Below are 121896 nucleotides of genomic sequence, written 5' to 3'. Positions count from 1 at the left end.
GTTCCAAATGACGAAAAAAAGATGCTGTCCAAGTTTGATCTCTTAATATCGATATTTAGAGATGCCTCATCTAGATTTTCTATTTCGCATTTAAACGAAATGGGAAATTTGTTTTTTTTTTTTAACTTTAGACTTTTATAATTCGTCAACGCATTAGTGTACTGATAAAACCAGAACTTATTTTTCTAGGGAATTGAACGCTCTACAAAAATGTTCGCCTATCATTTTATGCCTAATCTATTCTTTCAAAAGTTATTTAAGGTCAAAGGTCGACAAAGAATCTTAAATAACTTTTGAAACAGTAGATTTATCATCAAATGATAAGAGACCTTATTTGTAGAGCGTTCAATACCCTGAAAAAATACGTTCTGGCCTTATCGGTACACTAATGCGTTTAAAAAAAATTTCCCATGCTATTTTAATGGGAAATAGAAAATCGGGATGAGGCACCTTTAAATATTGTATAATGAAGAGCTGGAACTTGGACAGCATGTTTTTATTTTTTTGTTATTTCGAACAATATTTTAGACGTGACTTTTGAAAAAAAAACCGTAAATTATTTTCGAGCAATATGTATCGTATTATTTCGTATATGTATATATATTTTATACAAATACAGAATAATTCAGTGCAAAAATTTTCAAAAGCGAGAGATAATAAAGAGGAAAATAAACATGCGATGTGTAAGATAAAAAAATTTGTATAAATTTAAAAAAAAGCCGCGTCGTGCAGGACTTATTTGTTTCTTTCCTGGCCTCGTTTTTTCTATCCCTTGTTCTGTTTTCTCTAAATTCTCGTCCGCGCAAAAAAAGGGGGGTGGAGGGTATTCAAACGATGAAGCCCAGACGCGCGACGCTGTTGACTGACCCAATTTCGCCCGGGCAATGACGTCGCCAGTGACGTCACGGGGTGAGAACTCGGCCGCCGGGTCGAAAGACGGTCGGTACGCGATTCTGTCAACCTGCGAACCTTCGATTTTACCTATTTCGTTATGTCGCTTTTTTTCACCGTTTTATGCGCCTTCGTTAACCCGCGCTCATCGTGTGAGGATTTTTTTTTCTTCGCCACAAGGGACCGGGGAATGAATTTTTATCTCGAACAAGTGAGAAAGAAACAAAGATAAATTTCGTTTACTTTTGCGGTGAATCAAATCTTGCATTGATATTCCCGTTTATTTTTTCTGAATACACAAAAACGATGATTCTTGATTCGTTGTACAATTTTGGTTGAATTTTATTATTGATTTTTCAAATCTGCAAAACAATCAACGATAAGTCGATTTTTCTTTTCTTACCGTGATCGAAAGTTTTTCATTTCCTGAGATACTTGAAGTACGACTTAGTATAGGAAAGATAAATCGACACGAATTATTGTCATCGATAAAAATGTTGGATGAACAGCATTTTCAACGACAACAAAATTTCCCTAAACACCATGTTGTTTTTTTTTTTCAATCATCTTTTCCGGTTCTGTTAAAAACTCATTTCTCGGCTGACGATATTGCAATTTTTTCGAATTATTTTCATCGATGAAAGTGACGGGTTTTAAAATTTTTGAAAAAAATCAACTGTGAACACCATATTTAAAAAAAACGCTTATTTACATTTTTTTTAAGAAACGTTGATTTTCTTGACAGAAGAAATTGAGAGTTTTCTTTTGCACGTGTTAATATCGCCCGAAAATAATTATAGCGCATGTATGTACACATCAAACATTCATCATAAAAATACAGAGAGAAAAAAGACACAAATTGGTTGAACTAAAAGAAAAAGGAAATAAAGCGAAATTTGTACAGATAAAATTTTTTGATCTCCATTTGAATTTCAGAATAATGAGAAAATAAAACGTTTCCAATTATTCGCATGATGCATAGACTGATAATTTGTGAGGCATTTAGTATCTTTCTTTAGTAAGTTTATCGATCGGAATTTAGAATACATTTATGTACCCACATATTATTACATATAAATTCGTTGACCTGTGATTGATGAAATATAAAAATGGCTGCACACGATCAATAACTGATTATCAGCGATAATAATTATTACACTGACGTAGTTTTCAAAACCCGAATGGGACAAATTTGTAAAAGATAAAAGCTGGGTCGATTCAGCCCATCAAATTATACCCTGAATGCGTATGACGCGATATTGATAATAATCTCTCCTTGTGTATAACAACAACAACAACAACAACAACAACAACAACAACAACAATAATAATAATAATAATAACAACAACAACAACAACAACAATAATAATGATAACAGTAACAACAACAAGAAAAATATTTGTAATAATATACGTATGTATAAAATCGATACAATTTTCCTCTGTAACTTGCAATTCCTCCGCAAGGTACATTATACCCACATTTACAGAGATTCTATATTTAGAATGTGGGTCACCCATAAACCCCGAGGTCGTCCCGTGACGTCACGGGACTGTTTCCCTGGTAACCGGGACGCCGGGTCATCCACCGGAACGCCCTATAAACGCGCCCCCCGTTTTTTGCAAAAAATTTTATCCCTCTTTCAGAATGTTTTTTTTTTCATCGCCTATTAACAAGTCCTTGTCATTCTGTCAATTATCTCCTACCGTGGTTATTTTTTTCATTTCATGTATTTTTTTTTTTTTATTTCGATTCGATTAACGCAACTGCTTGATCAATTTTTCAAATCGATCGAACTTACACACGCAGGATTTTTGCGCAAATTTTTAGTATATTTCAGTTGAACGAATCACGAACAAATATAGAAACGAAGGAGCTACAAAGCTAAACGCTGTTACGTTTAGCCACGGTTTTGAAACTGTTGCAAGTGTTGATTTATTTATTTATTTATTTTTTTCTTTCACACAAACGCGAACGACAATCTTGACGATGTTGGTAATAAAATAATCCTAATCCACAACAACAAATATAACTGAAACACACAAAACTTATTCTTTTCTTCATCGTTAAGATAATATATTAAATCACGATAGAAACGTGCAGAAATCTTACCCTAAATGTATTATAATTATCTATGTCTAAATTTTGGTGTATCTCAAAAAGTCCGCAAGAGCTTGCAATTGATTGTACCCGTGCACAAGACAACCTATATTTGCGGAGCAATAATCTTTCGAAAAAGCTCTACTCACGGGCGATTTCGCTTTGCACAATCGGTAATATCGGTTACCTACATGGATCGATAATTCTTCTTTATTTTTTTCAGGGCTGCGTTATCGAAGATTCGATTTGACTTTAAAGAAACTCAAAGCGAGCTTTCCCAGAATATTTTCTTTATTCGTTATCATGCAGTTTCAATTGTTCTGTATTTATCATTCTATGCTACATTTTCGATGTTGGGGTTCCTCTTATCGACCGTCCGTAACGACTTGTCGGTTATTTCTTTGTCGTTGTTTCGAGCTTGCGAGAGCTTTCTTGCCAGCTTGGCTCCACATGCCAGAGCTTTTCTCTTGAATATTCGTAGATCGCGCTGCGTTTCCAAAGCTTTCAGAAATTTTTGTGCAGAAAACTCGCATTTCGAAAAAAAAGAAACATTCGTAGAGCTTTCGACGTTTATTAAATTGTGCCCCGAATGTGCGAGATATTCAATACACATCCTGCTATCTGTATAAAGATGTGAAAATATTATAAAAAAAATTAGAAATATTCAAAATTGAGAAATTGAAAGTATGTAGGTCAATTTTGATGAACGTTGATATTTTGCATTACGTAATAATCTCCGTGACAAACGAAAAATGGCATTTATGTACTTCTTTAAATGATATTTCGTAACGATACGTCGAATACTTTCCACGAACTAACTAAATAGATACTTTCATCATTATTATTATGAAACTGGTGTCAAGAGTTGAAACTTGTTATGCGAAATCTATCATTTGTTTCAGATCCAGCTCCGTGGCGATTCTGCTTTCTACTTTTTTATTCGCTCATTTCTTTATTTCATCTTCTTCTTCATTTTCTTCTCCCTTTTGCCAATTTTCTTAATTTAACGCAGCTACTCTCGCAGCTACTATTCCCCGTCGCATCGTAAAGCCGTAGTTAGTTATTCGATATGGAACTCGTCCGATACACAAACCCATACACAAACACAGAACGGTTGTATAAATAAACCCAGCAGATTTGAAATTCTATAACCTGCATCACGCGTTGCAGATAAACGCCTTTAATTAATGATCAGCGATGAAAAACCCAAATTTTTTCCCCCCAAAACCTTGACAATTTTGTTACGAAAATTCTGCTTCATTTTTTAATCCACATCTTTTTCACGATCTTCGAAAAGTCGTCAAGCTAGTTAAGCAACACCGAATTTCAAGAATGCGAGAACGAGATTTCAATGAAATAATGTAGATCAAGTATTTTTCGACATTCTTAACGCCGGAGGATCGTTCTTTTTTCACATAATCTTAGACCAAACTCTTCGAATTTTGAAGGCAAAAAAGAATGACCTAAAAATAAAACAGAAGACGAATGTCATTTGACGAATGTCTATTGCCGTTGTATTTAAAAATTTTCCGTTTTCAAAAAAAAAAAAAAAAAAAACCACAGTGTTACAAAATATTTCCAAAGCGATCGCACCGGATGCATAACATTGAGAAGATGGAAAAGCAAAAGAAAAAAATTCGTAGCAAATTTTTGCTGATATTTCCATGCCGTTGTCCGTCCGTGTGCGTTAGTGTGTGATAGAAGAGCGAAAGACGGAGCGAAGATCCGTTTTCAGTCGGGTTTACTGATATTTTTGGACCCGTTACCAGCATCAGCGGCATCGGCAGCGGCATCATCTCGACTCGTTCTAAAAATTGTCGGCCAATCGTCGTCTGGTCACGTGACCCGGTTTTGCAGAGGCGTCGTCCCGCCGAACCCCCGGCTAAAAGCACCGATTCCCATCACAGTCAGCTGCCGAAACTCCGGTTGACTAGTCACCGTCCCAGTTGTTCGCTTCTCAGGTAAGGATCGAATCTCATTTCAATGGGGGAATGAAAAAAAAAAAAAAAAAGGAAAAAAGAAAATTGCAAAACAACCGATCTGATCGACGATCTTTTAATAAAAAACCACGGAGAATTAGTTGTAACGGCAATAACGACAACAAAAATATAAATAAAACGACGATAAAAAAGTATGTATACGTATAATGTCAAAGTGTGAGAAGTGCGCGATTTTCGGATACTTGTTCGGTTCGACTCTTGCGTATTTTCTTTGAAGGTTTAGGAGAAAAAAAAATTTACACATATGCGTATAATTTTTACTTACTTGTATTATAAATGTTATATGCATGTAAGGTGATGATATTTGTGATTTGGCATAACGATGGAAACTAAGGGAAATGAAATCTGTGCGAAAGAAGGAGGAAAAAAAAAAACGTGCAGTGGTGCAATTCGTTTTGCAAGTTATTTCCATGATAGCGAATGATTATTAATAAATTTATTACAGTTATATCAATAGAAAATTCAATAGTCAATTCCAGCATTTTCTCCTTCTCTTTCGATTATTTTTTTTTTTTATTATTCTGATGTTTTCTCTCAAGCAAAGTGGTATCAATATTAAATCGTAGTGAAGAGCAACGAACTTATTCGTTTATCGGGTATAATATAATAATTACATTTCATAAAACTTTTATCTTCTTCGTTCAATCAGTTTTTCATACACGTACTTATGTACACATGTTCTATTTATGTATGTATAGATGATGTTTTACAAAGTCTTCTACATCAATGAAAGTTTTGGGGAAAAATATTTTCACTTATAATATATATTTCATATTTTTTTTTTTTTGTTCATTTTTTCCTCCTACGAATCTCTTATACGTGACATATTTTTCATACCTCGTTGACTTGTGGAAATTCGAAAGTCCATGCATAACCGAGGCGAACGACAAAAAACCGTGAAGATTAATTGTAAAACAAGTGATTAGAAAAACGGGTCGCTGTGCGTGTAAAATCGTCGCCTCGTGAATATCGGCTTTCGGGAAGCTGCTGCTGCTGCGATAAAATGACTCGGAATGGACCGACGCTGCTTAGATTCTAAACTTAGCCGCGAGCGATCGAATCCAACGCGGATTGTGTTATAGCCGGTGGTTAAAAAAAGAATAGAAATTCGCCGGTGGTTTACAGAAAAAAAAAAGAAAAAAAAAAGAAAAACAACTTCGATTTAGATTGAAAAAATAGATAATCGACTGATATCAATTACTTCAACGTTGTACGATAGCTTTCCTTGTTCATTCTTCATCTTACGATTTGAAAATTCGAAAAAAGGAAACTGTTTCCAAATCCGAGTTGAATTTTTTTTCTTTTTTTTTTTCCGAGTTTATGTTTAAAAAAAAAATCATTTTTATATTTTCCAAAAATTGTTCTCAATATGCGAAATCGGACGTAATCGACGTTTGATACCAAAATTTTTTTCCCCTCTTTTTGGGAGGGCGTAGTCCTCTCGTCTTGACGTACGCGTTCGACGTCGACGATGCCGCGGGTAGCCAAATTTGGCTCGCGTTGCGGCGTCGCGACGCCCGAAGGTGCAAGAAGAGAGGCAGAAGCAGGGCGTCTATTTCCGAACCACCGACACATTACACCGCGACGATCGGCGCGAGTTACGCTTTTAAAGCACCCCCCATGCCTCTATGTGATATGCATACATACAGACCTACCGTGTAAATTTTATAACGTGTGTACACAACCAGGTATGGCTGGAACGAGGTTTTCATTTTTAGCGTCGACCTTAATTTTATTGCCAGGATAATTGTAACGGAGTCTAGCGATTTAATTTGGTCAATTAATTCGAGCAGGATACGCCGATGAAATGTCACAGCGAACATTGTTAACTCGTGCGCTTTTCTTACACTATCGTGTGCAGTCTTGATTTTCGTTTTTTAACGATTTTTTCGAGGCATATTGCGTATCGAATAATTGTCAAGTGTACGAAGCAGGGGTAAAATTTTGTAACAAATCGATCGCCGCTATTTATTTTGTAGAATTATTCTCACATTGCGAAAAAAAATGCAAATTTTGAAGCAGAAACAAACTCAGTTTTCGAAGCTTGTTGAAAACATTTCAAAACCGTCCAAACCGTGTTTCTTTATTCAAATAAAAGAAATCTAAGTCGATATTTTCATTTCGAAGTGAACGGGTTAAATAACGGTTTTCTCTTTATGTTTTCGTAGTTTCGTACAGCAAAAATTGTTGCTCTGGTAAATGTCGATATTTTTTTTCTATCCTCGAATCTGAAAAATGTCATATCTTTGAATACAAGGAAAGAAAAAAACAGTCCGACGATTTCGTCATATTAGGTCTCCACGTTTGGTTAGCCGGTTGATAAATCCTTTCTCTGCATTCGCCTGGAGAAAAAGTCGAAGAAAATATGAAACAAAAACGAAAGCAAAACAATTATCCAGGTTCAAATAATCGTGAGGTTCTTTCATTTTTTGCGATTATCAAAAATTTCATCAACTGTACGAAAATTTTTTTTTTCCCAGACTTACTTACTACTTCATTTTCATTCTTAAACCCAATTACCGAGGTTTTTCTGCACAGGTGTAATCAGGTTTCGACAAATTTTATCACGACCGGTACAGTCCAGAAATGCGGGAATAAAATAGATTGCGTGAAATACGTTTATTCATTTATTTTTCCTTTCTCGTCGCCAAATTGTGGTTTCATTTTTCAGGTAGACGTTAATTAACACCAACAAATATCATCATGGCTGACGATGAGGTTAGGTAAGTATCGTTGGACAGTCCGACCGACAATGTACCAAAATTTTATCTTCACCTCTCATCGATCGATCGAGATCTCTAATTACATGCTCTTTCTGTTACATGTGCGTTACGCATTCCACAATGCGTCTCTGAATGAAACGCCGATCCGCCACTCCGTGATTCTTCATCCGACGTTGGGACGCGAATTTTCATTTTTCCTCGTCGTTTTTTTACTCGATTTTTGCCATTTTTTTCATTACTTGCAATCGACTTCATACCCTTCCGCGCCTTTAATTCGGCTCGAGCAGTATACTTCCGCTATATGAAAGGTAAATGCTTTGTAACCCTGAGTGTGTCGCCCCCCTCCCCCCCCCCCCCCCCCCCAATCAACCCCAATTGACAACGATTTTGTTACTATTAGAAGTTATCGTAGTACTCCCGAAAACATTCACGTATATAATTACATTCGCATTGTTACACATATATGTGGAAAATTGGAACCGAATTTTTTACCCCGCGTCGAAATTTTATAATACAAAAAGAAAAAAAGAAAAGATGCACGCGTCGCGTGAACTGGAAGAAAATCTATCAAACCGTTGAACATGTTTTGTACAATTTTCGATAAGGGGTTAAAAATTTGGCTACCATAATTTTTATCCGATTTTCGTTTTGTTTAAAAACTTTTTCTCTCCACCTCTTCACATATATAATGTATTTCTTATTTATTTATATCCATTTCCCTTTTCGTCTTATACGTATAATTTTCTTTCACAATATCGTCTCTACTTTCTAGTTTTTCTTCTCCTTCTTTCATTTAGTCTGACTTTTAATCATTTATACTATCAACCATTACGTTTGTTTTTCTACATGAAATTTACTTTGTTTATAAATCGCGTTTTATTTTCCCATATATTCAGCTGAGATTTGCTGTACAACAATTTTACATTGAACGATGTATTGTTATTTTTATTCGCTCTCTTTTTACAAATTTTTTTACGTAACTTTGATCTGAAAAATTAAATACTTTAGTCACTATTTCAATATCAATAAATATCTTCTCAGTCGTTCTGTATTTCAATTATTCTTATTTTCCGTTTTATTCTTGTTTTTTACGTATCAACGCATACATTTCTTCACCCTCCTTTATACAATTTCTTATTACACCTCTGTTTCTACTATACATTTTTAATTTCAGTATGATTTATCACACGTCCAACGCACCACACTCCGTATATACCTATGTAAACAATGTACATACATTCCACTGCCAACAACTACCATGATCTCTTTTACCGTTTTATTTTATCTTCACAACGTTTTCTTCTTCTTCTTCTTTCATTTTTTTTTTCTTCATTTTCGCACTTTTGATTTTTTCACTATCACAATAATCACTCACTCACCTGTTTTTCTTTCACCCCCAATTGTTTTCCTTTAAATAAATTACCTTCTTCCATCCTTCGCATATATGTATATCGTATACAGCTCTCTGAAACTCAACGAATGTGAAATGCCAAAAACCAACCCAAAAAGTTTTGTGAAAAATGTAATTCACCGTAGAGATTGTGTGATTTTGGTAAATAAAAATGACAACAAACCTCAGACGTGTTTACTAAAAATAAAAAAAAAAAAAAAAAACAACAACAACAAGAACAACTACAAGAACACAGTGGCGAGTATCGCACGGTAAAACACAAACACATACACGCACACAAGCACACTCACACACGTATATATACTTTACATGTATATATTTATTTATTTTACATATATATATATATATATATGTGTGTAAAATAAACGTATATATGTATACACTTGGGTGTTTCAAAAAAAATTATATTTTTTCTTCCAAACAGGTTTCTGCTCCTTTTGATTTTTATATCTAGCTAACCATTCGACGTACAGAAAATTCACAGACACATTTTTGTAGAGAATTGAATGCTCTTTAAAAAAGGTCTGTTATAATTGTACGATAAATCTACGCTTTCAAAAGTTATTTAAGGTCCTTGAATAACATTTAACCTTAAATAACTTTTGAACGAGTGAATTTATCAGAAAATAGTCACAGACCTGTTTTGAAAAGCGTTCAATTCTTTACAAAAATATGTCTGTGAATTTTCGTTACGACGCATTGTTAGCTAGTTATCGAAATCAAACTGAGCGAAAATCATTTTTTCCATGTTATTCTTATGGAAAATAGAAAAGTACCATACGCAACCTCCTAATGTTAATATTAAGAGTTCAAATTTCAACGGGCGTATTTTTACACCTAAATGCAACTTTTCAACTTGTTTGGAGGAAATTTTATTTTAACTGTAACACCCTAATATACACAAACCGCATGCTAAGTGTCGTTTTAGAATCCCGCTTTTAACGTGACTTTCTGCCAATCGATCTTTCGTCGCATGAATGTGTTATTAATTGTAAGCATAATTCTTAGATCTTCTATTACAACGTTTCCGAAATTTCCAAAATTGTTGTTTGAAAGAATAATTATTGTTAAAGATTTTGCTATAGGCTTCGAAATCAGATCTTTAAAATCGTGCGTAATGTAAAAGCAGCAAAGAATGGATACGTAAGAATGATATCAAAATAGCAAGCTTAATCCTGTTTCGTGAAATATTTCAAATTTCACAATTGTCTTCTCTGACAACCAATTTTCTATCATAAAAAGTAGCAGTTTTAAAGGGATGAAAAATAATTGGATGTAACGAAAGATAGAAAATTTTCTTCCTTTCAAAACTAAACAGAGAATATCGAACGAAGATAAAATCTTTTTGATAAATTTCTTGATGTGCATACTTAGTGTTTGCTGGAAAAAAAAAAATACTATCTGCTATCTCTGCAGCATATAATTGCATAATATATCGTTTGATCGCGCGTTTATATAATTATGTATATATGTATATCAAAGCTTTTTTCGCATAGTGAAAAAGTCGAAGAATTCGAAACCAACGTTTATTTCATGTCATTATCAATTTACCTGCAGTGCGTTTCAAGAATAGCGTTTCGAGTTTTTCGATTTATCCACAATCAACGCCCGCCTCGACACACCGACCAATTCTAACGATATTTTTTCTCTCTCTTTTACAGCGGAAGCGCATCGAGGATGTACGTAAGAGACAGGGAGCATCGTTTGAAAAAATAAAAAATCAAATATCAAAGCGAAAAGAGAAATTAAAAACTCGTCGGCTAAAGCTCAAATTTCGAGAATAAGATCGAGTCTGTCGGGAATATATTTTTTTTTATCGATTTTTCTTATTTTTGGTTTTTAAAAAATCCGGAATCGCTTGAAATCGAAAATAATAGACGGTTGTTTATTTTGTTTTTGTTTTTTTTTTTTTTTTTTTTGCTCAGGTTTCAGAAGCGTGCAAGTAAATTTCGGATTCTCGATTTTGAGATAAAAAAAGAGGAAAAAAAAAAAAAAAACGTTCGCATCTGTAACGCGAAGTTGTTTTTTTTTTTCTTCTTCTTCTTTTATTCCCGTGGGGAGTTTTCTGAGAGTAGCTGGTTTTTTTTCACGTTTTCTTTCCCGCCCAAAATTAATGCAGGAAAAGAAGAGGAAACAGGCGGAAACCGACAGGAAGAGGGCGGAAGTCCGCGCTCGACTCGAGGAGGCCTCCAAGGCCAAGAAGGCCAAGAAGGGTTTCATGACTCCGGACAGGAAGAAGAAACTCAGGGTAAGCGCGATTTTCGAAACATGAATTGAAAAAACAAATAAAAAAGTTTTTTTCCTCCGGTTTTCAACCCGTCTTCATTATTTATCTTTCTTTTGTTTATTCTCGAATTCAGCTGCTGCTGCGTAAGAAAGCCGCCGAAGAGCTGAAGAAAGAACAGGAAAGGAAGGCCGCTGAGAGGAGGCGCATCATCGAGGAACGTTGCGGAAAGCCGAAAAACGTCGACGACGCGAACGAAGGTATTTATTCCATTCGTTCGTTCGTTTATTCGTTTATCCATCAATTTGCGGGATAAATTTTCATATCCTACTTTCTTGAATTCTTTTATTTCGTTTGTTTATTCTTCGGATGTTTTCCCCCTTTTCTCATCACTCTCTCTCTCTCTCTCTCTCTACTTGTATTATTTTTAACGGGCTTTATCATTCACTGAGAAGGTAAATTACGCCTTGGGAAAAATTGCTGATAAAGAGAAAAACCGATGATGGTTCCGAATCGATTGATTCATCTTAATTTATCTTTAAAACAAAGAGAGGGATAAGGAAGGGAAGGAAATTGATGAATTTCAGAATTTCACCTCTTTATTTACTACTATGTATACAAAAATAAGAGACATCAATTATGTCTGTTATATAAGTAAATAACCGAATCGAAATGAAAACCCGAGACGGCTGAATTAGAAATCGTCTCTTTGACCTGACCAATTTTATTTCTAATTTATTTAGATGTTTTTTTTTCTTATGGGACACGTCCTTGATATGATGATCATTATGATACAGAGGGAATGTGTTGAAAAATATAGTTTTAATATATTGTCGTGTATACCTGATATTTTGCTCTGCAGACGACAATGAGCAAAATTTTGTGTGGAAATTATTTCTTTCAGGTTTGTCGATATAATATTCGGTTTGATACGATTAGAAAAAAAAAAATGTGTGTTGAATTTTTTTTTGTTTTTTTTTCTTATTTTACTTTCAATCGATGTAGCGTAAAATCGGAGTTGTGGGACGTTTACTTAATTTCGGAAGTACCGTTTCGTGCTTCACGTAAAAAATCCGAACCCCCGAATACGATTTCCCTACGAAAAAAGAAATTAATACGAAAACGGAAACTTGTGTTTTATTCATAGCCGTTGATGAATAACACAAAGATTACAGAGTTGAAATAACGGAATACTTTTTTTTTATATATACATATATATCTCCCTCTCCCTTTTCTTCTTTCGCGTCATATGTAAATTGGACAAATATAGATGTATATTTTTTGTCGTCATCTTCATTCCACTTTTTCAACTACCCAAACGAGGTAACAAAAATTGACGCAAAGAAAAATGTGACCTGACTAAATTTTTTTTTTCTCATTCGTACAAAAAGCAGGTTGAATATTACTTATATGACGCACGCTTTGCGCTTCACGTTACACAATCTTATTTCGTAAAACACAAAATTAAAGTAACCAAAAATCTGCCGGAAACAAAGGGAACACGAGGAAAAAGTAAGCTTGTGAAAACGTCACCGAAATACACAACTTTATTTTACAACCTGAACAAAAAACGAGTAACGAAAAATTCGAGAAACCCCCCCCCCCCCCCCACCCTCGCCACCCCGAAAAAGAGAAAAAAAAAAAATAATCAAAACGAAACGATGATGTACACACACGAATTTCACATCGACAAATGATATACTATTATATGATAATATACACACACAGAAACAGTGAAACGCGTGCTGCGCGAATACCACGATAGGATCAACAAGTTGGAGGATCAGAAATTCGACTTTGAATATATCGTTAAGCGGAAGGACTACGAGGTATTTTTTCAGTTCACTCTCACTCTCACGCTCGCTCGCACTCTCTCTCTCTCTCTCTCTCTCTCTCTCTCTTTCTTTCTCTTTCTCTCTTTCTCTTACTTCGTTGTTTTTTTTTTTCTTTTTTTTTTTCCAATTACTCTCACTCTCGTCGCTAAAAATAAATATATATGAATACGAAGGTGACTTTTTTTTTTTTTTTTTTTATCTCTGCACCCGGCAACTTTTATTTTATTATATTATACATTTATTATATTTTTAATGTTCTTTCGTATTTTTAATATTAATAATAATAATAAACACAACAACAATAATAATCGTAATAATAATAATAACAAAAAATAAATGTCGCTGTACAATGATAATCGATGCAACGGACAACACATTTTATTTTTATTTGTACTATTTGAGGCTAGAACGAAAAATTTAAAACACACACAAAATGTTGTTGGACAATTACAAACACGCAAAACAAACACACACACACGCACACAAACACGAACAACAATTTCAAAATTATGCAACAATCACAACAAAAGAGAAGGAGAAAAAACCAAACAAAACAAAAACATGAAAAGAAAATTTGCTTCGCATTCTTGTCTTAACCATGTTTTCTTTTTTCATTTACAATTATCGTTGGTTAGTTTGATCGTATTTGAAGCTGTCTTTCTATATCTTATTTCAGATGATTTTTGTCCATTTTATTATATATAGTATATATACAGTCGGCGTTGTTATTTTTTTATTTTTTATTTTAATGTCATAAAATTTTTATTCTCTCACTTTATTTTTATTCGGTTTGTTTCTTGTCGCTATTACTATTGTAGCTGTAAAGTTTGGTTGTTTTCTTTGTATTCTTGTACGAAAAAAAAGTTGCTATAATCGTCTTTTCGCACGACGCGTTGTTGCGATGTTACGTGAACGTGCAATCGTTCATAACAATCACTATTGTTTCTTACGTGGCCTCCCTTTCTGTATCTTTCTCTTATCATACATTTTCCACACGCGGAACAGTCGACGTTTAACTTCTGTGCATTTTTTAGTCTTTCTTAATTTTTGGTATATCTTTTTCTGCTCCAGCAATTGCTTAACGATTTGTTATTATTTTTGCTTTTTGCAACAAGTATGAGCAGAGGTTTTTAAACAATTCCGTGAGGATTTTTTTTTCGATGTATAATTTTGATTGACGATCGTTATTGACGAATATCTTTTTTTTATCCTAGACAAATAATTGTTGGATACGTTACTTTTTTTTTCTTTTTTTTTTTTCCAAATCAAATTGCTTGCACTCAAAAATATTTTCCCTATACACACAAACCCACATGATCCGCGCTTATAAATTATTCATTCGATCACTCATTCATCCCATCATTCATTTACTCATTGCGCTTTATTCGATGTTAATTCTAATTCCTCGCAGTTTCTATTCTCATCCCTAGCTTTTTATCCCTCAAAATATGACGAAAAAATCGTTCGTTAATCTAGACAGGTATGCAGGACTTCCTGTTGCAAGCTCATAAATTTTCTAGTCGCACTCACCGCAAGTTGTTATAGAGATCGCTGATTAGGGTATTTTGCATAAAAGGAAAAAAGAGTTAAACGAACAAAAAGACACTTGAATACGGCATTTGCGAATCTGTTACACGAATAGAATTGCGTGTGTAATTTTGTGGCTCTTTCGTCTTGTACGTTTTTATTTTAGTCTAATCATGTCTCTCAAACGAAAATCTCTATGTACGTGAATTTTGACAGACGATCTGAGGGAGTTTCTGATCGACTATCATAAGAAGATCAGCGTCCTTGAAGAGCAGAAATACGATCTTGAATACGAAGTTATCAAGAAGGGTTTCGAGGTTTATATATACATTTATATATATTTATGTGTATCCACACACAGATCAAGTACACGCAAACCCGTATTTGTCGATGCATAAAGACAAAAGAACATAAAACACAAAATCAAAAATCGGTTGCATTTTTTAGTCGATGGTATCAAAAAATTACAGAACATACAGAAAAAAAATAATTAACAGTAAATCAGACGGGCACGAGAGTTAATATTTTTTATCCATTGTCAGAGACATAGAATTTAATTTTTTTCTCGCAGACTTATTGTTCTTGGTATTTTATTTTTCAACACTGTAAATTGTTTTTGAATCTCGTTGATATCGATGCTTCCATTTGTTCGATTTTTCAACATTTTCTTTCAAACTTACACACATTGTATAAACACGATCATACATATCTATGTGTGGTATTACTTTTATGTTACATCCATGTCTAATATAACGTATCCGTATTGGTTGTATATTGATTAATCGATTACCTGATATTTACAATTATTATCTGCACGTGTAATGCAAGTGTAAGTGCATTTTGCACCTTCATTTTCCTTCGTTCACGTCGTTTTATTTTCACATATATCCGCAATCGTATATGTTTTTCTTCGTCAACGATATGAAAAACAATCAGCACGTGACATACGAAGAGAAAGAAAAACCCGAAAACTCTTTTCAGCGTTCGTCCTCACCTTTCGTTTTTACCATCGGTCTCTATAATAACAAGTCATCGGCGGTCTTTCCACCTTGCATCCCCCGCCCCGCCCCTTTCTTATTTCATGTTACGTTTTTTTATTTTCCATTTTGTCATTTATTCACGTCCGCAAACACGGAAGCTATAATTATACACTCGCACATCATCCATAGTTTTATACCCCTGTACACCCCCGTGAGCTTTGTGCTTTGCTTTATTTATAAATACATACATATACTTATGTATACATGATATAAAATTTTTTATACGTACGTATATGTGTGTACAGACACTCATCGTTACATAATATATACCCCGTATATATATATATATATAATATACTTTTAACCTCATGCATACAAACCTTTCGATCTTACATACGACGTTTGCGAATTGAAGAAACGATTCGAAATATAATCGCGTTATGGGGATTTTTCTTTTCGTTATTTTATTTCTACAGAGAGTTATGTACACACATTAATTTATTATTCTATCGATCATTCGTTCGTCATATAGTATAAATATAGGTATATTATTTACCTATTATACATGTTACAATATGACATTTCGATGGAACCTAATAAAATTTACTCAACCTTGGAGAGGGTGGTTCTGAAAGAGCCAACTTCGGCGTAACAATTATAATCCAAGTAACTCTACGGATTCCGATGATGAAACAATTATCTTCTATGCTTATGTATATATAATAATTAACTGTTTTATCATCGAGGTCCGTAGAGTTACTTGGATTATAATCGTTACGCCAAAGTTGGGTCTTTTATAATTAACGTCTCTAGAGTTGAGTGAATTTTTATTGGAGGCCATAGATTTTATACGTATGCACCGTGGAAAACAAGTTTAATTTATGAACTAATCGATTAAAAACACAATGGAAATACATTCGTCGATTGTAGACGGTTAAATAAATTGTTGTTGATTATGAAAAAAAAAATTATCAATTACGAGGTGAGATGAGTCTTGACATTGAAAGGAGAAGGAACGAACCAAAGAACAACAAAACCAAGAGCAGAAAAAGAGACACACTGTAATCTTAATGCGATTATCAAATTTTTCTCGCCGGCAATGGTCGTAATGATCCGTAAAACGATTTTCAGCCCTTTCCCATTTAGCCCCCGATTTGTCCCAATTTACGCAACGAATCGACGACGATATGAGTAGAAAAAAACAAAGAAACAGGGACAAAAGGCGAGAGACCAAAAAAAAACAACAAAAATTGCGAATTTATTGTTACGTCTTCTGTATTCAATAATACGGGTAACTAACAATTGAATGAATAACTTTTTTTTCTCTCCAATCTATTTATGTAAGGTATGAACAAACATTTTCATCATACTCTGTATGTATAAGATTAATCGTTAAAATTTTAACAATTTTCCGTCCCGACATTCTTGTTGTAAATCTCGTTTATTTACGTTAAGTTTCCACAATTTATCTAATCACTCTCATTATATACTTATCGTTTATGTTCTCCTCTCTGAGATTTCCTTTGGCTTAGACATTGCGTGTCATCCTTATTAGTATTATATGCAGAGTGAATTTTTAACGATTGCACGGACCGTCGTCTGCTAACATTCATTGCGCACGCGCTACAATGGGAGAGCAGTTGTTTGCCAGGGCTACCAACCATCCGCCATGTATACCGGGACAATATCTCGAAACTTGAAGATCAACCGCGCATGCGCGAGTTTTATCGGCTGTTCGTGCAGGCTGGCCATCCCGAGTTTCAGCTGTCAAACTCTGTTTCTACCGGTGATCTAGTTGATACGAATTTTTCAAGTTAGAATCTTAAATAATTGAGATAGTGACTTGGAAAGGTTTGGGAAGCATTAGTTATTGGGTCGGAAAGTTGATTCTTCAAAGAACGGTTGGAATTTAATACTTGTGCTCTTTGACACATTTTGCGTACGTTGGCTCGCCTGCTTCGCAGACAAGAATATCGCTGCGGGGAGATTTCGCCTACCAATGAGATTGAATGATTTAGCGCATGCGCGGTTGATTTTCAAGTTTCAAAAGATTATCCCGGTATAACCTCAAAAAATTTCACAGTTGGCAGTTGAACACAACTGGCACCGGCAGCTTCCGAGATTCTTGAGGTTACATACATCGCTGCGACCTGTCAATTAAATTTAGAATGGTTTGTTGCCCCGACGAACAACTGCTCTCGAATCGTAGCGCATCCGCATTAAATTGTAGCAGCCAACGGTCCGTGCAGTCGTAAGGAATTCACTCCGTATATTAGAAAATCGTAGGATATACTTGGACAATAACAGTGTTCTCAAACCGTACATACCGCAATATATTCCCAGATTTTCGTTCACCAATTTTGTTTTCACATTATCTTATTTCATTTACCAATTTTAATTTTCCCTTCTTGGTTGAGTTCCTTTGATTTTTCTTTTCTTTTCATCTCTACATTATGTTTTTCCGCACCGCAAGAATCACTTTTAATTTACAATTGTTATTTTTTTTAATTCACACACACACACACACACGCACACGCAAGTATATCACTTGAATTCGTCGTTGATATGTTATGATTAATTTTGTCACGTGATTATGCAAGTGCAAGATATTACGAAAAGACTCGGGAGAAATTATTTTACACAATTAGTCGTATGTGGGTGTGTTTGTGTACTCATTTTGTTTTTCTATACCTTTTCTTTTTATTTTAGTCGATGTAGTTTTTCCCTAATTTTTAATTTTTTTTTTGGCCAACCGCCGCCCCCCACCTCTCGTCAACCCAAAAATTTATTTCCGGTTCCCTCCGTTTTGTGATTTGTTATTTTTTTAGCCGAGCTCCAGACGATTTGCGCGGCTTACTGGCAAAGACTTTACGGTCTTGAGGGAGATAAGTTTGACCTCGAGTGGAAAATTAAATTGAAATCTTTCGAGGTAATCTTGACAGCTGCGCATATATATGTGTATATATATATATATATGTATATGTATATATATATATGCATGTATGTACATATTTATAAAGTTTTAATTACATACTATATGTATATATATATGCATATATATATATATATATACATACATACATACTACAACGTTTTACTGCCAATTGATTTTCATTTTCATTATTATTATTATCATTATTAAACTATCATTATTTTCATGCCTTGCGAGCATTTTGCACCCCATTATTTATATTATAATTATCATTTCGTTATTTCATCTTTTTTTTCTTCAAATTATACAATATACCCGCGCACGTTTGGCACGGCGGCAATTTTTGATTTTTCATTTCCTGTTAGTCTTCTATTTTCATGATATTTGAAACATTGTAGATATTACGTATATAATTATTTTTAACGATGGATGTAACGTGAAGGATTTGCGCACGTGTTACTCGTTACGCGTGGTATACATGTATACATATACTATATATGGAGGATTCCACGGCAATTCAACCAACGTCGGACGCTCGCCATTTTTGATGTCGTTGAAAATTTTTTACAAGTTTATCCCAACTTCAAAAGAGTACCCTGAATTTTTTCAGATTTCTCTCAGTAAATTTGTTTTACTTATGATTTCTGAAAACCAACATATCTTTGAACGTAGTTTAAAAATTTTAAATAATTCTCAAAAATCTTGCGTCAGGCATAAAAATTTTGAAGGCGAGATCCAGAGTGAGCCGGTGTTCCGTTCTTGTTTTTTTTTCGGAAGAAAAGTTTTTTAAAAATTAGAAAGTTGAGTCAGCTTACTATGGGCGCATGCTCAAACATTTTCATATATAACACCGAATATTTGAGAATTTGTTCAAATTTTTCCAAGCTAATTATTTATTTGCAATTTTTTTTTCTTGAAAAAAAATCTCTCTAGTAAAATTTAAAAACAATTCTTACAAATTCTGGCGCATGTCTTAAATGTTCGAGTAGCGGGCCAAAAAATACTGCTTGTTGCTTCTGATTTTTTTGAATTTGTTCCTTCCAAAAGCTCAAAAAACATAGAACTGAATGCCGAGCCATTCTGGGTCTGGGCGTAAAATTTTTTTTTATCCGACACAAGACTTTTGAGAATTTTTTCAGATTTTCTAAATTACGTCCAAGAACACGTTGGTTTTCAAAAATCATATTTACAACAAGTTTGCTCAAAAAAATTAGAAAAAATTCAGGGTTCTATTTTGGAGTTGAAACAATTGCATAAAATTTTTTGAAGTCAATCAAAAATGGTGAGGGTCCGACGTTGGTCGAGTTGGCGTGGAATACCCCATACATGTATATATTATATATATACGTTTTTGTATTGATTGATTTTTTTTCTCGCGTATATATATAATTATAAATACTTCAATACTATCTGTTAAATATACATAGAGTATATACACGGGATTAATAGTGCCGAATACTCCGACCGTTTCGGTGTGACGTAATTTCCGTGCCTTTTCTTCTTCTAATTCTTGTTCTTATTCTAATTCTTCTTCTTCTATTTCTCATTCTTCTGTTTTCATCAATCCCGAGTCGAACAACATAGATATCTGTGATTTCGACTATGCGACTCGGTGTAATTATCCCATCGAAAAAATCAAACCGAAAACAAAGAGAAAAAACGCATTCTAAAGACATATACATTTACAGAACATATCTATACACGCTTTTTTACATTTCGCTGCTATTCAATATAAAAATTCTTATCAAATTATTTCAATATTATCAAAGAGAAATTACGATTTATTAATTTTCAACTTATCGACCTTTCTATGTATTATATACCCACATACATACACATTAGGGTGGTTTTTTTTTCTAACTTCTTTTTTTTTCTTCTTACGTACCTTCGAAAAAGTTAGTTTTGAGCCTCAAACGAAGCCTCGTGAAACCGGAGCACGGTGGCTTAATTCTAAAAGGTGACGCATCCGGTTTGAATTTTTCCCATTTGATTGACCCTTAATAGTCACACCTCCAAATTGCGAAGTAAAAGTCATTGGGGGTGTAATCAACCCCGCTCACTTTGGAGAGTGAGAAATAATAGAAAAATTGCAAAAAAAAAAAAATACTGCAATGTATTTTCAACCCTTGTGTGTAAGACCATGCCAAATATTTTCAAGTCGTGCAATTATTAACATAAAAAAAAAATGTTGAAAAAAAAAGATTCAGAAAAAAGAACTCTTCACAAAAAATCATGCAGAGATTTGAATTTTAAATTTGAGAAAAAAAAATCGTTTCATAAACCTGAAATAGCATACTTTCAGGTGGGAATGATTAAATTAACGACCGTTCCAAAAACCATATTTATTTGAACCCCAGATTTTCGAGCAGTCTTGCTCGAGCGGCTGTCCCAATCTACAGATGGCGATACATGTCCCATTTTCTCAAAATTTCTGGAAGGTATCGCACGTCGAAAAACGGCTGGGGTTAATTTAACCCCGTGTGACTATTAAGGGTTGAACAGGATGAGGGCTATGCAAACACTCTAATCGGGATATCTCGGAAACTATGCAAGTTACGGAGCCGTTTTTTTTTTCATTTTCTAGGTAATAAAATTTTCTATAAAAAAGGTCCATACAACTATACAGCTAAATATTCATCTTGTATTCGATACGAACGTTCAAAGTTAAGTTCATCGAATACATGAATAAAGATGCTTACCGTTCGGCAAAAAGGCGATTTTAGTGGTGAAAGGGCGTATAACTTTTTTATAGAAAATTTTATTAACCACAAAATGAAAAAAAAAAAACGGCTATATATATATAGACACATACGTACCTACATCTATTTTGCATGAGAGTTATTTTGATATGTTGTATACATATAATAATAATAATAATAATATGAATTATAAGTTAACTTAGCGCGAAGACAGAAAACACGAAGGCACACATTTAAAACAGAAAAAAAGGGAAAATATTCAATATTGAGCTATACACGTACATACAAATGTACATTATTGTTTTTTTTTTTTTTTTTACACCGAAATTACGTCACAGGTAAAGCGTCGGTGGATTGTGCGCGGCACGTTTAAAACACTTCAGAGAAGTACTCGAAACGATAAATTGTAGCAATTTGTTGTTTAATTTAATATCGGATCAAGAATTTGATTTCAAATCACGAATAATAATTCCTCGCTATACACTTGTATCAATGTATCCATACAAATATTGTTTAGTAACGATAGTATTTTAAAGGTGCTCGCTCGCTCTCTCGGTTGTAAAAAACAGAAAAAAAAAAAATCTTTTACAAAATAATAATCAAAAATCGGAAAATTAATGGACCGCAGTAAAAAGTGAAATAGAAAAAAGAAAAAAGCAAAAATCCAGCACAGGAACGACTAAGATTTTTACTACGAAGCAATTTTTTTCATCTCGAGCTCGCAACTAGTCATATATACATATATACATCATGTTTGTACGTATTACAATATATAATAAGCATTGATTTAAAAAATGCACATTATATAATACATACGAATACAAACCGGTTCCCTCCCGTTTTTTGCCCTCCATTTCCTCCCTTGTGAAGAGACAAAGAAAAAAAATTATATCTGAAACCACAAAATCCCTCCCAACAAAAAAAACCAACATGTACGTGTACTAATATTATTTTCACCTTTTTTTTTTTTTTTTTTTTCTGCTCCAAGTTTGAGAGTACCTACAGTATATGTATTTTTATTACGTGCGATTTAATCGACACACCCAATTATTACCCTGAAGTAGAATAATTTGTAATATCGTCCGATAAAAATAAGAGATTTCAGAGCAGGTCGTTTGTAGTTTATATTTATACAGCGACGCAAATAATTACTTTGTCGACAATATGCGGCTGCATATTGTTTACACATATTATATACGGTATAATTATTAATTGTATAATATTTAAAATGCAAATTATACATTATTCGCTTTTTCCTCATCGTATTCTTCTGTCATTGTTAATTTTAATATTTTTCAATGCAATTGAAACAAAAAGAAAAGGAAAATAATTGAAAAATAAAAAAATTGATCATTGGGTTCTTGTAGCCGAGTTGAAGAAGATTATCCGACAGTATTACGACCGCGTCTACATTTGTGAGGGTCAGAAGTGGGATTTGGAGCGCGAAGTCAGAAAGAGGGACTACGAGGTATAACATACATGCCTAATTCCCGAAAAAGAAGTTTCAAAAATAAAAAAAAAAAAAACAAACAAAAAAAACCACGGTTTATCTAAATTATGATATTCCAATTTTACAAATCTATATATACATACATGTATGCAGATGTTACACGATATACAAAGTAGTAAAAAAAGGACACGCAAGTAAATTTCTTATTTTTTTTCTTTGATTCACTCTTTCTTCTAAATCGTTCAAATTTTCGATCTCGCATTCATGCGACGATAGGAATAATACGAAATTTACAAAATAGTATTCCATACGAATATGTATGAATAAATTCTCGACTATTTTTTTCGGACCGTCTCCCTTAAATTCGAGTATATGTCCAAATACGCGAAATGAAGATAAAATGATTTTGTCTCATGTTTTTGTACAAACGTACCGACTTGCGTTCCTTTTTCCATGTCGAGTCATCGATGAATGCATTACTATACATTATATGTATATATACATACATACACATGTATATAATACACTTTCCTTGCACACAATCTATTTTCTAAGTATGTACATACATACAATATTGTATATTGCCACGATTTTTCTTTTTCCCTAAGCATTTCCGTTACGTTATACCGCATTGAAAAAAAAAAGATAAATTTTTTTTGGTAGTCGGTTTTTTTTTTTTTTCTTCTTCTTTTACTCTCGTTGTGTCTTACTGATTTTTATTCTGAAATATTGCTGTATCTTGAAATTTTACTAAACGATTGATTAATCCAATTACTTGTAAACTTGGTCAGTCCTGTCTGTATTTTCCGGAAAACTTATGCACATTATCGCATGCACAACGGTGATAATGCGAATTTGTAATAGAATCGAAACGAGACTCTTATTATTATTAATCAATTATTTTTCATCGCTAGCAATTTTATAATCATTTCACTGTGCAGTGAAGTGTGATTTTTCCTCACACTTCTCAACGACTGCAGATAATGAGAAAAGAAAATCAATGATAATGTTCTTGTGTTCGTGTTTTTCTTTTTTTTTTTTTTTTAAATATATTTTTTCCGTCACGTTTTTGCGAAAATATGAAGTGCCGTAATTTTTCGTTAGGTTTGACGTTTTTTCATTCGGTTTCTACTTCGACATCGTCCAATTTTCATATTATAATAATGTCACGCAATTCATAGATCAGGGGCAAATTTTTTCTCAGCTTTTTACTAACTCGATATCGCAAATCTGACAGTTTATACAATAGTTTACTTCACGTACGTTCATATTCATATCATTATTTTTCTTATCACGTCAGTTTAATATGAACGGGAAAAAATAAGAGCAGCAGAACGATTATCCTACTGCTTATTCGTTCGTTTGATCTGATTTTTTTTTTTTTTTTTCAAATATCGCATTCTCATTTCCAGTTTATCCTCAATTTTTTTAATACTCGCGTTTTTCACTCAAGTTGTTGCTGTGCTGCAGGGCTGGGCAAGCTTATGAGATATCGTCGGTCGATTTTAAATTTTGTAGAAAACAAAAAGAAAAAACAACAACAACAACAAAGTACGATGTAAATAATAATTTACCAGTATTCTTTGAGAAAAAAGAAATGAAAATTTGTTGCCTCTCACGATGCGGTGTTCTTGACGAATTTCTGATAAAATCTGACTATGATTGAATACAGAAAATTCTCAAAACGTTGTAGATTGAAAAAAAGTAAAGCAAAAAAAATGAAAATAAAAAAATTCACGTCATACGCAAAAATGAAGTTGAGTAAGAAATCTGAAATTCGTCGGTTCCGCTTGAATGGAGCAGAAATTCGATTATGTTCGATGTTGTTTTGAACCAAGAACGTAATAATGTAAAACGAGAAAGAAACCAAAGAAAAATAGCAATTTAAAAAAAGAACCGATCCCGTTCCCTGGAAAAAAAAGAAAAAAAAAACGTGGCCAAAATTTGCCTCGCTGTTTACTTTTAATAATTTTTTTTAATTTTTTTTTTTTCTTCTTACCCTCTCACATCGTCATTTCTTTATTCTATGTTTATATAATGCAAATGGTGTGTGCGTGCGCAGGTGCAAAATTGTCAATTTATATTCACCCCGTATTATTATAGTACACAAACGTGATTAAATAATCCAATCGTTTTTTTCCTCCCCATTCTCGACTGATTCATCCACTCGCTTAATTTTTATACTTTTGTATCTTCATCTTTTCTTATTTCATTCGTTATTCCCCTCTCTGTTATTATTATCATATGTTTTATGCATCTGGTTATTACCAATATATACGATTTAAAAAACGAACATTAATAGTAATAATAATTATTATTTCTATCATTAGAACGGCGCAATAACAAAATTGCATGGCTCTCCTCAAACGGTATTAAGTTTTGTAAAAAATTTATGAGAAAGTAGTTAGTTTCGATAGTTGGAAAAGAAAGGAAATATCTTTGAAATATTTTCAAACCAATTTCGAATTACTTATTTTCAGTTCCCGCATGTTGGTGTGAAATTCAAATTTTTCCGCCATTTTTTTTTTCAATCCAATTGTTGGTATTCTTTCGATTACTCACTCGAAAAAATTTCATAATCTTGTTTTTTGCCCCGTTTTATGGCAAACATATTATCGATGATAATAATAACAATGAGTTAAATTAATCAAAAAGAAAAGTATGGCACTTCATATTTCTCTATTTATTATACATTTTCTTATTTAAAACCGGAAACTGTGTATAATTATATACCGATCTATCTATCTGTCTATCTGTTTATACACATATACATATATATTGTATGTATGCATGTTATCATATATCATGTAATACTCGACGAGTGCTTAAATCATTAATCGTAATTCTGTATCACACATATATGTATAGATATACACGTATCATAAAGTTATAGGAGGGGGAATGCGAAAGTATCGGGTGATATTTTGAGAAGAAAGTTATTCAATTATCAGGAATTCGTGACAAAATGCGAGTACAAATGGAAAATATAAAACAAAAAAAAAAAAAAAAAAAATACAAATCAATCGTGCAATTAAGACCCTCACAAAGTGGATGAGCGGATTGTATTGAACAAATTTTCATTACCATCGTACGACGATGATTGTGTTGGATAAATTATCGTATACGAATAAATTTTTTTTTTATCTCTACATTCTGATAAAACCGAAAAACATTATGCCGAATCTCGGTCATTTAATTATCAAGTAAATGTAAAGTGCCATGCTGCGAAATTCTCTTATTTTCTACATACATACACATATAATATATCGTATGTATCTCAGACTGCAAAAGTTATCTAATATCATAAAACATTCCCATTCATTTCCCCGAATTCGTTCCTCCGTTCAAATCTCGATGGATATAAATTTGCCTGTGACTAGAAAAAAAAAAAAAAAAAAAACAAAACAGAAAACAACACCTGGAACAAAAAAAAAAAAAAAATATCACACGAAACGAACGTATCAAAAAATCTGTACAGATATAATATACAATACATGCATATAGAATAGTAGAGCTTTTAAAACGAATGAAAAATAAACAGCAATAAACGATGCATATTTTTTAGTTTAATCTTGCCTGACAGAAAGTAGTTGCTAAAAAAAAAGGAAAAAAAGAAAAAAGCGAAAATTCGATTTTGCACCGCGCGCCCACGCACCGTTGTAAATGTGTGTTATCTGGTGTTTAACTGTATTACAATAAACATGTCTTGGCGTTTATGCACAACGAGACTCGATTCCCAAACTCGCTTTCGCCTAGGGATAATGATTGTGTACCAATAATCAGTATCGAATTGGCGGAATTAAATTTTGACGGATGGAAATATTTGCATTGCGAAAGAATGAAAATGGACAGAAATCGGGTTTGCGAGTCGAGATTAATATGGTACATGATGATTGTAGTAGTATATAGATATTATTAATTATCGGATGAGGTGGAGAAGCTGATCAGGACCAGTTGGCCATCTCGCGACGCGTTGCAGGATCGGGCAAATCCACCTGCAGCAATTTTCTCCCTCCAATTGTTGATTTCCGTCACCTTTTTTTCGTCAACAATGTATTCCACTTTTTTACTCCACACGATTCGCAATTTTTACGCCACTTTTTCACTGTTTACCCTGATCGATATTTGGGTAAAAAGTATGAGCAACCAAGTCTCAGCGTACGACAGATTTTCTAACAATATTTTTTACACGAGGCAGGAAAAAAATTTTATGAAACAGGAAGAGAAAAAGAAAAATCGATACCGCAAACAGGGGAAGGACAGTAAGAAAAGTACATTTGGTTTTTGTCGGTGGTAAGAAAAAAGAGAAAAAAAACCATCCGATTTTACCTACCCTTGAATTTTGTACAGTTATTATGTGCCAATTGTGAAAAGAAGAAACCCCGTCGCCGATTTTAAAAAAGATTTTCAACCCCCCCCCCCTCTTTAAGTTCACTTGAAATAATCCCTTGTACAGGCGTTTATTGTTGCGTCATTGCCCGAAAATGAAATTTTTTAACCTGCAACTATTTTCTTTGCGTTCACTATTTTTTTTTCCCCTTTTATTTATCGTCGACTGCTTAATTACGTACGAGACATCAATCACCGAATGAACTCGGTGTTTTTTTGGTGTTTCCATGGATGGAAAGAAAATCGCACCTCTGAGGAATCGACTGAATTTTCTTCCAATTTTGTACTACTTTTTCTATTCGCAAATATGTTTGAATTTTATTCATTGCCAATGTTCTGTACATTTCTCTCTTGTTTTCTCCTCTCCCTCTTTTTCACTGTCTTCTTTTCTGTTTCTCTCTCTCTTTTTTTTTTTTTTTTTATCGCAGCATCATTTTTGGATAACTTTTTATCCCGTTGTTTTTCTGTTTCACAACATTTTTAATTTTTCCGGATCTCGTCCAGGCTGTTTCGAGCGTATTTCTCCTCACACATTTCCCAATTTCCATGTATATATATTAAGCAATTAACAAAACGCAAGCCGATTTTGAGTGCAAATCAATTCGCCTACTATTTGCTCGATGTCTGTGCACTAGACACATTACATGTTAAATTTTCATTCGTTGATTTGATTGTAACTTTTATATTGTTGCAATACTTGTCTGCTATACGATTGTGAGTTGAATACTGCAGCTGCGTCGTTTAGTTTTTCACCTTTCTTATTCTTATTTTATCGTTTTATCGTTGTTACATGTAACGCGATTCTTCTATTTCACCCAACAATAACAAACTTTATGTTCAATATTCCACTTTTTTCTGCTTTTTTGCTAAAATCTCGTTATCATTACGTTGATTAATATAATATAACAATAATAATATTGTGCAGTTTTGTTTGATGTGCAATTTTCGTGTCTTTTCTTTAATTATATTTCTATTTTTATCAGTCTTTATACTGTATATACGCTTCAATATTTTTTTATAAAAATTGATTTGCCTTACGTATTAATAAATTTTTTAATCTTTAAGTTCGACATCAAAATTATTCTTGATATGAATAAAAAAATTCAAAAATAACAGAACAAATGACAGATCAATTTTGGGTTCATCTTTATATCTTTTTTCGATGTTGATCAAAGAAATTCAAAAACAATTGTTAAATATCTTCAATTGAAAAAAAGAGATCGTCTTTTACGTGCTTTTTAATTTTCACAAATTTAGCAGACGACGTGAAAAAAACTTTTCCTGTGAATTAGTAATTTTTTCTATTCTTTCGGCAAACTTTAATAAATAATAACAAAAGAAGCAATGCAAAGATGAATGAAAATATCTATTAAAAGTATATAAAAATTTTATCAATTCATAGTTAATTAGTAACTTGAATTTGCAGCTTATACGAAATGTGACATTAATTTTTTATTTCACGATGCACAGATCGCAGACTTGAACAGCCAGGTCAACGATCTCCGAGGTAAATTGTAAGTATTCGTTCACACCGTTTCCTTTCTAGAAAAATCATCGTTTTAACTCTGATGATTTTTATTCTCTTTTGTAATCGCAATTTCGATTTTTTAAACGACGATTTCTTTCTTTTTCTATTCTCCTCCTCCTCATCTTTCCGCGATTAAAAATCGCAGCATGAAGCCAACCTTGAAGAAGGTGTCCAAGTACGAGAACAAATTCGCCAAGCTACAGAAAAAGGCGGCCGAGTTCAACTTCCGTAACCAACTTAAACAGGTCAAGAAGAAGGAGTTCACCCTAGAGGAGGAGGACAAAGAGGTAAAATTCCGAAAAATTTTATTCCAACTTTGATTCGTTTATATCACGTTCGATTCTCGATATCTGCCATAATTTCAAACGGAAAAGAAAGACAAAATTATTCGAAAATACGCGTCCATACGTTTAATAAAGCATTTTTTTTTTTACTTCGTTAAACTCGTTTAGAGTAAAACACTCGTTATTTTCGTTTTTATATTGCTTCCGACTCTTTTGTATTTTTTTTTTTTGCAAAATCGATTTACGACCGTTTTTTTTGATCGAATATTGTCTTTTTTCTTGTTTCGTCATTTTCATTTTTCACTCACCTCGGATCATCGCATATCTGCAATTTATATGCGACAAATTGTCACGTGCAAGTAAGTGCAGCGATTATCGACGACGACGTCGGAAATTTTTAATTCGAATTTTTGTATGTTGTCTGTTTTTTTTTTTGTTTTTTTGTTTTTTGTGACGTCCTTACCCTGTATCATTCCAATTTCCAAGTGTCTTTCAATCGATGTTTTGTTGTTTTTATACTTCTTACTCCATTTTAAAATTACACTTGATATTGCGACATAAATATGGGCATGTAGAATAAGTTAATTTTTTTCCCTTTCATTCTTTCAACGAGAAAATGAGGAGAAAAAAAAAACCTGTACAGTTTCGACCAGGCAATATGTATGTATGTGTTCTTCGTTCACAGCCGAAGAAGTCCGAGAAAGCAGAGTGGCAGACGAAGAAATAGATAACCAAAGAAAAAAAAAATCTATACACTGCAGAAGTTTATCGTTTTACACTAAAATTGGAAAAAAAAAAGAGAATGCGTAAAAATCAATAAAACACGATCATATTCGCGCACACGCATATATATATATATATATTTATACATATTCATTTTTTATTCATAAAAATGATATAATTAAATACATAGGTATGCTGCTCACATTCACACGCGATTACAATTGGCAGATAATATCTAGAATACACAGAGAAATACGATTATCAATAAATAATATATTATGTGTTTTTATATACCGTGAAAAAAAAAAAAAACAAAATCAAAAACATCGGCATGTGAAATATGCGCGAAAATTTTTTCCTATTATCTTCTGCAATATCTCGGTATTATTATTATTATTATCATAATTACTATTACTGTTACTACTTCTACTGTTATATCGTTAATTAATATCAAATATATGAATGTTAGAACGAATTATGCATCTTGACAGATAAGAAAAACACGTGGATTAAAACAAAGTAGAAGCTTATATGCGGTTATTATAATACATCACCGCCATACTTTTATTTACTATTTTTTAAATTTTTATTCTTTTCTTTTTTTTTTCCCCCTTGTATCGTTTCGATGGCATCGCGCATCTTTTAATACGTCGAGTCCTGCAAAAATTGTGTTTTGAAATGATCGAAGAAAAATGTTCGCTTTGTAATGACGTTTTATTCGTTTCTCAGGATTTTTTTCAATCCTCTTCTCTTGCTGCGATTTCAGATGGTTCCAGATTCGACGAATTATTTTTCTGTTGTACATGTGTATAAATATTATACGTGCCTTGTATAATTTGTGACGTCCGGTTTTCGTTTTTTTGGCTCTACGTCTGATTTTCATGTTGAATTTAATTTTTTTTTTTTTTAAACGTGTTTATTGCATTTTGTTTTACGTGTACGTATACGTACCATTTATTATTTATATTGTATATTACATTCGCATACTTTCAGTTTCTGTTCTGTCTTGTCGTATACGTTTTCTTCCGTCGATTTTGTTTTCTTCTTTCTCTATTTCGTCATGTGATACTGTGCATCGAATTAATCAAACCGCCTGAATGATAATGATGATGATGATGATGATGATAACGATAAAATTAAGAGTCAAAATTAAACCGAATATATAAACAGTGAATTAAAAACTGCTTGGAAGAAAAAACTTGTAAATAAATCAGTAAATATAATTGGCAAAAAAATCCTAATTCTTACGGGTGATGCGAATGATTGTATTTTTTTTTTTTTTTAAATAAGCAAGCAAATTTTTGCACGCAGTTTAAATTCATTTTGTTTTCTTTTGATTTTTTTTAATTTTGCTTTTCGCCATCCATCACCATTTTTTTTTTCTTTAAATAACCGCATTTTTCAATTTCTTGCGCAATCTCAATATTGCAATTTATTAGCTAAACGATACGAGATAAAATCGAACGATAATCACTGATTTGTGGATGGAATTGCCGTAAAAACAATCATAGAATATGAAACATATAAAAAAAAGAAAAAAAAGGTGAGAAAATAATATGGCTATAATTCTTGGTGATTCTTTTTCACGCATTAATTCTGACATGCGAGCTCTTCTCTATAATATTGTAATATTACATATTATTGACATTACGCATCATAATATATAATTCTTCACAGTGTAATGATAATAATAATAATAATAATAACAACAACAACAACAACAACAACAATAATAATAATAATAATAATAATAATAATAATAATATAAATAATAATAATACATATACACGTGTGTATTAGTAATTTGCTACATATACATTCATTATACAGTAATGTATTATTATTCGTATAATACGTTACTATTCGCTCAGCGCTTTTACTCACACGATAATATATATATATTTTTTTTCAATTTCTTACTTTTTTAATCACACTCACACACAGATGAAAATTATTAAAATAAACCGCAAAACACCTCGAATCACGTGCGATTTTATTCACCGTGCGTAAAGTAATAATAATAATATTAATAATCGCAGGCATTCCACAGTTTTCGTTTTCAGCGTCATGCAAATTACCTATCGCTTCTTTTTTTTCAGGCTATCTGATTGAAACGTGTGGTCATGGTTGTCATTTATCTCGTTTCAGCTTATATCGTAATATAATATGTATAATAATGATAAATATTGAAAGAGTTAAAATTTGACCATGATATTGTAATAATTTGCGAAAAAAATGTACGCCTATAGCTTCGTAAACTTTCTTTCTTTCGTTGTATAATATAATAATTATTATGTGCAATATTTAAAAACTAATAACGATGCTTTTGCATTATATGATTGCAGAACGCGTCAAAAGACAAGGTAAAAAAAAAATCACAACAACAACAAAACGTGCGATCGCTATGATTCTAATGATTTCAATATAACTCAATTGTTTAATTTTTCTTTACACCGTATGCGCAAACTCGCCCGTTTAACTCACTCACATACACATAATAATATTAACGCTATTATAGATCGCCACATATCGATCATTACTTACATAATATAAACATATTATTTGTGAATCATTTAAAGGAGCTTACAATTAGATATTTTTATCACAGTTTGATTTGTTTTCGTACAGCTTAGCAATTTTTCCGCGCACAAACATAATTCGTTTTTCTCTTTTCAGCAAAACAATTTTCAATAGACGCCATCGTGAACACGGATTTTTCTCTCGTTTTTGATTTTCAGACTGACGTGTCGCTGTTCTTACTTTTTATTATATAGTTTACTCGTACTTTGCTTGTTTGTTTGTATTCGTTTTTATGTTACTGTAATTTCGTTACTTTTTGTTTTTTTTTTTTTCTGTTTGCTTCGAATTGACAAATGGATATTGCATGTAATTGGGTTGAAAAATATTTTACATGCAATTGAAATCTCGAGTGACAACTTAATTCCTGCCCGATTGGATTGTTGAAATGGAATACAAAATTGTGGTAGAAATTAAAGGTTGAAATGAAGAAAAAAAAAAAAATTGTAACCTTGACTCGAGATAATTATGATTTATCTTGTTTCTCAATCCTTCGTTTAGAAATCCTTACGTTTATTTTTTCATTTGATTACTATATTTTCTCCCCTTGTCGTTCTGTGTTTGTGATCTTATTTATTCATCGTTGTATTTTCTTTATTTTGTTTTGTATTCTCATTATCTTTTAACACCTCGACCGTAGCTGTTTAACCGTATAATAAATTAGTCGTAGTTACAGGTTTAATAAACTTTTTGCCTATCAGAAACGAATCGATCCGACGCGGTGCTGATTTTGTCATTTCTAAAATTTGCAGAAGAAACCTGACTGGTCGAAGAAGGGTCCAGAAGAGAAGAAGGTAAAGGAGGAAGAAGTCGAGGCATGAGGATGACGTTTGACACACGAACAACATATAACAACGCACAAGTAAACACTCGAGATATACAGAAAAAAAAAAAATCAATAATAAAAAATCACACACGCGGATTTACATCTCTGTATCTCGCTGACGTGATATATTGTATACATATACATACGTGTGTATATGTATAATATATACAAAAACACACAGTCACACAAAATAATTATTAATATTAATATTACTACGATTACTATTACATGCTACTATTATTGTTATCATTATATATGTCCGTCAGACATTTTAGACAATAACTCTTACACGTGTAAACATCGATCAGCGAGTAGTACTGAAAATCTCACACCGTACAAACAACGAATTCACCCGGTTTTTGTCTGTGACCATGTAAAAGGAAAACCAAAATCCAAAAACAAATTCATGTTGTTCACCTGCGTGTGATTTTATATCGTGTAATTATCGTAACTCTCGTTTCTCCCCGCAACCTTTGTGTAAATAATAACTCGACACGTCCTTGCAAGAAATATCTGCGCCTCTGAAAAGAGAGTGTAAAGAGCAAGAAAATGTAGGGGAGAAAAAAAAAAAAATCAAATCCGAGATACCCTCTTAACCGATCCGTTGCACGTCCGTCTAGACGAAAGATCCATATGTAAGTTTTACTGTGTAAAATATCAATGCATATATTATAAAAATAATGAAATATCTTTGTGTAAATAACGTCCGTGCACGTGAATCACTGTTTTTGTGTTACACCCATCCATCCTGTGCCCCTAATTATAAGAAAATAGAAGAACAAGCATCAGTCGCATCTCCCCTTTTTTAAATTTAGAATAGCGTATTTGTTCATCGTTATTTTATAACGCAGCAACTTTACAATGCACCCAAAATTCGAATCAATTAACTCTGTGACCTGAACCACATCCAATTTCGTTGATTTTTTAGAGAACCAAAAAGAAAGACACAGCTTTTACCCAATTAGGTTGAATTTTTCCGACTGTGTGTAACTAATACCCAAATTCGTTACTCTCAGTTCCGAAATCCGAAACCTTCTGCGGCTTCGCCGCAATTGAATACAAATCAACAGTTCGCAACGTCAGTATTGCAAATTGCAATTAACTGCAATAGTAAGGTTCGAATTTGCGCAGTACTATTTCTGGGCTGCCAATTCTGTTGCCAGCGAAAAGCCTGCAGAATTTCTGGATTTAAGGACTACGTGATTTACCACGGTATACGTACTCGTACGTTATACATAGATACAGAGATACATATGCACTCAGGGAAGTCTCGCAAATATCGAGAAGGGAATCGCAATGTAACGTACTATCGTAGTTTAGGTAGGCGGCGTATTTTTAGCGGGTGAGTACTTGTCGCTAACCGGTTTTCGCTTTTTAACCATTCGCTACAATATGCAACAACTCTCACGCGTGAGACGTGCTAAATCACCTGTAATTTTTTTCAATTACAATTCTTTTTTCTCATCTTTTATGCCCACGCAAATCCGCTTCGAAACACGTTCGCTATCTCCTTGCATCCTGCTTTTATGTAGGTATGCTTCCAGATAGCACACTGTTGGCTGTTAGCTGACTTGATATCGACAGAAATTCTCTGTCAACTATTCCAAGTCAACTGGGAATAGGCGTATCATGAGCCTATTGTTGACTGCACGCTGACTAGGAGTGCGTGAATGCCTTCTGAAATGTCACGGTAAAGACAACACTCGATGTCAATTATTACGAGGCTTTCAGTCGACTGCTCACAGTCAAGGCAAAAAGGGAATTATTGAATTTGCAAGTAGGCTAATTACGTGGACTGATAGTCAGCTGACGTCAAAATGAGGTAGCGGTTAGTCGGTAACTGCCGCCAGACGTCGACGGCGTTCGTTTGGCACATTGATGCGCTCACGTAAACAATTATTGGTCTGAAAAACATGAAAAACTTTTGACTTGACTTTCCATAAGGTGACAATGGATTCTCTACTCGAATTGCCTTATACTTGGCATTTCAGAGGACATTCATAAACGTAAAGTATACCGCATGTCAACTTTAAGTCCACTTTTTTGACGATCTATAGTTATTCAAAAATAGTCGACCTTTTGTCTATTTTTTGCCAACAATGCGTTGTTATTTTTTTTATTGGATAAAATATCGACTTTTTGCTGTCGAATGATAGTCAGCGTACGGATAAGTGTGCTACTTGGGACTATACATTATAAATCGAAGTTGAAGTGTGTCTTTCAGTGTTGATTTTTTTTCACGAATTCGCTACTTTTACTTTACACATGCATATACCACATCGCAATGTCTTTTATTTTCAAGTATACGGGTAGGTACTTACTTTTATCGATTATTATTATACACGTACGCGATTATTCATTTACTTTAATCGTTGAGTTTTAAAGAAAACATTTTCTGCGCGCACAATTTTCGATCTTCCCAGCAATATATTACAATTTCTTTTCGCTACGGTATAATTCAGCAATGTTTAAAAAGCAAAACAAAAATCAAGATACACGAGCTTAATAAACTTTAATCTGCAGTTGAATAATCTCTATGTACACATATGACGTAATTATTTTTACAACGTTTCATTGAACAAAAAATACAAAAAGCTCTTATTCGATCGTACAGTATTATTAAATTCGATTTTGTAACACGTTTTTGTCACTCGGAATTGAAACAACCGCCATTTTCTAGAAAAAAAAATCATTGAAAAAACCTTTTACAAGTATCTGAAAACAAATTGCTCCATCGTTGATATTATTTTCAAAAGCAGGAAGGGGAGGCTCCTCCTCCAGCTGACGCAGCCGCTCCTCCAGAGGCGGCAGCGCCACCAGCGGCAGACGCGGCAGCAGCCGCGGCACCTGCGCCTCCCGCCGAGGGTGCGCCTGCGCCAGCAGCAGCGCCACCTGCGGATGGAACGGCACCTCCACCTCCCGCCGACGGAACCGCTCCTCCAGCTGAGGCTCCAGCGGACGGAACGGCACCAGCACCTCCACCTGCGGATGGAACCGCGCCTCCACCTCCAGCCGACGGAACGGCGCCTCCCCCTGCAGGTTAGAGGATTGAAATTTCAGCACGAGATCGATTGTTGAGAGCAGTTTCATTTTGTAGTGATTTTGTCAGATTTTGTAAATTGTAGATGGTTTGCTAAGTAATGAATATGAATGTGAATATTCTTCAACAAAAATATCATAGATTAGAGTTTTTAAATTACTTGCTTCCAGTCGGCAGTTCAAAATTCCAGATTAACAACGAACGGTTCATTGTTAAAAAAAAAATTTAAAAAAAAACACAGACGTACGCCTCTGCTGCAAAAATAATTGAACAACTCTTCGTCAAGTGAAAATTCCAATGCACGATACGTTTTACTTTATTTTTTACCGTTCAAGATGGCGCCCCGCCTGCAGATGGAGCAGTGCCGGCACCTCCAGCTGACGGAACAGCACCTGCGCCTCCAGCTGACGGAACGGCACCAGCACCAGCTGCCGACGGAACGACACCAGCTCCACCCCCAGCTGACGGTTCCGCGCCTGCACCAGCTGCCGAAGGTGGAGCAGCGGCACCGCCAGCAGATGGCGCTGCACCAGCAGCGGCACCAGCGGAAGGTGCGCCTGCGGCGGTCCCAGCGGAAGGTAGGGGCATATTCCGGAGAAATATTCCCACGATTTTCGTTTCGAATCATCGTTTCAATTAAAGCCACCACTCCATGTATGCGTTGAGCTCCGGCAAACGCATGCGGAAGGCGCTTCATGCACGCGGCAGACTTTAGCACCACGCCACGTACGGAAATCGAAGATGCGTCGTAAAAATGTATACAAACGATAGCTACATAACCTAAAAGAAAGGAATACTCTATCCCATAATTCCGGGCGGTTTCTCACGTAATGAATTACAAGTTCATTCACATAATCACAATTATATTCCATAGTGGAACCTTTTGTTGATGTCATTGATGGTTTGTTTTCATAGACTGTTTTGTACGACATAACCTACGTCGCGTTGACTATTATTTCAGCCATGATTTGAGCTTTGCCAGATTCCGAATGGCCCCGAAAGTTCTCGACTTTAGCCGAATGACCTGCGGTACTGCCGAAAAATTAAAGTATTTTGATCTCAACGCAGTGCGGTGCGGCATGCCGGACTTGCGCCGGGCTCCTGATTGGTCACCGCAGCATTCGCCGGCGCTCAACGCATACATGGAGTCTTAGCTTAAGGTTCTTCGTTATTGTCGTTACTTGACGATATTGTTACTCACTTCTTCATTCAACATTTGCAAGGCACCCCGGCACCACCACCGGCTGATGGAACCCCTGCCGACGGAGCCGCGCCTCCAGCGCCTGCCGCCCCCGCAGCTCCGCCAGCCGACGGCAGTGCGCCGGCCGCAGCCGCAGCCGCACCCGCAGCCGCACCCGCGCCGGAAGCTGCCGCAGCTCCACCGGCGGAAGGTACCGCCCCCGCGGCTGCACCTCCAGCCGAAGCTGCGTTACCACCTCCAGCTGAAGCGGCGCCTCCGCAAGGTGGGTGCGAAAGAATGGGGAATGGTCGAAGGTGAAAGGTCGAAGGATTGAAGACTTTGTCTAACGTTGTTTTTCTCTCACTGCAGCTCCAGCGTCGTAGAGCATGAATCGGGAAGGATTATGAAAATGAAATCGTACTTCATCCGCGCGCTAATCGTATGACGTCACTGACAGGAGTGTACAATCGCAAACAGGCAAACGCAACGGCACACACTCGCAAGTAAATGTGTAATATATTTACATATTAGATATAAGTATGCATTATACTATGTTATATAATATACACTGGCGACTACACCCAATCGATTGCCAAACTGATTATCGCACGTAAGTGTAATCACGCATTAATTATTTACATGAATATAAATATACGATAGGTACTTTGAAAATATACTTTAATTTGCAATAAACTACGCTAAATGTATATACGTCATGTACGTAATAGTATATGTGTGCATGTGTGTACGTATACACGAATGAAGGTACTTATTTATTCACTTATACAGAACAATCGAATTTTCGGTATTTTAACTATAAGTATAAGCTTCTGGTTCGAAGTTGATTTCATTAGTGCTCATTTATTAATCGGCTATCGAAATTCCCGCAATTTAAGATCGACACAGTAATACTGACACAGTTCCATTCCACATTGTGTACAGTTACGTCATAATCTAATGCGCTGATTTTCGACCGACAAATTTTCGGAATATGCTTTACAGTACACTATGAGTATTCGAGTTAGAAACCAACTCTAAACAGCTCGATCTTCGACATCCAGGGACATTCGAGGTGTCTATCCGCGAACCAGTGCCCGATCTTGTCTAGGTTAGTGAGCGGTGCTCCTAATTTGTGCGACGACCCTCGAAATAGGGCCCTCGTACGAGCCATACCCGTTGCTCTGTCCCAAAGTTTCGCAAAACGGGCCTCCGTCCGTTCCTTGGATAGACGCCTTGCGTCGGGCCCTTCCTGGCTAGGTTGTGTGCCAACTCGTTGCCTCGGATGCCACTGTGTGCCGGCACCCACAGGAGAGAATTTTCGGGAGCTGAATTTGAGCTGGTCCAGCTCTCTGCTCCACCAGGCAACTTTAGACTTGCTTATCTTGGGCTCCGCGGGGCACGCTGCCTCGAGGGCCTGGATTATGGAGGATTGCAAGTGTGATACTTCGTTCTCCATCACGCCTGTGCTACTCAGCCGGCTGCAGAGTCCCTGGAGACTTCTTTCAAGTTCCTCCTTGTAGGAGGGCCAGTCTGTGGCCCCGTGGTTCCATTGCTGACTTCGCTTGTTCGAAGCTTCATGTGCCTCGTGTCCAGGAAGATCAATTGCAATTGCCAAGATATACTTTGGTAGTTCGACTTTATCCAACTTACTATATTCGATGTACCGAGCACTCGGTGCAACTGAGATGAGTTTTTTTTTATTGAAGTTTATCGATCGGGGAACTCCAGGTAAATCATGCTTCTGAATAAGGCACGATGAAATAAAAAATTTGGTTAGCAAACGTCACGTAGCACAAGACTTGATCGTTGAAAGATACGCAACATCAAAAGTAAACGTGTAAGATTATGTAGCACGACAGTTTCCAACCCATGTAATGATAAATGAATAAACGGAAATTAAAATAATAGAAGGGCTAGGGTTGCGATATTTTCTTGCCAATCGGTAAGTCAGGTCGAGGCGTATCGGAAATCTGATGGGACTTTACATACGACTGTACGATCTCTCGTCCATATTAGATACTGTCTTCCAAGCAGCATTCTCATCACCGAGTTAGATTTCACAACCATGCCAAACGATAGTCAATCAGTGAAATACATTCGCCGCATGATATACACTGCCGGCCAAGCGTCGAAATAAAAGTTATATAGTGGACAAAAAAAGTTAAGATAATCAATCAAACGTTCTGAGCGGCGTTTTGACGAAGACAAATTTACCTTTATTTTGATTTTTTGGAAAATTCTCTACAATATTTTTTGGCCCTGGTAGGTATTTTTTAACATGGGCGATTTTCGGCTATTGTTTAGTCGCCGAAAATTAACCCTACATCTTAAATTTTTTCCTCGGTTTTTTTTTCTGTGGTAAACTTAAAAATATCAAAAGCTAGATTTTTCTCTATTAGAAAGTTTCGTGCATTTTTGACTAAAAAAAAAGACGTATTTCAGAAAAAAATCTGTAATTCAATAACTAGAGGGTCTCTGAGGAAATGTTAAGAGGGAAAAAAATTGCACAGACTCACACTGGAGTAGTTTGAATTTTTTCAGAATTTTTACAAATAATTTTTGGTTGAGACTGTGATGAGTGGAGGGGCTCCATTTAGAAATTAGGGGATCTAGGGAAATATATCATGTAAGAAAATTTGCTTCCCTTTTCATTTTCAATTAACTACAATTGTCTCAGATTTTTTCTAAATGTTACGTCCTCCAGACCTCATATTCCTTTCCCACAATCTTAGTCACTTTACACCCTGCATCCTCTCCTTATCTTCACCGAGTCAGCAGGTACATCTCTTAACTGCAACTAACGAGTCTTCTACCTTCTCTAAACTCTTCACTTCCATCCTAGCTTCCAAACGAGTCACTTAATTATGGGGCATTCCATACCAAAACGATCAAGATTCTACGGCGAGGTCTCAGATTTTTTAAATAATTTTTCGTATGAAAGTACATGACAAAAAACTCATCCGGTAATTTTTTCAGATTTTTTCGACCCAGCGTATCTGAGTTATGATTTAAAAACTCGAAAAAAAGCCCTCACTTTCTAAAATCTGAAAAAAATTCTGAATAATCTTAGAAAATATAACAAAATTTTTGACGCTTATTAGAAGATGGAGATTTCATAACTTGAAACGATAAATTGAAAAAAAAAATTATTATTATTATTGAATTGCATTTTTTACATAAGAATGAACATAAAACCTCATTATAATACAGCCCGAAATATTTCTATTCAGAGATATTATAATGAGATTTTATATTTATTCTTTGGTCAAAAATGCAGTCCAATAATAATAATATATGTTTGTTCAATCATTTTTATTATTTATCTTTTGAATTTGTGAAATCTCTGTCTTCTAATAAGCGTCAAAAATTTTGTTATATTTTATAAGATTTTTCAGAATTGTTTCAGATTTTAGAAAGTGGGTTTTTATTTTCGAGTTTTTAAATCATAACTCAGAAACGCTGGGTCGAAAAATTCTGAAAAAATTACCGAATGAGTTTTTTGTCATGTACTTTCGTACAAAAAATTATTTAAAAAATCTGAGACCTCGCCGTTGAATCTTGATCGTTTTGCTATGGAATGCCCCTTATATATCTCCATGCCAATCCAAACTCTTTTTCTAAGCCGACTTCTTCACACTTACCACCGTCATAATTCAATTACTCAGTCATCAATAGTGAACCAACTATACCATTTAAATCGCCTACTTCCCTCAAAACCGATACCTTTCTTTTTCTATCATTTCCTGCATAGTGAGTAATGGCACGTAAGTGCATATTCGGCGTGTACGAACCCTAAAGTAGCCAAATAACACCTAGGCTGAGCGTAGAGTAAGTTTCGGTTGCTGCATCGAAGTATACGCGTTCTACCCCGTAACATAAAAATTATTCTAACAATTTTTCCAGAATTTAAGAAAAAATTATCTAACAATTTCCTCCAAGTTTTAAAAAAACTAGTCGATACCTTGGAACATATTACTGGAACCGATACGTTGGTTCGTCAGAATTCGCAAATATGAAGCCGTGCATCTATTGATTATCAGAGTAACCCGTGAGTTGGTAACGGATGAAAAAATCCTGTTGCTGATAATCGTGAGCGTCAACTTATCCATCGTAGTCTACTTGGTTGAATATTCTTTTTACAGGGACCAGTCTTTTAGCGTGCGTCGATGCATTAAGAGGCTCGGTAGACTCTGGCGTCAAATTATCACTGTATCAAGGTAATGGTTGGGATTTTATTGAACAGACAGGGTGAGTTGCTGCACGTCTCAATTGGGAATTCGTGGCTACAAATAATCGAACTTTCAACAGAATTGAACACGTTCACAATTTATTTCTTGTTATTATATTTATTCTTCGACAATTTTCATAGATTTTTATTTTCATTGATTACATGGATATCCTGCACTTTGAGGTTCAGGGCTCAATGGCGTTTGAAGTGGCTTCAAATTAAATTTGAATCATTCCGAATCCTTTTCAATGTTGATATACAATTTCAGTTTTAATTAATTCGACTGTGGTTTGAACTCTTAATGACTGATTTGATCGAATGAACCAGATATAAATGTAAGATACAGAATAACAACGATCAGAATGAACTAAGACGAAGTTTCCATAATTTGAAGTGCAAACATTACTCTTCAAATTGAATCTCACATCATCTTCGAATGAATGCAACAGACTGACTATCGCTATACTATTCGGGTACTCGAACCATCCGGATTTGAAGATTCATAACTGACGTAATTCTTTTTGACAAAATTTTTCGGGAGGCGCGCCTTCACTAGAAAACTTTACGTGCAATTTCACACTATTGTACTATATAAAGAAAATTATACATCATTTAATCATATATTTATTTTGTGAGAATATGGTCAGTTTGATTGAATCAATGGCATTGATTATTTTGTTCAATTGATTTGGATAACAAATGAATGACTTTGCTTACCAAATGATATTTCAAGACGTGTGGTTTTCTGCGAGTTCAGAATTTCTGCTTTTCATATTACGTCTATTAGCGATGATTGAAATTCTTAGTTTGGTTGTTGAAAATGTAATTGCATTTAAAAATGTGGGCAAGTACAGGGGATACAGGTTGAATAATTGCACACGGATCCGCGAAGACATAATTACGCCACTGGCAAATACTATTTTTATATGAAAAAGTCTCTGTTTTCCGATAAAAATGCACTGGCTTTAAACAATCTTCGAAAATTTAGCGTAAATTGAAGCATAAAAAATTGATTTTCAGTATTAGCCCCCTTTTTGCTGGCGATGAAAATATCAGTCATGTATATTAAACTTATAAGTACATAAGTTACATCGTAAATACTGCTATACAATTCATCCCTTTCTTATAACTCCTTTAGTTATTTTCAGATAGTATATATAAAAAACTGGCTTCTGACAGGGATTCAAATAAAATTATTTGTGACGACGTGACTGAGATGCAGTTAGATCAACATTGCTGAATTTGGGTGAAATGGGTGATGTCTATACGGCGCTACCCGAAAATTTCAATCGACGTTCATTTCATAGTCATGCTGCATTATCCACCTGGATACACGTGATGGTAACATTAGTTCTTATCTTTACGTACCGGCCGCTTACCGACTTGAATTGTGCGACGCAGAGAGCGCGGCTCGACGACGAATTTTATCTCGTCTATTTTTAGTTACGGCAAGCCCCATTTAATGCATTTAGGCTGGCAGTCTTTATATACACCTTCGGTGGAAGTCCCCGAAGTTCGCCGGGATTCGGTTAGTTACTTTACCGGCCGACAGAGGCGTGGCGCTCGATTCGAATCTTGAATCTCACTCGTGTTTCGTGCCGCGTTTCTCAGTGTCGCCGAGACGTTCGACGCAGTAAGAATTGTCGGCGGATAAGCGCGCGCTCTGTCACGTGACCGCGTTGTTTTGTTTCGGTATCGCGATCAGTATCGTTCGCAGACACGTGGATAATCCCGCGAAGACAGAAGGAGACCCCGGCTCGCGTGGATAATTCGGAATTCCGAGTTTTTCGTGACGTCGTCGGCGGGAAGGAAAGGAAAGGAAAGACGAGGAACGGAACCAGGAAGGTCTTATCGGCATCGCCGTTGTTGTTACAAGTGCGCATAAAAAGACCGCGGCGAACCGTGAAACGTGCGTGCACCACGCGACAAACTTATGTAAAATTACCAACTGTATGGGTTACGTAACTCGAGTCGCGGCGTGAATCTCTAAAATCAAATACATTTGCGAACCCGACACTCCTCGCTCTGCATTCTCTGATTCGAAACGCGTGCTGTGCACATCGATTAAAGTTCGGTACAGCGAGATTTTGTGTGATAACTTATTGCTGTTACTGTTGGCGTTGGTGCTGTTTGGTGATAATCAGTGAGATTCAGAGAGCGTCAAGTCTTCGCGGTCCTTTTTTTTCCTTACACTTGAACTTGCAGCTTGCCACGGACTTTTTGCCGGCCAGATTCGACGCCAACTTCGGCATCTTTCGTTACATCTCCACTTCACGAATCTACCAAACTACTTCGCGATTTATTGGTGAGTTTGTGTTTATTCGTTTTGTTTTTTAGGTATAGATAATTGTGAGAAATTTAAAACAACGCATCGCATACGCATGTCTGAAATGTTTTCCGGTCTCTAATTCACCGCGATGTTTTTCCCATTTCCCTCGTTCACTATTGTAATCGCGATCTAGAGTCTTCTCAATGTAACGCTTATCGCAAATCATAGCCCCGCGGGAAATTGAATATATTGATTTCACGCTGGTCGAATGTCTGCACGATGGTAGATAGAAGAGAGAAAGAGCACGACGAGTGATAATCGGTGAAACGCGCATTGACCAACAATTGTCAAGGTGATAATGTCGAAAGAGTTGAATATCGGGGGTGTTGAAAGCCTTTTTCAATGTTTTTTTCTCTCGTCAAAATCGCTTTTCAAAAATAATTAAGTTTAAACAATAATCTCGACGCCGAATAGGCGTTCGCTTGTTTTTACATCTCTCGCATGAGCGTGTTGTGTTTCATGTTTTTGTACACAACACTTACGTTATGCAGTTACTTTGAGTTCGACGCATACACCTGTGCTTGCTTTTTCCATTTCCTTTTTCTTTTCCTTCTTCTCTCACGGTTCCGAGAAAAGTATGCAGATTTCTAATCGAGTTTTATTTATTATTATATATATATATATATTATTGCACGCCTTGCGACAATGTTCCCTGTATTACATTTTGCGATATAAATAAATGTGAAATTCTTAGAAGACAGATCAGCGCTGCGGGTTTATAGTTACAGCAGAGATAGATATTTTGTGATCGGCGGGGGAAGCAAAGGCGACGATGACGTCCTATCTTAAATACATGGATGCGTTTCTACGTGTGTACGTACGTACGCGTGCATGAAATCTTCTATTTTTATCTATGGCGAACCTTGAGCTGCGAGTCGCTCAACAATTACACGCATATCCTATGTACGATATACCTACTCATGCAGCTTCAGGTACTGTCATGATTGTTACATTACGTTCATATAATATAGATTCGTACATTTGTGTACGTATAACGATATACGTGACTTAAATACACAGCGAGGTATTTCTATTATATGAAAATTTGAAAAGAATATTGCGGATAATGTATAAAAAATATTAGTGTTTAAGGTACCGAATATGAGTGTTCTCTAAATTATTTTAACCGCGTTGCAGAAACGGTAATTGTTATACTGTCAGACAATATGTGGAGGGAAAAAAAATCAGCGCAATATATCAAAGATATCGCTCTTCGAGTATGCTGGTATTTGTGGATTATTATACCGCAGGTACTAAATCCAAATACGCTCTTCGCCTGCACATATGTCCGTACTATACGTATAATTCGATATCTCCAATTCCCGTGAGTATTACAGTCTTTTTAATTACGTTTATTATTTCGCTGCAACAACCTGTGTTCAACTTCATAGGTCGGATGTATATCTACGCACCTGCATATGATATGTGCAGTGTGTAACATACCGGCCGCGAAGAATCTTTAAATGGGGTGATGGAAGAGGGTGTCAAAGGTCATACCTTAGCATTTACCTTGCTGGTGAAAAACCGCTTTTTATCCGAGCAAATCGTAGCAGCAGCAGCAGCCGTATGAAATTTCGTGCCTGTTAAATAGCGAGCAATCACAAGCATATTTACTTGGAACATTATGATCAGATTGATTTTCGTCGTTGTTAAATTATTAAATTTCTTTTCCCGAGCAATTTTATTTTATATATATTATTATTATTATTATTATTATATACTATTTATAAAATATATATAAATCGTATGCATTAGACAAACACGATGTTACATATTGTGTTATACAAAATAAAATTGTCTAATACATTGTTCGAGCTAAGAAATTTAATAATTCGACAAAGACGATAATCAATCGATATACGCAGAGCAATATGAAAGAATAAATTGAAATGGAAGTGGGAGGTGAAATTTTGGGAAAACCGTTGAAGAAAAGACAAGAAAGGAAAAGGAAAAAGGAACTTGAAACGGTGCTAGCTGCTGTACCTGCGGCTCATTGTCAGTTATTTTGTGTATTTACTCCTTGGACCCGGGGTATATAATGCAGTGAAACCCCTGTATATACGTACCTTTTACATAGTACCTACCTGCAGGATAGAAATCCGTAAATTTCGTCGAAAACCACCCGTCGTTTTTTCGGTGATGCGCGGATTTAAGGGTCGGCTTCGAAATTCCTTATGTATGCATGTATGTATATATGTATCTGCAACAGGTAGCAGGAATAACAGGTATTATCGTTTTCTCTCACGATTTGGAGAAAAGTCTAAAAATATGATGTACAATTATTACATGTCATTGAATTCGCATATGAGATGAAATAAATGCAAGGATCAGGTGTACATGTATATACACGTGCGATGGCATTTTACCAACCTAATAAGATATAACTGGTTACGTGTATCCATAATACACGCATACCTATACCTATATACATAACGTACGGTCTTCGTGGGCGATCGTGAGAAAACTCCGTAGGTAAATAATACATAGATATATACCATTGTAACGTATATATATATATATGTACGTATAAAGTGGACGATAGAGAGATAAGTGTTATACAAACGGGCTTGCATGCAAAGCTATGTATAGTCTGGGGCTAGCTGGCCGGCAATATCGTCTTTTAAGAACTATTATCCGACGGCCGAGACCGAACTTTCCTTTAACTATTATCATGCTAAACGATGCTGACAGTTACTGCATCCACGCATGCACAACCACAAATGGTAACGAGTCACTCTCTCAACTGTAATAATAGTGTAAATACCGTATGTATTATACGCATCCAAACCGTTTCGCACAATCTGTTCTTTATTGCGTTTTACAATGTTTCTGCTTCTTCTTTTTATTATCTTCTCATTTTTCAATTCTGAGACGTATCTTTTAATTTCTCACTTAACGTATGTCACTATTATTATAATTATTATTCTTATTATTATTATTATTATTATTATTATTATTACTTAGCGCCAGTGCGCATAATATTTTCAAAGTGTTGGCAAAAAAATAAGAGAAATAAACAGAAAACTAAAAGAAAATCGAAAAGACAGTAATTTACAAATTCCAACGATCCGTTTTAGAGACCACGTTTTATTTTTATGATTGTTGTTGTTGTTGTTGTTGATATTATTCTTATTATTATTATTGTTCTTATCGTAACACAGCCGCCTTACAATAATTTCTCGTTAAACTTTCTCCAATCATAATTATGTAGTAGAGTACGTCATGCATTTGTGTGCGTATGCGTACATAATAGTATACAGCGCATAGTTACACGTTCAAAACTTCTCGAGTCCGAAAGCCTTTTCCATATAAGTACGCACGCGTTCACGTTGCCTATATATACGTATGTATGCGTACATACATGCATATGTAAACGATTGCATATTTATGCAACTAACCACATTTGTGTAGGGAACGGGATTATATAAGGTACCTTATAATGAATAAAATTTATAATACCGTCGTTTGGTGCGCAGCATATAATAATGATGACGACAATGATTATAATAAAAAGAACGTGAGTTGTAGCATGTACGAATGCTGCGCATTGTCGTTATATACGGAACAACAAATGATGCAGGGGTTATTACCGAGCTTATATTTAATGATAATTATTAAGTTATTTGTACGTACGTTTGTAGATAAAATGCATAGCTGAGGGTTGACGGGAAAAGTAGAAAAATATGTCTACCCGAAATTAACGATCAAACAGACAAAAAAGAAGAGTAGAAATAAGATGATCCTGGCGGTAAGAAAAAACAAAGAAAGAGCGATGAGAATCGTTAATCGAGTAAATTGAGTAATCGGTTAATTGACCGGGGTCAATTTATTGAGAAATATATTACACCGTGTTATTACATTGTGATAGCTTCATTATTTGATTATAATTCTCCCCACGAACTTGGCGAGAGCAGAAAAAAAAAAGGAAAATAAAAGTAAAGAAAGAAAACAAAGAAAGCAAGAAAGATTAATATTTGGAGAATGAGAAGGATCGCTTTTCCACTTTTCTCATCTCTCGTTGCAGAGGATTAATTAGTGCTCATTTGAATCCAGCGTTTTTTCAATCACCCTTTTTGTTGCCTAAACTGTTTGCGTAGAATATTACTTTTCTCTCGACTTTTCTGGGCCCTTTTTTTTTTTTTTTTCTATCTTTCAGTTTCCATCTCTTCACGAAACTATCCACATGGCGCATCATACAGTATACGTATACATACATATAATGTATAGCTTATGATATACATGTAACATATATCCAGAGAAGAAACAGACGCGCTTTATAGATATCTAGCCATGCACGCTGCAGATATTATCAATTAGAGGTGGAAGAGTAGGAGGATATATATATATATATATATATACACGATGTATTCATGAATGCCTCTGGTACAAGCTCGATGATATGATTATAACGCGAGCTAAGTGTAGGGCTTTATGGCTCGGATGAATCTGGTCCAATAAGCAACTTCTCGTTGTAAATGAAAACAAAATAACAATATATATATAGATGTATGTATGTATGTATGTTTCTGGAATTTCTTACTGAAATCAGACCAGTTAACCTAATTAGAGTAATTGACTTTTGACTGCTGTGTTCTTTTTTTTTTTCTTTAAACTCTCTGCGTCTCTCTCTCTCTCTCTTTCTTTCTCTCTTCACCGTAGCGTGGATGGCACTAACTCTCCTCGCTGTTGGGTCATGCCTGTGTAATTTAATAATCCTCTTCCTCTCCCTGCCTTGCTTCGTCGCCTAATGGATATTTTGCGTATATGTTACACTTATACCTATACGTGTGCAATGTAGATACAACGTGATACTATTCTCGTAGTCGTGGTTGATTTAAAAAAAAAAAAAAAAAAAAAAACAATTCAATTTGTTTTTGATGTTTCAATCCTTGGTTTCTTACTTACATATACGTATATTATGTTATATTTAATATAAATTATATCGTACAGTTATACTGCACCAAATTTACATTTATATGTGAGGTATTATTCTACGCCAAATTGAGAAATGATTTTCTCTAACCATTTTTGATATCGTTTATAATTTTTTATACGATTGTCCTAACTCCGAGTAATATTTCTGAATAATTAACCCTTTGCGATTGCACTTATTTATCGTCCCATAAGAAATTTGTACATGGTTTCTGGGGACAAATATGACCCAGGGTGACCGCGAAGGGTTAACATCGTATTTTCCTCTGAGAGAGTGGAAAAAAAAAGTAAAGAAGAAAGATGAAAAAATTTAGATACGTATGAATAATTTATGAATACCTAAAGCGCCAGAATTGAACAATTTTCGTTGAGATTTTCTTTTACGTCGTTATCATGTAATTTTCATTGTAATAATTTGCAATCGCCGTACGATTTTTTTTTTTTTTTTTCTGCTACTTCAACCAACACGTATGAATATACGTGTATATAGCGTGTTTAACGGCGTGTCTATTCTGTATATACACTTAATACACGGTATGTCATACATGTGTACCTGAGCGTTATATACCGCAGTAACCTAAATTCAATACTGAAACTAGAACAGTTCCGCTATACATGAGTTACGTGTACCTAGTAACTATCCTATCAACCTCGTATAACATATATACGTATATTTGTAGATAAAGATTTAGATACATAGATACGATATACGCCACCACGTGACGTAATTGCATAGGGGGCGTTCCTTGCCAACTCGACGGTCTATTTTTTGCTTTTTTATTTTTAATTTTTGTTATTTTTTGTTATTCATTTTTGTTTAGTTTTTCTCTCCAACGATGAGAGAAATTTTTAGTTCCAGTTACCGTTCGGTCCTTAACTGTTTTCATTTTTTACCACGATCGAAAAATATTTTTCTAGGTACAAAATTAAAATTAGTTTCGTAGCTGTTACCGGAAAGTCTAGTACCCGTTACTATTCCTTCTCATTACGATCGCTGTTACTTTATTTTCTTGTAACTGTTGCGAAAATTTAACGCTTGCGCAACGATAAATTAATGTTAAAGCCTTGTTTAACTAAAAAAGTACAGCAAACCTCACAAACTGATTTTGCGTTGCAACTACCAAAAAAGGATCGACGATAGCGCAAAATGGTTAGGCGTACCTCGTTTTTCGTAATTCCAACAATATTCAAACAGTCTTTTTAACGATACCTGTTTTACCGAATTTTTCTAGTTACCGTAACATATGAAATTTTTCTCAGCGAACCTCACAGTACGATTTTTAATTTCGGTGAAAGGTTTTTATACTTGAATTTCAAATTAGGTTAACGCATAATTAGTTCTTCTTCATTCCGATTACCCGTCGTAGAAAATTAAACATTATTTTATATTATTTGTATCTTACCGCTGCTGCTGCTGGATCCGCTACACCGAATGGTCGTCGTATAAGCTACGCTTAATATGCACTATTCGTGATTCAATATTTGTGCAACGTGCCACCGTTATAATAATGTATTCTATCCTTATACGTGACGTGTAATTATACTAATTGGATATAACATTGCTGCAGGTGCTGCTGTTGTTGCACGCAGGTGCGTGTCTGTGTTTACCTATTTTCTATGTACGTATGAAAATACGTATGAAGTTATACGACGTAACCGAAAAGCCGCGTTGTCTGCTCATAATTTTAATTCGTTAATTTATGTACCATTAACCCCACCTCCCCTCATTTATTTTTTCACTATGAAACGTTTTACTAACTAATCGCGGTTACCGTCGTCTTATTTTAAGATAATGTATATTCGACGTCATTAAAAAGTTTTTTTTATTTGCGACAGATCAACTATAACGAAAAACTGTAATAGAACGGATTGTTTGTGTTTTATCTGCGTACGTACGTATAATATTTTGCTATTTTGACGTTCATTTCGCGTTATTTTAGGTGTATATTATATATATATATATATATAAGAAAAAATTAATTAGCTGTATCATTTTACTTTATATCACGATCTTATCGTATCTTGATTTATCATTCCGCCTTTTTCTCTTATATTCTTTTTATCGTTGTTTTATTCTCTTCTTTTTAAATCACAATATTGATTTTTCTGAATTTTTTTTTCAAACATGAACTTTGTTTCTTCTACGCAATATTTATCTCATAGACGTGAGATATGACAATGATATGAATGTTTAACATAAATTGATCGATAAAGAAAAATGGATAATAATTTTTTTAATTACCTGTTCCCAAAATAAATAAATAAATTAATGCCGGAAATTATGACGGCATCGATTCCATACCAACTGTTATTACGATATAAAATTGCACCATACGTACAAAATGAAATTCCTCTTACAACTCAAGTAAAAGAGGAAAAAAGAGCGAGAAGGGGAAAAAGAAAAATTAAAAAAAAAAAGCGGCTTTACACTGGCCGTGAGCCAGCCCTTGAATTTCTCGTTCGAACTTTCACACTGCAGGTTCCAAGTTCACAGAGGCAAAAAAAGAATAATACAGTAGAACTCCTATAAATTCGACTTTCCCTACTTTGGAGGGAAATTCGAATTTCGAACTACAAATTGAAATTCGTAATCAATGATTTTAAAAACCTCGGATATCATATTGCATGAAAATGAGACGATTTTTTTATTTTGTACCACTATAATGGATCCACTATTACAAATTTTGTACGTCTGACCTTGGTTTCGTTATCGGCGAGCCAACAAACGACTCCGCCTACCAATTTTCACTAAAGTTGGAATATCTTTGGATTTTTTTCCACCATAATGGATCCCCGTTTTGGATTTCGCAATCTGACTTCGGATTCGTGATCAGCCACCCAACAAACCGACGAGTGCCAATTTTCATAAAAATCTAAATGTTTTTAGTTTTTTTTTTGTCAGCTTATTGAATACGTCAAATTTGAATTTTGCAAATCTCACGGATTCGTGATTAACAATTCAAACAACCTCACGGTACCAATTCCCGTTTAGATATCATAATTTTTATTTAATTTTTTGAAATTTTGGTATTGAAACAATTGAAAAAAAAAATATTCAACCGATCGAAGCCAAAATCTAGTCAGTTCTGAATTTGGAAAAGCAGCGGCGTCTCGTTCTCGAGATATCGTCGGACAAAAAAATTGATCACACACACACACACACACAAGTCTATCCGTAAATCATCGTAGGTGATTTTCTAGATCTAGAAACGTCGCTCGAAACGTCGAGAACTACTGAAAACTCAACTTTTCATTTTCGAGGTGGTTACAATAATTTTCATTTTTCTCTGCAAACAGAGAAACGTGACGATAATAAAAAAATCGACAGGCGGAAGCTGCTGCATTAATTTAACTCATTTTTTGACATTATGATCCGTTTTCCATATTTTTCTGTACCAATTATTTACATCATCATCGTCCCTGCTTAGCTTTACATCTACCGATTTTATCCTCAGGTAAGCGAGAGATCCCGTAAATTCATGTAATATATACCTTATACATATATAGCTCTTCCCCTCTTGTATTTACCGTTCAATTTCATTCCATTTCGTTTCGTACCGTTTCGTTTCATTCTGTTCGCGCGTTGTGAGAAGATGAAGAGGAGGAGAGCGGATGGCGTGGGATGCAACGGGCATAATCGTATAATAATCATAACAACAATATGTAGGAAATAAATTCGCCTACAATCCGTGTGTAATGGGATATTTTATTAATATTTCTATAACGTGACGGTAATGTCGAAAGAGGAATTCATTCGTTTGATTTTTCGAATTCTGTTGCATGATATTTTATACAATAACAATTTCTGTAACTATCTGAATACCGTGTTCACTTAGTTGAAGTTATTCACCTCGTTATTTTGGTACCGTCAACGTGATAAAGGCGGCGAATCTAGCTTCTAGTTGAAAAAATAATTCAGTACTAACTCTTAAGTTATATATCCCGGTACATGTGCATATAATAATCTTCCGTGCACGGCAAAGCGTTAAATCGCGCTGAATAAGTTGAAAACGCAATGACGAGACCTTATCATCCCCGAGAGTCGCCTTTCTGCGTGCATTGCGGTAATTTTGCCTCGTCGTCGTCGTCGTTCGCGTAATTATATTAGATGCGAGTGAAAAAGGTTTAAAAAAAGAAAGGAAACTGCGTCTGCGAATTGCATGATATTCGAAAATGATCGTAAATGAGAAAAACAAGTATTTTCGTTTCTTTTTACAACGTGTCGAGTACGTTAAAAAGAAGGTGCACTTTTAAGTGAAAACTTTGAAGAAGAAGAAGAAAAAAAAAAAGAAAACTGTCGCACGAACTGAATTTTCAAGGTAAAAATAAATTCTCATTATAGGAGTGAAATTACGATTAATTACACTTTGATGTGGTTTGAATTATAAAAATTAACGATGGCCAGTGTAGACGAAAATCTTTGAAATTTTAGGTATAAACGAGGAAATCTCACCGCGTAGTTAATTCTCAATTAACGTGAGATAAATCGCGATGCAGATTATGCAAAGTATTCGTTGTATATTATCACACGACAAACATCCATGGTCGGATCGGCGATCCGTTCCCATCCTTGGCTCGTGTATGCAGCAAAACGTTACGTATCCTCATTCGTTCAACTATGTCCCCCGGAACGAGAGAGACGGATAATAGAAACGACAATTTGCGAGGAGGAGCAGAAGGGGAGGCAATTTACCAATCGCCCCAATCGCCCTGCAATCGCGTTAACCTTGCCTCTGCCTGCACCCTATCTCCTCTTAACAAGTGTTATTATTGGCTTGTTCCTGCTGTCTTGTACGTGTATCGGATGATGTATATAGGTATAAATTAAGGCTACATTACGCCTATGTACGTATATACATATCATACGCGTGCAGTCTGCGAAGCGGGAGAAACGAGGTGTCGCCAATTACTTTGGAATGTATAGGTGTTATTATTGTGTTTGTGTGATCGAATGGGGTGGAAAAATGAAGGAATATATTTTACAGGGTGACGAGAGACGGGAAAATTCGGAATAGTTTGCGAAAAATCAGGGAATTATGACGGACTATAGGGTAAAATGTACTTTTCTTATAAATTATCTTCAAACTTCGGCTATGCTTCGTAAATTCAGGTGTTACATGTTTCGAAGGTTATAAAAAAGCACGTTTGTTGTAATTTCTTTTTAATATAATAAAAGGATTATTTGATTCAAACTTAAGGGAGAGAGCAATATTTCAACGATATTTCATAAAAATTTTCGCCGTGGTCACGATAATTCATGCTAGCTTTACTTGAAATCAAAAAAAAAAAAGAAATGAAATATATTTTCTGCCAATAGGTGAGCATAGCTAATGAATGAACGAAGGATTTTTTAAAAATTGAAGTTTGAATTTTTGACAGAGCTTTTTGCAAAAAAAGTACGATTTTCGGTACACCTTACACCATGTACTGCCTTGTAAAATAAGTTGTGATCGAGGAGAAAAAAAAAAATTCCTCAGTTCATTCGCTAGTCAATCTTATCTAGGAGAAGTGTGCCAAATATCAATAGGATCGGTACGTTAGTTTCTGAGTAATCGTGTGCACCGAATTCAATTATATAGTTTTGAGAAACGACCGATATAACTGCGACGCTCGAGGCCGATCGAGCCCTAATTTAATAAAGGAATTTCCAAAACCTCTCTCTCCTAGACTTTTACTCTAATTGACTTGAAACTTTGGGAAAATATGTTTGATACGATGTACTATTATAGATTTTTTGAAATTTCTGAACCTTAAACTCCTTCAGCTAACAATAAGCTACCTTTTGGAAATGGTATTGTTCAAATTTATGATTATTTGTATGTTTTTGAATTCGAGTGTATGTATCGAAGGTGCACAATTTCTGGAGCTGGTCATAAAAGGTGCCCAATTTTATAAGGAATTTTGAATTTTTTGACGAGGAAAATCAGGGAAACGTTGGGGAATTTTTTTTCAGCAAAATTGTCGTCACCCTGTTATACAGTAATTTTTTAACAAGAAAAACATAAAACGTTCATATATTTTACGTATAAACTTCATTTAATGAGTATGCAATTATGCATTATACAAAAAAAAAATTAAAAATAAAAAATCTTCAATCAGGTGTTGAAATTAATTACAGTTTAATTCCGTAAAAGAAAAATTTGAACTTTTCGATGATCTTAGGATGAAAAAATAGCCCGTGTACCTAATCTCGTTTGATGACTATACGAATACATCCATAGAAATCATTCGATGTTACGAAGAAGTGAAATAATAATAATAATAAGTCTTGACAAAAAAAAAAAAAAAACATTAAATGTTTTTTATTACAATTCTGAGTCTTAACGGCTCTTTTAAATTTTCTTTCGAGTATATTTATTGAAAAAATCATATCTTATATTTCGCAATATACTTCGGACTCGACGTTTAGATGTATGGATCTTGTTTATCGTTTTTTGGTCTATGCTGTATTCTTTACATTCGATGTTTCGTAGAATTTTGAATATGAATTGAAAATTACGTACGAATTATAAGGAACGCGGCAAACACGTTCAAAAGATCGATGAAAATCTGTTAAAAACCATTGATAACACTGGTCTACAGTGGTTTTGTTGCTCTTGATATTTGAGTCGTCTTAGAAAGATTCGATGTCAACGACCTCAGGAGTAAGCGTAGTTTTTCGAAATTGGCTCTAGTTATTTATTTTATCAACATTTTCATATATGACTCAAAAAAGCAATGTTTAGGTGAAAAATTCGATTTCTTTTTTTTAATATCTAAAGTTTATCAAAAAAATACTATCAATAACCTTAGTTATGCTTACTTTATTCGGGCAGAAGTATAAAAAATATAAGAAATATAATACTTTGTTGTTCTCGCCATGAAAAAGAGGGCACAACAAGTTTCTTCGAAAGGGGGGGTATTGGGGTGTTCCGAAAAAAAAAAAATTAAAAAATTTCTCTCAAACACGCATCAAACTTTCGGTAGAGCATCTTATATAGAATATCTCAGCCAAATACGAGCTTTTAATATTGATTTTTTTCCATTTTCCATTTAAATAACAGGTAAAAAAATTTAGGAAAAAATATATCTCATAAACGTCTGACATATAAACCATCTAAACGTACATCTAATAAACTATCTGTATTAACAGATTCTTATAGGAAATTTCACGCTCTATAAAAAACTACTGATATAGAACTTTAACCGTTCAAGAGAAATTCGCCTTTAAACATTGAGTCATCTCGAATACAATACTACAATAACATAAAAACTAGAGCCAATCTAATATAATCATAATTATATTCGTAAGTTTTACGTTCTCAAACACCAGGATTCGCAGAAAAAATCAGAGCAACAAAAAAAAGTATTTATTTTGTAGAGCTGTGTAATAATTCATCGACGTGCCATTTCACTTATTCATTCATTGATTTATTCATTCGTTCGTTTGTTCGTTCGTTCATTCATTCATTCATCCGTTCGTTCGTTCGCTCGTTCGTTCTTTCGCTTATTCATTGAAGTTTCAGCGCGCCATAAAGGCGGCAGCTTATACTTCGAGTATCAGTTGTAGTAGTGTAGTAGTAGCAGTCCATTGATAAATTTCAACCGAGTCGGTCGGGCATCAAATCCGTTGCGTAAGAACGAGCATAATAAGAAAAAGAGTAATAACAAGATATCTGCATTTGTATAATACATACTGTACCTATGTGTATATTACGTTTACATACATAGTCGATTATCAGGCCAATTATCCCCACTTTTTTTTTTTACATCTATACTCGGTCCAGATTATTTACATTTCCGATTTAACGATCCAACAATTTTTCTTCCACCGTGCAACCGAGTGGTTGAATTCTGTTAATATCTCGTCTTTTTCCTATCTCAATGTATTTCTGAAATTCGTGGTCAAAAGTCGGAATAATAATCATAAATTTTTTCTTACGACATTGTTACATTCGTTTCAACGAGTCAAAAGTGAGATGTACGGAAATTTGGTCGAGTGTCTTGCGCTATATTCGACGGCAGCTGGAAAGAAGAAAGCTGCAGCGCGCTCCAAGATCCCGAAGAAACCGCTTCGCCCACGCTGCTTTATGGGTTATATGCCTGCATGTACACGCCTGTATATCATATGCATACATTACTATACGATACATGGATGATACGTTGCAGCAAGACACCGTGCGATTATATACATTATACATATTTATACAATATGAATATATGTGTACATATTATGCGTTGGCTTTCGGACTTGAGAATTATTCGTTTAAATATATCATATGCCTAGCTGCCCGTCGAGACTTCGCCCGCATCCAAATTTAACGTGATAAAGTGAAAATTCTACTCAGATAAAAAAAAATCTTGCTTACAGTTAAGAATATTTCTACGAAGACTGATAATATCCAATATATAGAATATAACCAAAACACTATCTATAAGAGTTTAGTCGGCGTTCGCATAAGTGTGGGATTTCCTTCTGATTTGGCTTACATCAATCTGACTGTAACGAAATATAGCCTAAAATCTGGTCGGATGTTGTAGGTATTCACAAAAAAAAAAAAAAAAATTAAATCAACATCGGTTCAGTCATTCTGGAGTTATAAGGGAACGTACGTCGGAAAGACTTTGAGTTTTATACATTATAGGTATAGCTGTTGCCCGCGACTTCGTTCCCGGCATGCGTTGCAACGCCGTTCAAAGAATGAAAGTTTTGAAAATATACGAACTGCCACTAAAATATATGAAATACGCTCATTTGTTGAAACGACTCGCGCGCCGCTTATTATAAAATGGTTGTACTGATTCAGAAAGCTTTGCGGGTATGCGCACAATAACTCACCTAAGTTTCATCGCAATCGGATGAATGGCATTGGAACGCATACGGGATAAACAAAGCAACACATATTCATTTTTACGATTATATTATAGATATGTCGTTTTTTACAAGTTTTCATAAAATTTTCTAGTCATTTAGTTATTTGTTTTCTTATTATTGATTGATTTGATTTTTTTTTTCTTTTTACATCGCATCATGCTTTCGTTCGATTGAAATTATTGTATGAGAGATAAAAACGCGTATTCTTCTCCTTCTTGTTCTTCCTGTATTACATTTCAGTATGCAGTCACATAAATCTTTGTCCACCTTCGATCATTAGAGAAGAGAGAGTCGGAACACTCGGCGCGCGTTTGTATAATAAATATGTATGTTGGATAGATGAATCTTGGATACACGGAATGCGTGAGGATAGACTCAAAGACGTAGGTATTTGGGTGAACGGACTGACTTCCTGGATTATAGTGTTTGGACGTTACATATAAACATTTGCATATACGCTGATCATGTAATCATGGGAAAAAAATAAAAACATCGGTGTGATAAACTAAACACGACAGATAAATACCGATATATGTAGAATATTTGCTGAATTTTAGAATTGGAGGTGCGACGAGGCAAATAGAAAAGAATTGGAAAATATCATTCTAAACCCTGTTTTCTCCTTAGTTTACCGTTTCCTTAATCTTTACCTTCTAATCTGCGATTCTCTGCGCATGTCGTTCACGGAAAAAAAGTAATTTATCGAACACCTCGTCGTTCGGCTGTGAAGGCGTGTGGGCACGTCCGTCATTTTCTACTTCTCAAGAGAATATAAGGAAGGAGACAATTATGTCAGCCTACTGCCGTTCCTCCCACGTTCCGTAACTTCCCGTTTTAAACGGTGAATTAAGCAGCAGGTCGATGCTTCGGAAATTGCAGTTGCGAAAGTAATACGCTAATTTAACGAAGTAATTCACGATTAAATAGTTGTATTATTTTCACTGGTGGAAACTTTTCAAGTCTTTTTACAATGATTGAAATTCAGTCCTTGGAATATTTTTCCTTGTTTCTTTATTTTCAGCCGATTCGGAAACATGCAACGTGTAATTTCGTATCTACACATCGTTACGTTGAAAATGACGAAGAAAAAAATGAACGAATGTTCCGAGATCCAGTTCAACGTTGCACATACATTACAAGGTAGAATTCTTACATGGCGTCTGCACGCCGATCATTTCATCGAGGTTTATAAATAGAGCAATCTATTTTTAATTTTAAACCGCACGCTACACGGAAATGGAACGAAGGATCTTCGTAGTAGGTATATGCAGGCATGCAACATCGATTAACGGGTGTAAAAAAGGTAGAAAAAAACTCCGCACGATTTCGTATCCCAAGGCGCAATCATGTTATTCGTATTTGGTTAAGAAAACGAAATGCAAAAGATGAAAATATACGTCTTTTGTTTTACTCTTTTGTCATGTGGAATTTAATGGTTCTATCGAAAATGCAACAATCTACCAATCATCGATGTATTAATGATATCCCGATTTTCAATTTTGTATTCACAGAAGCGATGGCTGCGAGGTAACGAAACTAGATCAAACTCGGCGGAAGAAGGAAGGAAGACGACGATTTCTCGCAGATCGGTGGTTCGCAGTTTTGTTGCGTGTGCATGTGTAAATAAATAAAGAAAAATGGTCAAAGGCGCTGAACGACTTCCCGGCACCTCGTCCAGGATCAGGACGAGGGACGATGGATGCTGCTCCGTCAATTTCCTCAAATGCGTTCTTCACATATACAACGTTGTTCTATTTGTAAGTATTGTACACATATATATATATACATTTACGATTCATTTATCCATGCGTTTGTAATTATTAGGAATAATTTAATGCAGATTATTATCAACGCAGTATCGAATTGAAAAATGCAATATTTATAGTTCATAAAAGGTTTTCTCGAGTTTGAATAAATCGGTATCATGTCTACCAAAAGTATCCAAACGACTAGTGAAAAATACGATTTTGTAATCTGAATTTTTTCTCTCTGTCACCGCATCGAACATATCCATACATCACTCGAACAGGATTCTCGAATTTTGTGCCAAAATTGCAAAAATACTTACTAGAATAACAAGGCGAATATCGCGATGGTCGTTTTTCATTGGGAACGCCTCGGTTTGGAAAGGAACGGACGGAAGAAGCCGAAGCGGCGACGACATAACTCTTGTCCTGTGCTCCGTTGCTTTCCAATTAAGACGCTTTGCCGTTAGCGCGGGTGTTCAGGTAAAGGAAGTGTGTAGGTAGGCAATAGATGGACGAATCTAGGCGAAGAAGGTACATATATAAAAGGTGTAACGGGCCGCACGCGCTTACGCATACATATACATATACGCACACACATGTATTACGTATGTAGTGTATTATGTACACACAATATACACATATGTGTCCATGTACAGGTGTAGTAGCGAGAGTTAGGCGTGTAGGGAAAACTGGTTTTCTGGAATCTCCTGGTCTAGTCGCCATGCGATCATCCAATGCGGCGCAGTCAGGGCACAAATCTCGATGCCTGATCAGTTTTAAATCCCCCCCATGCAGCTCCTCAAGGAATACCGCTTTTTTAAACACGTGCTCAGGGGGCGCGGGGCTATTTTAACCAGAGTGACCGATTTATCGAAGGACCAAAGTATCCGATTTTCAAAGACGCTGATATCTAATTTCTAGAATTATCAATATTCAGACAGTCAAAGTACGGAAAGACAACATACAGAAATGTTAAAACATAGAGCGGTAAAATCTAGAATCTGTTTACGATTTTTTATTACCGAAATGAATTCTGAGGATTTTACATTTTGGCGTTGTATATTCTGAACTATATATTTTTTTGCTTCTCTGTATTTCGACTTTCTGGATTTTTAAATTCTATGAATTTAATTCTCGCTTTTTTTAAAATTCGGTATTTACGTCCCTTGTCTTTTTTTTTTGATTTTCCCGATTTTTATTTTTTTTTCCTCTTTACTCCTTATTCGTATTTTTCTTATACCAGGCTGAGATGAATTTCATCATTCCTTACAGTAGTGTCGGAATTTTTTTTAACAATGTTACGTTGGGTTGTCACGGTTTGAATATCGAAAGAATGGCAAGAAAACATATACATGGTAAGAGTAACTATTTATTAAGTAGTTGGCAATATTCTAAATTTTCTGGTTATCTGTTCTGTTCAATTGACTGCGTTTTTTCACTGAAATAAGGCATGGACATGAATTTATTCTTTCAACATCAAATTAGCGCCATTGTTACCAGAAAATATGCTACGCGTGATTATAATGAAAAAGAATTCTGATGCGTACGAAACTCATTTTGGATTTTCTTTACACAGAACTGCTATATTCTTTTCGTTAGGTTGAAAAAAAAAGGTTTATAGTTAAGGATTGTATATGATAATTAAAAACTAGAAATTTTTCTCAATGTACCCACTTTACCCCTCTTTCTTCTTTTTCTTTCATAAGATCTGTTTAGTCTCGTTTGAAATTGTATATTTTCTTCCGCATATCCTGTTCTTCTACGTTTTCGTTACCTTTTTTCAACTTTGGTACAAGAGTCAAAAAATAGAAACTTGCCACACGGTAGAAGTATCACAGTATCGAATTTTTAAGTACGGCGAAACGTTTTTCATACGATGAATAATAAAATGGGGATATCGTAATCGGAAGTTTAAAAATTTCAAAACTTGAAAAAATGTAAAAAATATGGAAAGTTCAAATACGAAGTAGGTTTTAATACCAGTTTCGATTTCTACAATCAATCTAGACTATCCTCGAAATTATTGACATTCACAAAAATTGACTACTTCCAAATCACTTGGCTAATTCAAAAACCGAACATGGAAACGATCTGAAATTATAACGTCGGAATCAAATACTAAAGTTTTCGACTTCTCACTTGGTGAAAATCATCGAGTGACCACGAAACGAAAAAATGTATCGAATAACTCGAAAGGTTTTTCAAAAAAACGTGACTGACAAACGAATCGTTTGCGTCGTTTCTATTTTCCAGCTTTCCGGCATCGCGGTTGGAGGCATCGGTATTTGGACCGTCGTATCGAAGCACAGCTACATATCTCTACTCTCTACATCCACTTATCCAATATTGGCCTACGCTCTGATCGCTGCCGGTGGTTTGGCCATTATTGCTAGCTGGCTCGGATGCGGCGGCGTTACATCGGAAAACAGATGCATCCTCATTGTGGTAAGTGCAACGCGGTCGCATATCTGATCGCATAGCATAATAATAACGGTGAGAACTTTTTGACCCTCCGCCCCTTGAACTTTGTCCAGGATCAGTTTTAATTTGCAATTTTTATCACGTTTTTGATCGTTCTACTAGTTTTTTTTTTATTTTCTTATACCCTGCAATATTCCTTTGTTATATGTTATATTGACGTAAGATTTTTCTTTAGCACAGGTACGAACGTGTACACAACGATTATAATCAAACTGTAAAAATACAAAAGGAGAAAGGAGAACAATAATAAGAACCTAAAATTAAACCCTCGCTAGTAGGCATATTTATGAAGGGACCCAAATTAATGAAAAGCGATCATCAGGCCAAGGCCGAAGGTCGACTCTTCACAATCACTCAGTCAGTCAGTCAGTCAGTCAGCAGCAGCTTATGGGGTTATATTAAACCTGTATAAAAAAAAATAAAAAGCACCTGGTAAACGAAACAAGGGACTCCATTATGCCTGCTGACGGGCACATTATACAGTGTGAACATTCCTATACATACGTATCGGGATTTAAACCAACCACCGTTACAAACACCATTATCCACGTTGCTCAATGATGAAAAACAATACCGGTGTATTATTTGTATGTGCTTATAGCTGTACGTAGAGGCATATATACGCGATTCCAATGTACGAAACGCGATTATTCTACTAGTATTATTATACTTCAAATCGTATGCTTATACGACCAATTCCAGGGCAGCAGAGTATATGCCTGTAATCTGATATACATTGCTTAGCGTTTGTGCTCCAGAACTCTCTGTTTTTCTTTGTAATTTTTTGGTGTCACGCAGAGAAATTATAAGAGAGTTCAGTTGGACTTTGAAAGATTTCGGTTTGAATCTGAAAAAAATATGTGTAGAAATACACATAATGTACTAAGGAAATTTGTGATTACAACATTCAACAATTAATTATACCCTCTGCGCGAAGGGTTTTCTGTTCATTTTATACATTTCTTGTGTTTGTTTTCCTTCCAATTGATGGAAATTCTTGAACATCAAGTTTCCTGAATTGTTTTCATCATTCATGTATATCCATATGTATCATTGTGCACCAGCTCGACCAGAATCTAACCCTTGACCTCTTGGATTTGGTCTGCGGTTTTTAGTAATGTTCCAACTCTAAAAAGCACTCTCAATTATTTTCACATTTTTTTTGAGTATTTTGTTTTAATGGCGATTTTTGAAAATGAACACGTCTTTTTGACGTAATTTAAAATTCTGAAAAAATTCTCCAAAATCTAGTGTCAGATATCAGCATTTGGAAGTTTCGACTTAGAGAGACTTTTTTTTAGCTTTTGAAAGAAAATAAATTCAAAAAAATTAAACGTATAGTCAGTCTATTGTTGGTTGCTGCTTAATCCAGAGTTTTTAAGTATTTTTTCACATTTTTAAATTACATTCAATGATATGTTGGTTTTCAAAACTTATAAGTAAAACTTTACTCGAAAACATTTGAAAATAATTGAGGGTGCATTTTGAAGTTGGAACAATATTATAAAAAATCGTGGACCATATCGAAGAGGTCGAGGGTCAGTCCTTGGTCGAGTTGGCGTGGAATGACTTATATACGATTTACCTATATTTATATACATGCACGTATGTATCCATACGAAAAATTGTGCGCGGCGGTTAATTTTCACCATAAAAGGGCCGCAATCGTGAGTCGGACGCGTCTTTGGGTCCCTAACTCTTCTTTTTTACTTTCTCTCTCTCTCTCCCTCTCTCTCTTTTTCTCAACAAGTCTGCGCATTTAACGCATATACACACAACGGTATTATACGTATACGCGTGGGATCGGACCCAAAACACATCCATGCATACACGCAGCGACGATTTTACTCGATGCAAGCTCGATCCCGATCATCATCCTCTGGGCCAGGAACTCCTATACGTAATGCACCTTCTTCTACTTCTGCTTGTTCTACCTATAAGGGCATCGGTAATGGGCAACAACAAGATTACAGCCGCGGAAAGGAGAACGGAACGAGTGATCCCCTCTCTCGTTTTTCTTATTTTATTCCTCTGTCTTCCACGTGTATAATATCTTGTAATCTAAACGCCGATCTTGGTACTACAGTTTAATTCATCTTCTTTGTTTTCTATTGCACAATTACAAGCTATTTTAATTTTTTAATTTTTTAGGTATATGGTTAATAATTGACCGTCTGTAAAATGACTGATAGAAAACCGATTATTTATCGGCAATTTTTGGCGAAGATTATATATTTGAAGATGAGAGTAACATATCCTGTTTCTTTGCTCTTTTGCTGCAGTATATATTCGTTGTGATGGCCGTGCTGGTGCTGGAAGCCGGTGTTGGAGCCATATCGCGACTCTACGAGGAGCAAGTCGATCCGGAGATGAGGATGAACCTGAATCGCACCTTCCTCGAAACGTATTCCATAAGATCCAGGGAAACCGCCGCCATTGACGCAATGCAGAAGGAGGTGAATAGCCGTTCTACTTCACAGATTAGCTCTGCGCGACTTTTTATCCGTGTACAATAATGCACAGCAGAGGTTGACGATAAATTATTCATCCATTCGTTCATACACAGCTTTCCCTAGTCGTCGTCGTCGTCGTCGTCATCGTCCTCACCACACACAACTATTTTTCTAACTGTCGAGAATTTGTTTCATTTTTTTGTGTTACTTATTCAATTTTCGTGTAATTATAGTTTTATGTTGGAATACAGTTCAACAGTTTTGTTTCACTTCACAATTTATCGACACATGTAATTCGTAAAATCCGCCTGCGTTTCGGCAACTGAATGTACACGTGACCGGTCGTCATTGTTTATTTTTACCTATTGCATAAATGCAGGCGCATTTGTCCTACGATAATTTGCTCATCTGACATCTCCACGAAATAACCCGATATATCATGCAGTTCAAATGCTGCGGAGCGATGAGATTCGAAGATTGGCTGTACAGCGAGTGGAGAAAAGATAAGGAGGTGATTTCGAATCGAAGCCTCGTACCGGACAGTTGTTGCAAGACCCCGTCTCTTTTGTGCGGTCGCAGAGACCATCCGTCCAACATACAGTACACGGTAAGAATTATTTATCTCTTTATCATATTTCTTTCTCCATATTTTCACCTGCTGCACATTATATAATGTATACATATGTTCTTTTACAGGGTTGTATATACAAATTCCTCGAGACGACGAAGGATCACCTGATCATTTTAGGTGCCGTTGGTCTTGGCCTTTCGGTCCTCGAGTTGTTCGGTATCATCCTTGGTTCCTGTCTCTACATCAAGCTGAGGCACGATTTTGACGACTGAGATTCGATGTTTGGGGTTAATTATTATAACTACGACGACGGTAACGCTGGCTCGTGCAGGTGGATTTCTGATATCGTATTACCTGATGAGGACGATCGAATCTGAATATTTTGTATCATACTATATACATAATATAGTAGTATGTAGGTATTTAAACTTCATATATTATTATATATATATATATTTTTTTCACAAATTTTCGGAGAAGCTCGCCGAGTGATTATATTATGTACGAGAAATCGAACCGGAGTAAGATAATAGGGAACGACTAAAAACGCTGCCGATAGGTAAGTCAAGTCAGGGAAGAAAACTTGTTCGCGTACTTTGTTGCTTTCTTTCAATTTTAACAATTAAATAATTTTTGTATTATTCCATCTCCTCATTAGTATTTCGGAATTAGCGTCGAATTGATCACTCTTTTCAATCAAGTCATGATTATTTTAACCCTAGGACCCTACACTATCTGTACGAAACAAATAACCTACACAGGGGTTACGCGCATCCCATAACTTCAAATCAACGATGCCAACGGATTGTTTGTCGTAGAAGCGTTTTGTTTTTTTCATTCAAAAGCTGAAAGACTGGAGAACAGAATAGTGAATGCGATAAAAACCTAATATGAATTTTTCACCGTGAAAAATTCCATTGAATGAAGTAAGAAAAATGATTTTAGCAAGTCGTAAGAATTATGTGGGGTTGAGGATACCAATGTGTAGGGTCCTAGGCTAATGTAATTCTATTCACATTTTATTTATCTTTTGTCCATTGAACCGGCGAAGCACATCTTATTTTGCAACGATAATTAATCATAAATCATAATATTTTATCGATGGTTTATAATCTGCGAAAGGGCAAAAAGAATCTAAATCTCTGTCAATTTTACGCACAGATAAATTTTTTAAACTCTACATACTTATTATTATAATGAACAGATATTAGAAAGGTGAAGCATCGATAATTTCACACCATTTTTATACATTCACAGAAACAATGAGAACTTGCGGTAAAAATTTATCAGTTTCGAATCAAGTATATAACATATTATACAGCAGGTCTGATCTTTAATATTCGTTTTCGCGAGGACATTGTCTTTTTAATATCTTGTAGTAGTTGTAAACACTAATCTAAATATAATTGCAAAATGTGTTCAAGAGCGCAGATCTACGGATTAAAATATCCACGATCGAGGTAACAAATTTTATATAAATGACGAAAAGACAAAGATGAAATGAAAAAATAAATACCTATAAAATATTTTTACGCACGCACAAAACAATGAGTCTGATCGCAAAGTAACTGCAGCCATCGTATTTTCGATACATAAGTGCTTTGATATAAAAATATGCATACCCCAAGCTACAATTTTGAAAAACGTTTTAACAGTGCCTTGATACAGTATGAATAGTATTCGTATAGTCGATTGATATAAATGCACTAGTGATGACCATATACATTACATAAAGAAATGCGTATATAACTGTTCGTAATAGTATTTATTTCTCACGTCGCGTATTACAGACATTTAGGGTATACATGTATTGCGAAAAGTACAATTCTATTAAGGATATATATTATTATTATTATAATTACTATATCATTATTATTACTGTTACTATATTATATGATACGTATGTACATGCATTATGCGTTTTGATTCACTATCCGCACGCGGTGAGTCTTGTGTTTATTATGATGATCCAGTATTTACCGGGTAACACTGAAAATTATTATTAACATTATTACCGTTATCATGTATGTCAATACTGTACATTAAGGTGGTCCTTATCAAGGTGGAATGAATTTTTTCCGAACCGCCCGGCAAGTCAACTTTAAATAATTCGAAAACAATTCCCAATTTTTTTCAGATTATTGTCTCGACTCTAATCAGTGCCTGTAAGAGGGAGGATTTTCTCATTTAAAATACACGTATCTTGGACACATTCTCAGTACATATATCTTACTGCAAGAGTAATAGCATTCAAAAAAATCTGTAACTGCGAGGTTTTAGTGGGCATTAGTGCTACTATCTGAGATAAAATTCACACCATCATACCAGGTAATCTAGACAAATTGCACTTCCTCTAAATGGAAAAAAGTCGAATTTCGAGGGTGTGCAATTTGTCGAGATTGTATGGTATGATAATGTGAATTTTTTATCGCATATTAGCACTAATGCCCAATGAAACCTCGCAGTTACAGAGTTTTTTGAATATTATCACTCTTACTATAAAATATATACTAAGAATGTGTCCGAAACACTTGTATTTAAAATGGGGAAATCCACCCTCTTACAGGCACGGGTTAGGGTTGAGGTAAAAAACTGAAAAAATTAGGGAATTGTTTTTGAAGTATTTGAAGTTGATTTGGAGGGCGACCCGGAAAAAATCGTCGACCCTCTCAATAAGGACTACTCTACTGTACATGTATATTTATCGTTAGTATTTACGTTAAACTGTACGATAATATGTATAATTATATTACATACCTGATGTACATATCATAAAAGCTGTTATTATATTATTACACACACACAAACACACACAAATATACTATATATTCTGTTACCGTAGCTATTAAATTCAAATCATTACGATTAACAGAGAATATGTGTAATGTTACGAAACTTTTATCCTTATAGTAGTATTATACTGCGGTAATAAGTGAGAAGCATAAATAAACAGAATCGGGTAAGTCGATTGTTTAATAAACTTCGCTAGATGAATTTGATTATTTAAGGAACAGCGGTAGATGACGTTCCTAAATTTTTGAATCTACTTTGGTAACTACAAAAATATATAAACCTCTCATTTATACTCGTTCCGACTTTGGATCATAACAGAAATCTCTTTTATAAAGTTAAAAAAAATGAATGATACCGGGCTTGAATCGTGCATTTGAGAGTATGATTTAAAATAAGTTAATCGTCATTATTCCAACAGTCACATGACATAACGAATTTCCCGGTAATAATTAATTTTTAGCAACTTGGGTGTGACGTTGAAATTTGTCGCCAGAATTTGTATACAAGTGCATATAAACGCGTGATCCTTGTTGCAGGCAACCGGTTATTTACGGCTGCCGATCAAAAACCACTAATCAGAATGACTAACTATATAGCTAGACGAAGATGACGCCAGCTAGGGAGCGCACGGGACGCCATCTTGCATCGAAAATCACATTACAATTTTGTCCAAAGAGCGCAGTGTTCTACGCACTTCGCAGTTCGTGGCGTTCTTGGGTCGTCTTTTGCTGTCGCACAAACCTCGATCGAAGAAGATTTGGATTCTAGGTAACTCCGTACAGTTGTGAAAAGTGAAGAAGAAGTAATCGAAAATGCTGTCACGCCAGATCGTGAGAAACTTCATGACGACGGTTGCTCGTCGAAGCGGGGCCGACGATTTTCACGGCGGTGTTCCCGGAGGCGTGAGTACATTTATCATTCACTACTTGATCTTACCCAAAATCAGCTGCTGTGCCCTCGCCGTGTTGCATAACCACACGGTACTTGGCCACTTGGAAATTGGATTGATTTGACACGATGACTAATTGCTCCGAGTCGACGACCTGGTAGTAAAATTCTGGCTCAACTTCTGGCTGAAAACCACCTGAACAAGTCGCTGAAGAATGTCGTAAAATATCAAAGGAATTGCGATGTTCATGTCTTCTTTTGTTGTGTTACGCTTTCTTGTCTTAGCTTATTACTTTACTACAGTTTTTATTCCACATTCGCAGAACCTGCCGTTCGGCATCAACAACAGGTACAAGCTCACCGCCTACTTCATCTTTTTCTTCGGTACCGGTCTCGGCGTTCCATACCTTCTTGTTCGTCACCAGTTGTTGAAGAAGTGAGCGACAGCATTATGGATATTTGTAAGTATAGAGGTACGTTTTTCACTTTGTAATTTAGAACTTGGTAATTGAGAACTTGTGAGTTGGCTGGAAGGAAGTTTCAACTCGACAAATTACTCAGCCCCATTTTACTGGGCTTGCCTGTCACGGTCACTGAGAAGCCACCCCTGCATCATGTGGATCATCAGGATCTAGTTAGGATGAAAAAGACGAACCAGTTTTGGAAATGATTCTCACTGAGGAAACTGTTCTACACCTTGGAGAACACTGAATATTTCGGTGCTCTGAGCTGGAACACCAATCGTTGAAAATGACAATTGAAATCTGGAGTGTTTTTAAATTTGATGACAGTAAATATTTTATATTCCAGATCGAACTGTTGACTTCTCATATTTTAAATATACCTGTATTTTTGCTATACTCTAATGTCTGGTAACAATATTGATACTGTGAAACGGCGACTCATAACACTCGCGTTACAGCCTTCGCTCATTAGGATTCCTGTCAAATTCAACGGAACAAAATCTTCTTTTTTTCATTTCAGAATCTAGTTACACCGGAGGTAGTGCGAGAATTCCTGAATGGGTAACGAGTATATCTTGAAAGGCATTTTGTATATTGTCAGGTATGACTATGAATGAGGAATAAAGAATACAAAGAAACGAAAATAAAAATTTAAATACCAATAACTGGTCATATATTTTATTTTATAAACAACTCTTATCATCATCACCATAAGCATCGTTTTACATGCACACACATGCTTATAATGCAAATGTATATGTATGCGTTATGTATATGTATATATTATATCTAATTAAGCCAACGATGCGTACATCTTGTATTGTCTTGCGAATATCAGCGAAATTGGTGTACAATGATTAACAGCCTATATTGTTAATTTGATTATTGTTTATAGCTCCTTAAAATTAAGTATTTTAGTTTCTGACGTCGTATATCCGTGATGTTAAACGCAGTTTGCTTCATCGTTGTTTTAGACCCTTCTTGCCCAAACGAGTCGGTGCCTCCTTACTCTCTCTGAACGTGATTTTCCGTCACCTCCAAGTTTTTCCTCACCTGTCGAAGTCTGGCATAGGAACGGCGGGTGGTTGCCTGTCGTAGCGATCCGATCTTCCGGGGTACACTGAGAAAATATTACACCGAAATTGAAGTTCTTGCGATTAAAAACGGTCGCGCGATCGAAACTCACAATTTCTGTGTCCCAAATGCGATCTGTAAGATTCCAAGCTGCCAGCCGCTGTCAAAATTTGGCAGACAGGTTCGTAGCCCTGCTTCTTAACTTTGCTGTGCCTAATGTCACAGCATTTTTGTAATTTCGTCCTGCGCGCCTCCGCCTCTCTGCATCTTTTTACTATGGAACATTCCGGACTAATTTTTCTCGTACGGTTGACCCTTGGCCTCTTCAATCCTTCCTCCATATTCTCCCCAAGTTTTTTCGCTTCCGTGCAGTTCGTGCTGCTCTTCGTCTCGACAGGAAACGCCCTGACGCTCAGATTTCCAAACTTACATTTCGCCGGGAGTTCAATCGACCTCGAGCTGGATTCTTTACGCCCTCGCATCAAGCAGCAACTCAAAAACGATATCAAAGCGACCACTACGATCCCTGCGACTGCTGCGATCATCATAATCGCTAAGTTGTGCTGCCAGAGCTGTAAAACACGCGGAGCGAATGTCTGTTCGTCAATCGATTCAGCGGACGGAATTCGTCCCTCGGGGATTCTTACCGTTTGAAAACATCCCTCTACGAAGGGGTCTGTACAAGCCCTGCAAAAACGGGCCCCAGGATCGGACTGGTAAGTGCCCACGGGACATTTTTTGCATCTGAACGTTCCGTCCTCGCTGTAATGACCAGGAGTGCAAGGATCTGGAAGTTTGGAATTATCCGTGACACATTGACGAGTTAGGATATCGATGTGGATATTTTTTTGGTCAGGTTTCATTTAATTTTTCCAATTATATTCATCCCTTGCTAACTTACAACAATTTGTATTTTTGAAACCATATCCGCCAGGGCAGCCGATGAGTAGAGCAACTTGGGCATTGGGTCTCTTGTTCGTCTCTCTTTTTCTCTTTCTCCCGGAACGCGACGATTTCCTCCTCTTTGTCTTCGAGGCGCGTTTTCGGCTCGTGATCGGTGTGAGCTTGTCGTGGCGATGTGGTAATCTGAAAACAACTGTAGTTTAAGATCTCTATAAAAAGTGTCGATAAAAATGACTATACTGCTACTCATTTTATAGATTATTTTATCGCAGGATGTTTGTCTCGATATGTCGTGACCGATTAGCTTCCTCGTCTTAGAACCGCAGAAAATTTGATGGTTTGAATTTTTTAAACTAACTTGTCTTCTGCAAAACGCTCCTCAGGTTTCGACTCAGCAGCAGAGCTATTTTATTCTGGATCGCTCTGCGGCAAGGAATATCGTAGGCAGCTGTGCCAGTCGGTGGGAAAATCTCTGAGCTGCTAGACGGTATCAGGAGGGTGTTGATCGATATCTGAAGTCAGAGAAGGGGTGAAAGATGTTGTTCCCTTGGCGGTTTTGTTCTTTTGTTTAATTTACCTGTCCCTGGGAGCATCGTGGCTCGACGACGTAAGCGTCACATTCGCCGTTACTGCAAAGTAGCTTGTTCAGTTTCCTCGGCAAGTACGTAGACAAGGCGTCCAGTCCGGTCTCATCGCAGGTGTCGAATTTGTATCGGTTTACCCCCTGCAGCGAATAGCTTGGCAATGTGACGACTGAAATTGTTAGACAGCATTGTTACAATGTTTTTAAATTTTGACAACGTGTGAAGACTTCGCTCTTTTGGTTCAACTCAGTTTTCTTTACCTTCGATACTGTGACTGTAAACGTTTCTGATTTGCTCGTCTGTTTCTGGGTTCATGTAACTCACGATGCACAAATACTTTCCGGCGTCTTTCACATCCACGTCGTACAACTTCAGGTTGCCGTTCCTCTGTACCATTGCTCCTGATTATTTAAAAGGTTGTGCGTACATAGGAATTGGGATTTTAATTGGGAAATATATTGAATAACAATCGAAAAGTTACCGCGTGAACAATACCGGTTCAAATTTCGAGCTGATCTTAGATAGTTTTTTTCACAAATTATCGACGCTAGTTATTCGATGAGAATCAATGATTAAGTTTCAAAAATTCATGGAGAGAAAAAATGAAAGTAAAAGCACTCTTTTTCGTGTAATTTGTTAAAATAATTTGCTTCAAGAACTTTTATATTTATGCGAGAATTAATTTTTGTTTCGAGAAACGCTTTTAGAAAAAAATTGAAATAATTCTTAAAAATAAAATTAAAAATTGCAATTTTACAGAACGTTAATGCAAAATTGATTTAAGTACATAATTTGTACTCAGAAATTTTCTCCGCTATGCTCGAAATTCGTTTAGAATTTTTGCGATAGTTTATTATGAATAGATATAATAACTTTTGATTTTTTCAAGTTCGTAGCTGTGCTTGGAAGTTTATTTTTCCCAAAGTGTATTCAAATTTTTAGTCAAATTCCTGATCGATTTAGTGTTTTTGTTTTGTTATAAAATTTTTGCGACGTACAATGTGCAAAAAACAAAAACAAAAAATATCTTACAATCGGTTTTGCAAGATTTTTGCACAGTTTTAAAATATTTATGGAAATCTCACAAACGGAGTCAACGTTCAAAAGCTTGGCCACAATTATTAACTTGAATATGTAAAGAAAATGCAGAAATACGCGGTATCGCGAAATCTAATAATCCTTGGTGAATTTGAATCGAGTGCATACCTGAGGCGAGACTGCCGTCAGGATGCACCCAGGTGTAATTGAGCCTGTTCAACCCCATTACGAAAATATCGTCCACACCGCTGCACGGGACATTCAAAGTAAGTCCAGGCAACGAAACAGTCTCACGTTCTGCGAAATAATCGGTAAAATATTATCCCCATTAAATAATTGACAGGAAGTGACAGTAATTCGGATGTGCAGTCTAGACGGGAACAGAGGTCAACATTTGTTTTTTTTTTTTTTGTTTTCAAAATTTCAAACACGCACTCTTTCTTTTCGTCGTGATATTTCCATCAAGAACTCGTTCGACTTCCTCAGGTCTGATGTACTTCGCGTCTTTTTTTGACTCTCTCAAGTCCCTCCGAGTCCTAGGATCAGGTTGATGGCCGAGGTCCTCGGCCTCCTCGGTCAGGACGATCTCGTTTCCGATGTCGCGACACCTCGTGCAGTTGTAGAGCTTTATTCGCGACGCAAAATCGGCCCGCGATTTCCTTCCCGTCATTTTTCCCAGATCTCGAACGGCTCTTCCGATGTCGCACAAGCGGTGAGAACAGTCGTTGCGCTCGATCTCAAACCCCGATTTTTCAATATCGCAAAAATTCAGGTCACCTCGGATTTTTCCGCTTTCCAAATTTTCCGATGATGTCAACGACGCGACTCTTCCTACTTTCGCGACGGTTTTTGACCGCTTTTTTGACATCGTCAAAGATTTATCCTCGAGCTTCGCCGACTTTGATGCCGCATTTTTACCCTCGCTCGATCCGCCGCTCGGTTTTTTTTTCGCCGATTTTTTCACGCTCTTATTATTATTAATCTCCTCGCGTTTTCTCGATTCAGTTTCCTTCGCTTTCGCTGCTTTTCTGTTCGCATTCTTTTTTCGATTCTTTTTTACCCCATTTTTGCCCGGCAGGTTTTTTGTCTTGTCTAAAAAACTTTGCTGTGGATTGGGCTTGGATTTCCTTTTCGCGTTATCCTTGTGCTTTTTCGTCGGTTTCGACTTTCCGGGTTTCTTCTCAGCCGATCGATTCCTCAGTTTCTTCCGCGGCTCGTACCCAGTGATTTTTGACGATTGTACTTTTCTGCCGATGAAGCCCGGCGCTTTTGAAAAACCCTCTATACCCGTATACAATTCGTCGTTACTTATCGCTACGGAATTTTGATCATCGTCTTTTACCGAAATCCCCGCCTTTTTTTCATCCCCGAAATCATTGTCGTCGTTCGACGATTCGGCACTCGGTTCATTCGCATTTTTATCGTCAATTATACCGACGTACTTTTCGCGCAATTTTGCATCCTCTAAAAATATACTCTTTATCTCCTGATCGACCTTCTTTTCCTCAGCTTCGTCGTTTTTTGGTTTCACGCTTTTCGGTTTACCATTCTCCCCTTTTTTCGTTTTTTTCTTCTGCTTCTTCGGTTCCTTTTTTTTATTCTTCTCACTTTTTTCAATTCCTTTCGACTTCGCGATTTTTACCGTCTTTTTCGGAGCAGAAGTAGTAGAAGTAGAAGTCGGAGAAAGAGAAGGTTCCTTATAAATCGAATCCTGCTTCAATTTTTTGTGCTTTTCACCTTTATGCTTCACCAACAGTCTTTCTTTCGGAGCAGGTGTAATAGAAGTAGAAAATGAAGACGGAGAATTTTTTCTCTCAATCAAATCCTGACTCAATTTTTCGTGCTTTCTACCTGCATCCTTTGCCAACAGTTTTTCTTTTGGAGCAGGAGTAATAGAAGTAGAAGATGAAGAAGGAGAATTTTGTTTGTTAATCGAATCATGCCTCAATTTTTCGTGCTTTCTACTTTCATCCTTCGCCAACAGTTTTTCTTTCGGAACAGGAGTACTAGAAGTAGAAGATGAAGGAGAATTTTCTTTATTAATCGAATCCTGCCTCGATTTTCCGTGCTTTCCACCTTCATCTTTTGCCAACGGTTTTTCTTTTGTTGCCAATTTTTTTTTGTGCTTTTTTTCACCGCCCCGTTTTCCATTCTCAATTTTTGTTTCATTAAGCTTCCGCACGTGAACCGCGTCGTGATTTTTATCCTGGCCTTTCCCTTTCCGTTCGTCTTTCTCCTCGCTGTTGAGAATATCTTCGAGAATGCTTTCCATCTTCTTCCTGGCCTCGATTAGACCTTCTCTCTCATCACCGTTAGTTCCATTCTTTATATTGACGAGACCGTCAAGGATTGCTTTGATTTTATGGGCAGTTTTGCTTTCAGGGATTTTTTTCCGTTTCGTCTTGTAGATTTTCGTCGTCGTCAAGTTCTTCACCGTCGTCGGAAGCGCCTTCGCCGTAATTATCGTTGACCTCGTTGTCGTCGGAGTTTCCATGTCCTTCAATCTGGCCTCAATTATCTCCAGAGTTGTATTAACGTTCTTCTCTACGTTTACAATGTCGTTGATTAGCTTGCGCAGCGATTGCTTGTCGTGTTCGTCGGTCAGGCCCAAAATATCGCTCCCAAAATCGTCAACGAGCAAATTTACGTCTCGATCGTTTTCCGCTGCGCTGACGTCTCTCGCCCGCTTTTTCGATCTCTCGCCGAACTTCGAACGCAACTCGATCGCGAATTTCACTAACTTCTGAGCGATCCCATTTGCCATCTCCGTTATATCGTCGCCGAACCGATCAGACCTAGATCTTTTACTCGACGCTTCTTTCTTTACCGACTCGCCTCGATCGATTTTACCAATTCCACCCTCACCTACGCTTCCGACGATTTTCACCTTATTTTCGTAGAGATTTTTCCCGTCAAAATCGTTTCGTCGGACCCGGTTTTTACCCTCGAAAACAGAAACGGTAAACTTCCGCTTAATTTCTTCTCCGCTTTTTTCGTCTCGACGACGCCTCGCTTCCTCCATCCGTTCTCTCTCGTTGTTCAGAATTCGGAGCTCGTCGCGTTTTCGCTCCAGCCACAAATTTCGTATCGAACTTCGCGTCGTTCGATTATGACGATGATCGTGATCGGTAGTTGTTCGGTTTAGTTTCCCCGATTTTTTTCCCCGTAAAAGCGACGCTAGAATCTTAATCTTCTCATTTATGTTTCCCTCCACTGCTCGACCCTTCGTCGTCGCTTTAGCTTTTCCCTTCGTTTCGTCACTCTTTTGACGCTGCTTTAATTTCGCGCTCGGTTTTTTCGGGGACTTTGGACCTTCTTCCACCTTGGATTTCTCCCGATCTAACTTTCGTCTCGTCACAGATTTCCCTTCAATTTCTACGCTCCGTTTCAATTCGCGAATCATTGCTTGCCGTAATTTTCTCAGGTCCGTTTTTCCGTTGCGGTTTATCTTCTCGAACCAATTCGCGCGTTTCTTATTTGGTACGTTTGCTAAATTCATTCGTAGCTCTTTGCCGTATCTTGACCCCGCGTTCAAGGATTTTGAAACCTTCGCCGAGTCATTCACTTCCGGTTTTCTTCTTTGCTCCGTGATACTTCGTTCCATAATCCTCTCAGAATTTCCCCTCGTCGTGTTGTTTCTCGGATATTCGAGCACCTCAATTTCAGGAGCTTCCGACTCTTCGTCTTCCTGCCCGCTCTCGATCTTATTATTCATTAGATGATCGCCGTTTTTATTCTTATCTATGTAGACAATTATCTTCTCGATATTCCCAAGGTTGTTGTCTTTCACCAACTTTTTCAACATCGGCAAAACCTCGCTGATATCCGAATCTTCGTCGTCTGTCGTGGATTTCTCGCTTTTTGGTTTCTGGAAAACAAAAATAAGAAGAACGCACACAAGAAATTCATTTATCCGATAAAAATACCCTCGCACTCACCGCCTTTTTGCCTTTCGACGCGTGCGCCTTGCCGTGATTTCGATCTTTCTTATCATCTTTCTTCTCCTTCGCGCTTATCTTTACTTTTTCCACTTGTTTTTCACCACTCGGTTTTTTAAAACTCTTCAATTTCTTGGTAACAAGTATGAACTGCTCCTTCATCGTATCCGGCTTTATTTCTTTCGATTTTTTTTTTTTATCGCTGCTGTTCGCTCCCAATTTTTTGCGCACTTTTTTCACGTCTTTTTGTACCCTGTGTATTCCCGTCTCTGGCGATCGTTTTTCGGTCGATTCGTTTTTACTCAACGAAGACGCTTCGCGCTCCAGTACTCGGTCGTGATTAACTCCCGATTTTGTACTACCCTCAATTCTTTTCAATTCTTCTATGTTCTCGTTACTATTTTCATCGGCATTATTATCCCTGGATTCTCCTATAACCTTGTTCAGTATCTCTTTCACCTTGGCCAGGAGACTTCGAGGTTCCAGCCGATTCGGAGAATAACTACCAGCGATTAGCGCAGGATTTTTTAAATTTCGCGAGATCAGGGTCGGTTCTATTTCCGGATCCCTGATCAATTTCGAATAGTGATATAACCGGCGTTGCCCGCTCTCACCACTCGACATCTCGTGACAAGATTCAGATCCCTTGTTCTTTTTCGGGTATTCTTCCAAATCTTCCCGACTTTTTTCGATACCCAATAGCGATCGATGGATTTGTTTTTCCCAGGGATAAAATCCATCCCTCCTTGCTTCCGGTAGCCGCGATTTTCCACCCCGTCTGGACCGGAACAAGCCGAAGGGGTTGATCGGCGATCGCGTGGTGCCGATTTCCGTCGCTGTCATGACGTTGACGTCGACGTCGAGCACGAAGTGACCGAAATCCCCAACGCCGGTGGTTGACGACGTCCAGAAGTCGATCGGTTCGCCGTCCCGTGTCGATTTCTGCCGATTCGGTTGCCGCGTGACGCCGATTTTCCGCGTCGCTAGGGCCGCCATAGCTTTTTTGTACTTTTCTTTCAGTGCCAGGTAATCGGCTTCGGCGACCGTCGACCCCGCCGGAGACGTAGACTCAAGGTCCATCATTTCGTCGCAGAAATCGCATTCCGTCGTAGATACCGTCACTTTTTCTCGCGACGTAGTTTCCGTCAGTTCAATCATCTCCGAGGTGCGATCTTCGCCCGTCGTCGCCGTCGGGCCCGTCGCCTCTCTCCGTATTTCCTGCTGGCTCTCGATTTCACCGTCGTTTCTGTTCCCTCCGTTTTCGTACTCCAGGAGGTACTGTCCTCGCCGTTTATTCGCAACCGATTCAGAGCCGTGCTGCACTTCGTACGCGGCAAAAATTTCCGGCTCTCTGTTTTCCCCAATACACTCAAATTCGTCCGCGGATAGCTTTCGCCGATTTTCCAAATTCCCTATAGTTGAAGTTTCTTCGGTCGTCAAATCATCGGTCAATTCAGCCAATGTGTCTTCGGGAATTGAGTTATCGTTTTCCCCCATGCTTTTCACCCTCCTTTCTTTCATCGGTTGTCTTTCAGATTCGGAATTTTTCACCACCATTGCCATGCCACCCTTTCGCAGAATATCACCGAGGTTTATTCTCACTGTGACTGGCTTCTTGAGGAAATTCCACTTGTAGTTTGCGCTTTCCGTAGTAGTTGCGATGGATTCATCATTTTTAGACGCTTCTTCATACTTTTTTATCGATACTTCGACACTGGCTGGCTTCTCCATTTCGAAATTTACCGATTTTAATCCAGGATCGATCTTTTCTTTTTTCTCGAAGTTCAAACCGACTTCAGGATTGTTCATTTCCCACTCATTTAGTCTCGAAGTAATCAAGAAGTTACTCCAGTCATTTTTCCGGAGCTTCGAGTAGTCGCTGTCAATTGACGATTCACTTTTGACCGATGCTGCATCGTCGTCATTTTCGTTCGAATCCACAGACGGGTGTTTTAAACTTTTCTTTTTCCGACGAGCTCTCTTCACGAGTCCTCTATTCTGACTGGTCCTTTGCGAGTGTTTATTCACCATCCTTCGAACGCCTCTAAAGTTCGGACTGTTGAATGGATGGGGTTTTTTAACATTTTCGATCGTCTTTACCGCCCGTCGTTTTGGCCAGTGACTTTTCGAATCTCCAACAAACGGTCTCTCAATTTGGTCCATTTCCTTTCCTCCCCGAGATTCCTTGCTTCCCTCTTTGGCTTCTCGCAGGACTACCGTGAAGCACGTTGCCGTTCCCCTGGAATCAGCCTCAGCTTCTACACCTTCCCAATCGCCTCCATCCTTGTTTTTCGTCAACCTCAAAGAGTCGGGTTCCACCTCCTTGCCCCATGTTTTTGCAACCCCGATGTGATGCTGCATGTAACCTTTGGTCCGCCATTCCGGTCCCGGTGTTACTCTAGGTTTCGGTATACGAGAATCGGCGCTTCGTTTCGCGACGTGATGTTCATCCGGGTTGTCTGAAAATCCGTCACGCGTTACAAATTTTTATATCATGTCATTATACCGGGTTATTTCGGTCTTTATGAGGCAAATCATAGAAATAAGCCGGTAGAATGTCTGAATACATCGCGAATTGATCAAAAGTTCATTTTTCTAATACGCAATCAGGAACAATAATTGTATAAATGCCACGTATTGTTCACCTTTGGTACCGTCCGGCGAACGTTCTCCGCCGTTTTCCTTGGTCTTCGCTGCTTCTTTGACCCGAGACGATATCATCGATGACAATATCCTGGCCCATTTTTTCTTCGACGATCTCAAACTATCACACCCAGCGCAGATTTCCTTCTTCTTTGTCTCGCCATTCTTTGACGTCTTGTCTGCGCATTTGCCGGTATTCCAATCAAATCTCAGACACGTTTTTCTACTCGGATTTGTGCGCGGGCGGAAGTTTCTCGTATAGTTCAGGATCGTCGGTTGCGAATTCTGAACTTCCATCTTCTCCGGTTCGGCGTCTGCATTTTCTTTGTCACTGTAGATATACTCGCCCTCGTATTCAGGTTCCGAATTGTCTCCGACCACTTTTTTTCCGGATTGTCTCCACACCCCGATTGTTGCACTTGGATTTTTGGCGCTACTTCTACTCGCGAAATTCATCTTTCGCTTATTGTTTCTTACTTGGTATTTGGGGAGCCAGGTTTTGTGTCTGTCGGACCGACTCGTTGTTCCTTGAATAATTACGGCCGGGTACTCGGGCAGCGATGGCGCAATGGAATCCGCACCCTTCGTAATTTTCTCGTTTTTGTTCATCATCGGCATTCTATCTTTCTTTGCCAATTCATGTATCTCTGTCGCTGTCAACTTTTCCTCCCTCTCTAGCAGTTCTTTCTTAGCCTTCAACAGGTCTTCCTCCATCTCTATTATTTCACCTTCTCTCTTTTCCAGTATCTTCACCTTTTGCGCGCTGTTCTTCATCGCCATTCCTCTTTTTTCCTCCGCTTTTCCTTCCGACTGAACGATGTTTTCCTCAGTCGGTACTCCAACTGCGCTGGTTGTGAATTCAATCTGCACAGGTGTTGCGTGAATCTCAGGTGTTTGAACCCCAATAGCGATAGTTGTAAATTCAATTTGTAAAGGTGTCGCTTGAACTTTAGGTGTTGGAATTTCATTCGTGCCTGGTGGAATTCCACTGATGCTTGTTGTTACGTCAATTTTACCTGTTGCAACATCAGCCTGGTCTTTTGTAAGTTCAATTTTGCTTGTCGTGGCTTCAACTTTGTTTCTTGTCACCTGAAGTTCGCTTGTGGTAACTTCAACTTTGCTTGTCGTAACTTCAAATGGGCTCATTGTAATTTCAAAATTACCCGTAACTCCAATGTCGATCGTATTAACTTCATCTTTTTTCGATGTAAGATGAACTGGATTTGTTGAAAAATCGAACTTACCCGTAACTTCAACTCCACTTATATTAACTTCATCTTTACTCGTTATAAGGTCATCTTGATTCGTTGGAAATTCGATCTTACCCGTAAATTTAACCTCATTTGTTGTGATTCCCGTTTCAGTCGTCGTAACTTCATCCGTGTTTGTTGTCGCTTCAAATTCGTTTATCGAAACTTCAGTTCCAGTTGTCGTAAATTCAGCATCACTTATCGTATCGTCCCATTCGTAATCACTCCAAAACGGTTCTCCGTTACTATACTCAAAATATTCATCACCGTAATCATAATCAATACCATCCTTACACTTCCCACCAACGTTAAATTTATCGTTATCGTTTTCGGGCCGTTTGCTCGTCCCCGTATGATCATGCTTATCTTCCTCATCCGACACTCCTGGTTCTCCAGTAGTTGGCATTATATACAAATCGGTATTCGGTGTCGCATTTCGATCTTCATCGTCGTTTTCAGCAGTCTTGCTTTCGTAATCATTCATGTCATCAGGCACCGTCACTGAGTTCTCGCCGCCTCCGTCTTCGTCGTTATATTCGTCACCTCCATGGGGGGCCTCGGTTTCCACACCACTATAATCGTCATCACCATTGTCGCCCCCTTCCTTGTATTCGTCGTTTTCATCCTTTTCTTCGTCGTTATCATCCGGGTTATTCTCCCCTGTATCCTGCTCATTGTTCTGTTCATCGTTATCATCTGGGTTATTCTCCTCTGTATCCTGCTCATTGTTCTCTTCATCGTTATCATCTGGGTTATTCTCCCATGTATCCTGGTCATTGTTCTCTTCATCGTTATCATCTGGGTTATTCTCTCCTGTATCCTGCTCATTGTTCTTTTCATCGTTATCATCTGGGTTATTCTCCCATGTATCCTGGTTATCGTTCTCTTCACCGTTATCATCCGGGTTATTTTCCCCTGAATCCTGGTCAGCGTTATCACCCGGGTTATTCTCCTCTGTATCCCGCTCATCGTTCTCTTCATCGTTATCATTCGGGTTATTCTTCCCTGTATCCTGCTCATCGTTCTCTTCGTTGTTATCATCTGGGGTGTTCCCACCTGCATTCAGATCGTCGTTCCCGTTTCCATTGTCATCGTAATCACCGTTATCCTTGTCAGTTTCATCCTGGCTCTCATTGTTCGTCGGTTGCTTTTTCGTACAGACCGGAGGCTTGTAGTCTTTTTGGCAGCAGTATTTTTCCTTGGGAGGTCGAGGTGTCAAAAACGTTGTTTCGGCAACAGGGCTAGGAGTATTTCCAGGACCGTGATTTCTCCGTGCAGTTGGCACAGGACATTGTCCTTCCGCCGGTGTGCCGTAGCCACTCCTCTTCACCTTATCCTTGCTATTCCTGCCCCGACAATCACGATTTCCATTGCCCTCGTTAATCTTATAGTAAATTAAGTCGGGCATATTTATGGGAGTCTCATTCAAGTCTCCCTCCTTCAAACGGCCAACTGGCGTCAGCTGAAGATTCTCTTCCTGCTCGTTCACGATCCAGTTGTCATGCATGAACTTATTTTTCGGTTTTTGGACCTCAGGACTTTCATTTTTATCATTCGTTATTTCGTATTCTCTTGTGTAACTTCTGAACGGTTTTTCAATCGTTGGGTTATGCCTTGCTTGATCCCGTCTGAAAGTTTTTGATTCATCCTCGTCTCGGTTCTCGTAGTTCAAAAGGTTTCTCACCAGACGGCCACGTTCACCCCAAGGCAATTTGTCGTTGGTATTTTTATCTGGGTAATATTTTACACAGACATTTTTCTTCACCGGACTGCGAGGAATTGGTTCATCCTCCGAGTCCAAAACGTTCAGGCAAACGTTCTTCTTCACCTTCTCTGAAGTGACTCTACCATCTTCATTGTAGTCCTCTGCTTCGTCATTTGTCTTTTCTTCATCATCAGCGTCTTCATTGTACTCATTCTGATTTTCTTCATCGCCACCTCCAGACTTCCAAATGTCTTCGTCCTCGTCGTAGTGAAAAAATCCTTGCGATCTTCCCGTGCTTTCTTCGAATACCGTTGTTCTTTCAGTTTCTTCGGTGACTTCTGGTTCTTCTGTGGTTCGTTCAAGTTCTCCATATTGACTTCCTCCTTCATGGTCCTTTTCTGCTGTGTCGAATGCGTCATGCTTATTCCCTTCCTCGCCAGTTGATTTTAAACTTGCGCCGTTGTCTGCGGTCTTTGTTTCAGTCGACATTGAGTTTTCCGCGGTCCATTCAGACTGTATCTTTGGCGATTCCATTACGATGGTTTTTTCCTCACCGGTTGTCCAAACTGCGTTTTCATTATACTTTTCCTTTTCGTCAGTTTCTTCTATTGCGTGTTTTTTCGTCGTTCGCTCAGCACCGACTTCCCAGTTTTCGCGGTTATTTATTATGTCTTTTTCTTTCTCCTTTAATTTTATTCTCTCATCTTTTATCGCCTTCTCTTTTATGTCCAGCTTTTTTTCCCTATCAATCCTGTCTGCCAACTCTTTTTCTTCTCGATTTACCCACTCGTCTTTTCTTTCGTTCATTTCCTCTCGCTCACGTTCAAGATCTTTCTCTTTTACCTCTATTTCGCGCAAGTCGTTCTCCTTCTTGTTTTTACCTTCCAATTCATCCTTGATTCTTTTTTTCTCCAAGCCATTCCACTTCTTATCTATGTCAGTTTCCTTTTCATTAAGCTCCTTCTCTCTTTCTTCTATTTCCTTCAATTTATTCTCCTCATCTTTCTCAAGATTTTTCTTCTTCTTCACCAAATTGTCAGCCAAGCTTTCTTCTTTTTCTTCTAATTCCTTCTCCTGCGTTTCTACCTTCGTCTCTTTTTCTTCGAGGTCTTTTTCCTTTTTTTCTTTTTCCCTTAATTTTCTGTTCATTTCGTCCACCTCTTTCAACTTCCGTGACAGATCTTTTACCTTGTTTTTCAAATCTATTTTCTTATCCTCTAATTCTTCCTCCCCTTTTTTTACATTATATCTCTTCATCTTCTCGTTTTTCAACTTTTCTTCCAGCTTTCTCTTTTCCTTTGAATCATCGTCTAACTTTTTTTCCTTTATTTCCAACTTTTTGGCTAAGCTATTCTTTTCATTTTCTAATTCCGATACTTGTATATTCCTTTCCGTGACCGTTCTTTTTAGATCATCAGCTTTTTTCTGCTCATCGTATAAATCTTCGTTCAACTTCTCGTTTAAAGCTTTCTCCTTTTCTTCGAGATATTTTTCTTTGTTTTTTACTCCTATCACCACATTTTTCAATTTCTCTTGCGCATCATTTTTTTTCTTCACTTCACCATTGACAATTTTCTCCACTCCTCTCACTTTTTCTTCCAGATCCTTTCTTCTTTCTTCGCACTCCTTCATTTTCGCCTCAGTCTCCTTTCTCTCTTCTATCTCCGTCTTCAGCGTTTTTTCCTTAACTTGAATCTTCTCGTCAGCCTGCTTTTTCACTTCCGTCACAACTTGCTCTAGATGTTTTTCCCTGTTCTCATGATCGATTAGCTTCTTTTCACACACATGTTCTTTATCCAGCTGGTTAGTTAACTCGTTTTCTTTTCTCTTCAAATCTGTCTCTTCCTTCTCTTTCGATTTCTCATCCAACTCTTTTTCCTTCTTTTCCAAATCTTTTCTCTTCTTCTCCAGATCATCCATTTCATTCTTTTCTTCCACTGATTTCGTCGTACCCATTGTATACTCTCCACCTTTTCCCCGCGCTGTGGTGAAGGATGTAGTCAGGTAGCTTTCCGTTGCTGGTTTTGGGGTCGGACTTTCCTTCTCTGTCACAATAGTCGATTCGTTTGCTTCACCATCGATTGTTCCCGTGTTATCCGCATGGCTTACACCTTTAGTTAAATTAGGAGAATGTTCCGAACTCGAGGCTCCGCTCATACTTTCAGAAGTAGACGCAGCTGTATCGGATGTCCAGATGTTAGTTCGCCCTGTTTCCGTCAGCATCTTTTCATCCGTTTGAATTTTAGTCTGACTAATACTCGATGTTGTACTATCTCCAGTAGCTTGCTCTTCTGCCATGGTGGAAACCGTACTAGATTGACTTGTGATTGTTCCAACTCTTCCTTTTGTCTCTTTATGTATTTCTGTCACATCTGTAGCGATTGTAGAGTAGCTAGAACTTGACGATGTGCTTGAAGAGCTCTGCTGTTCCTTTGAAGCGATACTAAATTCACTAACAGTTGTTTCCGCTCTGCCGCCAACGCTTGTAGCTTGTGTCGTATCCTCTACTTCCTCAGTTAACGACTTTTTGTCCAAGGAACCCGTCGTTTCTAAAGGTGTGTTTATTTCTGTAGTTAGGTTTTCTGTATCCGTAATTTCATTGGTCTCGTCGCCAGTCGTCGAGGGTTTACTTGATGTTACATCTTCGGTATTTTCTGTTCTTTCTGTCCTCTGCGATATGGCAGTTTCGAGATCCAGCGTGGAAGTCGTGGATTCCGTTATGCCAGATATTGCAGATAGTGTCGTTACTTCTTGTGTCATTTCGGACCCCGTACTCGAAGAAAGCGTAGATTCGCTCGATTCTTCCGTAGTGGGTGTTGTTGAAGCTGTAGTTTCTTCATCTGAATTTGTCGATTCTTCTGTGGAAGCAGTTTTTTCCTCGGTAGATTCTTCTGAATTTTCTGAAATCGTTTCTTCGGCACCTAATTCCGTAGATGTAGTCTCTGCCCATCCGTCATATTTGTCTTTGGTTTCAGTTTCATCATCCGATTCGTCGTATTCATCATTATTATCATTCGTCTCTTCATCCGGTAACAAGGTTTCGTTTTCTTCGGTGATTTCTTCAGCTTCGGTTGTTTCCTCGTCGTCGTAATCTGTACTTTCACTTCTCATTTTGGAGGTAACACGCGGTTTTCTCGTTTCACCCGTTTGTGTAGGGCACGTTGTTTCCTCGGGGGGTACAGGCGACGGAAACGGAGTTTCGACAACTGGTGCAGGCGTTGGACCTTTCTTTGGTTCATATCCAAATTTTACTTTTCCACTTGCTGATACTTTACGAAGCTTCGCGTGTGCTGGTGAAACGAATGTCGCAACTGTAGTGATTGATGACTCTGTTGTTTCGTCTTCTTCATTTACCTCATACTGTTCATCTTGTTTTGTCTCATACTCTTCATCTTCGTACCCTGAATCGCTTTCAGGTTCAGTTTGTTCGGTGCTTTCAGATGTCGAGTCAATTGTATCTGATTTACTCGAAGATTCTTGGGTAGTAGTTGATAGATCATTATCCGTTGATACGTTATCTGTCTGCGTTGATTCAGAAGTAGTGTCAGACACTTCTGTCTTTACCAAATCATTTTCGCTTTCTGTTTGCTCAGAACTTCCAGTTGAAGTAGAGTTAGTTGAAAATTCTTGGGTATTAGATGATAGATCACTCTCGGTTGTTGAATTCTCTTCCATCGTTCTTTTAGTACTGCTATTAATTGTTTTTGTACTTCCTGAATTATTCTCGTATTCCGTTTGTTCAGAATTTTCAGATACCGTAACAGGTGGCGTAGATTCAGTCGAAAGATCTTGGGTATTAGACTCTGTTGTTTCATCTTCTTCATTTACCTCATAGTCTTCATATTCATCTTTAGCCTCATAGCCTTCATCTTCGTACTCTGAATCGCTTTCAGTTTCAGTTTGTCCGGTGCTTGCAGATATCCAGTCAATTGTATCCGATTCACTCGAAGACTCTTGGGTAGTAGATGATAGATCATTTTCCGTTGATACATAATCTGTAGGCGTTGATTTAGAAATACTGTCAGCCACTTCTGTTTTTACCAAATCATTTTCGTTTTCTGTTTGCCCTGAAGTTTCAGTTGAAACTTCTTGGGTATTAGATGATAGATCACTCTCGGTTGTTGAATTCTCTTCCATCGTTCTTTCAGTAGTGCTATTAATTGTTTCTGTACTTCCTGAATTAGTCTCATCCTCCGTTTGTTCAGAATTTTCAGATACCGTAACAGGTGGCGTAGATTCAGTCGAAAGCTCTTGGGTATTAGACTCTGTTGTTTCATCTTCTTCATTTACCTCATACTGTACATCTTCTTTCACCTCATACTCTTCATCTTCGTATCCTGAATCGCTTTCAGTTTCAGTTTGTCCGGTGCTTTCAGAAGTCGAGTCAATTGTATCCGTTTTACTTGAAGACTCTTGGGTAGTAGATGATAGATCTTTTTCCGTCGATATGTTTACAGTCGCTGTTGATTCAGAAGTACTGTCAGTCATTTCTGACTTTACCAAATCATTTTCGTTTCCTGTTTGCTCAGAAGTTTCAGTTGAAGTAGATTCAGTTGAAGACTCTTGGGTAGTAGATGATAGATCATTTTCCGTCGATATGTTTACAGTCGGTGTTGATTCAGAAGTACTATCAGTCACTTCTGTCTTTATCAAATCATTTTCGTTTCCTGTTTGCTCAGAAGTTTCAGTTGACAACTCTTGGGTAATAGATGATAGATCACTCTCGGTTGTTGAATTCTCTTCCATCGTTCTTTCAGTAGTGCTATTAATTGTTTCTGTATTTCCTGAATTAGTCTCATCCTCCGTTTGTTCAGAATTTTCAGATACCGTAACAGGTGGCGTAGATTCAGTCGAAAGCTCTTGGGTATTAGACTCTGTTGTTTCATCTTCTTCATTTACCTCATACTGTACATCTTCTTTCACCTCATACTCTTCATCTTCGTATCCTGAATCGCTTTCAGTTTCAGTTTGTCCGGTGCTTTCAGAAGTCGAGTCAATTGTATCCGTTTTACTTGAAGACTCTTGGGTAGTAGATGATAGATCTTTTTCCGTCGATATGTTTACAGTCGGTGTTGATTCAGAAGTACTATCAGTCACTTCTGTCTTTATCAAATCATTTTCGTTTCCTGTTTGCTCAGAAGTTTCAGTTGAAAACTCTTGGGTAATAGATGATAGATCACTCTCGGTTGTTGAATTCTCTTCCATTGTTTTTTCGGTACTGTTATTAATTGGTTCTGTACTTCCTAAATTATTCTCGTATTCCGTTTTTTCGTAATTTTCAGATACCGTACCAGTTGTAGATTCAGTCGAAAGCTCTTGGATATTAGATGATAAATCACTTCCGGTTGTGGAATTTTCTTCCAACGTTGTTTCAGTACTGTTATTCATTTTTTCTGTACTTTGTAAATTGTTCTCATTTTCCGTTTGCTCAGTATTTTCAGATATCGTCCCAGTTGAAGAAGCCGAATACTCGTGAGTATTCGATGATCGATCATTTCCGGTTGTTATATTCTCTACCCGGGTTGTTTCAGTACTGCTGTTGATTATTTCTGTACTTTCTGAATTGCTCCCACTCTCCGTGTGCTCAGAATATCCAGATATCATCCCAGTTGAAGAAGTCAATTCGTGAGTATTCGATGATCGATCATTTCCGCTTGTTAAATTCTCTACCAGAGTTGTTTCAGTACTGCTATTGATTTTTTCTGTACTTTGTAAATTGTTGCCACTTTCCGTTTGCTCAGTATTTTCAAATATCCTCCCAGTTGAAGAAGTCAACTCGTGTTTATTCGATGATCGATCATTTACGGTTGTTAAATTCTCTACCAGAGTTGTTTCAGTACTGCTATTGATTTTTTCTGTATTTTGTAAATCGTTTTCATTTTCCGTTTGCTCAGAATATCCAGATATCGTCCCAGTTGAAGAAGTCGAATACTCGAGAGTATTCGATGATCGATCATTTCCGGTTGTTAAATTCTCTACCCGGGTTGTTTCAGTACTGCTGTTGATTATTTCTGTACTTTCTGAATTGCTCCCACTCTCCGTGTGCTCAGAATATCCAGATATCATCCCAGTTGAAGAAGTCAAATACTCGTGAGTATTCGATGATCGATCACTTCCGGTTGTTAAATTCTCTACCAGAGTTGTTTCAGAACTGCTACTGATTTTTTCTGTACTTTGTAATTTGTTCTCATTTTTCGTTTGCTCAGGATTTTCAGATATCGACCGAGTTGAAGAAGTCGAATACTCGAGAGTATTCGATGATCGATCATTTCCGGTTGTTAAATTCTCTACCCGGGTTGTTTCAGTACTGCTACTGATTTTTTCTGTACTTTGTAAATTGTTCTCATTTTTCGTTTGCTCAGAATTTTCGGATACCGTCCCAGTTGAAGAAGTCAACTCGTGAGTATTCGATGATCGATCATTTCCGGTTGTTAAATTCTCTACCAGGGTTGTTTCAGTAGTGCTATTGATTTTTTCTGTACTTTGTAAATTGTTTTCATTTTCCGTTTGCTCAGAATATCCAGATATCGTCCCAGTTGAAGAAGTCGAATACTCGAGAGTACTCGATGATCGATCATTTCCGGTTGTTAAATTCTCTACCAGGGTTGTTTCAGTACTGCTACTGATTTTTTCTGTACTTTGTAAATTGCTCCCACTTTCCGTTTGCTCAGTATTTTCAAATATCATCCCAGTTGAAGAAGTCAACTCGCGAGTATTCGATGATCGATCATTTACGGTTGTTAAATTCTCTACCAGAGTTGTTTCAGTAGTGCTATTGATTTTTTCTGTACTTTGTAAATTGTTTTCATTTTCCGTTTGCTCAGAATATCCAGATATCGTCCCAGTTGAAGAAGTCGAATACTCGAGAGTACTCGATGATCGATCATTTCCGGTTGTTAAATTCTCTACCAGGGTTGTTTCAGTACTGCTACTGATTTTTTCTGTACTTTGTAAATTGCTCCCACTTTCCGTTTGCTCAGTATTTTCAAATATCATCCCAGTTGAAGAAGTCAACTCGCGAGTATTCGATGATCGATCATTTACGGTTGTTAAATTCTCTACCAGAGTTGTTTCAGTAGTGCTATTGATTTTTTCTGTACTTTGTAAATTGTTTTCATTTTCCGTTTGCTCAGAATATCCAGATATCGTCCCAGTTGAAGAAGTCGAATACTCGAGAGTACTCGATGATCGATCATTTCCGGTTGTTAAATTCTCTACCAGGGTTGTTTCAGTACTGCTATTGATTTTTTCTGTACTTTGTAAATTGTTTCCACTTTCCGTTTGCTCAGTATTTTCAGATATCGTCCCAGTTAAAGAAGCCGACTCGTAAGTATTCGATGACCGATCATTTGCGGTTGTCAAATTTTCTACCCGAGCTGTTTCAGTACTGCTATTGATTTTTACTGTACTTTCTAAATTGTTCTCATTTTTCGTTTGCTCAGAATTTTCGGATACCGTCCCAGTTGAAGAAGTCAACTCGTGAGTATTCGATGATCGATCATTTCCGGTTGTTAAATTCTCTACCAGAGTTGTTTCAGTAGTGCTACTGATTTTTTCTGTACTTTGTAAATTGTTCCCACTTTCCGTTTGCTCAGTATTTTCAAATATCATCCCAGTTGAAGAAGTCAACTCGTGAGTATTCGATGATCGATCATTTACGGTTGTTAAATTCTCTACCAGAGTTGTTTCAGTACTGCTACTGATTTTTTCTGTACTTTGTAAATTGCTCCCACTTTCCGTTTGCTCAGTATTTTCAAATATCATCCCAGTTGAAGAAGTCAACTCGCGAGTATTCGATGATCGATCATTTACGGTTGTTAAATTCTCTACCAGAGTTGTTTCAGTAGTGCTATTGATTTTTTCTGTACTTTGTAAATTGTTTTCATTTTCCGTTTGCTCAGAATATCCAGATATCGTCCCAGTTGAAGAAGTCGAATACTCGAGAGTACTCGATGATCGATCATTTCCGGTTGTTAAATTCTCTACCAGGGTTGTTTCAGTACTGCTATTGATTTTTTCTGTACCTTCTGATTGGTTCTCATTTTCCGTTTGCTCAGAATTTTCGGATACCGTCCCAATTGAAGAAGTCAACTCGTGAGTATTCGATGATCGATCATTTCCGGTTGTTAAATTCTCTACCAGGGTTGTTTCAGTACTGCTATTGATTTTTTCTGTACCTTCTGATTGGTTCTCATTTTCCGTTTGCTCAGAATTTTCGGATACCGTCCCAATTGAAGAAGTCAACTCGTGAGTATTCGATGATCGATCATTTCCGGTTGTTAAATTCTCTACCAGAGTTGTTTCAGTAGTGCTACTGATTTTTTCTGTACTTTGTAAATTGTTTCCACTTTCCGTTTGCTCAGTATTTTCAGATATCGTCCCAGTTAAAGAAGCCGACTCGTAAGTATTCGATGACCGATCATTTGCGGTTGTCAAATTTTCTACCCGAGCTGTTTCAGTACTGCTATTGATTTTTACTGTACTTTCTAAATTGTTCTCATTTTTCGTTTGCTCAGAATTTTCGGATACCGTCCCAGTTGAAGAAGTCAACTCGTGAGTATTCGATGATCGATCATTTCCGGTTGTTAAATTCTCTACCAGAGTTGTTTCAGTAGTGCTACTGATTTTTTCTGTACTTTGTAAATTGTTCCCACTTTCCGTTTGCTCAGTATTTTCAAATATCATCCCAGTTGAAGAAGTCAACTCGTGAGTATTCGATGATCGATCATTTACGGTTGTTAAATTCTCTACCAGAGTTGTTTCAGTACTATTATTGATTTTTTCTGTACTTTGTAAATTGTTTCCACTTTCCGTTTGCTCAGTATTTTCAGATATCGTCCCAGTTAAAGAAGTCGACTCGTAAGTATTCGATGACCGATCATTTGCGGTTGTCAAATTTTTTACCCGAGCTGTTTCAGTACTGCTATTGATTTTTACTGTACTTTCTAAATTGTTCTCATTTTTCGTTTGCTCAGAATTTTCGGATACCGTCCCTGTTGAAGAAGTCAACTCGTGAGTATTCGATGATCGATCATTTACGGTTGTTATATTCTCTACCAGGGTTGTTTCAGTACTGCTGTTGATTATTTCTGTACTTTCTGAATTGCTCCCACTTTCCGTTTGCTCAGTATTTTCAGATATCATCCCAGTTGAAGAAGTCGAATACTCGAGAGTATTCGATGGTCGATCATTTCCGGTTGTTAAATTCTCTAACAGGGTTGTTTCAGAACTGCTATTGATTTTTTCTGTACTTTGTAAATTGTTCTTGTTTTTCGTTTGCTCAGGATTTTTATATTTTGTCCCAGTTGAAGCAGGTTCAGTCGATGAGATCTCGAATGTATCTGTATTCGTTGATTCCCTAACCGAAAAACCAGTTGAGATCGTTTTGGTACTAGAAAATAACGAATGCATTGTTGATTCTGAAAATATTGTTTTTCCAGTCGTGACTGATGCAGTTTCAGATTCCCCACGCTGCATTAATTCTAATGTGGAAATATACAGAGTAGTTTCTCCACTAGAAGCTTCTGAAGATATCGATTCTTTTGTTGATTCAGACAATATTGGTGATTCGGTAGTGTATGTTTCACTCGATTTAGTAGGCTCTTCACTTTTTGGTCGTGATTCGTCTGTTTCCTTTCCTGAATATTCATTCAAAGTTGTTTTTGTCGAGGAAACTATCGACTCTTTAGTCAAATCCGCATTTTTACTTATCTCTGTTAGACCTACGGTAGTGCTCGTCTTTACTGGCGAAAATCGAACTGTCATCTTAGATTCTGACGAAGCAGTTTCGTCATTTGAATTTGAAAATTCTTCTGCGTTTGTTGAATGAGAATGTTGATAAATTTCACTGTCACTTGTACTTTCGATATCAGAGCTCGATCTAGCCGTTGTTACAGATAACGAAGTGAGAAAGTCTTTCGAAAAACTTCCCAACTCATTTGTCACTTCGGTGACGCTGCTTTCTGTAAATTTTGCCGTTGATGATGTTTCTATGGATTCAATTGTAATCCCTGGAGAAGAATCGGCTTCTTTCGTTGAAACAAATTGGGTAGTTGTAGATTCAGAAATACTCTGCGTTGACTCCGATTCACCAGTTTGTTTTGTGGAAATTGTTTCTTCTGAAGAAGCTGTCAACTTCTTTTTCATTTCACGTACAACACTGCTTGTAGAAAATTCTGATGGAGTCGCTTCTCCCATCGGAACTACTGATTCCTGGGTCGGGCTGATACTACTTCTCATTTCGCTATTAGGTTCTGAGTTGACTGTCTGGGTTGATAAAAATTGAGTCACAGTTGTTTTCACGGAAGAAGCTACAGACTCTCCAGTCGACTCGTTAATATTTTTTTGCGAAGTTTCTGTCGGGTTTGTTTCTTCACTTGAAATTACAGACTCTTTCGTGTATTTCGAAGTTTCTTCATTTTCTATCGACGTTTTTGACGTTGATTGAGATTCAGATTTTCCTTGCGTTGTTTCTTGAGTTCCGTATTCTTTCGTGCTGCTTCGAGCACCTGTCTCCTTAGATTCATACTGATCCGAAGTCGCGTTTACACTTGAAATTTCTGATCTTAGTTTGGTTGTCTGTTTTGTAGTTTCAACCGTAGTAATTTTTTGACTCAGAGCAGTCGGTTCTTCTGTGAATTCATTAAAACTACTTTCCGTAACTTCAAGTGTAGTGGTCATCATCAAGGTTATAGTCGTCCGTCCAGATGAAACTGCTGATTCTATCGTCGATTCAGTATCGCTGCTCTTTGCAGACTCTAATTCATTTGTTTGTGTTGATGAAAATTCAGTTGTTGTACCAGGTTCAGATGAACCTGCAGTTGGCAATTCAGAGATAGTATTATCAGTTTCGCTGGTCTGCTCAGTTAAAACTTCGGTTGTAACAGGCGTTTTCGTAGACACTATCGAGTTTTCGGTAGATATAGTAGTGTTAGTAGCCTGAGATGTTTCTTCAGTTAGGGAAACAGACAACTCCGTTGATTCCGTAACGCCGATCTGCGAAGTAGTTTCAGTACCTGAGTCAATTTCTTCGAAAAATTCTGACTCAGTAGTGCTTCGAGTTACTTTGTCTGATTCCGTCGGGCCATCGGTTTCTATGAATTCTTCTGATACAGTCTTAAATCCAGAAGTAACTGTGGTAGTTAATTTCGGGCCAGAACTCTGACTGAATTTTGGCTCTGTGACTATCGATTCGGTGTAGTTTTTGAGTCTTTCAGTAGTTTTAACTTCTGTTTCCAAATTCTTACTAATTGTTGATTGAGTATTATGTTCCAAACCACTAGATTTCGTTGCTTTTTTTGTTGTTTTCTTTGCAAGTTCTGTAACGCCAGACACTTTCCTAGTTGTTTCAGGCTTCACACTACTTTTAGTGACTTTTTCTAGTTCGTTAGCTGTTTTTGATGAGGATCCGGGTACCGTGATCGATTGTTTCGGCTCTGTCATTACTTTACTGGATACCGTTTGTCCGTCCGTGGATTTCGTCGAAACTCGAGTACTACTTTCATATTGGGAGACGATTTCCAACTCGGTTGTATCTTGCGATGAACTCGCGACTTCTGCAGTGGATTTACTCGTGATTTCTAGTTCACTGTAGACCGCGGTGTCAGTCGTAGATTCTTTTGCTTCCGAAGTTGACGTGGAGACCAATTTGTTTGATTCGGTGTTCGTAGATATCACGCTGGTTAATTCGGTACTTTTCTCATTTGAAACTTCTGATTCACCAATCATTACAGAGTTGAACTCTACTGTGGTTAATCCCTGGCTTGATGATGACGATTCCATCGTGGATTCCGAAGTCATTCCAGATTCAGTCGTACCATTTTCTGACGAGTATGTAGCTTCGGTCGTTGACGTTAATTCGAATGATCCGCTCAATTTCTCATTTGTAGTTTTTTGTTCAGTCGTTTCTCCGCTGGTTTCCGCTACAACTTCAGTTACGGTTTCTAAAGAAGTTTTCGATCTTGTTGTACTTTTGTTGGCATTCTCCATGTATTCTGACTCTAACGAACTCGATTTTGTTGTGGTTGATTGACTACTTGCTTCCAAAATTTCGGTCTCAGTACTTGTAACTTCAGATCCTTTATTCACTTCGGAAGTGAGCTGCGACGCAAATGTTTCGTCAGGTTCGGTTGTACCTTTTTCCGTTGTTATTAAAGAGGCCGTTCTCTCTGCTTCGAATGTAGATTCGCCCATTGCCTGAGACGTAGTTTTAGTGCCAGTGGTTAGTTTTTCAGTTGTTGGTTCAGGTTTCGTTATGATTTCAGTCGTTAATGTTTCAGATTCTGCGGTGATTTGTTTAGTATGTTCTAGCTCTGCAGTTTCCGATGAACTCAATTCTGTCGCCGTCGTTTCATTCGGCGAAGTTGCCATATTTCTCGTCGACTGAGACGTGACTTGTTCTTCCGTGCTCGTTATCTCCGTCGGAGTTTCTGATTTTGTTGTGCCTTCTGTAGTACTCAAGATATTAACAGTTAACTCGAGTTCACTATGGGGTTCAGCGGTGGTAGTACTTGAATTGATAATTAGCTCGGTCGTACTTTGAGTCGTTTTTGAATTCACTTGCGACGCAGTTGTTTCCCGTACGAATTCGGTCGAACTCCTTTCTTCGATGATTATCAACTCTGTCGTTGGTTTTGATTCGAATGTATATTGGCCGATTTTCGGAGACTTAGTTTCTGTTTTAGGTGTTTGTTCTGCACTCGTTACAATTACTAAAGTGGTTGATGCTTGAGATTCTCTGGTACTGTGTCTAGTATTCTTTGACTCTGCAGTTTCTGATGAACCCAATTTTGTCGTGGTCGTTTCTTCGGTCAAACTTGACATTTTTGCTATCGACTCAGATGTGAATTGCACTTCGGTGCTCGTTATCCCCATCGCAGTTTCTGCTTTTGTTGTACCTTCCGTAGTGCTAAAGATATCAACATTTATTTCGAATGCTTCGCTAGATTTAGTACTGGATGGATTTGAGCTTATTAATTCGGTCGTACTCTCAGTCACAACTTCTGACACTTCAAACGTTCTCGAATTCACATTCGACGTACTCGTTTGCTGATAAAATTCGGTCGGGCCCTTTTCTTCAGTGATTATCAAGTCGGTCGCTATGTTTCCTTGGGATGTAGATTTACTCATTTTCTGAGATGTAATTTGAATTTCAGGTATTTGTTCTGAAGTCGTTACGATCACGTTCGTTAATGCTTCAGACTCTTTCGTACTTTGTCTAGTATTCTCTAGCTCTGCAGTCTCTGATGAGCTCAATTTTGTTGTCATCATTTCTTCGCTCGACGTTGACATTTTTGTTGTTGACTCAGACGCGACTTGTACTTCAGTGCTCGTTATTCTCATCGATGTTTCTGAGTTTGTTGTACTGTGCGGACTGCTCAATATGTTAACAGTTGTCTCGTATGCCTCGTGAGATTGAGAGGTGGCAGCAGTTGAGCTGATTAGTTCGTCAGTACTTTCAGTCGCAATTTCCGACATGTCGGCTGTTTTCAAATTTGGTTGTGACGCAGTAGTTTCCTGTAAAAATTCGGTCGAACTCCTGTCTTCTGTGATTATCAACTCAGTTGTTGTTTGTGTTTCAAATGTAGATTCGCTAATTTGGGGAGACGGAGATCCAGGCGTTTGTTCAGCTGTCGTTACGACTACTACACTCATTGATGCTTCAGACTCTCTAGTACTTTGTCTAGTATTCTCTAGTTCTGCAGTGTCTGATGAACTCAATTTTGACGTGGTAGTTTCTTCGATCGAAGTTGACATTTTTACTGTAGACTCAGACGTAGGTCGTTCTTCACTGCTCGTTATCCCCATCGCAATTTCTAATTTTGTTGTCCCTGCTACAGTGCTCAAAATATTAGCTTTTTTTTCGAATGCTTCGTAAGGTTTAGCGGTGGTCGCAGTTGAGCTGATTAATTCGGTTGTACTTTCACTCGCAACTTCTGGCACTTCGGACTGTTTTAAGCTCACTTGCGACGCACCTGTTTCCTGTAAAAATTCAGTCGAACTCTTTTCTTGGGTGATTATCAACTCAGAAGTTGTATTTTTTTCGAATGTAGATTCGCTCGTTTTCTGCGACGTAGTTTTAGTTTCAGGCGTTTGTTCTGCAGTCATTAGGGTCGCTGTCGTTAATACTTCGAACTCTCTGAAACTTTGTTTAGTATTCTTCGGCGCTGCAGTCCCTGATGAACTCAATTCTGTTGTGGTTGTTTCTTCGGACGAAGTTGACATTTTTGTTGTTGACTCAGACGTGACTTGTACTTCAGTGCTTGTTATTTCCATCGAAGTTTCTGTGTTTGTTGTACTTTCTAGACTGTTGAATATGGTAGTAGCTGTCTCGAATGTCTCGCCAGATTGTGAGGTGGTAGCAGCTGCTTGGATTAGTTCGTTCGTACTTTCAGTTGTAAGTTCTGATGCTGCAGTCGTTTTCAAATTCACTTGAAGCACAGTTGTTGCCTGAATAAATTCAGTTGAAGTCTTGTCTTCAGTGAGAATCAAATCGGTAGTTGTCTTTGCTGCAAGTGTGGATTCACCCATTTTCTCAAATGTAGATTCGGAACTAGATTCATAGATTAATTTAAATTCTGCAGTCGCATCTTTGACTGCTCTTGTACTATCAGGCACGAATTTTGGCTCAATGTTTGTCGATTCCGGTATCACTATAATTTCCGAGACCGCCGTACTTTCGTTTATAGTTTTATGGTTTTCACTCCATATAAACGGAATTTCAGGCAGAGTTGTTGCATCGCTTGAAAGCATGAAGTTCTCCGTTGATTCAGGTTCGAATTGAGATCCAATCGTACTCGTTGTACTTGCACTTTGGTTGGTGAAACTCAATTCATTTACCATTCCAGACGTGGTTTCCAATCCTGCAGTGATTTCTTTGCTGGAGATTGTTATCGCAGTCGTAAATTCAGATTGTAGTTGAAGTCCTGCAGTTGTCGCAATCTCTGAAGAATTGAACTCCGGTACTGTTGTTTCATTGCTCGATAATAGTTCAGGTTTATTTTCAGTTGTGGTCGCATTTAGCATTGCAGTTACAGCTTCAGTTTTACTTTTCACCTTTGTGTTTCCCTTGTCAATTGTGCTTCTGGCAGTAATTTCAGACGGGCTGGTTTTCCCCGCAGTCTTAGCGGTGCTCTGAGTTGTAGATTCCAGTTCAATTTCTATGTCGGAGGTACTCGACGTGGTTGAAGCTCCTCCAGGTGGCTTGCTCGTTGTTTTGGATTCGGTACTGCTTACTGCCTGCTTCGTGCTGGTTTTTGCCGTCGTTTTGGCAATCAGTGGCTTGAAACTGGTGATTGATGCAGCGGTGATATTTTCGCTTGACGTTTTCACCGTAGTTGTCTCTCCCTTCTCTTGGTAGTTTCGCGTGAGCCCAACTTCTCCATTCTCCCCACCGTATTCGCCATAATCTCTGTAACTCGGATTATCACTGCTGTCTTCGAAGGCAAACTTTTTTTCCTCATCATCATTTTCCGCATCGTATTCACGGTAATTCAGACCATGGCTACTGTCTTTGTTGGCCCTATTTTCCATACTTTCAGTTTTAAAACTAATTTGCTCATTTTTACGCATTTGCGGATCTAAACTATTGGACGTAGCAGTTTTAGCTTTCGTTTTGCTTTCGGCGTTTCGTACTTCCGGCTGCCTCTTCTTCCTAATTTTTTCCCGGTGTACAATTACACCAGAATCGGCTGGCTCGAGCCCGACTACCCTGTGAAGATCGAGATTCTGGAGTTCCTCAAAAGGCAGAAAGTATTCATCAAGGCCGTCGTAATACTGTAAATTTTGATCGCCCGAGTTTAAATAATTCGACTCCTTTTGCGGCGCCAAATCATCACGTAAGCTCGAAATATTGTAACCCAATGCTTTCAGCTTCCGGTGTACCGGCTCCTGAATTTCATCGATCCTTGTCTCCTCCGGTTGAACAATCTCTTCGACGGATTTCAAACTTCTACCCAGTCTCACGTAGCCTGGACTATTGTAACCTGTTTCTTTCTGTTTCAGGTTGTCCTCCGATGTCTTAGAGTTTCTGGGACCACTTTTTGTCGCTTCGACGGAACCAGTCTCATGGACCTTCAGGTTGGTCTCAGTATTCGCCACGATTGGAAGGTAAGGATTAAGGATAATCCTATTCACCAAATCCTCGGATTTTTCACCCTGTGTAGAACGCGTGATCCATTTACTTCCTCTTTCGAACGGCGTGAACGATTTTTCCCGATACTTCAAAGGGCTCGTTGTGCCAATGAAACGTTTTTTCAAATCCGTAAGCCATTGTCGAGGCACTTTTTCGTTTCGAGCCCAAAAAGTCGGTTGTTCAAATGGGTCTCGGTCCGAGCTTAGGTTGCGCTGTATGAACTTGGGTACCTCGTCAACGGTCGATAGTTTGTTATCAGTATTTCGAGTCTTTATTTGCTCGGCCTGAATTTCCAATTCGCCATAATCTCCCGCGTTATCTTCCGGATCGGCGGACTGTATCCGTCTTTGATAATGAGCGACGCGTTCTTGCTGGCTTTTGAACTGCCTCTTTTTCGCATTATTACTGTCATTAATCCCCTTCCTAGTACCTTTCGATTTTTTCTCTGCCGTTCTTCGTCTGCCATTTCCACGGTTTTTTAACGAACTTTTATTCTCATTCGTAGCGCTATCTTTCCGAGGCTTTATGGCCTGCGTACCCTTGAACACTGATGTTGATTTGCTATTTTTCATCTGTCTCTTCGCTGAATCGGAATTGTGTTTCTTTTTCACCGATCCTCTACTTATTCTCGCACTGATCTTGTTCACATCTGGTGAATTTCGTTTCTCCGATCCTCGATTATCACCACCTTCGGCATTTTCGTAGTTGCGACTTTCCATCGATCTCTGAGAGTCCCAGTCATCGTCAGCTTCTACAACGTCACGAGGTGACCTCTCATCAACAGCGTGATCATTCTCACCATCATCCTTCATCTCCTCCATCTCAGTCTCGATACGTTTTATCTCAGCGAGTAGCTTGTCGTACCGTTCGTCTTCGCGTTCATTAAAATTTTCTTCAGGCAGCGGGTTAACCAGATTCCCAACATTTTTCACAGCCGACGAGCCACTTAACGTCGAGGTGTAAGATGCCTCAGTGGATCCCGTACCAATTGTTTCACCAGAAATGGCAGTTGTGGGGCTGGTACCAAGCTGGGAAATCATGTTTACTGTCGGCTGCCTGTCCACCACAATGTCCCAAGTCGTTTTTTTCCCACTTGCTCCACTTTTCGCCGTCGTGCTGTGTTCTCCGCTTTTATCGATAGTCGTTAATCGGGGAGTAGTAAGACTTGACATTGACTTCGTCGTCAGTTCTGAACTGCTCCTAATTTCACCCGGTGAACCCGTTACCGGAGTTCCATTATCATTATCATGCATTGTTATCGATGGTGGTACAGTCGTTGAATCGTTTTCTGACCCCATGGTCATCATCACCATTAATGAGGTTTCTGGTCCTTCCGTTGTAGACGCGTCAGCAGCTGGTATCGTGTCTCGATTTGTCGGTGAATTCTTGTCCACGCCAGTTGTCTCCAAGTTTTTCGAGGTCCCGTCAGTCTTTGCTTGCACTGTTGCTTTCACATTTTCAGGGCTGGTTGTGGTCAAGCGTTCCGGAATCGTTGAATCGCGATCGGTATTGTCGATTTTCGTTTTATCGTACAGTTTCTTCTCCATTTCGACGTTCTCCTCGAACTTACGATCGTTGGCGTAAAGATCCATAGCCCGTTTCTTCGACGTGGATTCCTGGTCCGCGTCGCGCTCCGTGTTGACCTCGACCAAAAACTTCCGTATCTTTGCCTGGGGTGGTTCGGTGATACTCAACTTCTCCAGAACATTATCGACCTTGGCATCGCGATCGGCAGAAGCCTCCTTTCCCCAATCGGTCCTCTTTATCCTCGGTGACACCGCGGCATTTTCAAGAGACCGTTTCTTCTCGCTAACCATCAAATCTTTGTTTACCAGCTTAATAGTTGCCAGTAACTTCTGCAGCTCGTTAGTGAGCGGTTTTATCACCGTCGAGAATGATCGCTCTTTCTGCTCACCTTGATCCCGAAGTGGAGGCCGTTGCAGCGTCGGATTGTCGACGGTCACCCCAGGCACAAAGTTTGCCACCGGATACTCGTTGTACCCTTCAGGTCCGACACTCTCTACTTGCTCCAATCCATAAGGGTTTGGAACGTATTCCAGTCCCGGTGCAATTCTATCCGACCATTGACCGGGGTAAAACAAAACCGGGTCGACTTCACCATAACCCAGCAACCCTACCGAAGAGTTGTCGATAGTGTTCAAAGGGTCGGTGAGCTCCTGGTTTCCGTAAATCGGCCCGTACGGCGGCTGGCCGTACCTCAAAAAGGGCTTTCCGATGTCCTGAACGCGGTGGTGCATGTGAGCCTTGAAGGAAAGCATGGCCGACGTCTTATCGTTCTTCTCCTGGTTCTTCAGCTTCGATCTCCACTGGGCACTGTCGCCGGTTCTCTGGTCGTCGGCTCCGAGAGCATAGATGTTCTGTGGCAATGGAACCAGCCGAAATCCCCGCTTGAATTTGGCCTGATCTTCCTCCAGGTCACTCTGAACCAACGGCTTATAGCTGTTGTACGGCACTGGAAGGTACTGAAGAGACACGGGCACTGGACTGAAACGATTCCCGGGGGCCCGAGCATTCTGAAGGTATCGGACCCCGCTCGGGGGACGGCGGGCCGGCGGTGGCTGGAATTTGGCCTTCACGTTGACCTCGACATTGGGACCGGCACTGGGCGGCTTTGACGAGGCCGCGGAATCAGGGGCCTGATCACGGTTCGGGATTTGAGAGATTCCGAAGTTGACCACGTAGCTTTTCGTGCCGTTAATCGCTTCCTGGAGCGGCTTCTGCAGCACGGATTGAATCACGCTCTGCCCTTGAGTCGGGGTTGTCGTTTTGATCGCGGTCTTTGTAGTCTCTGTGGAAACGTTTACCAAGCTTGTATTTTGGGCCAGCTCCGTGGGCTGCGGCTCGTGCACCAAGCCTTGATTCGGGTATCTTTGATTCAACGTCTCGTCGGTTGCTGCCTCCAGATTCACCGTCGGCACATACGGCAAAATGTAGGCTGGCTCAGCGGCTGGGTAACTTTCTCCCGGATATTTTCCGACGGCATTCCAGGAGCCGAGCGAACCTTCAGAAAATCCTTGACCCTCCGGGACGCCTACTTCAAAACCCGCTGTGTAAGCTCTCTGCAGTCTTTGCTCGTCCTCAGAAATCGATTTCTCGTTCCTGATCGCCGTATGTCGAGGTGCGGCAGCTTTTCGTTTCAGAAACTTGGTGCTCGATTTTCTCGTTGTGTTTGCAGCGCGTTTTTCCACCTGCTTTTCATCGTTCGACAGACTTTTGGCTTCTCCACTTTCTCCGGCACCAAACAGTTCCTCTTTTTTATCGTATCTGTACCCTGCAGCATTCGGCGTGAATATTCCGTCACTGTCGATGATCATTTCCTCCTCGTCATCGCGTTTCTCGTGATGGATTTTTTTCCTATTACCGTCCTTTCGGTGCTTCGCTTTGTGTCGCGGTTTTTTCCTGTACCTTCTACGCGATCGGGGCAGTGTTTTACGGGCACTTTCACCGCCCCGCTTTCTCCTGTTGTACCTGTGAATTTGACCTGCGTACTCGGCATCCCTTTCGTACTCACGTGATCCTCTGTCATCGAAGCTGCACAGCTTCGGGTCTGTCGGGCCCAGGACTTCGTCTTCACCCTCATACGATATCAGGGGTGCCTCGACATTTCCTGATGATGTTATGCCACTGAGTGTTTCGTAGTCCCCGGATCCTCGAGCAACGTACATTATAGTATAAAGCACACTGTAAAATTTTTCAGAGAACAAATTTTCACCGTTAAGAGTAAAACTATGCGGATGCAAATGGGTCGATCATGAACACTCACCCGTATATTACGTGATATCGCATTTGCCCGCGTAGCCGATGTCATTCGTCATAGTATAAAATTCGACGTCGTGTTTTCCGTGTAATGATGTCTACTTATCTTTTTTTTTCTCGTTCCGTTTTATCCACGTTTATGGCAATACACAGATTCAGAATACAGTCGTTAGAAAAGAATTTAAAAAATACGTTTGTCCGACGGTCGCTGACCATGCGGTTTTTTCACCCCACTCCGCGATTATCATTTAAATGAAAAGAAAGAAACATAGATAAATAAATAAAAATAAATATATATGTATATTATATGTATTTCTAAATAACTACGATCGGTCCTCGATCACCAAGTTCAGTGTGTATGTATATGGCTATATCCCTGTGTAAATTAAACCTCTTATTAAATTGTACTTGATAAAATATGGTCGCTCTGTTTGCCGAGTAACACTCGTGTCACTTCCAATGTTTGTTTTTTCTATCATCTTTTTTTGACAGGTCGATTCATTTTCCATCGAGATAAAAAGAACAACGCAATTTTATCCTTGGCCAACTTCCTTACCCTTCATCTTCAGCATGCGTTCAACTTCGCACTGATAAAGGTGATAAAGGTATACTGTCGTTAATCGTTTCCCAAAACTTGTATGTACGATTTATTGAAGTCATTGAAAAGAGAATCTTCTAAACTTCTATAATTTGATTTACACCTTTTCGAATTTCATCTGTACAGCCTAGTCACAATATTATTAACGATAAGTAAAAAAAATTAAGAAAGAAGTCATACATAAAACTCTCTTCATCCAAGCCCCTCAATGCTGGCCGAGATAATAGCTGCTGGTTACGAAGCCGAAGGATGGAGATCCCCACTTCAAAGCTACAAAAGGTCAGACGATAATGGACGGAAACCAAAGAAAATACACGCGTATCAGCAGAACATATAAATACGAACAATAATTAGCTGCCGTTATATAAGAAATATTCGCAAGTCAATTCCACTCGTTATTAACTCCCACTGTACATAAAAGATTTATTATTATTATTACTACTATTATTTCATTTCGTTTTTCAACATACACAATTTTCAAAAACAATAATTATAATTTGTATATTGTAATAAGCCGTGATCCCGCCCAAGAAACATAGCATGTAATACATAATACACATGTCGCAAAAATAATCAGTATCAAGGTTGGAAATCGGTAATTACGCAAGTAAGTTTGAAAACTCATTAACAAATTCCATGCCTCTTCGCCCGGCGAGATCTTCTTTTCCCGATACCGAAACTTGGCCTTCTTTTCGCACGGACTAATCCAGTTTCACCCCCGTTTTTCAGGGCCTTGAGGCCCTTCAGCTGGATTCCTGATAGAGGTTGAGGAATCGCCACGGCCTTGATGTGGAGGTTAAAAGTAGCGTCGTGGCCTCCAAGCAACGGATTTTCTCTGGACAGGAAAGGAATTAGGGGTGGTTGCAGCCGGATTCCCGGAAACCGATAATCCGACATCGGGATTACGGTCGTCGAACGAAGAGACGGCGTAGTGTTTCCGGGGTGAAACGAATTCCTGAAGAATTCCTGAATCCCCTTGAAGAAGCCGACCTTCTTCGGCGTCGTCGTCGGTTCTGGTTCCTTCGTGCTCGTCACCGGCAACCAGTCCCTGACCACTTCCGGTCGAATCAGGCCCCACGAACCCGTCAGCAGCTCCGCCGAGCCCCGGAAGTTCGGAGAAGAGTCGTTTAAACTTGGACGTGAGAAATCGAGCCGCAGTCTCGCTCCTTCTCCCATACCATAAGGGCGGTCTGGCCACCGGAAGGGCCGCAGATCGGCTGAGTTCTGGTCCCCTGAATCGCCAATGATACTTCTTTTACCCTGCAGTTTTTCTGAAGTGCAACGGACGCTTTATGTCGCACGGTTTTTACGGGAATTTTATAGGAGGCAGAAACTTTTACCTGATCTTTCCTGCTCCGCAGCGAAATCGTTCATCTTGATTGTTTCGACTCGATTTTCTTCATTTTCCAAACTCCCCGAGTATGTTACGAAAGATAACAGACTGCAGACGAGAAGCATCCACATTTCCTCATATTTGTCGGTGATTTTTATCAGGTTAACGGGCTCGTATAGTTTGATATATAAATGCTGCAACTTCAGGTCGACATTTGGCGAATGAACAATTTAATGATCATCGAGAGTCACGAAGTCGGATCTTTGTTTTTCCACGAACTGGTTATAAATCCGTCTCTCCTCGATCCTCAGGTGATACAATAAAACGTTTATACTATACGCACAGATCACTTTGTGAGATTAGAAAGGTCGTGTCGCGATCGTAAAAATCTAGCAAGACCGTAAAAATGATCTTGTGTCTTCGATATCGATCGTTCATACATTGTTCATTCTTTAATTTATTACTCTTTTTCCAGCATTTTAATTGTATCCCCTTGAAGATCTTTGATGAAATTTTTTTTAATCCAGATGGAAAAAGTGCTTGTAAGAAATTTGAGTACGCTGCTGTTCGCTTCGAATAGAATGTATTTTAAACACGACAACGAAACCGAGAGGCGAGAAGCGCGACGCCAATTTTCCTTTCGCAAATATTGGCTGGTTGAGGTAATTTGATAGGTATACTACTTCTCGGCGTGTCTTTCGTATTTCGTATTTATTTAATCATTTCGCAAATCGTACTGAATCATCGGACAGTAACTGAGTGATCTTTTATACGATGGAATCATCTCACCTGGAAAGTGTATTTATTCCTGGAAGTGAAACCACTCGTTGATAAAATATTATCATTACACGTGTTTACACGTGTGACCAAGTTAATCCTGGCGCTGCGCTGGAGTGGTACGAATCTAATCTTTTCAACGTGACATTAAAAACGCATCACCGCTTTGTTTATACTGATAAATTTTAATTAAAATCAAATTTTATTATCCCGTATAGCGATACCTTATATCTGGTGTTAACATCGCGTACCGCAAATCAGCTGCGGTTTGGCTTCTAGATAAATTAATTCAGCGTTTTTGCTTTTCTTTTTCTTTTCTTCACTCTCGCTCTCTCTTTCCTTTCTTATATACCTTTAATAGTCAACGAAACAATTTAACGCTTATATACGTTTGTGTAATTAAGTCCACGTAGAGAAACACACATCGTGAGAGAAGAGTGAGGCTTTCTAGTACTCCGTTCTCCTTCTCATCTGCTCTATATACCAGGTAGAAGGAGCGACCTTTGTTATTCAAGGAACGTTGCGCAATAAATGTCCTCCAGCGGACGAGAATACTCTCTTTCTCTCAATTTGCTCTGATCCCTTTTGAGCCCCGTCGTAAGATATACGAATCGCGACGGGAGCCGCTGTGACATTGGGGGCTATAATTAAATTATCCTGCAGCAGTGTTTACTCCCACGCAGTTTACCAATCGAAAAAAAATGATAAAAAAAAAATGCGGAGGTAAAAAATTAAACATTCATCTCGTTAAAAAATCAACTGCGCAGTAGTAAAAAAAGAAAAAGTGGACTCGAAATATCAGCGGAGATTTAGGGGAAGATTAAGGACTGAGGAAGGGAGGGAAATAAGTGAGCGAAATTAAAGAACCGGGGGAATCGTCATCAGTTATCTGGGTAGCAGGTGGCAGGGCGAAGCATGCGCTTCGGATGCAGGACAGAAAGGGGCGGGAGAATACGGGATAAAAGGAAGTTCGAGTCGAGGCTCCGGTTCTGATTTGTTTAAGGTTTTGAAAGCGACACCATTGCAACGAAATCGTCTCGTTTACTCGAGGCTCGCAACTAGAGCGATTTTAAAATATGCGAACCCTGAAGTGAACGGCGGAATATAACAATCCGTTCAAAATGATCCTCGCAGTCGGGTTTATTTTCTCTTCGTTTCACTTGTTGCTCGCCTCCCAGTTTTTTGATCACGACCACCTGCAGCATGGAATAATCTACGGACTCGACGTGATCGGTGAGTATATTAATCAAATTTGCGATGGAAAAGTCTGATTAAAGCAATTCGTGAAAAACGAACTTTTCCTTCGAAACTCTGGCTACCACAATTGACTTTTCTTTTCCTATGATCTCCGAAATGAAAAACGAAACACACGAAGTCCTTATCCGAGTCTTTTCACAGCCGAAAAGGATCACCACCCCGGACGTCTTTTGAAACAAATGAACGACGAGCTGCTGGTTTTGAACCGAGCCATTGCGATTTTGGAATGGCAAAGCGCGACGAGCCCATCGTCGCAGGTTTCAGGTCTGAACGCTGGGATGTCGCGGTTCAAAACCACCTGGCGAAACACTTGGTGCTCCAGGATGAAGAACCTCGGAAAAGAGTCGAACGGTCTCGGATTCTCCGAGAAGAGGATGATTCGTCTACTCTGCAGGGGTCCGAAATACACACCGTATCAAGCCAGGCGAGTAATTCTCCGTACATCGGTTGCTAGCTGTGATTGATTGAAAATAAAAACGCTGTTTTTCATATTTCAGAGCGTTGACCAGCGTTTTCGAAAAACTCTCATCCAGCTACGCCAACGCTTGGGTCTGCAGAAGCGAAGAACATGACGAGCAGAAATGTTATCACGGAGAACCTGAACTCGAGAGGCTCGTCGCTACCTCAAGGTGAAATGATCTTTAGTATAAATCGTTCAGACAGCTCGACTGATATTCTATAACTTTTGAACATTGCATTATCTTCTTTTTGGTGCCAAATTAGAAACGAGAGTGAACTTCGATGGGCCTGGGTCTCGTGGAGGAACGAAATGAGCAAAGTGAAAGGACTCTTCACGACCTCGGTCGCTCTGCAGAACCAGGGAGCCTGGAACAACGGTGATGACATACCTGAAAATTTTTATTTCATGTCTTTGTCTGTCCAGAATCTTGTATCATATGCGAAAATGTAATGGTGTGTATAATCTGGAAACCAGGATACCTCGATATTGGCGAGTGCTGGCGCGAGGAGCTGGAAACTTCGGATTTGGAGAACGTGGTGGAGGATTTGTATCGGCAAATAGAACCGCTTTACAAGCTGCTCCACGCGGTTGCCCGGTTTCGATTAGTTCAAAAATACCCGGACATCGTTGATCCTCGAGGACCAATACCAGCGCACCTGCTTGGTGAATCTTATAATTATCGAATCATATTTCATTGTCAGGTTATCGATCCATTTATCCATCGGATTTGTTCGTCTATCTAATCGATTCGCTGATTTTACATTTTCAGGTAACATGTGGGCTCAAAACTGGGCATCTCTCATTGATATTATTTGGCCACGTGCAAAAGACAACGGTAGCGTCACAGGCGCCTTGAAAAGAAAGAATGTCACTGTTACGAAGATGGTGAAGCTTGCCGAGGACTTTTACGTATCGATGGGTCTGCCGCAGCTGACTTCCTCGTTTTGGGAGAACTCCGTGTTCGAGAGAGAAAATAGGTCGGAAATAGCCTGTCACGGCACTGCCGCGAACATGTTTCGAGACAATGACTACAGGTAAGCGGATGGGGTAGAAATCGATTGTATGAAGATAACAATTGTCCCATTGAATAGCATTCGGTGCTTTCAGTTTACAGCTAATTAGCTGGTTAATTACTGGAAAATTACTCCTTTTCAGAATACTCATCTGCGCTGAAGTTAACGCCGAAGACTTTTACGTAATTCATCATGAACTCGGCCACGTATACTATTATATGGCTTATAAAGACCAGCCTACTATATTTATGGTGAAATTAATTTATACTATACACTGTGGCAATTCTCTTTTTGCCGTCTGTTGGCGAGATTCGTTGAATCATTACCGCTGACTGTAAACAATCCTCATTTTCCATTTTATACACAATGTATCTTGCTAATCGCTCTTATACTGTAGGACGGTGCGAATTCAGCATTTCACGAGGCAGTTGGCGACGCCGTGATGTACGGTGTCATGACTCCGCAGCATATGCAGAGGCTCGGACTCATTTCCGATTCGACTCCGGACGATGGTCAGTATATTGTTGAGTATAAAAATTCGTAATTTAGTAAATCTGAACCACAATGCGTCCGCCGATCCGCAACCAATCGTACACATCAGCAGTCTAATCCATGACAGATTTACCGCTACGGAATGTCGGTTAGTTAACCGAACTGATACCTGCCTTTCTATTTTTTCATAAATCGTTTTTCTCTAAAAAACATTGGCCGAAAGTTTGACAACTGTTTCACGAAAGATCTCGCAGTTCGTAACAAGCCGTTTCCACAACAGGCCAGCCATTACTAATCACGATTGCCTTGCGCCTGACTATCGGCAACTAAATTTACGTGTCTGTACGTCCGACCATTCCAGGTTTTACCACTTCGTCTAGTCGTGGTTCAGCCGTATCTATTGGCTGATCATAACGTGGAGTGTACTACTTGGAAGCGCGGTTGGAGCGCAGATTGAGTTTTCTATTTGAAATCTCCGGACAAAATGATATCGAACGAAATGTGGTTGTTTTATTAACAGATTTGCCGTTTCTTTTGAGACAAGCTCTATCCAAGGTACCGCAGCTTCCGCACGGCTTAGTTATTGATAAGTGGCGATGGAAAGTATTCAATGGGGAAATCAAATCGTCTGAGTACAACGAGGCTTGGTGGGCGATAACGAGGCGATATCAAGGAATCGAGCCGCCTTTACCTCGCTCAGATTTCTTTTTCGACCCCGCAGCAAAGTTTCACGTTACCGACAACACACCCTACGTTAGGTGAGTATTTTCAAGTAAAGAGATCAGCGGTATTTTTATTCACTTAGTCGAAATAAAACGCTAACGCCGTTTGTGTTCCTTGTATTATATTTATTATTAAATATACATATTATACGCATGTTTACGTATTTTTTTGTTGTTCTATTTTACGAACAGATATTTTCTCGGATACATATTGCAAGTGCAAATTTTCAAAGGCATGTGCGAGGCTGCGGTCACGGGTAAAGTTGGCGATCCGAATTTCGATATTCCTCTACACAGATGCGATATTTACGGATCAAAAAACGCTGGGAACAAGTTGAAGTAAGTTTTACCTCAAATATTTTTTCTGAATTGGTTCAAATGGAAATAGACTAGAATGCAGGGATTTTGGATTAGGCGTTAGTGTTACAAAATTCGTCGACCATAATTTCTTTTCACGTATTTTTATTTTCTATTTCTTTCGTAATTTTTACTTATGAAAACAATAGAAAACAGTTTGGTAAAAAACAAATAATAATAAAAAAATTTACCGTAGTGTGATTGCAGGTAATCATAAATACAAATTTCCTATTATAATAATCATTTTGGCTTATGAATTAGGGATCGGTAAAAAAAAGTGCGTCATCAAATCTGATCAAATTAGAAGAGCGCATAGTATAATTATTTAGTTCATTTGTTTACTCAATATTTGCAACATAATTACTGGAAGTAATAAGCACGATTCTTGTGCTGTTTTTTCAAATATCTAAATCACATAGTCTAATCGAAATGTTGTTTCTTATTCAAGACATCTTATGGAGCTCGGGAGCAGCATGAATTGGAAATATCCACTCTTCTTGGCGACTGGTACTAAAAACTATCGAGTCGAACCGTTTCTGGAATATTATGAACCAATATATAGGTGGCTCAAGCTTGAAGTGAAATATTACGACATTCCTGTTGGTTGGGACGAAGCTATTAGCAATGTGGCATAGGTAACGGTAATTCTCTTGACCAGTAAAGGCAGGTATAATGCAATTAGAAAAAGTAATAATATCTTATACAATTTTACACAGTATTGGTAATGATGGTAAAAACGATAATAATCGTTATTATGACAAAGTGGGATTAAAATTTACAATGACACAGTCATAGAGTAGTTTAAAAAATGATAACTATTATAGTTAGAATATAAAAATCAGACGCCAACAGTTGTTCTGATTCAAGTAGGTAATTAACTTCTTAACTTCCAGTTGTTTTCAGCTATTTGTTTTCTTTTCTTTTTTGCTACATAAATGCATGGCTTGAAAAATTCCTAGCAATGTCGAATGATTATTTAATACTTGAATGGCAGTTTCCGTTAGGTAAACCAAACGATTTATTCTCGTTTCAACCCATGTTTTGTGACGATCCCAACCCTTCGTTCGTGAATACGTCAAATTCATCACGAGTTAATAAAGCGCCTCGTACATCGTCCAGTTTTATTGTATCTGGAAATCTGAATAAACAAAATAAGAATTATTCATTATACCTGCTCTTATAATCACATTGAAAGTTGATAAAAACTGTTCGAAAGAAAAACGGAAACACTCACTTGTTGTTGCTTCTTTCCCAGGCCTTAGCATGAGATCGCCGCATCAGGTCGTCGACGAAACATCGCATTGCCTGTAAAATTCAATGTTTCTCTTGTTTTTTTCTTTTCCAAATGCACAAATCGGAAATGAACTTCAGAGTCAAATAAAACTGCGGATTTTACCTCAACCATCATTCGTTCGGCAGCCGAATGCAAGACTCCAGGGATGATCTCTTCTCTCTGCAACCGGACACCGATTTCCCTGGCTGTTTCATCTACAAACACTGACGGCAGCTCGAGGAGAGGATCGCTGTCCAGAGTGATTGTGTCTTTCGTCAGCCCTGTTGCTTTGATTTTAACTGTAAAAATATAACGAGTGAGCGTTTGTGTCAATTATTCACGCGGTCAGAGTTACAGCTTTCCAGTTTGTATGCATGCGCAGGAATAAAACTTACGCTCCATCTTTGTTTTCGGTTCCGTTATGTGAACGACATCAACTTCTATGTCGCTATCTTCGTTTGAGATATTTAAATCCTTACAGTTTTCCAACCACTTATTGAACTGCAGAGATTCGGTACAAGTCGATACCGGGACGCTGTTACTAGCCTCAGGTATTTTTTTACTAGTTTTCGCAGCATTTCCAACATCTAGCAAGGTTTGGACAGGTGTGTATCCGTGAATTCTGGCCCAGTTCAAAATCTCTTTAACACTCCAGAGCTGATTGTCTTGGAATCCTTTCTTCTTTAGAAACGATCTAACCATCTTTGCTCTGAACCACTGTAAAATTTCTATTGTTTAGTAGTGAAAACATAGAACTGTATAAACTTGGCTGGCAATGATAATTCAATTTTCACCTCATGTGCTCTTTGCTTTCCCAAATGATAATTCAAAAATTCCTCTTGAGTGCAGCAAGCGTAAGGATGTAATTGTCTGTAATCGGGGTCTTTTGCCTCCTGGGTAATCAGAGGAGTTCGCTTCATGATGTATCGCAGCGCTCCGATGATATCTTTTATTTCGACAGTTTCTATTGACCTGTGTGGATTAAAAATAGAAAAAATTAACTCACAACTAACAAAATCTCAGTTTTTGCTGTACATCCAATATTCTTTCAGTTTATAAATTACCTCAGAATGTCCTCGTATTTTTCCTTTTTGCTCAGTAGCTTTTGTTTATCTTTTCCAAGGGTGACGCTAACTTTTACGGTCTTAGAATCGTCCTGATCATCGATTTTCACAGTTTTAGGTAATTGTTTCAGCTTCAGCTGTCCGACTCGATTCGGCACGATCACGTTTCGCTTATCAATTTGCAAATTGTTATACAACGGTTTAGCTATCTGGAGTACAGGTACAGTGGAATTTGAATTAAGTAACAAGCTTTTAGATGGATTTATGTTCAGTACTATAGCTGGTTTGCTTTGGTTATTCATGTCTAATTTATTGTTTCCATCTGACTTTTTTAGTATACTAATACTCGGCTTGAGCAGAGATACTCTCTCCATGGTCTTCACACCTTTGTTAAAAATTGAAACCTTTCCAATACCGTCTTGACTTTTTTTATCGTAAAGAATAGACCTAGCTGATAATTGCCTTGGATTAACGACGGCAGTTAATGACGAGCTGTTTCCAGTCTTTATAGAAATGAACTGACTGTTCTCCAAAACTAATTTCTGCTTTTTTCTTTGCGGCTCGTCTAGTGGTGGTATTGTAATCTTTAACGGCTTAGATTTGGATGGCATGCATTTGAGGCTGGAAGCTAATCTCTGCATTTCCAATCGCTGTGTATCAATTTTCAATAATTTAGCGCTTGAATCCATTCCTAATTCGGACCCCGAAGTTAAATACTCTGACCTGCGACTGGACGCAGTGATCGAGATATTTTTCTCCGTTCCGTTTTGACTATTTAATAACTCTACAGCCTCAGTAATAGGTCTTTTTAATTCAGTGCTAGCTTTTCTTACCAGCGCTACTTTTGCCGGCTGAATTTTCTTTGCTAAAATATTTTCAACTACGTTAGCATGTGACATTTTTGCTAAGTCGACCGAATTGCTTGCCAATTTTCCTACATCAGTCATGAAAAAAAACTTATCGTTACATTTCACCAGTTTTATAGGAATTGGTGAAACAATTCCATTAGTTTCTACATTGTTTGAAAAGTTCTTCTGTTTCGATTCGACAATTTCCTTGGTTTTCGAAGTATTTTCAGAAACGTGTACACCCTTGTCGGTTTTGGTGGTAACCAAAGATTCGCAAACACTCGTTTCAACCACGCACTGCCCATTGCTCGTTGTATCCTGTCTGATGTTATCATCACATTGTTCATTATCTTCAATTTTCTCGACGGATTCGGCATTATTTTCGTCTAACTTCAATAAGTCACAGTTTACGTTGTTATTTATCAAATTTCCTGCATTTTTAGAAGACCTATCTATAGTGTGGCATTTATCATTCGTAGAATGTCTGATTGTTACATTATTTTCTATACAATTTACTACATCTACATGGTCGTCCTCTTTGAGCATACTACTGACGTAATTGTGCTCGATTTTTATACAGTTCTCATTGACGACTTGGCTTTCAGTCCGTTCCACCTTAACAGACCTTTCAAATACGCTCGATACATTGTTTAGTGAATCAGTTGGTTGAAATTCTTCTTTTACAATTGATAAATTTATTTCACTATTTTCCTGCACCATTTTAGCGTCATTTCTTTTACTAGGATCATCTTCACAGTCAAGCACTGTATCCAGACTCTTTTTGAAATTCTGGGGATTCGTTGTATGGATCCAAATGTTGACAACTGTCTCCGAGCCTGGAATGTAGAAGTTTTAAATTTACCTACTTGGGTTTGAAACAGAAACTAATGCACAGTGAAGAGGCCAGCTACTTACCAAGAGTCTGCAGACCAGTATAAGTCCGATCTAATTTTAGGTAGTGAATAACATCCATTGGCTTATTCAATGCGTTTTTAAAATGCAGCTGCACTCTCAGTGGAAATTCACCCCAGCCTCTTCGGGACAAATGAAACGGAGGAGATCTGTAAGAACGTTAATTGAACATCAGAACATGTATTGATAACAATATATTTACTGTTATTTAGAATTTACTCAAACTCACGTTACTTGGACGACGTCATTTGGCTGATAGCTAGGATGCAGAAAGAACCTGACTTTGCTAACAAAGTCAGTGATGTCAGGGGCCTCTTTACTCCCTCTGACGTACATCATCCATTTATGACTAGCTCCGTCCTCCCTCCAGTCTGGTGGAATCCACTTGGATATGTTGCCTATGACGATTCGTTGCCAGACTTTATGCCGCACTCCTCTGGCAGGGCTAGTAACGGCAGGAGTGTTGCTTTTCGGTGGAATATATCTAGGAATTTTTTTAGGTGGGTCAGAATCAGTTTTAACTTCGGCATTGCTCTTTTCGGGCGAGATTCTCTTCTCACTCTTGATCTCCAGGTCCAGGCCCAATCGCTTCTTGATCTCCAAGACATCGGGACTGGCCTGTACCTCGTTCTCATAGCTGTTAGAAGTCGATGGACCAGGATCTGCAAGTCCAACTCTTTGCCGCCTCGGGGTCTTACCAATGAGACGTTTTATCGCTGGATGTATTTGGGACTGATTCGATTCGACGGCAGCTTGTGGTGCCTGGCATTGTTTGCGATTGTAAAAGTCTGTTACAACAACGTAGCGCAGCAGGTGCAATGTCTTTAGAGCCTTCTGCAGCCTGCTCTGAATCTCTAGGACCTCCTTCTCTTTCTGGTCTATCTCCTTGGTAAATTCCTTCTCTACTATCGTCACTATCTTATTAGCCGTATGGGCCCGCGCTGTGTCCTCATATATTTTTTGCTGCTTCGCATTTGGTGGTTCGGGCGATGCGTAATCAGGATCTTGGTCGTCCGACGGCCTTTTTGGGGCGCTCATTTAACTGGAATTTGTAAAATTTTATAGAAAACATAACGAGTTGATGTTTCAAATTTTTCATCTCCTGATTTTGTGGTTATGTCGTGCGATTGTTGTTACTTTCGGAAATACCCATATTGTTTGTGTGATAAATAGTGAACCGTTGCTGAAGTTGAACTTTATGGATTGAAACTTCTGAATAATGTAATAAATGCTAATAACATGACAAGAAAATGCAAATTGACAGTAGGACGCTGGATTCGTGAGTGGCTGTGATCATGAATTAATAGTTTTTGTGTTACGAAGCAAGCTGTCAATTCGTCTAGCACGTTATTGATCCAACAATACTTACCATGCATTTATTTCAATCTGTTCAATTTGTATGTGAGCAACGAAATAATGGACTCTTGATTGTTAACAAATTGTCAAAATAAATTTCCTCATCGTTCATTTCACGGTGTCCTCTCTGCTTCAACTACAGCGAAAGTATTCAGATTCAGACCCGGGAAGAGAACTCACGATCGCATTTTCATATCCCCTAGTCAAGGTGCTTTTCGAAACTAGCTGGCAGAGTAGAAAACTCCCTAGGACAGAGGCAGAGCTACTTACAAACTCAGCAGCGCAAAAGAGATAGTTAACGACACTGGAAGCTAATTTTAGAACGCACCCTGAGTAGCATCTTCTGACAGGAAATCGCACTAATCTCTATCAGCGCCATTTGCAATTTTTACAGGTCCGTTTCGAAGCGGGCAATTCAAAGCTAACCAATTTCACGCGTGTATTGGTCGATGGCGGCGGAACATAAAATAGAAGTGAGCAAGTTAACAAATTGCGATAAATGGTAAAGCCTAGTGCTTAACGCTAAGAAAAAGTAAGTAAATTAATAATAATGGTGTAGTGCTTGTACTGTGGGAAAAGTTCAAGTCGGAAGCGAACTAATCACAGGTTCACTTTTGCGCTTGCTTCAAATTGTTACTCATTTTTCAAGCAGCCTATTTGTAAGTAACGAATTTTTTTGTGCCAATTAATATTCATTTTCCACTGTTTTATAATGTGTTTGACCACTGATACTAATAAATTTACCACCTACGTTTTACTGAAATAAAACAATTCAATTAATGCTAAAAATACAGCTCTGTCGTATTTTGGTGGTTGTGCTTATTATACTCCGATTTGTTGCTATTTCTTCGAAGATTTCTGTATCGTCTTCCGATAGGCAAATGACAACGTCTTACAGCGATTCGTGTTTTCGATCTTGGTTTAGTTATTGATTGTTTCGCGTATTCCCCAGGTTCTCTATTTTAGTGATTATCCATAACTAAAACGGCCATCTTTCATCCATAATTAAAACAGTCATCTTTTATCGATAATAAATAGTCAACGGGTTATATGAACTGAAAAATTTCGAACAAACAGCGAATATACACGAGTACAAATTGATTGGGTAAATGATTTACCATAATTAACATGTGAAAAAAAGTTATCAGCAATTTTTCGACGAACGTAAGATCGATCTTGCAACTGTTCTCCGTGTAGTAGGCCTACTGGGAATACCACGTAAAAAAAACGCACTAGTGTGCTCTACCGCTTGCGGTGGTGTGGAAACGAGCATAAGTAAATTTATTTTCACTGTTCAAATACTAACGTATTGTAGTTTTTCAAATGACAATTTTATTCTTGCGTAAATTTGACTCATTGTCAATAAAACTCGTGTTTCGATGATGTGTAACGTATGTGGAATCGTAATACCTTCGGACTTCCCTAGTTTAGTCAGAGTGAATTCCACGTAAATACATTTTCTGTTTTTGATTAATTTCGTTTTCTAATTAAAGCCAATAAGGTGCACATACCTTTGGCAATTTAGAGTTTGGCAATTCCTATAACTTTCTCCCCCGATTGACCTTTCGCAGTCGACACAGTAAAATTGCTGAATTGTAAAATTCGAAAGTTTTACTCGCTACTCATTGAACAACTCGACTTTTCGATAAAATTAGTTCAATTTCAATTGCCTATCCGGCACAGCATTTCTTTCTTGAATTTTTTGTATTACAAGAATTCGTAAATTCAAATTTAACCGCGCCTTTTGCTGTGGCTGACACGCGTCACGTACAGATATTGATCATACAATTATCAACTACTGTTTGTGTCGAATCATATTCATTCGCAATCAACACGGTGCTAGGATCAAGTTGTTACAATAAAACACGATATTTAGATACCAAATGCGCAAGTTTCCCGTGACTAAAGAACAAAAAACCAAGCTTATTCAATACCGGCTACTAAGTATGACAAAAAGAACGATGTTCAAATTTATTTCGTTTGAGATACGGGTGATCACATACGTAAAAATAAATGCAACTAATATCATAACTTGCATTGGAAGACTATTACTTGGAATGTAACGGTGCTACGTACATTTCTCCAAAACGGACAATCAGCCCATCACCAGAACCCGTTGCCGTTCCAATAACTCATCAACGATGCATATTTCTTCGATGATTAATAAGGAATTACATAAATTTCTAATAAGTTCCTTGTAATTTTAACATGTATAAAGTAACTCATTAACGTTCCACCAATGTCTCCTCTTCCCTTCGTAAAACTCTTCTTCTACCTAAGTTCGAAAAATCTGTAAATTCTATTTCCGGAAAACTATAGAAACACTTCGATAGATCAGAATCTTGTCTCAGAAAATACTAATGAATTGTTGGAATCCAGAACACTCTTGAAGCTTCCGAAAGGTCTTACAACCTTTCATCTATATTTTTTTGACTGAGATATCGTAGATAATTGATGAGAATTTGAATATAAAGAATTCAGAAAATCCACCTTTAGGTGATATAAGTCGTTAGTTTCTGATATTCTATATAGTATTATTACACAATTGTATCCTCTGGGTAATATTTTTATTAGGGGTTACCGCAAAAGTGCCACAATTCCGGATGAAACAGTATCGACTTTGTCGAGAATGCATACTATCAAACTCGAAATTCTTAATAATCAACACGGGCACTGCCACAGATCTATAATAAAGCGGACAGATATGGGTAATTATAATCTGGGCCACTTGCTAATAAATTTATGAACAATCTTGTGTTTGGGGATCAGCGGACAGAGTCCCAATCTAACCAGTTAATCTAAGTAGAAGTTGAACAAAGCAACCCTTATCATCTTTAAATTAATTTTTTATTGCTTTTGTGATAATGGTTACCTGAGGTTAATTGGGGTTTGTTACAGCATGGGCTCGCACATTAGTAACAATCGAGTGTTGACTTATTTCCAAAAAATATTTACAAGTAGTGGTTTTGTGTAGAATGGTCTAGGTTTTCCGATGCAAATAAACTTCATTTGAAAAAAAACCACGGAAATCCTAACGTAAGTTAAGAAGTTGTTTTAATATGTCACCCGCCTATTCGGTCACAATGAAGGTATGAGCGTGACTGAAGATATATATTTCCAGTCAACGGTATGAGTTATGTATATTGAACATATGTACACAAATAACATGAGGTACAACAGATAGATACAACTGTATATATATCTACATCCTTTGATTAACTTCTTCAACTATTTCTCATATTGTTTGCATGAAGAAGTTTTGAGTTCTGTGAACAGTCGATCAGGTGTATGTTTATCGTGCATCTATTTCGGTAACATTATTTTGTCGATCCGATGAAGTAAGATTGATATTGCTGAATTTGGCCCGAATGAATTTGCGTAGTTGTAAAGTATACGGCGTCCATACAGTACTGTACATTTTTTTGCATAAATGTCTTCCCAAACTATCCAAGAATGTGTCCCTGAAATTTCAGACGCAAATTCGGAATATTTTCGGAGTTACAGAAGAAATAGTGAGCAAGCGTCGAGCAGGTATACGAGCGGTTTTTTGAAGTTTTTTGAAGAGTCTGAACCAGTTTTTTGAAGTTTTGAACTAGTTTTTTGAAGAGTCTGAAGGGCAACTCTATGGACCAGGAATCGCTGAATAGCATATCAATGCGGTAAGTTCAAGAAAATTACGATTTTTTATGTACGAAAACTTTGACGCACGATTTCTCCATTTTTCATTTTTACGCTTTTTCCTAATTGGCGGGAAGATAGGGAAAAAACTAAACGTCCTATCGAAACGAGACAAATTGCATTGTACTCGGGATGAAATTCTCTTCTAGTTGAACCTAAAAAACCTTAAGAAAGTTAAGATTGACCCACTTTTTAAGCAATCTAAAGTAAATTCTTTTCCCAAGAAGAATGAATTTTTTTTTAATTTGCAAAAAATTGTTGAATTTTTCAATTCTTGTGGAATTTTCTTGGTTTAACTAGAAGCTATACTATTGAGAAATAAAAAATTTTTTGATTTCTTTGTTTCAGATGGAAATTGCGACCTGCACCTTTCCCGCCGCACGACAAATGCATACTCGAGACGCCTCGGTGAAATGCTTGTACCAGGCATAATATGACATGTATCCTAATGAAAAAATTCGAGAAGACTGTTGAAATACATAACAATAAACCCTGGAAGTTTCGTTTTAATCGGATATTTCTTTCCTTCCCCAAAAAATCCTCGAAAATACCGATTTTTTGACGCCTCTAAAGAAGGCTCCCTCCTGGAGCTCACTGTTTTTTTGTGCAAAACATTTTTCATCTGAGATTCGATTTGTATGATCGTTATCCGACTAAGTAGGCCCCCAGGAACTCAAAAAATGCACGAAAAGAGCCTGGGATCAACAGCGAAGAAGTTACAAAGGAAGGAGCACAAGCTGAAAAATATCAAAAAACACAGGTTCTGGTTTTTCACTGTGACTTCTGATCCGTTGCTCGCATCGCATTGGGACTGCGCCCGATCGATTCCTCAAAATTACGTCAATATAGTGCATAAACGAATTTATTCCAGCACTTTTCAAAATCGCCAAATTTTTCGCAAAAAATACTAAGGGGTTACCTAGGGCCTTGCTGTTTTTTTGAGCGAAAAACTTTTCGTCTCCGATTCGATTTGTATGACCCTTTCCTGATTGAACGGACCCCCAGGAACTCAGAAAACGCAGCGAAAGGAGCGTGGGATCAACGGGAAAGAAGATACGAGGAAAAGAGCACCTGCTGAAAAATTACGAAAACACAGGTTATCGTTTTTTGGCTGTAACTTTCGATGCGTTGATCGCAGCGTATTGGGACTGCGCCCAATCGATTTCTCTCGCAAAATTACGTCGGAATAAGGCATGCAAGAATCTATTCCAGCACTTTTCAAAATCTCGAAAATTTTCGCCAAAAATGCAAAGGGGTTAGCCTTACTTTTTCTTCATTTTTGGAGCCGAAAATTTTTGGGCTCAGATTCGATCTAAACGACCGTTTCCTGACTAATTGGACCCCCGGGAACTCAGAAAACGCAGCGAAAAGAGCGTCAGATCAACAGGCGAGAAAATACGAAGGAAAAAGCACTTGCTGAAAATTGTCGAAAACACTGGTTCTCGTTTTTTGCCTGTAACTTATGGTGCGTTGATCGCAGCATATTGGGACTGCGCCCAATCGATTCCTCTCGCAAACTTACGTCGGAATAGTGCCACAAGTAATTTATTCCAGCACTTTTGAAAATCGCGAAAATTTTCGCCAAAAATGCAAAGGGGTTAGCCTTACTTTTTTCTTCATTTTTAGAGCCAAAAATTTGTGGTCTCAAATTCGATTTGTATGACCCTTTCCTGACTTATTGGATCCCCAGGAACTCAGAGAACGCAGCGAAAAGAGCGTGGGATCAACAGGAAAGAAGTTACGAAGGAAAATGCGCCTGCTGAAAAATGTCGAAATCTGAGGTTCTGGTTTTTTGGCTGTAACTTTTTATCCGCTGCTCGCAGCGTATCAGGACTGCGCTTAATCGATTTGTCTCGCAAAATTGCGTCCGAATAGTGCCAGAAAAAATTTATTCCAGCACTTTTCAAATATTAATCCTCACGTAATATTTTTGATGTGTTCTGATACTGAAAATATTTATTGCTATTCCAGGTACAACCCGAGGTGGTTATCGGTGGTTGTTCGAGGTGGTTGGCGATTGTTGGAGGTGGTCGGAGGTGGACGAGGAGGAGGACGAACTGAACTGAGTCTCAAAGCCCTGTTGACATAAAAGCAGCTATTCGATAGAAATTATAGTTTATAGTTTACACAGCCCATTGCATGATATTTCATTATAAATACATATGTTTCAATGTACTTAGGAATAATTTATCAAATATACAGAGGTCATGTGCAAATAATAAATGAATTGATTCGACCGCAGTTTAATGTATTCATTAGAGCTTTAACAATAAATTTAAGCTTTGTTACTTCTTTCATTTTATTATGGATAATCAAAAACATTTCCGACTAATCGTGCTGTGGAAGCATGGGGATTAAACCAAATGTAGCAAAAGATTAGAAACAGTGTATGTAGAGTACGGGTATTTTTCTAATAATGCAAATAGAATAGAATACCACGCCTTGCGAATTAGCTTTCCAGTCAGAGATGAATGATGAATTTTAAGGACTGCATTATCGTTGTTGAATACTCTATGCCTCATGGGAAAAGAAAATCTGTAACGACAAACTTGATGCACCGGATCATCGTCGACTTTAACTTTTGAAATGTCCTACCATTTCCGAACACCTCCAACCATCCTATTTACCTATATTACCAGATTAGCTATGATATGAAAAGAGAAGAATTATTCATTTCGAAATGGGATTCTATTCGACGCGCGCTCGATGTATTCCATGACATTAGTATTCATAATTATTCCAACAACTTTTCATTTGCTCTCTCGATCTTGAATTTTCATAGGTATAGAATCGAAACGTTGTTTTAGCTGGTCGCAAGTGAAGTATCCGCGTTGGGTGGAGGAGCAGAATTGTTTTTCGAAAAGTATTCGGATGGAAAAAAATTCAGAGTAACTGTAATACATCACGGATGCGCCAAGTTTGATTAAGATGAAACGGATGCTTCGTATATGAGACAGTATTTAACGCTGCGTAGTGATTTAAAGACCTAGAAAGGTGATAGGGAGAGAAAGAACGACGCTTCTTAACATTTCGAGTGTATTTTAACACACATTTGAAAGATACGAGCGAAATTTTTCATCATCCAACTGTCGCAGAACGGCAGCGTTATTAGCCGAGCCGTTCACTGAAGAATATATCTTCAGTCAACGGCTGACCATCGAAGGGCCTGGCCGCTTGAGTCTGAAATCGGTAGGAGAAATGAAGTGTGTATCTCTTGTATGAAACGTGAAAACTAAAAGCATTATACATCATATCATATCATCATACATCGTACATCATACATCGTACATCGTACATCATACATCATCATACATAGTATCAAAGTTCGAAACCATAGTTTGGATGTCGGACGTTCAGAAAGTGACGTCACCAATTCAAAATCAGCTAGCCGAATTTCTCAGTCGGGAAACAACCGCGCAGTAGAGCGGACGTATGAGAGTCGCGCTCCGCAAATTTCGAGTATCGGGTTCTCAACCTCCCGGATTCCGCGCTTCGGCTCCGCTACGTATTTCGAGTACCGGGTTCTCAACCTCCCGGATCCCGCGCTTCGGGTCCGCTACGCGGTGAAACTCGACTTCCAGGATAAGCGCTCCGTGGTTCCTGGTTCATGTTTACAATAAATTATTTCAATTCGTTTTTCGCGCAACCCCA

The 121896-nt window shown here is 37.7% G+C and overlaps 7 protein-coding genes and 1 long non-coding RNA gene across 26 annotated transcripts; 6 read left to right on the top strand and 2 right to left on the bottom strand.

Annotated features, from left to right (window-relative positions):
• Positions 1 to 4798: 4798 nt before the first annotated feature.
• LOC124217941 (wings up A) lies at positions 4799 to 33726 on the top strand. 15 transcript variants are annotated; one of them, XM_046624136.2, is made up of 10 exons: positions 4799 to 4953; positions 7664 to 7710; positions 10788 to 10805; positions 11246 to 11374; positions 11487 to 11610; positions 22691 to 22791; positions 28633 to 28676; positions 28836 to 28977; positions 32043 to 32060; positions 33027 to 33726. In XM_046624136.2, exons 2-10 carry the CDS (start codon positions 7696 to 7698, stop codon positions 33093 to 33095), a joined length of 660 nt encoding a protein of 219 aa, XP_046480092.1. In that variant the 5' UTR covers positions 4799 to 4953; positions 7664 to 7695; the 3' UTR covers positions 33096 to 33726. The 15 variants fall into 15 exon arrangements, with proteins under 15 accessions (XP_046480092.1, XP_046480094.1, XP_046480104.1 ...); XM_046624138.2 differs by lacking the exon at positions 22691 to 22791 and adding an exon at positions 18521 to 18621; XM_046624139.2 differs by lacking the exon at positions 22691 to 22791 and adding an exon at positions 13079 to 13179 and having other exon boundaries at positions 4800 to 4953.
• On the top strand, positions 33098 to 38027 carry LOC124217297 (skin secretory protein xP2-like). The gene is made up of 5 exons (XM_069135402.1): positions 33098 to 33136; positions 35860 to 36139; positions 36476 to 36718; positions 37364 to 37603; positions 37690 to 38027. The coding sequence occupies exons 1-5, from the start codon at positions 33098 to 33100 to the stop codon at positions 37701 to 37703; spliced, it is 816 nt and encodes a 271-aa protein (XP_068991503.1). The 3' UTR covers positions 37704 to 38027.
• Positions 38028 to 43164: 5137 nt separating this feature from the next.
• Positions 43165 to 67693, top strand: LOC124217939 (CD151 antigen). 4 transcript variants are annotated; one of them, XM_046624132.2, is made up of 6 exons: positions 43165 to 43853; positions 59175 to 59420; positions 61665 to 61856; positions 64175 to 64348; positions 64791 to 64952; positions 65042 to 67693. In XM_046624132.2, exons 2-6 carry the CDS (start codon positions 59301 to 59303, stop codon positions 65186 to 65188), a joined length of 795 nt encoding a protein of 264 aa, XP_046480088.1. In that variant the 5' UTR covers positions 43165 to 43853; positions 59175 to 59300; the 3' UTR covers positions 65189 to 67693. The 4 variants fall into 4 exon arrangements, with proteins under 4 accessions (XP_046480088.1, XP_046480089.1, XP_046480091.1 ...); XM_046624133.2 differs by lacking the exon at positions 43165 to 43853 and adding an exon at positions 56370 to 56449; XM_046624135.2 differs by lacking the exon at positions 43165 to 43853 and adding an exon at positions 56372 to 56422.
• A 691-nt stretch (positions 67694 to 68384) lies between these two features.
• COX7C (Cytochrome c oxidase subunit 7C) lies at positions 68385 to 69726 on the top strand. 2 transcript variants are annotated; one of them, XM_046624154.2, is made up of 3 exons: positions 68385 to 68611; positions 68921 to 69070; positions 69582 to 69726. In XM_046624154.2, the coding sequence occupies exons 1-2, from the start codon at positions 68522 to 68524 to the stop codon at positions 69035 to 69037; spliced, it is 207 nt and encodes a 68-aa protein (XP_046480110.1). In that variant the 5' UTR covers positions 68385 to 68521; the 3' UTR covers positions 69038 to 69070; positions 69582 to 69726. The 2 variants fall into 2 exon arrangements, with proteins under 2 accessions (XP_046480110.1, XP_046480109.1); XM_046624153.2 differs by having other exon boundaries at positions 68393 to 68611; positions 68921 to 69058.
• Positions 69727 to 70066: 340 nt separating this feature from the next.
• Positions 70067 to 71631, bottom strand: LOC124216502 (uncharacterized). The gene is made up of 5 exons (XM_046621069.2): positions 71616 to 71631; positions 71037 to 71231; positions 70783 to 70922; positions 70248 to 70707; positions 70067 to 70181 (listed from the first exon to the last, which is right to left on the bottom strand). The coding sequence occupies exons 1-5, from the start codon at positions 71629 to 71631 to the stop codon at positions 70111 to 70113; spliced, it is 882 nt and encodes a 293-aa protein (XP_046477025.2). The 3' UTR covers positions 70067 to 70110.
• Positions 71632 to 105811: 34180 nt separating this feature from the next.
• On the top strand, positions 105812 to 111833 carry LOC124216501 (angiotensin-converting enzyme-like). Its single transcript, XM_046621068.2, has 12 exons — positions 105812 to 106046; positions 106212 to 106494; positions 106568 to 106699; positions 106794 to 106906; positions 107005 to 107193; positions 107300 to 107564; positions 107686 to 107794; positions 107941 to 108055; positions 108556 to 108793; positions 108950 to 109096; positions 109563 to 109749; positions 110370 to 111833. Exons 1-11 carry the CDS (start codon positions 105935 to 105937, stop codon positions 109747 to 109749), a joined length of 1890 nt encoding a protein of 629 aa, XP_046477024.2. The 5' UTR covers positions 105812 to 105934; the 3' UTR covers positions 110370 to 111833.
• On the bottom strand, positions 109415 to 114811 carry D12 (YEATS domain containing 2 homolog D12). Its single transcript, XM_046621066.1, has 9 exons — positions 114581 to 114811; positions 113441 to 114253; positions 113215 to 113360; positions 111452 to 113135; positions 111182 to 111359; positions 110783 to 111104; positions 110511 to 110686; positions 110349 to 110419; positions 109415 to 110252 (listed from the first exon to the last, which is right to left on the bottom strand). Exons 2-9 carry the CDS (start codon positions 114247 to 114249, stop codon positions 110144 to 110146), a joined length of 3495 nt encoding a protein of 1164 aa, XP_046477022.1. The 5' UTR covers positions 114250 to 114253; positions 114581 to 114811; the 3' UTR covers positions 109415 to 110143.
• Positions 114812 to 116383: 1572 nt separating this feature from the next.
• On the top strand, positions 116384 to 118743 carry LOC124216071 (uncharacterized). Its single transcript, XR_006882518.2, has 2 exons — positions 116384 to 118226; positions 118594 to 118743. It is a non-coding gene; the product is annotated as an uncharacterized lncRNA (long non-coding RNA).
• The last annotated feature ends 3153 nt before the right edge of the window (positions 118744 to 121896 follow it).

This window comes from Neodiprion pinetum, chromosome 4 (assembly GCF_021155775.2).
Source record: "Neodiprion pinetum isolate iyNeoPine1 chromosome 4, iyNeoPine1.2, whole genome shotgun sequence".
Lineage (NCBI taxonomy): Eukaryota > Metazoa > Arthropoda > Insecta > Hymenoptera > Diprionidae > Neodiprion > Neodiprion pinetum.
The sequence above is the reverse complement of the archived record's forward strand: the minus strand, read 5'-3'. Positions and strand labels throughout refer to the sequence as shown.

What these genes read in the sequence shown, in the direction of transcription:
- LOC124217941 (XM_046624136.2), top strand. An exon ending in ACAGGAAGAAGAAACTCAGG is followed by an intron (nt 11,375 to 11,486) that starts GTAAGCGCGATT and finishes TCTCGAATTCAG; the next exon opens with CTGCTGCTGCGTAAGAAAGC. An exon ending in CGTCGACGACGCGAACGAAG is followed by an intron (nt 11,611 to 22,690) that starts GTATTTATTCCA and finishes GGGTTCTTGTAG; the next exon opens with CCGAGTTGAAGAAGATTATC.
- LOC124217297 (XM_069135402.1), top strand. Translation starts at nt 33,098, where the DNA reads ATGACGTTTGACACACGAACAACATATAACAACGCACAA. An exon ending in CAACATATAACAACGCACAA is followed by an intron (nt 33,137 to 35,859) that starts GTAAACACTCGA and finishes TTTCAAAAGCAG; the next exon opens with GAAGGGGAGGCTCCTCCTCC. An exon ending in AACGGCGCCTCCCCCTGCAG is followed by an intron (nt 36,140 to 36,475) that starts GTTAGAGGATTG and finishes TTACCGTTCAAG; the next exon opens with ATGGCGCCCCGCCTGCAGAT.
- LOC124217939 (XM_046624132.2), top strand. Translation starts at nt 59,301, where the DNA reads ATGGTCAAAGGCGCTGAACGACTTCCCGGCACCTCGTCCAGGATCAGG. An exon ending in TATACAACGTTGTTCTATTT is followed by an intron (nt 59,421 to 61,664) that starts GTAAGTATTGTA and finishes TCTATTTTCCAG; the next exon opens with CTTTCCGGCATCGCGGTTGG. An exon ending in CGTCCAACATACAGTACACG is followed by an intron (nt 64,953 to 65,041) that starts GTAAGAATTATT and finishes GTTCTTTTACAG; the next exon opens with GGTTGTATATACAAATTCCT.
- COX7C (XM_046624154.2), top strand. Translation starts at nt 68,522, where the DNA reads ATGCTGTCACGCCAGATCGTGAGAAACTTCATGACGACGGTTGCTCGT. An exon ending in ACGGCGGTGTTCCCGGAGGC is followed by an intron (nt 68,612 to 68,920) that starts GTGAGTACATTT and finishes CCACATTCGCAG; the next exon opens with AACCTGCCGTTCGGCATCAA.
- LOC124216502 (XM_046621069.2), bottom strand. An exon ending in TTTCAAAAATACAAATTGTT is followed by an intron (nt 70,923 to 71,036) that starts GTAAGTTAGCAA and finishes CCAAACTTCCAG; the next exon opens with ATCCTTGCACTCCTGGTCAT. An exon ending in TAGAGGGATGTTTTCAAACG is followed by an intron (nt 70,708 to 70,782) that starts GTAAGAATCCCC and finishes CGTGTTTTACAG; the next exon opens with CTCTGGCAGCACAACTTAGC.
- LOC124216501 (XM_046621068.2), top strand. Translation starts at nt 105,935, where the DNA reads ATGATCCTCGCAGTCGGGTTTATTTTCTCTTCGTTTCACTTGTTGCTC. An exon ending in CCAGGGAGCCTGGAACAACG is followed by an intron (nt 106,907 to 107,004) that starts GTGATGACATAC and finishes TCTGGAAACCAG; the next exon opens with GATACCTCGATATTGGCGAG. An exon ending in GACAACACACCCTACGTTAG is followed by an intron (nt 108,794 to 108,949) that starts GTGAGTATTTTC and finishes TTTTACGAACAG; the next exon opens with ATATTTTCTCGGATACATAT.
- D12 (XM_046621066.1), bottom strand. Translation starts at nt 114,249, where the DNA reads ATGAGCGCCCCAAAAAGGCCGTCGGACGACCAAGATCCTGATTACGCA. An exon ending in AATGACGTCGTCCAAGTAAC is followed by an intron (nt 113,361 to 113,440) that starts GTGAGTTTGAGT and finishes ACGTTCTTACAG; the next exon opens with ATCTCCTCCGTTTCATTTGT. An exon ending in GAAAGCAAAGAGCACATGAG is followed by an intron (nt 111,105 to 111,181) that starts GTGAAAATTGAA and finishes GAAATTTTACAG; the next exon opens with TGGTTCAGAGCAAAGATGGT.